Raw genomic sequence first — 130,021 nt, forward strand, 5'->3', positions numbered from 1 at the left:
ACAAGATATTCATAGTGGCCGGTGGGCGTGACGAAGGCGGTCTTCCACTCGTCCCCCTCGCGTATCCGGATGAGGTTATACGCGCTGCGGAGGTCCAGCTTGGTGAACACAGTGGCACCGCGGAGATGTTCCAGGGCCGCTGGGACGAGGGGAAGTGGATACCTGAATTTCACGGTAATCTTGTTCAGTGAGCGATAATCGATACAGGGCCGCAAGCCTCCGTCCTTCTTGGCCACGAAGAAGAAGCTTGAAGCAGCAGGGGAAGTAGACGGGCGGATGTATCCTTGGTTAAGGGCCTCTTTAATATATTCCTCCATGGCCTTATCCTCCGGTACAGATAGGGGGTAAATGCGTCCCCTAGGCACTGGCTCACCCGGTAACAGATCGATGGCGCAGTCCCATGGCCGGTGTGGAGGAAGCTTGGAGGCGCGTTGCGGGCAGAAGACGTCACTGAAGGGGGCGTAGTCGGGTGGAACATCGACGGAGCGTTTTTCCACAGGACTTTCGATGGAGGTAGCGTTCACGGAGATATTCTTGGAGAGAGGAGATCTTGGAACAGGAAGTTCTGGGAAACAGCTGGAGAAGCAGTGGTCGCCCCACTTCAGGACTTCGCCCGTGCGCCAGGAGATGGTGGGATTGTGGAGTTCCAACCACGGGCGCCCTAGAACCACGTCAGCGGTGGATTCCTCCAGAACCAGCAGATGGATGGTCTCAGAGTGGAAGATACCCACTTGCAGTAGAAGGGGACCAGTAACGCGACGAACCATCTTTCGGCTTAGGGGTTTGCCCGTGATGGAGTGGACCTGGTAGTTAATAGGAGAAGGCGAGGTCTTGAGCCCGAGGTGTCGACAGAGGGCGCCGGAGATGAAGTTTCCTGCTGACCCTGAATCGAGGAGCGCCACCACTGGAACGGAAGCATTAGCAGCAGTAAGGTTTACGATAGTAGTGAGTGGTTTCATCTTTTGGATTGAAGGAATGATAGCACTCACCACAGGTCGAGGAGGACGGATTGGGCATGTGGAGATGACATGCCCAGGGGATCCACAGTACAAGCAAAGATTCAGGGTCAGCCTTCTCCGCCTTTCTGCTGGAGACAAACGTGAGTTATCCACTTGCATGGGTTCGGTGGCTGGTTCTGGGGAGCTGACGGGTTCGGACCGACGGAGGAGGGTGGTGGTCAGTGGTTGGCCCTGGTGCTCAAGGAGACACGACTGCATACGAGAACCCACACGGATGGCGAGTTGGATGAATTGTTCGAGTCCCATGGAGTCCTCGTATGCAGCGAGATGCAACCGCACATTAGGCTCCAAACCTTGTCGAAAGGTGGTGATGAGGGCTTGTTCATTCCAGCCGCTGGTTGCGGCGAGCGTTCTGAACTGCAAGGCATAATCGTTAACAGTCTGGTTTCCTTGTTTTAAATTGTACAGTTTCTCACCAGTAGAAGAATCAGCCAAAGGTCTTCCGAAGACTTCTCTGAAGTGGGAGACGAACGCTGGATAGGATTTAACGACTGAGCCCTTTTGAGTCCAGAGGGAATCCGCCCATTGAAGGGCCTTACCTTGCAGTTGGGAGATTATGAACGCTATCTTCGCTGTTTCGGTGGGATAGAGGTGCGGCTGCATCTCCAGGACCAACTCGCACTGAAGAAGGAATCCGCTGCAATCCTCCGCCGATCCTGAGTAGGGCGCTGGTTTGGCCATGGGACTGGCGGTGTAAACAGGTGAAGCAGCGGTGACAGTGGATGCGGAAGTGGCAGCGGTGAGGGGTCCTGGCGACGGTGACTGTGGTTGAGGGGTGAGTGCTCGGCGCAATGCGTCCACGAGCTCTTGAAAAGGGTCATGGTAGCTCATGCTGATGTATGGCTGTTATGGTCCGGTCTTCTGTTACAACAGAGACACCGGAAGCAGAGATAAAAGCAGTTGGGTTGTTTATTGAGACAATCAGCAGAGCAAACAGGTAAGTGAATGGTGATAATGAAGGTCTTGGAGGTGAATGAGAGGTAATACTGTCCTTATTCTTTGTATTGCAGGTGATGGTGGAAGGAGACGCTGGAGATGGCTGACTGGAACACTCACACACACAAGCAGGTAGGAACACGAGGAGTACTGGAGACAATGGAGACGAAGGAGATGATGTAGACAGGTAAGTATCGTTTTGAGAGTCCTTGAGGTAAGTGAACAACGAGGTGTATCACGAACGAGACCGGACAATGTGTGTGTGTGAGTGTGGGGTTCTTATAGTGGGACTGATGACTGTGGTGATGAGCTGCAGGTGGCGGTGATTAGAATTCCGGTGATTGAGTGCGCGGGTAAGGGAGTGAGGTGGAACCTGACGTGTCTGTGACACAAACGCACCACATGGGTTTGGTGCACACGTGGATAAAAAGTATCCCATGCCCACAGCTAAATGCTGGATCTTTATTGCTGTGGGCCTATTTTTCTGCTGGAGGTCCTGGACATCTTGTTCAGATACATGGTATCATGGATTCTATCAAATCAAAACCTGACCGCTTCTGCTAGAAATCCAATAATGGGCCGTGTTGGATCTTTCATCAGGACAATGATCCAAAACAAACATCAAAACCAACACAAAAATGTGTCACTGAGCACAAAATGAAGCTTCTGCCATGGTCTGCCCAGTCCCCTGACCTGAACCCTAAAGAAAATGAGTGGAGTGAACTGAAGAAAAGAAGCACCAACATGGAGCTGGGAATCTGAAGGAACTGGAGAGATTCTGTATGAAGGAATGTGATCTCTTGTCAGGTGTTCTCCAAACTCATCAGGCATTATAGAAGATGACTCAGAGCTGTTATCTGGGCAAAAAGAGGTTGCAAAAATTTCCGAATAAAAGGGTGCCAATAATTGTGGCTAACGTGTTTTGGAGAAAAACATTTATTTCATAATGTGATTTCCGCCCCCACTTTCAATTCTTTTCCTTTAATGAAAGATTATAATTTTGTGAATTTTTTGAATGAAAGATCAAAAGGATAAACAATGCAGATTTATTTTCACAGCCGCCTTTGCTCATAATTACTAAGGGTGCCAATAATTATGGAGGGCACTGTATATGAATGTATCAAAGTCTTCATTTCTGCTCTAACTGATACATATACTGTTTATCAAGTAGAGAAGGAATCAGGGATAGCATTTTTGCAATGCACTTGTTTCACAGAAAAGCAACAACAAGATGAAGAGGTGCTCTTTTGTTTTCAACTGCGATACTACAACTAAACTATTGTCAGGGTGGAGCAACAGTTTGATATTGCTGATCAGATTAGATAAAGTCAATATGTTTATAGCAACTTACCTAAATAATAACATATCTAGTTTAAAGTTTAAAAGTGTGTAGTGGAAGTTTAAAGCGTGTAGTGGAAGTTTAAGCCGACTTTACTTTAGTATTGTGACATATTTCAGAGTGAAACAGGGCTTAATATTAGTGTATCTTATTGTCATATTAAATATAACATTTATGGCAAACAAAATAATTGAGGTTCATAGCAAGTCTGGTCAACGTATAAATTATAAAAGGCTGACTTTTCATTGTATTAAATGTTAGAATTGTGTATGATGAAATGACGATGTCATGTGACTTATTATCAATAGTGTTTGAATTTGAACACTTTTGAATTGCTTAATTCTTCAGTCATAAGAATATATGTGGTATTTCCACATGAGTGACCGATTCAATTTAGAAATGAAGATAATTACAAATGAACTTATTATTAATGACTGCAGCAATGCAAGATGGTCCTCATTTTAATTACTTTTCAGAAAATAGATGAAGCCACATTATTTCTAAGAACTGAAGATTTTGTCCTGGACAACAGCAAAGGCTTTATCTATTAACACTTTAAATGTGAAGGCAATTTTGGCTGTCCCAAACTGTGATAAAAATGATTAGTGATTATCTTATTGATTGAGAGAAGTTGTATTCATAAGAAAATTCTGGCTACATTAAAAATAGAAAAAGCAATAATTAGACTAACTCAAATTAATTGCATTACGTCTTATCGTTACTTTATATTCATCAATGAATAGTTGTCAAAAACATTCACAGAGAAATTCTTTAACATGGCAAAACAACCAGTTTATGCTCTAAATGACCAAAAGACTAATTTCAGATTGTTCCCTCAAGATTAATTAATAAAAAGTTTAAACATATGAGATCAACACAGATAATAATATCTCTTGTGGTGCCTTTTGTCTTCATGCAGTAAAGGTCCCACAAATAGACCTTTATTTTGTTTATGATCATTTTAGATGCTATCATCTTTCTTGAGTACACCTATAAAATTTCCTAAGTACTTATTCCCAGAGGTCTCTTTGATCTCTCTTATAACAACACCATTGACATAATGTCTACTGAGAGCATTCAGGTGGTCTGCAAAAGTACTTTATCGCTTGAGTCAGAACCATAGGGTTGTTAAGGTGCAAAGTTCCCTAAAAACGTATTGAATCTGCCAAGAGAATACCTACTACAGCCAGTTTGATTCACAATCCAATTCCATCTTCAGCAGAAAAAAAGCCCAGAATAGACTGAGGCTTTCTTTAGGTGAGGAAGAACAAATAAAGAATTCAAGACCGGGAGATAAGGGACAGAAATCGAAAAGACAGAGAGGAAGGAAAAGAAGCAGCGTGAGCTCATCTTGATTGAACATGGCCTAATGGCCTGGACTCAATTGGATGAACAATCGGACAGATCTACCTTAATGCACAAAGAGCCATCAATCTCTTTTTTAACTAGATTACAGCACCCTTTAGGGTTGGTCAGCAGGCAGGGGAGACGACTGCTGCAGACCAAGCAGGACTTCCTGGCATCAAGCTGTTGGATCAGCTATTGTCTGAATACACCCCACCCTGTTTTGCGACCCTACTTCCTATGTCTAATCTACTCTGCAGTACGCCATGTCTCAACTAATGAAATGGCATTAACTTGGACTAGAGCCTATCACTAAAACCAAGCACTCACATTGATTCCTATTGACTACATTTATCCAGCACTCAGGAGAACGCATGTACGGTACCTGCATTTCTAATAGTGTTGCACTGTTTTTCTGATCTTTTGTGAAAAGTATACAGAGGCAGGTAGTTTTTAAAATAAAGTATTGATTAAATAATACTTTGAATTACTGTAATTAATTTCGCATTATTGGGTAAAGATGTGTTTAAACTGCACTAAATAATCCTGGTGGTGTTTACCAAGTGAATAAATCAAAATATCAGCCAGTTGATTTTTAAGAGCCAATGAATGATCACTGTGATTAAACAGAAGCAACACATTGGAGACACACTGTCTGAGGTGCTGGCAGACTCTGACTCAGTCCATAAAACAAGACCTATAAATTAAGATTCAATTTATTCTGGGTAGAATTTATTGCTTTGGTGATTTACTGCAGCAACCTCATTTAGGATGATCACATCAGAGGGCTCCTCAGTCTAATTAAATCTGATGAAGTAGGGGGGGGAGGTTAGTGCAAAAGTGTAAGCTGTCACCACCACACACTGCAGTTTGGTAGATGAAGAGGTGGGAGAATTTATTAAATATCATTTTTTAATTAACAAAACAAAAAAGATCCTCCCAGTAATTTATATATATATATATATATATATATATATATATATATATATATATATATATATATATATATATATATATATATATATAAGAGGTGCCATATTGCGTTTTATTTCTTCAACAAAAATGGTTCTAAACAGAACCAACAGTGTATATAAAGGCCTTAATAATAATAATAAAAAACAAAGATAAGACATTCAAAGTATGTAAGGTAGTACAACTAGATCACTTTTATTGAAACGTTTTAATTATATTTTGCTACATATAAAGAAAGGTATTTTTAAGATTTTGAATTGTCAAAAGGTCATTCGGTTTAACCGTCCAAAGGCCAATACAGCCATTTAATTTGTGATTAAAATATCTTAAAATGTAATAAATGTATATATTTTTTATTCTAGCATGATTTTATATATCAACATAGTGCAAAATGGTATTAAAATTATGTGTAGAAGTCGTTGCTTTGTTATGAGAAAGAATGTCTGGAAAAATTATTGATGTCATTGATGTCATTTGGAGTAACCAATATAAAGGGAACATTTTGGAGCAAGTCATGCAGTCAATATCATGGGACAGGATGTGACACCTGCAAAGGACCACATGGTCGTGAAGCAAAGTAACTCACTCTTTCTTAACTATTTGAAAAATTCATTCACTTGCTCATACGCATGTCCCGAAATATCAGGTAATTCGGTACAACCGCTATAAAACATTATTTTTAAAAACTTGTACTAAATATAATATGTTTGATTGTCCTTTTGCTAGCTAGCTAGATATCAGCCTGTTAGCATTGTTAGAAATTATCATCATTTGGTATTACCAAAAGTGTCATTCGGTAAAACTGAAACTTTGGTTAAACCGAATGGCTTTTTTGGTGACAAATTTTGTCCGTCCTGTAAAAAATTACAAAAGCAGTGTTCATTGATATATATATATATATATATATATATATATATATATATATATATATATATATATATATATACACACACACATTTCTTTGATTTTTTTGAAAGATGTATTATCGATTATGGCTTTTTTTATAGCTGCCCTTTTAATACAATAAAATTTTTTGACAGGAACTTTCATTAATAAGCCTTTAACTGACCGAGTTCTGCTGTGCTCTAAATCACTCACAAATCTTATGATAATTCGATAATCTCCATTCAGTTTCACACAATATTAGTTGTTTTCATGCCTTTTGCACAACATTGCACCATTTCATGCTTTTCATCTTCAGAAAGATCTTTCTTCCTCCTCATATTGCATGAGAACTGTGACTTGCTTAATAATGTGGAACAACCTCTAAGTAGGGTTTCCATAGATCTGGCAAATTATTTTGTCTGAGGTTGATACCAGTTATCTAAAAAGACATGGATAAATAAACGAACAAACATTTTCTTAGAAAAACTAAAATCTGAATGTTTATTGTACAGAAATCTTACTGATTTGTCTCTTACATAAGTGTATAAATGTTCAAACAAACAGTATGCTGCCTTGCCTCCATGACCTAATACTTCAAAGACTAAATCTTATATAATATCACAAAGCACACATGTAAGCTTTGCAGTGGACTAAACTGTAGTTTTAGCACCAATGCATTATGCAAATTAGCTTTTGTCATACAGTAATTAGAAAGCAAAAATGTTTTTGTTCCATCAAACAAAAATTATCATTCAGACACAAGCCTAACTGTTTATATAAAGACACCGGCACTTCCTTTTCTATACTTTGCTCCAGTACTTTACCACTTTTATTGCCATTTACAATTTCTTTATTTTATCTTTTCTTTATTGAAGTCTTTTAATTAAAACTATTTTTTTCTGCTGTTAATCAAATCCCATTTTGATGGTAATACATAGGCTGCACAAAAAACGTCCTTAAATTTACCACGCAAGCTAAAATTAAAATTCTGCCACCTAAACAAAAGCTGTGGATGGCAAACTGCCCCCCTCCCCCTCGGCTCTCTCCCTTACTGCCTCATGTGTCTGTCTACTCTGCAGAGTACATTCAACTCGCCCCGAATACATGCTCACTGTCTAACGCAAACGTAACCCTAATGTTCCTCGTTAAATACATCTTTTTAGCTAAATCCGGAAGCGATAAAAAACGTGTTATTTCGTCGCTAATGTAAATGGCTATTACATTAATAACAGTGCGTTATCTTGGCGCGCGTCTCTCAGTGGACGCCTTCACGTCAGCTGGTGCTGTAGAAGTAATGAAGAGGTGAATCCACAGTCTACAGTTTTGGGACCTACTTGAGCACCGGCGTCCGAGCGATTCGCCGAGACACCGTGTGTTCTCCGTGCTGTTTTGAGTGTCAGTAACTTCTGTGCCGTGTACTGCCATCATCTCATCATGCTTGACAAGAACTGAATCCTGATTCAGCGCTCGACTCACACAGAATCGCGCGCGGAGAGAACTTTGCTTCGCAACTCTTGTGTGGATACGGCACGCGCCACGGCAGCGCGCGGAGGATCAACAACTTTCCTCAGAAACAGCGATAGCGTCCTTCCTATGTTGCTTCAAACCCGTCCATGTCACCAATTATTGTCGCTCTAATTGGACGAGAATGTTTCAGAGACCATATCTGCTCAAACTCGGGGAAAACATCGTTGGTAAGCCTTGAGAAGCGGATAATAAATGACTTTTATGCACCTCAGACTCGCGTCCTCACCAGGTGGACTGTGAAGAGACAGAAGAGGAATGTTTATCCGAAATTTATTGCCGCTCAGTTTGGGGTTTTTGCCGTTTCTGTTCAGTCACTGTTTTCTCTCAGTATTTCTTCCGTTATTGCAGGTAAGTTGGACTGAGTAGTTCAGTCGTTGATGATAATTCATAGTCAAGTACAATAACGGACTGTAGCGAAAGTGCACGTGCATAACGATCACAGTGTTTGACCACTGCGCTGAGATTGGTCAAATCATGTATGAATATATCTAGCTATTATATTCTTTTGTATTTGTATACTTAATCACTGTCAGACCCCATTGTAATTTAGGAATTGACAAATATTAAATCATAAATGGCATTTAAATACGTAATTTATATGTTATAAATCATTAACCTACGACAGTTCAAATTAATATGCTTAGATTTGATTTGGAGAATAGTTTATGACTTGAATGCACTTGATGGTTGAAAGAAAACATACTTGTGTAATATTTTGATCTTACACATCTAATAGTAGTATTTACTATAAGACCAGTGCTTTATTATGCACTACTTTTTATTGAAAGTGCATCCCCTCTCAGTTCCAGCCCTGATTAAAGTCATTGATATTGAACTGTTTTCTGGAGACATGGCTTTTGGTCTTTTACTACTGTCCCCTGTGGCAACAGTGCTCACAAGACTAGCAAAAGTGTTTCCAGGATGGCCTATTAGGGGGAGGCAGTGTCAGGGTTCACCCCTCAATACTCCCACTCCTCTGGGGGTCTGAGGCTCTGCGGTGTGGGTGGGTGCTCTCTTTGAGAGACCTCAGCCTCCACACACCCTTCATTCTCCACTTCAGTGGGAGGGAGCTCCCATTCGCCAGCGTGCCGAGAGAAAAAAGAGAGTGCTTGTGTTGTTGTGGTGTTCTCTTCATTGTAAATTCTAAGTACTATTGTGAAAAATTTACTATGCAAGTTTTTGCTGTACTAAAATGGCATGGTGATGGAAGTGACAAAAACACTAGTTGAATTAGTGCTTTTTTTTCTCTACCCTAGTTGGCAAAAGGGGAGCTCCAAAAGTCATGCTCCCAAACCACAGTGGCACCGCTGGAAGGGAGCTGCCAGTTGCCATGCCAGTGTAGGCCCTACCCACCGTTACCGCCTCCACCCCCTCCTCCACCACCCCCAAGGCTTCTGCCTCCAACTGGTGAGTAGCTCTACCCTGTAATGTCACTGCAGTCCTGATTCATAGTTTTTAGAAACGTGACACCTAGTGGGCTAGACATCTATAGAACTGCTGCTCAGGTCTGTCAATATTACATATGTTTTTCAACCAGTGAATATTTACATCACCTCTCTAAATAAGAAAAATAAATCTATGTGAATAAACTTTTGGCACTTGCGTTTCACAGTTGCCCTCCATATACAGCAACCGCTGCAGTATTTCAATCAATAAAAACAGCTGGAAGTTCTAAGACACTTAAAGGGATAGTTCACCCAAAAATGAAAATTCTGTCATCATTTAATCCCCCTCAAGTTGTTACAAACCTGTATACATTTCTTTGTTCTGCTGTACAGAAAAGGAAGATATTTGGAAGAATGTTTGTAACCAAGCAGATCTCGGCTACTACGGTAGTCATTGGGGGAGGGGGGGTGGGTTTGCTTGGTTACAAACATTCTTCCAAATATCTTCCTTTGTGTCCAGCAGAACAAAGAAATGTATCACTTTAACATGGCTTCATTTACTAAAGGTGCAGTCACATTTACATTTGCCTGGTGAAATTTCACTGGTGAAATCCAGTGGGATCTGGAGTTTTCTGTGAGTGCAAAAAATTCCTGATGCAGATTTCATTCATGTTCAAGTTGGACAAGCGATTATACTGCATGATTAATAGAAAGCTGCTTTGTTTGAAAATGACTTAATACATCGCTATGCTATAGACAATGGACAACAGATCTTTTTTGCCTACAAAATTTTGCCTAGACTGTGACCACCTTAAGATAGTGATCTTAAAATGTAAAATTCAACATACAGCACTTATTGATCATGTGTGTTATATACAGGCAAGCAGATGAGCCCAGAATATGAATGCAACATGCTAAATTGCATGTTAACGGTTTTCTTTATATTGTTTTTCTAAGGGAAAATGCTTAATGCAAAACTGTGCATGTTGCATTCATATTCTGGGTTCATCTGCTTGCCTTTATATAGTATGTTTAATTAATAAGGTGTATACTGATTTAGGTCCTCTTCTATCAATGTCTTAATGCATGAAGACAAATTAAGCATTTTCGTATTCATATTCTATGCATCTGCTTGCCTGTATGTTGTAGCCATTATCAATAAAGTGTATATTTTTCAATATCGCTGTCTTAGTTCATTAGTACCTAGTACAAACTGCTAAAAATAACTGGCGGGCAGTGGAGGAACTCATTGTTTAGCAGTTGGTCCATAACATTGGCAAACGTTGACCTCTGCAAATGTTTAAAAATGAACACAGTAGGGCTGCTCCCTAATAGTCAACTAAATGTTGGTTGACCAAAACTTTATTAGCTGGCTTGTCGCAGGAAAAATAACTCTACAGGAAGTGGCAACGTCACGTAGCCCGTGAGGGACATATTGATTAAGGGTTAGTTCACCCAAAAATGAAAATTCTGTCATTAATTACTCACCCTCATGACATTCCACACCTGTAAGACCTTCGTTCATCTTCGGAACACAAATTAAGATATTTTAGATGAAATCCGGTGGCTCAGAGAGGCCTCCATTGACAGCAATGCCATTCACGCTCTCAAGATCAATAAAGGTACTAAAGACGTCATTAAAACGGTCGACGTGACTACAGTGGTTCTACAATAATTTTATGAAGCGACGAGGATACTTTTTGTGCGCAAAAAAATATATATAAATAACGACTTTGTTCAACAAGTTCTTCTCTTCCATCTTGGGCCTGTGACGGCAGCTCACGAAAGCAGCACGATGCATGTGCGGGAAGCACAAACATTCGCATATCATCCATCACCTCAAATATGGCTTATAATTTGAAACATGTAAATAGTAACCACTCTACATAGCCGCTTGCTCTATTGTTAACCTAATTAAATGTGTTTGTGTTTGTGTTTGTGCGGAGTGTGGAAGCTACAGTATTAGAACAACATGGAGGTGCCAGCGCAATCACTTGCATTTTTTCCTGATAACAGCAGAAACAACTTAAAAAAAACTAAAAATAACGGCAAAACATTGTGCTTTTGTAAAATAAAGAAAACAAACAGGATGCACTTTCTGCCGCCGCGGTCTCCGGTTTGTTTTTGTTTTCTTTGTTTGTTATAGTTTTGATACTTTTACTACCAATAAATTGATCTTTTTTGCCCTGGCCATTGCGAATCTTGTTTATAACTTCTTTTGACCGGCTTCTTATGTTGGTCCCTAATCTGGGTCGTAAAAATAATGACCAAGGCGGCAAAACTAGAAAAATCGGTAACACTATTTTAAGGTGATGTAGTTACATGATTCTATATGTACTCACTATAATAATAACAGTACATTATGCTTAATTATGTGTAAATAATCCTAAACCAAACCCTAACCCTAATAGTAACTCTATAGTAAGTACGTGTAGTTAATTAATATTACTCAGTACTTATCTTAATAAGTACAATGTAACTACGTCACCATAAAATAAAGTCTAACCAATAAATCTTAAGTTGGGTAGAACACATTTTGTAAGCTCAAACACATTTATCTGCATCACCTCAGAGAGGTGTTCATGTAGCTTTCTGTGTGTCACAAATAAGTCTTACAATCTAGGATTTCTTCTAACAAGTGTGATTTTATCTCAGTGTCATGTTGCCAGATTCTGCAGTGAATTCAATCCCCAAAATGAATGAACTGGCTGTGGCTGCAAGCCTTGCCAGAAAGACAGGCGAGTCCATTTAATCGGATTTTGTCGCCGTCATTTTGAAGGTAGCTTAGAAGCAGTTTAATAGATTGCTCTTCTTGCTGAAACAATTTTCATTTCCTGACATTTCCCGTTTTGAGAAATGGACATGTCCGGAAAGTATGTTGCTGTTCGCAATTGACACAAAGCTCAATCCGCTTCATTACAGGGGGAGGAAATTTTAGATTTGTCATCAGGGGTCCCTGTCAGGCTCTCAGGATAGCCAGATCAATGAGGCCACAGCTTTGAAAGGGTTGTGAAATCAATCTGCTTCTGGAGTTTTAGCCTTCTGGTTTAAGCCTGAGTAATGTACTCTCACAACAACGGCCAGTTCTTGGGGAAAGACATTCATAAGAATTTATGACAAATACATTAGTATGTGCCTTGCATCAATACCTGCCTCATGCATACATGCTTGCTAATGCTACTTCTTCAGATATGAAGTGAACAAAATCAATATTTACCATGAGCAGCCTGAAAGACTTTAATATTATGTTTTCAGTCTGTGACATGAAATGTTTGAGGGCGAAATGCAACATAGCTATTAACAACCGTGTGAGGGCTGAGGATTTAACTGTAAAAGGCGGTTTTGATAAGTAACCAGTTGAAGGCTGGTGACAGGCTTTGCCTTTAGGGGCCAAATGGCTTTAACATTAGCTTTTTAAAATTATTCATGAGGAAGTTGCATTTAATGAGGACTCCCACACCTGTCGTTATTGAAGCAGCGATAAAAGGTTTAAACTGAGCAATGTATTAGTTGTGCAAAATGAAAGGCGGCTTCAGAGGGCCTGATTGCAATAAGAAGCGCTACCACCCTACACTTAATAGTAGGATTAAATATAAGTTTGACTTTGACTGAATATTGGAAGCATCCTGCTGTATGGAAGTAAATTAATGCCAAATGTTTTTGAAATAAAAAGCTTGTTGAATTGCTCTAACTGAAAAAAAAATATGCATTACATTAGCTGTACTTGCATTTAGATGCACTGTATTTTTAAGGCTTGCATTTTTATGGGATGAAATTCAACACAGTCGTATATTTAAGCTGTGAATATTTCAATAAAAATATTTCACACACATTTTCATTATTAAAAATTAAATAATTCATATTCACATTTCAAATTTCACTTCCAAGATATTTATTCTGTTTAAAAATACAACCTATAAAATTCGACTAGCAATTTTCAGTCCATTTTATTTCACTTTACAAATTCGCTTCCACAAATTCAGTGGCTCAAATTTGGCAGAAAATTCAACATGTCACATCCGGGAACTGCAGGAAGAGCAGTAGAGTGCCGATGCATCATCTCTATCTGCTGTTAGTCTTCTTCACCAGCAGGTGCCGCTAGCGGCTGTTTAGGAAGACCAAAGCAACGCTAGTAAGTCATTCATTCATAAAAACGGATTTACAGAATTAGAGCAAGCGGTAAGTGAATGTGTGACGATTATCAGGGCCAGTATAAATGCAGAAAAGCTGATAAAGACACAAAAGCTGCATTTATGTTTAATTCAGTGTCTTTACGCTTACTTTCCCTGTGTAGCTACAGCTTTCTCTCCAGTGAACAAGATAACGTTATTGCCCGATGCTGGTGTATAGATCAAACGTTAAATCTGAGATAGACATATATTTCTCTCTGTTGTTTAGTTTCCTTAACTTTGTATCGCAGCGCTGTGTTGTAATACTAGGGCTTCCCTCATCCGTCATAGCTGCCATCAGGACATATAAAACTCTTAACACAGCTTAATGGACTCGTACAGTGATATAAAAGACCAAACTCGCACCTCATTTGTGATGTAGGTTAGACTATATAGGCTCCAAGAAAGCAGATACTGGCATAAAGTTGATTTGACGCTGAACGTTTGATTATGATATTCGCAAATTTAGGGACCGTCTCTAAAGTTACGACATTCTGTATTCACGTTTCTACCTTCTACCAAACTCTTATAGACACACATGCACATATACATATTCAAACACACCCCACTCAAAGTACATGCATATATACTATTTCTTTTTTCTTTTTTTTTTTTACACGTTCATCACACAATTTTTTTTTACTTTGTTCATTTTTTATTTTACCTGATCATAGATTATCCTGCTTATACAAATTTTAAATTAAATTTAGAAATAAAATTAACTAAGTAGAACTAATTGTGTGATGAATGTGTAAAAAAAAAGAAAAAGTATATGTGCATGTACTTTGAGTTGAGTGTGTTTGAATATGTGTGTGTGTGTGTGAGAGAGAGAGAGAGAGAGAGAGAGAGAGAGAGAAGGGTGCATCACTCTTCGACCTGGCACCTATAGATGAACACTTCACAGGTAGTTTTGGTGATTGTAAATCATTCTCATCATATGCTATTGAGCTTTAAATTATGGCATTTTTTTGTATGATCCAATACAGTAGTGAAATACATAGTAATCTTTACATATTACTTGACAGTTTATTTGGAAACACTTTACAGTAAGGTTCATAATGTATTAACTAATGTGAACTATCCATGAGCAACACATTTGTTGTTGTATTTGTTAATCTTTGTTAACGTTAATAAAAATACAGCAGTTCATTGTTCATGTTACTTTCACTGTGCATTAACTAAAGTTGACAAATACAACTCTTGATTTTAATAATGTATTAGTAAATGCTGGAATTAACATTAACAAAGATTAGTAAGTGCTGTAGAAGTGCAGTTCATTGTTCGTTCATATCAACTATTTAATATAAAGTGTTACCTTTTATTTTAATAAACATCAAAAATCTAAAAGGTTTGCATTATACCTGACACCTAGATGAACAATTTACAGTTGGTTTTGTGACTAAGTCATTCTCTTTAAATGCTATTGAAGGTAGAAACGTGAATACATAATGTTGTAACTTTAGAGACAGTCCCTAAATTTGCGAATATCATAATCAAACGTTCAGCGTCAAATCAACTTAATGCCAGTATCTGCTTTCTTGGAGCCTATATAGTCTAACCTACATCACAAATGAGGTGCGAGTTTGGTCTTTTATATCACTGTACGAGTCCATTAAGCTGTGTTAAGAGTTTATATGTCCTGATGGCAGCTATGACGGATGAGGGAAGCCCTAGAATTACAACACAGCGCTGCGATATAAAGTTAAGGAAACTAAACAACAGAGAAAAATATATGTCTATCTCAGATTTAACGTTTGATCTATACACCAGCATCGGGCAATAACGTTATCTTGTTCACTGGAGAGAAAGCTGTAGCTACACTGGGAAAGTAAGCGTAAATACACTGAATTAAACATAAATGCAGCTTTTGTGTCTTTATCAGCTTTTCTGCATTTATACTGGCCCTGATAATCATCACACATTCACTTACCGCTTGCTCTAATTCTGTAAATCCGTTTTTATGAATGAATGACTTACTAGCGTTGCTTTGGTCTTCCTAAACAGCCGCTAGCGGCACCTGCTGGTGAAGAAGACTAACAGCAGATAGAGATGATGCATCGGCACTCTACTGCTCTTCCTGCAGTTCCCGGATGTGAAATGTTGAATTTTCTGCAGAATTTGAGCCACTGAATTTGTGGAAGCGAATTTGTAAAGCGAAATAAAATGGACTGAAAATTGCTAGTTGAATTTTATAGGTTGTATTTTTAAACAGAATGAATATTTTGGAAGTGAAATCTAAAAGGTGAATATGAATTATTGAATTTTTAATAATGAAAATGTGTGTGAAATATTTTTAATTGAAATATTCACAGCCTAAATATACGACCATGTTGAATTTCAGCCCATAAAAATGCAAGCCTTAAAAATACAGTGCATCTAAATGCAAGTACAGCTAATGTAATGCATATTTTTTTCAAATAGTGCAATTCAACAAGCTTTTTATTTCAAAAACATTTGGCATTATTTTACTTCCATACTGCTGGATAAACTGATTCTTGAAGTAGTAACTGACATTCTTAAACACCCAAAAGACCAGACTGATACAGATAAAATAAGATGTTTTTTTTTTAAATGGTCATTTATCACACATCCACTTATCTAGGTAGTCCAGGCCAATAATTGGCCACAATGCATAATGCTATGCTGTATTACTCTCTGTTGTAATGTCTCCATAATAACCCTATTGGAGAATACACATAGTACTGATTAAACCCAGAGTATTGTCGAATTGTACATATTTTTATCTCAAGATTAGTCTGCATCTATTTTTAACAGAACTGCTAAGGATGTAGATGAGGGGAAATAGATTAGATGAAATTGCTCCTGGGCTCTTGGAAAAGAACACACTCTTTTAAGCCCAAAAAAGGACATGCGTGGCAGTCAGAAACACATGGCGAACTCTGCTGACCTTACAGAGGTGCTCAGAGACATTAGGATTGTTATTGTGACAAATTATAGTAGCCTATAAGCCATAAGAGCCCATCCTCACTAGCTTTTACCTTAAGCTGTAAAGAATTTGATATTATTTTTATGGTGCTAACCTATGTGTCAATCAAGATGTTTGCAGTGGTGGTAGTGGTAGCAACAAAAGAAGTAGGATTTTTTAATTTTTTTTTATTTACATTTTTACATTACCTTTTCCATCATCTAACACAAACTAACTTAAAATTAAAATCTTTAAAAACATTAATTTTATATATATTTAAAATAATCTTTAGCAAATCTCAAATTGTACATTACAATGTTGTGATGTCGAAATTCACTTACAGCATTTAAAACAATTGATTTTAGATTTTTGTTTATTTAAATAATTTACATGTTGTTTTTCATTTATTTAGGTCAAAAATATAAGAATGTGCATTGTTTATGGGTAATAGTTTTGTGGTATGTGATGTTATTTAAAATCTAGGCAGAAAGTCGCTGCCTAAAAAACAACAGGATATCACAGAGAGCTTTGAAATGGCAAGTACTTCTTTCCTCTTGTCAGCCGTTCTCCCTCCGGGCCTGTCGGCTTGACTCCCCCTCCTGACAATCAAAGTAAGGGAGAGAAAAAGCAAAGCTAATGTCTCCCTGTCCAGAAGGCTGTTTTGTCTTGCAAGTGTATGTGCCTGTTTATGCTAATTCAAAGCATGTCAACATTAATTAAGCGTTTTGGTATCTTAGGATGTAATTAAGTGTAGCCAAATCAAAAACACATTGTGACACAAAACAGAAATTAAGCGAAACAAATTCTTCTCTCTGTATCTTCTCATCAGGTGAATCACGGCAGGTGACAGCACTTTTCTGAGATACCAGGCAATGTTTTTGCTTGTACAGCATGACCGAAAATTCTCCAGCTTATCACACTTCTGAATTATTCAAATTTGTGCAAGTAGGATAGCTTGCTATAGGGAAAATTGCTGTGTCAGAAGTGTAAAATTGCCCCACACAGTGAAAAGTTAGGGGCTCTACTTCTGTGTAGTTCTACATTACACAACAATGTAAAAGTATAGGTGCACAGTTAAAGATTGATATACGTAATTTAAGTTAACAATGGTGACCATCCAATGCTAATGTGGTTCCTTCACTCACAGCGAGCTATTATAATGCCATTTTGTTTTATTTCTCAGTGAATGTGTTGTATTTGCAGGTGAGGTATACAGTGTTTTCCAAGGTGTTGAAAGGGTCAGATATGTTGCCTACATTTTTTATCGCTATATTTTGGCTTCTGTTTTGACCAGTATACTTTCAAATAAAGCCACTTAGTTTATGTTTAGTATGTCAAGTGTGGATTGCAGAAACTGGTGAGCCAGGCTCATTTTACACTTTTTGAATTCATTTAAATTTTAGGTTTCAGATGTTTAATTCTTGGGTTGTTCATAGTAGAGATGTGTAAGACTATTCGACTAGTTCAGTGGTTCTCAAACTTTTTTACTCCAAGGCCCCCCTCTTCTCCGAATCAATACGGCAAGCTTCCGCCCTCCCTTTATTCACAAAAACATTTGACAACTACGCAAATATATTGAACTCTGTTCATGCAGAAGTATGTTGTAGCGATCAGAGAGCCGAGAACACATATACATGGTTTGTTTGTGAATCAATAATAACGCACTCACGCATCCCTAATGTACGACTCCTCTATGTCACTGTAATTGTCTTTACTTTCATTACAAATGTCATCCATCAAAAATTTTTTAGCAACATTGGTTTTCTTTATCCAACTGAGAGATGTAGTTTGCATATCCTATGTTAATTCCCAGTTGGGCGTTTTGAGCCACCGTTCAATCTGTACTTCACACAGTGCAATGAGAAACAGCTTTGGCTGCTCCGAAACAATCACAGAAAACATATGAGAGAGGTGGTACTTTGTTAATTTAATTTTTTTAAATTATTTTAATTTTTCTTTTTATAAATTTAACATATTAATATTATAAATATAATTTTATTTAAATTCATTTTAAGTTATCTTATGGCCCCCCTGGAGGATCACTGAGGTGAGGGAGTATTTTGAAAGCCTACACAACTTTTCCTTCATATCAAACTAGCATGTGTACAGATACTTTTCATACATGAGAAGCGTGTTTAAACCCAGACATGCCAGTGGTTGCTGTGGTAACAAACAACAGTACCTTAACGTGCTGACTTATGTAGACCAACCTTTATTTCAGGAAATCTGTTTATAATAGGCTATTAGGTTTGAAATTATTGATCCTGCGCTGACTATTGATTCAGGTGATTTGAATAAATATGTCTATAATGGCTAACGTTGCTTAAGTGAATGCTTAAGTTTAATACACAATGATCATAATGTAAGGCAAGCACACCGCATGTATCTGACCTATTTTTAGCCGCATTAATTATGGGATTTGACTGTTCATAGATTAAGTAGTCTATTTCAAATGGATTGCATATACAGACTGTCTCCGGGGGGCTGGTTGCAAATTTTCTGTTGCAAATTTAATGTTTACAAAATTAGTCGTTGTGCACATACCTAGTTCATAGGTCTTTTCAAACAGAGGAACATTTAAAGATACCTTTCTTCATACAAGATCATTTCTGGATCATAGTGCAGAAGGATGAGGGGTATGTAACTCCCACTGACATTTTCACTGACTGTGAATTTAAGAAATTCTCTTGGCATATTGAATCTAGGAGTCAGGATCCATTCACCTCCACTCACACACTTGTACATTCACCTTCCCCTCTGTCCAATGTGTTGTTGAGCTTATTTGCTGGACATTGGTAATAGAGGAGCATTAGTAGATTGACAATCATTGGCTGAAAACCATGCAATTGCTGTGTGCACAAGATGGTATGCTAAGTTGCAAATAAGTTCAAGACCCTCAAATAGTCTTAGCTTCAAGCGGAGGCCATAAAGCTTTTTTATGTACTGCTGATTAATGCTTTCCAGTTTAGGTTAATTACATACTACTGAAGCTGATCATGATTCTCGTGATGCAGCAGTTTGAATTTAGTTTGAATGTTTTTTTTTGTTTTTTTTTTAGTGTGCCTTTACCCGTACTTGAAAATGCTAAATGAGAATGTAATATAAATCATAACTAGGTGTTTCATCAACTTTCAGATTTTTTTTCTGCAATGAAGAACTTTAACCCTCTGGAGTCTGAGGCTGATTTGGGGCTTGGAGAAGCTTTGACATGCCCTGACATTTGTGCTTTTTTCAGTTGTTCATAAACATATAAATGACAAAAGTGTCATTACACTGTATTCAGCACAAACTAGGCTACAATAATATGTGAGGAACATGTATGTACATGTTTGTATTGTTGAAGGAATAATGTTTATGCGTGGTTATTGAAAAAACAAAAAACTTAAGTCACTGAAATAAGGCCAAAAAAGTATATTAAATCTGTGTTCACAAGACTTCTGGGTATTGGACGTTGTAGACTAGAGTTTTTGCTTCAGAATTATGTAAAAATTATGCTGCCTATAAAACAATATATTGATTTAGTTTTTGTAAGACACTTTTTGTCAAGAAACACAGTATACATGGAGGCATGAATCATCATGAATAATGGGCCATTTACACCTGAGAGGACAAAAGAATCACATAATAATGTGAAAAATGACTTGCATATTAATGAGGCCTTTCAGTCAGGTAGGCTGTAAAAAAAACCTCTGTAATAATGTCTCAGCACATCATAAACAGCAATACTGTGAAATATTATTACAATTTAAAATAGTGGTATTCTATTATATTCTTTAAAATATAATGTATTTCTGTGATGCAAAGTGTCTGAACAATTATGTTACCTCTATGGCATTTCATATAGGCTTTTAGCTTAAAAGCATGCACATTTGGAGAAATATTGATGGATTCTTATATATTTATGTAAATTTTCTATACTGAGAAGTAATATTTATTGTCATCACTGTGAGTACTGTATACTGTGTTTTCAATTCATACTTGCAGCCGGAGGGCGCTCTGTACACCTTTAGACCACAAATTCATATAAAGAAGAAAAGGAACTAGGAACTAACGGCATGTCTTCTAAAGATCGCTAACCATGGCTTTAACATCCAAATAAACACTTTTCAAGACAATAAATACATGATTGAGACAATGCACACAAGTATTGCCTCTGAATTTGCGTCTGAATAGTGCTGGGTGTGGCCGCATTAGCGGGTAATGAGCTGAATCTCGGACTTCTGACATGGCTCTCATTTCATACAGATTACATAAACACAGAATGTTTGTTTTCGATTTGACTTGCACAATTTAAAACCTGACATTTCAACGTTTCTTTAGACATAAGTGTCATTTTTTGTCATTAGTATTCATAAGTTACAGTTCATTTTCGGAGAACTATCAGATTGGACTTCGTTCAGAGGGAGAGGAGAGATCACGCATCATGTTAGTTTTCTTTATTTTACAAAAAGCACAACATTGTGTTTTTACTCTGAGTGTACACAAATAAAAGAAGACATTCTATAGTTTCAATTGATATGTTATGTCTCTATGACAAGAAATTATGGAGTATTTTAAGTCTGTTTTGCTGCAATGTGAAAAAAATCCTGCAAAACGCGCCAGCGCGTTTTCGGACCTCAGGGAGTTAAGTGTCATATTTAGGGTTGTGTGTTGCCAACTACCTCAATTTATGATACAGGTGTGCATTTCTGTTAATTTGTTGAAAAGACAAAGGCAACACCAAGATCCTAAAGTTTGTGAGAGCAGGTAAAGTTTGTAGAGAGCAGGTAAAGCCTTAGGTAGGAGTAACATAATGTGCTATTAAAGCCGTTGCCATTAACAATGCTATCTGGGATAGGCACAAATCTCTGCGGATAAAACAAATTGCTGCCCTGTTTAGAATCAAGATTTAAGGTTGTGAACTTTGTATATTGTGTCATGTCTTTTCTGAGTTGTTTTGCCACTTTGTGTGAATAGGCCTACTTCAGGATACCTGGACACATACAGTTAAGCCCAAAATTATTCATACCCAGGACAAATTTTTAATTGTGGTGAATTTTTATTTGACAAATAGGCATCTTCTGGCTGGAAATGGCACAAAAAGATGACAAAAGAAAGTAAAACATTGTGTTAAAGATACTAACTAAGAATATTAGCTATATATATATATATTTAATTTTTACTTTTTTTTTTTTTATTTAATTTTTTTTACATTTTGACAAAACATTGCTTGTCCACAATTATTCATACCCTTTCTCAATAATCAATGGCAAAGCCTTTATTTTACACACACCGTTTTTTTGCACTTTTCCACTGGTATTTTGGACCACTCCTCTTTTGCATAGATCTCCAGGTCCTTGAGGTTGGAAGGCTTCCTTGCCATCAGTCTTCAGTTCCACAAATTATCAATTGGATTCAGGTCAAGGACGTTTGTTCCAGGCGCCAGTGTGAAAGCACCCTAAGTACTGATAGAGTGGATTATTAAAATAATTTAAATAGGATGTCTGATTCATTTGGGATAGGAATCTCTGTAGTTACTACTATAAGGCTGGTTGGTCTGTTGTTTGGATGTGGCCGTTATATTCATTTATAACGTCTGTATATAATTAAGAGAAGGAATCTATTTAGGCAAGAATCGTGACCTACTACTAAAGCGGCCCTCTTGAGCAGTTTCCGGGATCGGGCTTTCCTTATTGATTTAATTAGCTTTTTATGTTGGATGGGATGCCAACAGGCACTTGAACGACCAACTGTTATTTCACTCAGAAACTTGGCAAAAGGTCTAAATCCATAATGAAAGTGCACCAGGCAGCACAACGAGAAAATTAGCTTACGGTATTCACCAAAGGTCAAAATAAATGAGGAGAGGTGTTATGACGAAAAAAAAAAAGACATTCACAGACAATTCTATCTGGCTGGGATTAGATTCCAGTGCTGTAGTCTGAGATGTTTGAAACATTTAGCAAGCAAATTATGTAATATTAATGAAGGCTAATATTTAACTCAAACATTGACAATAATTAAGTTACGGTGAGAAACACATTATTTTCGTTATGTTTTGAAAATAGTTTTAAAAAAATCAATCAAATTGTTGATAAAATCTTAGTATGAATTGTACATGTGTAAATGTATGAACAGGAGATATTGCAATAGGAGTCAAGCAATATCTCTTTCTAGCTCTTGCTCTTCCTCTTGCGCATCAAGCCCAATGCCACTGGCAAATGTCAGGAATTGTGGTGGAATGTCAGGAGTCACGTTCTGGCTCAACCACATCTCCTCCACTGAACGGACAGGACATGCTCGCAGGTCTGGCCCTACACCAGGCTCCTAGCTTTAATTAAAAAGGGCTTTAGGATGTGTGCCAGAGACTTTGGAGAGTCGCCTTCATCGATCACCCTCACCGTCTCATCTAGCTTTCCACACCCCCACAGCTTTTGAATCATCTTTGTACTCTCTTTTTATTTTTTCATTTCACCACTCATCGTCATTGGATGATGGAGTGATGTTTTTCCCGCTGAGTATGACTAACTAGGTAGGATGGGGGAAGCAGCCGTTGCCTGCAGGCTCTGCACTGACCTTTGCTTAGATGCACTTTGTCATGAGTGTGGATGAGCCACCCACAGGGATGGAGGCCCACGATTGCTCCCTCCCTCCACCTGCAGACTTTCCCGTTGTACAAGTAGAGCAGAGGCATTCCCTACCTGTGCTTGTGAACAAACGCAAGAGGTCTGTGGCTCAGGCGACAGAGGATAAAAGTGGGGTATAGAGTGGGGGGCTCTAGGTCTGCAGAATGAAGGTATTGGCATCTGAATATCTGCAAAATCAAAGCCAGTGACATCCACTTTTTGCTTGTGTAATATCTGATATCATTCAAGCACAAGGAAATCAGCAGATGGTACTGCAACCAAAGAGAGAGTGAGAAGAAAAAAACATGAGCCCGTACTCTAACCGAGCGGTAAGATTTAGTCTGGAGTTGAAAATTCTTGTAAATTACTCAAAAGTCCCTGACTTTGCTCCTTGTGTGGCAGTCTACCAAAAAATGTGCAGAGCTCAACTCAGATGGAGTTATTGTTTGTTTTTATATCTGGCAGCCTGTCAGTCCTCTTATTTTAAAATCAGTTTTGCCCAGGCAATCCAGAGCCATGTAACTCCATTAAACAGGAGAGCAGGTACAAAAATAGCCTAATCTAATAGGCCTGGTTTGCTCTGCCTTCATAAGACCGACCCTCTGATATGTCCGCTGCTCCTTTATCATTGACAGGAGATGATGTTATTCACATTGTACACGGTGCATCAAACTTTAACTTTGGATTACAATATTGTTTTTATTTGGTGGTTTTTCTTATAAGGCATTTAGTATACGTTTTAGTGTAGCTGTTGAAACATGGATTGATCAAATAAATGAAGCCTAAGAGTTTATTTTAAGAACAATAAACTGACCATACCGACCATAACGACCCCAAACTTTCGGATGGTAGTGTATGTTCACACATATTTGTAAAATATTTTATTTAATGCGGTGTAGAATATATAATACATAGAAATGGATGTCAATTGAACATTCATTCTAATTTCATAAACAAGATGCATTTGTAATGATCTTATCGAAGTTTAAAGGGATAGCTAAGCCAAAAAATGAAAACTTATCCTCATGTTGATCCAAACCTGTATGGCTTAATGTAAAAAAGAAGATGTTTTGAAGAGTGTTTCTCTTTTTGTCCATATAATGGACTTAATTGACTTTCATTGTATGAACAAACAACACAGAGACATTTTGATCTTTTTGATCAACATGAGGGTGATTAAATGATAACAGAATTTTCATGTTTGGGTTTAACTACAGGGGGTGGGAATCCTCACAATCCGACTCCAAACGATTCTTGATCTACTTTTTTTCTTATTTAGTCATTTGTTTACCGACTTGAAAATCTAAAAAAAATGTTTTATTTAATTTCATATGTAATTATAAATACTTTTCAAAATAATTACACATTAAAAAATTAAATTAAAGCAGTTGTTTTAAGTTAAGTATTTTAATTATATAAACTAATATAGCTTCAAAACATAAAAGCAAGTAGTAATGGGGGGGGGGGGGGGGCATATTACAAGCCATAAACAAAGAGTGCTTTCAGTATTTAAAGAGTATCTGAATGTTTTCTATTCAAGAGCTGTGAGTGACTTTTCTCGTTCACAGCTTTACTGTTTGATTATTACTGATGACATCATAGACAGTGGGAGATTTAATAAGCTGCATTCACACTAATCCACAGATCTCTTTTGAAATATAAGATGTGGGCTGTCCTGTCTGTTTAATCCCTTAAGGGCGCAAAACATTTGCGATATTTTATAAATGTTGATAAAAATTGAGACATGATGCCATTTCCATTAACGGATGTCATGCAAATAAAACTCGACGAGTCATTTTCCTCTCGCGATAAGTCATTTTCCAAAAGATGTTTCTAATATTTGCCACGGCTTCTAAAAGCCCTTCTCCCTCATATATGCTTCCCTGTGTGCTTCTCAATACTCCAATGGATGCTTCCTCAATTCTTCGCTCCTCCGCCTTGAGGATCAAGAATATTCCAATATACAAATAAGATTTCCTTTCCTGCATCGATTTTTTTTTTTTTTTTTTTGGTGAACTATCCATTTAAGAGTCTAAAATCCTCCTATTTGACCACGGTTTCCCTTTTCCCATGCATGTCCCACATATTCCCTACAAATGCACAAGGGTCTAATTACTGAGTTCACTCAAGCTAGACACTCTTTGCCACTGGAGTTCATCTCTTTGGGGCAGTCATCTTTTCTCTGTAAGCACATAGTGTGTGTTGGGCCATTTGAGACTAAAGAGTCTTCCGAGGACAGGCCCTGTCTTCCAGGCAGCCACTACACTCATTATTGAATATTATTCATTTCACTCTTTGCTGCAAGTTATCAGACTGAGAACACGTGCAGAAGACACTGTGGGCCCTATACAAGCAGACAGATTTTGAAATAAGGGGAAGTAAAGTCACAGCTGGGAAATGTTCTTTTTTTTAAAAGTCTTAATGTATTAACATTAAAGTTGTGTAATCAACCAGTATACATTCTCATGTAGATGTTTTAACAAATGGGCAAGTCCACTATGATATTTAAATAAGGTCACTTTTTCACTTGCCCTGAATCTTTCTGCCTTTTCTATAATGTATTTTGATTTCCGGCTGTGTCATAGTTCATCTGTAAAGAATCTGACTTGGTAATCAATATAAGAGTTACTTTCTGCTCTGTTGAATTATTTCCGCAGTTATGCGTTTGTGTTTTTCCGTCCGTTCGGGGTCATCAATCAGGATGATAAACAGCAAAAGAGAAGCCCATCTGAAGTTGCTGATGCATTGGTCTCGACCCAGGGGAGAATTATTCAGTGATTTATACTCCAAAGCTGCTGGCTAATACCTCACAGCCCTTTAATTAATGGGAGGTTTGAGAGAATAATGAGAAGTAACAAAGCGATGTTTGTAGTATTTCTCCTGTGTAACAGTGTACCAGTGCTCTTTTACATTAGAATAATGCTGATTCTCGTGCTGAAGACTGTGCTCATCTGGTAAGAACTCTAAACTAGAGATGCACCGGTACAAAATTTCTCAGCCGATACCGATAGCTTATTATTTAGCTTTAGGGATGGCAAGATTCACCGATTCACATCGGTGCATCGGCATAAAAGTTAACGATGTGATGCATCGATTTAAAAAGAGTGCATCGGATACAAGTTGGCATTTGTATTGCGATGCATCGTTTCTAACATATTTGCATATTATTTATATTATATTATATTATTATTTATTTATATATAATTATTAGTAGATGCACTATATGTTTATTATTTAGAAAGTGAACAATAATTTGTGAACATTATTTTATATGTAGATCGATTTTGTTACATGTACGGTGTCCTGTGACCTAGTTTTTCCCCAGTCTGTCTTATTAGTTCATTTGATCCACCTGTGTCTTGTTAATTATCCCATCACCTTGTTTAGTTCCTTTGTTAGTCTCTTGTATTTATATCCTGTGTTTGCCCTCACTCTTCGTCCGTTCTCGTTTGTATCAACACGTGTGTATGCTGTCTCTCTCTGTTTGGAATTAAAGTATTGTTATATTCGTCATCTTCATCGTCGTTGTGCTTGTCCCTACAACCACACGTAACAGAAGAACGGACCTAAACAGTTTTTTTTTTTGCGGCGTTTTGCTCCAGTTTTTATTTTTGTTTATCCTTCATGGCTCTACCCGCAGTCCAGCTCCTCTGCCTGGAGCAGGGAGGCCGCTCGCTGGAACAGCACACCAGTGACTTTCTCCAGCTTGCGTGCCTGACTCACTTCCCGGACCGCTCGCTCTGTATTTACTATCGTACCGGCCTGAGCGAGCGGTCCAAGGCACGCATTCCAGCGGGCGGTCCAACGGAAGACTTCGCCGCATACGCGGAGTGGGTGCTGGTGAACAACAACTCCCAGTTCACCATCGGCCCCGCTGAGGACGACACCAGCACCACTCCACATCCAGAGACCAACCATCCGCCATCGACTATGTGCACGATGGAGAAACGAGAGCCCACCGCAGACCGCGGAGATCAACCTGCCGGGACGATTGAGACCGAACCTGAAGAGAGGACGGAAGGAGTCGTCACCCCGGGATGTGAACCGCTAGGTGTGTCTGACCAGGTGCGTGAGTCCGCTACATCGTGTGCTGTCGAGGGAGTGTTAGTGGAGTTCGAGAGCTGGGAAGAGAGCCCTGACCACAACATCAACACGGCGGATGGCATCGTCATGTCTACAGAAACTTTTCTGGATTTATTGGATGTGTTTGAGGAGGTAAATTTCCCTTGTCTTGTCTCCCCGCTGGTCCCGTCCAGCTCAGAACTGTCTGTGTCCCCGCTGGTCCCGTCCAGCTCAGAACTGTCTGTCTCCCCGCTGGTCCCATCCAGCTCAGAACTGTCTGTGCCCCTGCTGGTTCTGTCCAGCCCTGTGTTCCCTCCCAACCTCCCTCTCCCGCCTCCTCAAACCATCTCATCTCTGCTTCCCCTGGTACCCTTCAGCCTCTCATCAACTCCATCACGTAAACGCATGGATCCGACTCGACGCTTCAGGCCACCAGTGTCACCGTGGACTGTTCTCCTGGCTCCGCCTCCAGCCTTCGAGTCCAACACTCCACCGCGGCCTGTCGACGCTTCGCCTTCGCCGTAGCTCCTCCCTCCCTCGGCTCCACCGGATACCTTCAGCCTCAAGACTCCACCGGGCTCCCTCGTCCCACAGGCTCCGACTTGCTCAGACGTCATCCAGCCTGCACCTACGGTTTCGCCTGGCTCCTCCTTCCCCCCGTCTCCTCCTTCGTCCTCGGTCGCACCGCCTCCATCTCAGTCTTCAGGTTCCCGGATTCCACCTCGGATGCTCGTCGTCCCGGCTCCAGCTCGGTCTCCAGATCCAGCAGTGTGGGTTGGGCTCTCCGGCATTCCAACTCCACCTGGATCACCATCATCGGTGGCTTCTCCATCGGCCGTCCCCAGGGTGGCGCCTCTCATCTCCCCACGATGGTTCTTCCTATCCTCGACTCCACCCTGGGGCCTCATCATGGTTGGTCTCTGGACCAACATCTGGCTCCTCCTGCTCCAGGCTTCCCCTTGGCTCCTCCCACCCTCCACTCCCCCTTGGACTATTTTTGTTTTCTGTGGACTTGGTTTTTTTTCATCTGCCCTTCGCCCTCCTCCAGAGCCCCCACCCTTCCCTCCTCTGAACTCCATACGGCGCGAGGCCGCGCCTACCCGGAGGGGGGCGATATGTTACATGTACGGTGTCCTGTGACCTAGTTTTTCCCCAGTCTGTCTTATTAGTTCATTTGATCCACCTGTGTCTTGTTAATTATCCCATCACCTTGTTTAGTTCCTTTGTTAGTCTCTTGTATTTATATCCTGTGTTTGCCCTCACTCTTCGTCCGTTCTCGTTTGTATCAACACGTGTGTATGCTGTCTCTCTCTGTTTGGAATTAAAGTATTGTTATATTCGTCATCTTCATCGTCGTTGTGCTTGTCCCTACAACCACACGTAACAGATTTCTCCTCTGTAAACTGTTTCTCAAGTGCATTCTCTCATCACCACTGCTGCTACATGTATATGACGTATCACAACGCTACAGAGACCGAGGCATGTCTGAGAGTCTCATAGAATATAGATTAATATGGCACTACAATGTTTGTGAAAAGTGCCTTCTGACTTCTAACGCATGGCCTTAAGTTAATATATGATTTGCTCTCTGACTGAACCAAAGAAGTAAAAGCAAACTATCTGTACCATATTTAGGTCCCTTTGATTTCCGTGTTGGAGAAAACATGGACGGAATCGCGGAATCCATTCATAAAAACTGAATTTACTGTATAACGCGGAATGTCACGGAATTTGTCAAATTTCGGATGAATAAATCAAAAGTAGGTGTGTACAATTAAATTAAATCGTGATTTGTTATTAAACCACAAAAAGACTCTTTGAATATGATTCCTGTGCATGTTCTGCTTGAATGCCGCAGATGCGCAAATATGTGTACTACACGTACTGAAGCACACATGATGCTTAATTTTTAGAAAAAAACTATTGTCATATCATATACACACACAGAAACTTCAAGATCATGGCAACCCGTCAAAATAAAAGTTCAGTTTAACTTGTAACAGAAGTATAGCCCTATTACTATTGTAGTACCTTGTACTACTATTGTATTACTATTGTATGGTATAATGTATGTCTTAATGTAATATTACTACTACTAATAATAATACAATATTAATTATTACTATACAAATAATACAATAATAAATATTAAGATTTTGGAAGGAATAATCACAATTTTTCATCCATGTTTTAATTTGGAAAAAAATACATAAAACAGAATTTGAGAAAAAATAAAAAGTTTAGAGCCCTACATATTGAATTGCATAGCATCATATTTCTTTCCATTGCATTGTATTGCATTGGATCGCATTGTGTTGAATTGAATTGAAATCGGATGCATCATAATAGGGGTGAATCGTATTGCATCACACCGGTAGCTGCTTCATATCTATCTTTAATGTATCGTATTGTTGGCTATGCATTGAGATGCGTATCGCATCTGCCTCAGTTATGGATATGCACATCCCTATTCAGAATGATATCTGCCAATCCCAATAGTTGGTGTGGTTTGTGTGTGTTTAGATAGATAATGTAAAAAAAGTCAAAGACAATATAAGGGTTAAAGGAAAAAAAATCTCTCCCAACTAATGCTGTAAACTAAACAGGAAACCCTCTCATTTGGGAAATATAAAAACAGAGCCCAAACTATTATATTCAGCTGCTATTTATTTTCAGACATAATTATGCTATAAATAAATGCTATATATTTTTAAAATACTAAATATATATTAAATGCTTTTATCAGCCGATACTGATGATTGGCCGATACATCTGTGCATCCCTATTCTGAACCTTTCTTAAAATCGGGCCACATTTTCACTATCTTGCTTAACGTTGACCTAACTGATTGTTACTACGTAACACAAAATTGTTACTACTTTCCACAAACACGCATGCTGCATCTCTTGTGTTTGTTTATAGGTTTTGAGAACATCTACAAGTTCAGTGTTTGTAGTTACATGCTGGTTTTGATGCAAAGGTAAGAAGTCATAATGGCTGTAATCAGTTCACACATGTACACAATCATATAAAAGTTTTGTTCAGAATTTCTACCCCCTGACAGTTTTACCTGTTTCAAATAAAATTGTTCTTTTGAAGTTTATATTTATCAAAGAATCCTGAAGAATCCCCACCGTTTCCACAAAATTATTAAGCAGCACAACTTTTTGCTACAGAAAATTCAGCTTTAACACCAGGAATAAATTACATTTTAAAATATATTAAAATAGAAAACAGTTATTTTAAATTGTAGCAATATTTCACAATATTACTGTTTTTACTATATTTTGGATCAAATAAATGGAGTCTTGGTAAGCATAATGTAATAATGCTGATGTAAAAGGGGTACAAGACTGGTGTTTTCGTTCCAGTTGCTATCATACAGACAGTATTTGAGCCGCTATTGAAAGCTGTTGTATGAACAGAATTTGAGACTTACTAGTAAATATGGTTGTCAATCCCAAACACTGTCAAAAGCCTTAGTTTCAGAACAAATACACCTGAATCTGAGGCTCAATTCTCAAAAGTATTTAGACAGAAAGGCAAAAAGTGGCAGAAAGGGATCTATAGAGTGGTGGAAAGTGAGAAGACTAAGAGCTAGAGGAAGGGAGAGTGAGAGAGGAGAGGCAGTAGCCCTGTGTGCTCATGAGGGCAATGAACTTGTTAATTAGCCTTCTCCTGTGCATTTTTATAAGTACCATTAAATCTGCTCAGTAAAGCAGGGTGCCACTATCAGTTCCCAACCAGAGAAAACTCATCTGAACTTTAAAGTGGAGGGGAAGGTAGAGCAGCCTGAAGCACTAATATGTTTCTGGATGAGACGGCTGTGTAATGGTCCAAATAAAGCGCCTCTCGGATATGGAATGATAAATGGAGTAGAGCAGAATGCTGCAGCCTTGTGATTGGGCCATCAAGCAGTATTGGTGTGAAAGACCAGTTTGAGAGTGATAATAGTAAAAGTACTGTTCTCTACATTAGGGATGGGTGGGATGATCATAAATGGTTAAGATACACTCCTGATCCAAAGCCTGGGGTTCCTCCTTTGTGATGCTTTGCCAGGCCTTTACTGTGTCTGTCTTCAGTTGTTGTTTGTTTATGGGTCTTTCTGCCTTTAGTTTTGTCTTCAGCAAGTGAAACGCATACTCGATTGGGTTGAGATCATGTGACTCGGCCATTGCAGTATATTCCACTTATTTTCTTTCAAAAACTCCTGGGTTACTTTTGCAGTGTGTTTTGGGTCATTGTCCATCTGTGCCGTGATCCACTGCTCAATCAGCTTTGCTGCATTTGGCAGAATCTGAGCAGACAGTATATCCCTGTACTCTATAAAATTAATCTGGCTGCTTCTTTCTTCTGTCACATCATCAATAAACACCAGTGACCCAGTGCCACTGGAAAATTTGCATGCCCATGCCATCACACTGCCTGTGTTTTTTTTGGATGATGTTGTATGCTTTGTATCATAAGCTGTTCCAAGCTTTCTCCATACATTTTTCTCCCTGTGATTCTGGTACAGGTTGATCTTTGTTTCATTAGTCCCAAGAGTGCATTTCCAGAACTGGGCTGGCTTTTTATTATTATTATTATTCTTGAGGCTTATGAATGGTTGCACCTTGTAGTGAAGCCTCGGTATTTGTTCTTGTAAAGTCTTCTCTTGATTGTAGACTTTGACAATGACACACCTACCTCCTGGAGAGTGTTCTATAATGGGGGTCCTGGGTTTTTTTCTTTACCATGGAAAGGATCCTTCGTTCATCTACCACAAACTGTTGATTTGGCCACTCCTAATGTTCCTGCTATCTTTCTGATTGATTTGTTTTGTTTTTGAAGCTTAACAATGGTCTGTTTCACTTGCATGGAAAGCTCCTTTGACCTCATCATGTGGGTTGACAGCAAACAGATGCTTCCAAATGCAAATTTTAAATAGGGTTGGGCATTGACACAAATTTCAGAATTCAAATCTATTTCAATTCACAAGATTGCAATTCGATACGATTCAATTAGATTTGTATTGAATAGATTAATAGGGGCCTATCAGGTACAGTAGATGGCAAATTTCCTCAAGGAAAAAGTGTAAACAGGGAACCCCAGTTGGTACATCACTATAATATTAAAGGTTAAAATTAACTGATTTGTAGGTTATTTTTCTAGCTGGCTAATGAGCTGGCTTTTCTGAGGTAAATGTAAAGTACATGAAATTTGTTTTCAAGTGGTTTTATTGATGTCTTTCAACATACCTTCTGATTTTCATTCATGTTTATTTCATGCTGTAACTATTAGTAAAGCAGAAGAGATGATCTGTAAATGTGTGCTCTGCCCTGACACTTTGCTTAAACTGAGGCATTATCTGTCACGCCAAATTAAAGAGCACCAAACTGTATTTGTTTGAATATCATAATAAAATTGACAGAATTTGAATGCTGAGACTTTGTTTCATATCAGAAGTAACAAAGCACAAAACGTATTGCAATTTATTGGATGGGAGGTATGCTACAAATCTCAGTTCATTCATCAACTGAAAACACTTGAAAGATCTATTCTTGGGATTTAAGAATCTATATCGCTTCTTCAAACTGAGAATCGATTATAATCGAGAAATCAATTTTTTTTAACCCAGTCCTATTTTTAACACTGTCTCTCTTCCAGTGGCTCCCTCCACTGTATCCCCCATAATACCCTGGAGGAGAGAGATGGAGATCTTAGTTCTGGGGACAGTAAGCTGTGCATCTGTGGTCTTCCTCCTCCTGACTGTCATCATTTGCTACAAGGCCATCAAGAGGTAAGACTCAATAGTTTTAGATATTTTATGCCAACTTCATTTAATTCTACTTGTCATCATTTTCAGAAACGTGTCTAAAAAAAACTGAAATTAGTAAAATATGAGAATTGGGTAAATATAAATGTGATGAACTATCCCTTTAGGTCAGTGTTGACTTCCTTTTTTAAAGCACCAAACAAGCCTACAGGTAAACAAAGAAGATTCCATTAACTATTTATCTGTGTCAGCTTCACGCTTCCTTAATGTAGCAAGATAAGGCAGAAAAGATGATATCTTCTTATCTGAAACATGAATTGTGAATGTTGTTATTTTAGTTGAACTGACATGAAGTTGTAGCCTTCCTACATTAAGAAAAACAATGACAATGATTTATTCACTACTGTCACAGTGAAGGAATTTCCCTTGTGGTGAGTTTGAGTGGCACAATATATCACAATATGCAATATTATGGCTTTATATATTTATAGCTTTATATATTTTTCTGGCTATATAAATAAGAGTTACAGTGTAGTCAGCGGACTCAAAGGTGAAGGAGATTCAAAAACAAAACAGGCTTTATTAATAATCCACTTACTCTGAATGAACACACAGGAGAATAACGCAAACCACACAATGCATAAACAAAAAATGACCAAGAACAATTGAAACACAGTGCTATATAAACAGGGGTAGAACATTTTTGAAAATGACCAAAACGCATCTTAATACCAGGTGTAAATAGGGCCTGAGTCTTAATTAAAGGAAACCTATTGCAAAATTAACTTTTATAAAGTGTTTGAACACAGATGTCTGTCCACAGTGTGTGTAAACAACCAGCCTATAATGGTAAAAATCCACCCACTCCTTTTTTCTTAATCCCCATAAATCATAAACAGTCTCTCCAGATTTCCCCCTACTCTTATGTAAGTGAGTTACGTAAGCCCCGCCCATGACTGGTGATGGAATGTGCCCAATTAGCTTAGCTCCTCCTCTGAGTGAGCTGTACACAGTCCTCAATGTTTAACTCCTCTCTAGAACATTTAGCAGCAGCATTGAAGTAAAAAATGTATTCTTATTAAAGCTACTAAAGTTATTTAATCAAGAGCAGTGAGTGATTTGTTTGGTTTATATTAACAGCACATAAAGCAATAGGTACTGTATTTTACGCTGCTGTCATTTTAATAGACAGATCTAATATACACATGCGATTTCTTTCCCTGTTGTTTACATTCACAGACATACCGACTGTGTGAACTTTGTTTTCGACATAACCTTGTGTGTATTTGATAGTTTAAGAGCAATAAGACATGTAAAATAAATCAGTTTAATACTCACAGGATGTGCCATCTTAAGGCCAGCTTTCTGAGCGCGTACTTCGGATGTGTTATGGCTTCAAATCACATGCAAATAATTACCTTTCGTGATGACAAAGAACTGCAATATCATGTGATTTTGGCCACAATAGAGGTGATAATGGAAACCAAACAGATGTTTTGTTCATTTTTGGCAGAGTACCCGAGGCACAAGTTGTACAGGCTTTGCCCTCTTCTGGAAAGCGAGGTGGGGAGCAGCAGCTCATTTGCATTTAAAGATACATGCATGAAAACAGCATGTTTTTCCTTCCACTTAAAATGGGCATTTACAACATGGAATAATAAATTATCTGGGGGGTATTTTGAGCTGAAACTTCACAGACACATTCTGGGGACACCTATGACTTGTAAAAAGTGGTATAATAGGTCCCCTTTAAGTAAAAAAGAGCCAGTTGGCAAAAACATACATTCTTCACTATTGTTGCCATTAGTTTATTTAACATACAATACACATGCATGAAGTCTAAAACAAGAAGGCCATAGCCTTTTGAAAAAGAGAAAACACGTGAACATCGCAGTTGCGGTGGTTGCTTGCATTCCTCTGTGGTTGGCTTGTCTGCAGGTATTATAATATTGCAGTTATCGCGACAGCCCTAATGTGTTTTGCACTGATGGCGCAGTAGAAGGCATTGCGTGGTGTGTCAGCCTTAAGCTGCTCTTTTGGTTTGGTACCAGTGACATGCCATCAAGGGAAAACTGAGAGGCCTGTCAAATCGGCAGCAGACAGAGAAGGGGCCTCAGACAGCCCAAATCACTCACACAGCAAAAAAGGATAGAGGCTCCCAAACTCTCTCACTCTGGGCTATACTATGATAACACGATAACTTATTTTACATTGTGTTGTATCAATTTTTTTTTCTTTTAGGTAATCATAAAATGTGTAAGGTTGATGGCACAAAATTGACCTTTAATATATGCAGATACAGATGGCGTCCTGACAAAGTCCTAACAGTCCTTGCTAATATTTTGGAGCAGGAGAGAACCAGGAAATGTCAAAATAAGATCAAGGCGCCCCTTGCAATAGCTTTTGTAAAGGAGAGTTCAAAGCTATCAGGGTCCAATAAGATCAGTGCAAGCATTCTGCAGTCTGCCCAAGCATGAGAGCTTAGGGTTTACTTAAAGAAAAGACTTCAGTTTCGTCCACATTACCTTGAGACCAGATGCAGTCCTTTTCTCTCACACAGGAAAGAAGATCATCCTGGTTGAGCTTACTGTACCATGGTAAGAGGGGTGTGAAGAGGCATTTGAAAGGAAATCTGAACGTTACAGGGAGCTAGTGCAAAACTGCCGAGAGAAAGGCTGGCAGACATGACTGTACCCTGTTGAGGTGGGATGCTGGGGCTCAATCAGTCTGGAAACTGCTGACAGCTGTTGGACTGAGAAGATCAGACAGAAAAAAGGCGGTGCGAAGACTAGGGGAGGCAGCAGAGAGAGCCTCCTGTTGAATTTGGAATAGGAGGGAGGAAGTGAGCTGGCAGGGAGAAGGGAGTGAGTAGTGGCTGGCCACCACTGCTGACCCGCCAACAGGAGAGTGTTATGGTTAAGGGGTCGAAACACTCAATGATAGTTGGTTACCATCTGATGAGACAACCTCCTGGCTAAGAGCTCCAGTCATTGCAAATGACTGAAGGAGTAGCATCCAAGGATGTATGCTATCACTACCATTATATCACTTTCTGCAGTATCTTCAACACTTTTTTGTCTATTTTTATGAGCTGTAGTTTTAACTCAAACATTTTTGGCTACATCACATTTTGTGAAAACCTGACAATGAAATAAAATCCCATATGATGTCAAGACTGGCCATAATGAGAAGTTGGACACGAGAGCCACTGAGCTGTCATGGAGTTTTATTTGCATTAGTACAGCAAGCCACTGTAACTTTTGACCCTTTATTATTAGGATTTATTGCTACAGGTGTTACAGAAACAAAACATTTCTCCTCCTTATATTTGTTATAGTTCCCTTTCTGCGTGATTGCGTCGTGAAGCACTTATGAAATTAGTCCAATGGGGTGACAGAACGCCATAGGCAGGTGACGTCACTGACCAGGAACTATAAAGCCTACCCGAAAACACTCTCATTCAGCTTCTGTGCCTTCAGCAAGCACTACATGTGAAATCGTTTGTCCTATTTATTGTTGTCTGTCTACTAACATTATATTATGGCGAGCAAACAGCATTTCAGAAAGTGTGTTTTCCCTGCATTTTGGGCAGAGATACACACCAGATGAGTGTTGTTTGTTTGGGAGTGCAGCATGTTCAGGCAGCTTTTGAGGAAGTTGCTTGTGGTCATTGTGATTTTCTTCATGAAGCTGCACTCCCGTTGAGCCCCGCTGAGGAGGGTGGCTCGGCTCGTGTTCCTCGCGACCCGAGGCAGACCGGCGCCTGATGTCGTGGGGTTTGCAAAATTAATCTAACAGAGGGTTTTTGAGATGGGCACTGCCCTGTCTCAGCCCTCACCTGTTGGATTTAATGTCTCTTTTCGGAGTCAGGAAGCACGCGCTGCGGTTTCTTTCTCTCCAGTTGAGAAAGCTGCACTGATGACATCCAGTTCTGAGGAGTTGGATGTTATTAGTGTGGAAACAGGTTAAGCTGAAAACTCGCCACTTCAGTTTTCTTGTTAGTGAGGAGTTCGTGGAGGTGTTCACTTGTGCTTGATTTTAATATTGAAATCAACCGAGAAACAAGAGCTGCAAGTCAAAGACAAAATAGATGAAAGTTTTCCATCTAGATAAGCTCAACCTCCACATCGCGGCTTACGGTTTTTCCCGACCTCCACACTGAGGTGTCGGGGTCGTGGAATAAGCCTTTCTCACACCAAATATTTTACATCATGTGATGTGTAGGGTATGAGAAAGCACGGTTATGGTGGCTGCTGGCCGGGCAGCCGAGGCCGACTACGAACTTCTCACACAGACAACACCAGACAGAGTGTTGCTACCTGTACTCCCCCTCCAAGGAAATGGGAGGCGGGGCAACGCTCACAGGCAAAGTCCTCGAAAGGGCAAGATGGATCTGAAGATGGATCATCGTTGCTGCTAAGAGCTTCGCTGGAACCGAAGCCAGACAGCATTCCTGCCGGTGTGCCGATTCAGGGCATTGTGCTGGCTACACAAAATACACCAGGCTGGTTCACGGAGTAGTTTTTTCTCTCCAATATGTCAGATGGTGCTCACCTCATTATATGATGCCCATCTGCCTTTTTGGTGCCCTCAGGGGGCACTCTCCGAGGCAGCCAAGTCATTTGTTCCCTGCCGGTGCGCCGATTCAGGGCATTGTGCTGGCTGCCCAAAACACATCAGAAAAAAAAAAAAAAACTGAAAAAAAACCTCTCTCAACAGTGCCCTTCTGTCTTTGATGCCCTCGGGGGGCGCTCTGCCAATCCCGCCGCAATGCTCGGACGCAGTCGTTCCCTGCGCGTCACCTGAGGGTGGCAATATTGTGGCCAAGCCAGTTGTTCCCTGCCAGGGTTCCACTTCAGGGCACTGCTGGCTGCCCATATTTCACCAGAGGCCAGCCTTGAGAGGCTGGTACCCTTAGTAGATTTCCTGACAGAGTGAAGTCTGTCATTTATATCTACAGTGGATCCTGCACACAATAGAAAAAGGGTATGCAGTTCAGCGCCCCCATTCAACGGGGTCCTACCCACAATGGTGGGTCCCGAGCAGGCTCTGGTGATGGCACAAGAGGTAGTGACTCTTCTGCGAAAGGAGGCTATAGAAAGGGATCCTCCTCCCAGCAGGGAGTCAGGGGTTTTTACAGCTGCTATTTCATTGTGCCAAGGAAAGATGTTGGAGTTGTGTCCGATTTTAGATCTACATCAGCTATCGACACAAGTTAGCAATGCTGACAATAATATATATTGTGTCACAAATCAGGTCCGAGGATTGGTTTGTTATGATAGATCTAAAAGATGCATACTCCCATGTATCAATCCTCCTGCGACACAGGAAGTTCCTAAGGTTTGCTTTCGGGGACAAAGCATTCCAATATCGGGTTCTTCTTTTTGGCCTAGCACTGTCACCCCGCACCTTCACCAAATGTGTAGACATGGCTCTGACGCCCTTGCGTATGCAGAGCATCCGCATTCTAAACTACACAGAAGTTTGGTTGATTCTGGCTCAATCAGAGCAGATGGTGGTTCAACATTGAGATGTTGTTCTCACTCACATGAGAAGGTTGGGGTTGAAACTAAACGCAAAGAAAAGTGTGCTTTCTCCAGCTCTGAGGACCACTTTAAGTTGCGAAGATTTTCTTAAATTCTTTTATGGGAAGATTGTCGACCTGCAATCTAAAATACCAAAAGTGCTCGTGGCTCCATCTGTAGACCCGGCTGTGCCGTGTTGCATGGAATGGGGGGAATTTTATCCTATTACCCTTCCAGCCCTGGCTGATGTTGTGTCACATCTTAAACCCTCTTCATCTAAAGGGGATGTTATGCCACCGTGGTTTTTTAAACAGATTTTTGATAGTGTAGGGACCACTGTACTGCTGTTTATTAACAAATGCCTCAGTCAGGGCATTTGCCCAACGGCCTTTAAGCATGCTACTGTTTTTCCATTGTTAAAGAGGCCAAATTTGGCAATAGAGGATCCTAATCACTTTAGACCCGTTTCTAATTTACCTTTTTTAGCAAAGGTCTTAGAAAAAGTAGTTTTTAAACAGTTACAAGCACACATTACGCTGAATGCAATAGATGAGCCGTTTCAGTCAGGCTTTAAGTCTCGCCATAGTACTGAGACAGTGCTTGTTAAAGTGTTAGATGACATTTTGTTGTCACTTGACAATGGCGAGAATGTTATTCTAATTTTGCTCGATCTTAGTGCGGCATTCGATATGGTGGATCACAAGATTTTAATAAATCGTCTTGAACACTGGGTCGGCCTTAAAGGCAATGTGCTGAAATGGTTTGAATCGTATCTCTTGGACAGGTCTTTCTCAGTTAGCAGTGGGAACTGTCAGTCTTCAAGAGTACATCTTCCCTGGGGTATTCCACAAGGGTCGATTCTTGCTCCAATACTTTTCTCCCTTTACATGTTACCCTTGGGGGCTATCTTCAGAAAATATAACGTATTTTTTCACTGCTATGCTGATGATACGCAGATCTATTTGCCCGTGAGAGAGATACAGCCAAATTCATTTGATGCTCTGTTGACATGTTTTCAAGAGGTTAAGGACTGGATGGCTGCAAATTGTTTGATGCTTAATGAAAATAAAACCGAGGCTATTGTGTTTGGACCTAGAAAGCATGAAGTAATCCAGCATTTAAATGCTACTACCCTATCAGGATCTACTAAAGCTAAGGTGAAAAACCTGGGGTTTGTTTTGGACAGTGAGTTAAAGATGAATTGTCAAATAAACTCAGTTGTCAGATCATGTTTTTTTAATCTACGTCTGTTAGCAAAGACTAAATCATTTCTATCTTCATCGGATCTTGAGAAGGCAATCTCAGCTATGGTTTTTTCTCGAATGGATTACTGTAACTCCCTTTACTTTGGAGTTGATGGTAAAGCACTAATGCGTCTGCAGAAAATTCAGAACGCAGCAGCGAGAATGATCAAGTCTGCAAAAAAACATGACTCTGTGACTCCGCTTTTAATTTCACTGAAGTGGTTGCCAGTACGTTATCGAATTGTTTTTAAGATTCTTGTACTTGTTTTTAAGGCCATTCACAATTTAGCGCCTACTTACTTATCTAGGATGGTGACAGTGTATACTCCGTCAAGATCCTTGAGATCTGAAAAAAAATATCTGCTTGCCGTTACTAAGACAAAATACAAACACAAAGGTGATCGAGCCTTCTCTCGAGCCGGTCCTAAATTGTGGAACGATCTCCCAGTCGCGATTAGATCCATAAAATCTTTACCTGTTTTTAAAGCCATGTTGAAATCACATTTGCTTAATTCTGAATGCAAGTTCTAATGATTGAGAGTGATGTTTAATGTGTGTTATGTGTGTGCTTTGTATTGTTTTATTTATTTATTTATTATTATTATTTTTTTTCTACTTTTGTTCTTTCTTGGCACTGTGAAGCACTTTGGACAACTAACGTTGTATTAAATTGGTGCTATATAAATAAATAAATACAAATACAATACTTATCTAGGCGTGGTATGGGATTCAGTGATTATGCACGCCTGTATATCTCCGGCTCGCATAGCATAAATTCTCACTACCGTCTTAAGACATAAAGCTAGGTCAGTCACTCACTGTCAAACAGTTCAGAGACTGTTAGGTCTTATGGCAGCAGCGTCCAACATAATACCTGGCGTGCTGAACATGAGACCACATCATACTTCGTATGATCAGAGTCACACAGCGATGCTTACGTGCCCTAGTCATATGGAAGCAACCTTGGTTTTTGTCCCAGGGACCTTTGCTGGGGGCTCTCAGTCGTTGCGTCACGTTAACGACAGATGCATCCCTCACGGGCTGGGGGGCGATCATAAGTGGTCGCTCGACTCGAGGTCTGTAGCAGGACCATCATCTTTCATGACACATAGAACTGCCGGGAGATGATGGCGGTATTTCTAGCTCTGAAATATTTCTTTCCAGACCTCAGGGACCATCATGTGTTCGATCAGACAACACATCGGTGGTCTCATATATTTCATCAGGGGGGGTCTGAGGTCAAGCCCCTTATACAAGCTGGCGAATCAGATCCTCCTGTGTTCCCAAGGGAAACTGCTCTCCCTTAAAGCAGTATATATCCCAGTACCTGAATGTGGGAGCAGACATCCTGTCGAGGCAGGGGCCGAGGCCCGGGGAATGGAGACTTCACCCCGAGGTGGTGAAGTTCTCATATGGGAGAACTACGGCGAAGCCCAAGGGGATCTGTTTGCATCTCGAGAGACTATATAATGTTTGCATCTCAATGTCAAACCCAACACCTACGCATTTCCCCCAATTTCGCTGCTCCCGGGAGTTCTGGAGAGAGTTTGCCGGGACGGGGCCCGTCTGCTATTAGTAGCCCTGTTCTGGCCGGCCCGAGTATGGTTCTTGGACCTGGTATCTCTCCTCGACGAGTCTCCGATGGAGATTCCGATCAGGAAGGACCTTCTCTCTCAGGCGGGCGGTCTAATACTGCACCCCCGCCCGGAGTTATGGAAGCTGTGGGCGTGGCCTCTGAGGGGGCACAGCTCTTAGATTCCGGTCTCTCAACTGAGGTTGTTGAGACCATTCTCCAATCTAGAGCTGGAACTCTACGCCTTGAAGTGGAGATTTTTCACTTCTTGGTGTGGAAATCTTCAGGATTATCCCCCTCCACGCTAAAGGTGTATGTGGTGGCCTTAGCTGCTTACCACGCTCCTTTCAGTGGGGTATCTTTGGGGAGACACCCGCTTATCACTCGTTTCCTCCGTGGCACTTTGAGGCTTAGACCTGCAGTTTGCACAAGAGTACGGCTTGGGTTTTTGGCCATTGTGTTACAAGGCCTTTCTATGGCCCCCTTCAAGCCTATCGAAGAGATTCCAGAGAATTTCTCACACTTAGACAGTGTTCCTCCTTGCTATTACGTCTCTCAAGTGAATTGAAGATTTTCAACCCCTGTCGGTATCTCCATCGTGCTTCAAATTTGCATAGGTCCTCACTAATACTGTGAGACCTATTGTACTGCAGGCCTTCTGTCCTCCTCCATTTATGATGTCGGACCAGGAAAAGCTTATCTGCTTATTACCACAGAGCTATGCCATGTGGACTAAGTCTAATCAAATCTTTGTATGTTTGGGTCACCTAAAAAGTGTACCCTGCATCCAAGCATAGAACGAGCAACTGGGTGGTTGAGGACATCTCACTGGCTTATGAGTCGGCTGGTCAGCCTTCACCTTTGGCTGTTAGCCCACTCTACGAGGAATATGGCAAAATGTTGGTGATGTGGCAGGCTGGTCCTCACCGCTCACATTCATGGGGTTTATGAACTAGACCTTGGCTCCACTTCAGGGGCACAGGTGTTACTGTGAGTTGTGCGCCTCGGCTTGACATGAACGGTCATCGCTCATATGGCGACGTTGGGATATGCTCCACCTATGCGTAAGCTGCCGACACAGGTAACTGACCTAGCACAAAACAGATTTCTTTATGTGCATAATTATTAACCCTCTGGAGTCTGAGGCTGATTTGGGGCCTGGAGAAGTTTTGACATGCCCTGACATTTGTGCTTTTTTCAGTTGTTCATAAACATATTAATGGAAAAAGTGTCATAACACTGTATTCAGCACAAACTAGGCTACAATAATATGTGAGGAACATGTATGTACATGTTTGTGTTTTTGAATGAATAACATTTATGCGTGGTTATTGAAAAAACAAAATACTTAAGTCACTGAAATAAGGCCAAAAAAGTATAGTAAATCTGTGTTTACAATACTTTAGGGTATTGGAGGTTGTAAACTAGAGTTTTTGCTTCAAAATTATGTAAAAATTATGTTGCCTACTCCTTCATATAAAACAATATATTGATTTAGTTTTTGTAAGACACTTTTTTGCAGAGAAACACTGTATGCATGGAGGCATGAATCACCACTGAATAATGGGCCATTCTCACCTGAGAAGACAAAAGAATTGGATAGTAATGAGCTGAAATGACTTGCATATTAATGAAGCATTTCAGTCAGGTAGGCTGTGAAAAAAACCTTCTGTGATGTCTCAAGCTCATCATGATAAAACATACAGAAAAATATTATTACAATATAAAGTAATGGTTTTATATTATACTTTAAAATATAATGTATTTCTGTGATGCAAAGAGTGAATATAGGCTTTTGGTTTAAAAGCATGCACATTTGGAGAAATATTGGATTCTCATGTGCTTATGTCAATTTTCTGTACAGAGGAGTTATATTTATTTAATATTCATTGTCATTACTATGAGCGCTGGTGTTTTCAATTCATCCTTGAAGTCGGAGGGTGCTCTCTGTGCATTTTTAGTCCACAAATTCATCTAAAAGAAGAAGAGGCTATTCCATGAATGGAGTTTCCAATTCATACTGCAGCCGGAGGGCGCTAAAGAAACAAAAACTCAAAATTCTAAAATTCATCTATAGAAGAAAAGAAAACAGGAACTAACTGCATGTCTTCTAAAGCTCCCTAACCATGACTTTTACATCCAGATCAACACTTTTCAAGATAATAAATACACAATTGAGACGATGAATGCATGCATTGCCTCTGAATTTGCGTCTGAATAGCGTTGGCTCCGTGGGCGTGGCCACATTAGCGGATAATGAGCTGAATCACGGACTTCTGACATGGCTCTCTTTTCATACACATTACATAAACACAGAAGGTTTGTTTTCGACTTACATGATTTAAAACCTGACATCTTAACATTTTTTTAGACATAAGTTTAATTTTTCTGTGATTAGTATTCACTAAGTTACAGTTCATTTTCTGAGAACTATCAGATTGGACTTCGTTCAGAGGGAGAGGAGAAATCACGCATCATGTTAATTTTCTTTATTTTACAAAAAGCACAACATTTTGTTTTTACTCTGAGTAAAATAAAGTACAAATAAAAGAAGATATTCTATAGTTTCAATTGATATATTACTTATGTCTCTATGACAAAAAATGACGGAGTATTTTAAGTCTGTTTTGCTGCAATGTGAAAAAAAAACCTGCAAAATGCACCAGCGCGTTTTCAGACCTCAGAGTGTTAAGCATGTATATATATATATATATATATATATATATATATATATATATATATATATATATATATATATATATAATATGGGATTATTACCAGGAATTGATTTGAATATACAATAAATATTGTATGTTCGCAACTGTCCAGTGTGTGCATGGGGATGTGAGGCAGTACCCCAGAGCTGAAGTAGTTGTGTGTGCACAAGAACAGTCATTTCTGATGAATGTTGTTATAGTTGATGATCTGCCTGCTGATATGATTTTAGGAAGAGACTTACCCATACTTTATGAACTGCTACAAGCCTCCATGAACTCTGAGACTGTTGTTACTGCTGCCATTGTTTCTAAATCATGTCCTGCTCTTACCCGGGCAGAGCAGGTTTGCAGCCACTGCCAGATTTGCACAGTAGTCTGTTGCAGGGCGGGACCAAGGGCCCAAGAAAACCACGTCGACAACGTCGGCTCGAAAAGTACCTGGGTTCTCCAGTCCCTGAGACCTCTGTGGAGGGCCTCAAAGCTGATGACTGGAGGATCCCAGAGAACATTGGGGAACTTAAAAGAAAGGATGAGTTGCTTAAGTCACTGTTTGAAAAAGCTGCCAGGGGGGAAAATTCGAACCTGTGTGATGAAAAGTATGTGACTTTGAATGATGTGTTGTACCTGCAAACTAATGATGTTACTCGTTTAATTGTTCCTAAATGTTGTAGACCACTTGTCTTGCACCTCGCACACACCATTCCATGGGCTGGTCACTTGGGACAGCAGAAAACATATACTTGCATCAGTTCACGTTTTCATTGGCCGTCACTTTACACTGACGTACAGACATACTGTAACACATGTGCAACATGTCAAAAGACCAGTGCTGTGTCACAGCGGGGCCGAGCACCTTTGTACCCTCTCCCTGTTATCTCTACTCCATTCAGGCGCATCGCCATGGATATTGTGGGGCCACTTGAGAGGAGCAGTGCGGGACACCAATACATCCTGGTGATATGTGACTACGCAACCAGATACCCTGAGGTCTTCCCACTCCGTTCCATTACCACCTCAAAGATCATCCAAGCCCTTGTACAGTTGTTCTCCAGGGTAGGAATCCCTGAGGAGATTCTGACAGACCAAGGGACAAACTTCACATCGCGGCTAATGGGGCAGCTTCGCCGCCAGTTGGGCATCACAGCCATAAGGACCAGTGCCTATCATCCACTGACAGATGGCTTGGTGGAGCGGTTTAATCAGACGTTGAAAAATATGCTGCAGAAGTTTGTGTCAGACACGGGACGTGACTGGGATAAATGGCTTCCATTTCTACTGTTTGCTTATCGAGAGGTACCTCAAGCTTCAACCGGTTACTCCCCTTTCGAGCTACTATACGGCTGGCAAGTTCAAGGACCCGTGGACCTGATACGGAAGAGCTGGGAAGATCCTGCTTGCAGAGAAGGGGAGAAGGGTGTTGTTCAGTATGTGTTGGAAATGAGGGACCGACTTGAGCGTTATCAAGAACAGGCAAGAGAGAACCTGAAAGAAGCACAAAGAGCTCAGAAAACGTGGTACGATCAGAACGCGAGACAGAGACAGTTACAGCCGGGGCAGAAGGTACTACTACTGTTACCAACCACAACCAACAAGCTGCTGGCCAAATGGCAAGGGCCATACACCGTGGTGAGGAAGATGGGACCGGTGACCTATGAAATACACCATCCCGATAAGGGGAAAGCCAAGCAGACGTATCACATCAACCTGCTCAAAGAATGGAAAGAGCCATCTGTAAAGCAAGGGACCGCAATGCTGGTGAGAGAAGTGACTGAAGTGATGGATGAGGAACCAGAGCCAGAAGCCAGGGCACAGAGAGAACCAGCTGAGGTGAAATTGGAGCACGTGCAGGACCCCAACAGAGCTCAGCTGCAAAGCCTCCTGGAACAGTTCCCCACTTTGTTCTGCCAGCGGCCGGGGAGGACCAAGTTAATCCACCACACAATCCACCTCACTGACCCAACACCATCAAGACAGCGACCCTACAGAGTGCCTGAAAGGTTGGTGGGACCCTTGAAAGAGGAAGTGAAAACAATGTTGGAAATGGGAGTGATTGAGCCATCCAGAAGTGAGTGGAGCAGTCCAATAGTCATTGTTCCGAAGAAAGACGGAACCCTACGAGTTTGCATAGACTTCCGTAAGCTAAACGCACAGTCCCGTTTCGATGCTTACCCCATGCCGCGAATAGATGACTTGCTGGAGAGAATTGGAAAGGCCCGATTCATTACCACCCTGGACCTGTGCAAGGGGTATTGGCAGGTGCCCCTTGACAATGACTCCAGACAGTACACGGCCTTCAGGACACCGATTGGGCTGTACCATTTTACAGTTCTTCCCTTTGGCCTGCATGGGGCACCTGCCACGTTTCAATGACTGATGGACCAAGTGCTTCAGGGATTTGAGGGGTGGGCAGCTGCCTACTTGGATGATGTGGTGATCTTCAGTAACTCCTGGGAGGAACATCTGAGACATTTAAAAGATACCCTAAGACGAATCCAGGAGGCAGGACTCACCCTCAACGTCGGGAAATGTGAGTGGGCAAGGCAGGAGACCAGTTACCTGGGTTATAACCTGGGCAATGGCAAACTGAGACCCCAAGTGGACAAAGTCGAAGCCATCCAAAGAAGCCCACGGCCTAAAACGAAGAAGGAGATGAGATCCTTTCTAGGCCTGGTGGGTTGGTATAGGAGATTCATTCCTGACTTTGCCACCATCGCTACACCGCTTACTAACCTGCTGGCAAAAACGGCAAAGAGCCCGATTGAGTGGACCGAGGACTGTGAGCTAGCTTTTGGATCTCTCAAAGAGAGAATGTGTTCCAGTCCGGTCCTGCAAAGCCCTGACTTCAACCAGAGATTCCTGGTCCAGGTAGATGCCTCAGCCACAGGAGTTGGGGCTGTCCTGGCCCAGGGGGAGGTGGGAGCAGAAAAGCCAGTGGTCTACATCAGCAGGAAGCTGTTGCCCAGGGAGACCAGGTACTCGACTGTGGAGAAGGAATGTCTCGCTATCAAGTGGTCCCTTGAAAGTCTAAGATATTATCTCCTGGGGAGGGAGTTTGATCTGGTCACAGACCACAGAGCACTGACGTGGATTCAGACAATGAAAGACCACAACTCCAGAGTAATGAGGTGGTACCTAAGCCTCCAACCCTACAAATTCAGTGTGCGGAACAGACCAGGACGACAAAATGTGGTTACCGACTACCTGTCGCGGTACCCTGGACAGTACGCAGCCGAGAGAAGGGGGAGGTGATGTGATAAAGTAGATATTCCCCGCTGGGCACGCACGCACACACACACACGCACCTAAATACCTACCCCATTCACGCTCCATTTCCCTCTCCTTACCTGATGTTTCTGCCGTCGGCAAGGCGGGTGCACACGCTGGGCCGATGGCCCATGGACATTCCTCTACATCACATTTCCCTTTAACACAGTTTCATGGCTGATCCTTATACACACACACATTGTCTTTGTCTTGTGTTTTGTCTTCATTCAATTGTTTTTTTGTCTGGGTTTAGTCGGTCTTTCGGTGGGTAAACGCTGTGTCGGCCAAACAGAGCACACGGAGAGCGCCTGTTTATGACGTAACGGATGGTTGCGCCGGCGCAGTGCAACCGGAAGCCGGCTAAACCATTGTCTTGTGTGGGGTAGGGAGATTATGTGTAAGATATGTGTTGAAATATTACGTGTTTTTGTGTTATTGAGGACAATGAATATATTTATTTGAATTACCCGTGAGAATTTTTGTTTAAGGTTGATTTAGTGAGTCTTGTGAAAGATTTAAAATGTCCAATGTATAATACTTACCCTTTTAATGAATTATGCCAAAAGGGGGTGGAGTCTGTCATATAAAAGGGGAGGCTAGACTCACATTCATTACTTGTTAACCAAGTCGGCGAGAGTGTTGTGGTGGAACCTCAAGCAAAACCCCAAAACCATTGTATATTGTGGATACAGTTTTCGTCTTTATTTTTTTGTTTTATTGTTTTGGTACTTTTGGGTTTTTGTGTGCACCTGTACATAGACTTCACTGTGGACTGCTTTATTTCTGGCACTGTAAATAAAGTACACCCTGCACGGAAGTGCTGTGCGAGTAAGCCATCATTTTTTTTTTTCCTCACGGACTCCCGTTACTCCCCCCCCCCAAAGCGAGTAGTGGTACTCGCTTCACTACAAGCTGCAAACAAACAAACAAACAAAATAATCATTCATTAATCGTAATTGAGGTAAATTGTTCAATTAATTGAGATTTTGATTTAAGGTCATAATCGTCCAGCCCTACAATACATACAAGCCCCTATTATTATACTGCACTATATTGTATTAAAAAGGTTTACCATGCATCATTTTGCTCAGAGTGACAGTGTAAATGCTTCATGTCTTTAAATCCATATGTGAAGCATGTATATTATTTCCTGAAATATTTTTGTTGACCAACATACACTTTAAGATCTCTTAAGATCTTAAGATCTTGGAAATCTTAAAAACGTAAAAAGCTTCAGGTCAGCTCAAATTCTGTGGCTCTTTACTAGCATGACAGTTTGTGTATGAATTAAGTGTTATTTGTAAATATTGTTGAGCTAAATATAATTTAACGTTTTAGTCATTATTTTTACTGCTTCGAAATGCATGCTGTTAATGAAAACACTGTTGAATCGGATACAGTTCCTGTACGAATAAAAACAATATTATATAACACAACATAATTACGTAACCACAATGAATGAATGTACATGGTGAATTAAGTTGTATGCACATGCCTTACAAATCATAAATCTGCATTCAGATTTCAGAATAATTATTTTGACATTTGTAATAGAAATGTTGAGGTGTCTCGTCTGTCAGCTGATCTGATATTCACTACTGTAATGAAGATACAACTTTTTAATAAAAAGTAGGGGAAATTCCCGTTTAAATGTTTAGGATATTCAGATATAAAAACATCCACTCGTTAGGTAATGTTTTCATTAAAATCAAATGATTACCTATTAATTCAATAGAATATGAGGGAAAACTAGAGAATACCAATAACCACACTAGAGAAAACCCTTAACCAGAACACTCTTAATGTGGTGGATCAACACAGAAGATATCATCAGATATCATCCATAAAACATAGAATGTTCATTTTTGACTGATGAGAGTCTTATGCAAGTGATAACCAAGTTATTCCCATTACAAAAAAGGAGAGAAATTACTGCATTAATTATTGACCATTTGGCATCCAGGACCAGAACTGATTGCTTCACCCCCCAAAGAACAGAATCCATGTGGTAACCATGACTGGACTATATCTGGCCTGATTCGTGTCATCCTGAAGCAACTCTCATTAAATTGATACTATTCAGATTTTCCAGTGAAACTAAGTAGAGGTGGAATCCAAGCTGTTAATGTTAAAACATTCCAGTCTTCTGGAAATTAATCTTTTATTTATGAAAGCTGTGGAACATCCCCTCCTGGCTATTAAACAGGGACTTGTTATGAGCTCTCTGTTTTGGAATCATTTCACTTGGTGAATTCGTTTGTTACACATTGCCTCTTTTTTGCCTGAGAACTTGGTATAAGGAAGCCAGCTCCCAAAGGAAAACCCAGCTGGCAGCTATTTCTCCACTAATGAGCTTGCCCAGTCTGCCAAAATGAAGAGAGAGAGACATGTTTAATGCCTTCCTTTATATGCATGCAAACACATCATTTAGCTATGCCCAATGACCGATGCACCGCAAATGGTGCTTCTTCAAACACTCGCTAAAATGTCCCAGTGAAGGCTTGGATTATTACCCCAATCATTGCTTTATGGCTTCTGCATGCTGAAGACCGGTGCAGCTCACTTATTGTAATGAGTTTAATGGAATTAGAGGCACTGGAGGGAAAAGCTAAAGCAGTTTTGTTGAACAGTTGCTCAGTGCATATAGTGAAGAATAGATTTTAGAGGAGAGAAATGTGGTGCTTTGTGATTTTTGACTGCTGTAAACAAATGATAAAGCATCCCGGTCATTGAACAATAGTGCAATTATGATAACGAAGACTCTAAACAAATGGACATTCAGAACCCTCAGTCTGGATAGGACGTGCAAACTTCAATCTGTCTTTTTTCTCCTCTCCGCTGAGCATGCGGCACTGTTAAATGCGGTCATGCATAGTTATAGTCAACACATCTTGAAATAACTTTTTGGGTGAACATGTCACATTTGAAATGCTGATTAGACTCAGGCTTGGATCTAAGAGACAATGGGGCTAAGAAGGCTACGATTGTCTTTGAAATATTAACGTTCATAACAATAGTGTTGTGATCATGTGTAAAATGTATTTGCACAAAATTATGCACTATCAGCCTGTTTTTTTTATCACCAGGGTAAAAATGTGCACATACACCATGGATGACTTTTCTTATTGATTAATATTTGATTGTATTAGTTGCACTAGTGTTTGAAAATGATAAATGTATGTAGGTAGTCCTGTTATTGGGCAACTTCTGTTACGTTGAGGTACCTTTTGAACTCTCTCTCTCTTTTTAATGCCTGTGTTGTAATTTCTATAAAAGAGTATACACGACTTTCATAAATATGCTCTGGTTAAGCTCAGGCACTTAAAAAAGAACCATGGTGATATTTTGTTTAATTAATTTGCCTGCTTTACGTGTTAAAATAGAAAAATGGAAACATCAGCTCAATCCAAAGTATTGCTTTTTCCCCCCTCAGTTCAACATTTGCTTAACCTATTGGAGCCCCACCCCCCTTTGAGCTACAACCTTGACAATGACAAACCTGAACTCAAACTCATATCTTTTCTGAACCCTTTGGAGTATGTGCACAGTTGTTGTATGTTTTTATGGAATTACTTTATTACTGTTGCTTAAGTATGTCTGTCATATAACAGAGGCCGGATACTGATGCTAAACCCTTAGATATTTCAAAAGATGTATAAATTGTCAACATTCGTAACATTTATCTAGAAAAAAAAAAAAGTTAAATATCCACTTTATTAACCCTCTGGTTTTGTTTAGTCATTTTAGACTGAAAAAAATTGCTACTTCATCGGAATGGTACGAAATACACTTTATGGCAGTCGCTATGTGACCCCCATAAAAAATTGTGGACTTGATTCGAAAAAGCTAAATGGTCGTTAAAAAAAAAAATAGTGTTGTTCACAGTGTAAAATAATTGCCATAGGAAATGAATGGAAAATAGGTAAAAATACAGAGAATTTTTTTTTGTACAATCTACAAATCAGCCACGATGCAGAAAAAAAGTGCAAAGCAATGAAGGGGTGACACTCTAAAATATCAAGAGTGCAAAACAGACACATTCCATCCAACTCCACACCCCACAGACACATATATGAACTGGTGTGACTGTAACACAAAGCAAGTTTTTTGAAATGCATGAAAAAAATCAATCAGCCACAATGCAGTAAAAAATTAACAGCAAGGAAGAGGTTACACTCTAAAATATCGAGAGTACAAAACAGATACACCCTCTCAAACACACACTTACTTACACACACAGACAACACACACTATCATTTGCTACTAGCTTTCGCCCATCCTGAGGTGACTAGAGAGTACATCAGCTCTCAGTGGATCCAGCCTCTTAAGAAGAACTCAGATGACCAACACCTTTGAAGAGACGGCGCCAACTCCTGCGAGAACTTCAGATGACGCAGTATCTAGATCAACATGCACATTCCCAAATTTCTATATATTCTAATTATTGTTAATATGTAATTCATTATTTCCAGGAGCTCATTGCTTCTACCTGTGATTGTAAATTAAATTGCCTAAATTATTACATTATTACATTATTCTCTGTAAAGCTGCTTTGAAACAATATGTGATGAAAAGCGCTATACAAATAAATGTGAATTGAAATGTAAATGTGAACTATCGTACACACACAAATGAAGTGGTGTGGCTGTAGCAATATGGCATAATTCAGCCAGAAGACTCAAAATAAGAGGTTGAAATCAGGTTGATATAGCTCTGATAAAGCATTCATGTTCATTTTTGTACAAAGTACAAAGTGACTAGTAAAATTAATGCAAAAACTGACACTTCAAATCAGCATCTCAAACAAAAAAAAATGTAAACCTTGACAAAAAGTAGCCTTTGAGAATGTTAAAATATGTATTAACCATGTTTAAATCCTTTTTTTTTTTTTTTTTTTTTTTTCAGGTACAAAACATTTTTTTGTACCTGCATCAGCAAATTATTCACAGAAATTTAAAGCAAACAAGTTTAAGTTTGCTTGTTTATTTACTCATTTATTTAAATATTTTTCATCTAAAGGTGCCCTAGAATAAAAATTTGAATTTTCATCGGCATAGTTAAATAACAAGAGTTCAGTAAATGGAAATGACATACAGTGAGTCTCAAACTCCATTGTTTCCTCCTCCTTATATAAATCTCATTTATTTAAAATACCTCCGAAGAACAGGCGAATCCCAACAAAACACAGACTGTTACGTAACAGTCGGGATGTACGCCCCCAATATTTGCATATGCCAGCTCATGTTCAAAGGCATTACACAAGGGCAGCCAGTATTAACGTCTGTGCACAGCTGAATCATCAGACTAGGTAAGCAAGCAAGGACAATAGCCAAAAATGGCAGATGGAGCAATAATAACTGACATGATCCATGATATCATGATATTTTTAGTGATATTTGTAAATTGTCTTTCTAAATGTTTCGTTAGCATGTTGCTAATGTACTGTTAAATGTGGTTAAAGTCACCATCATTTCTAACTGTATTGACAGAGACAAGAGCCGTCGCTATTTTCATTTTTAAACACTTGCAGTCTGTATAATTCATAAACACAACTTCATTCTTTATAAATCTCTCCAACAGTGTAGCATTAGCCGTTAGCCACAGAGCATAGCCTCAAACTCATTCAGAATCCAAGGTAAACATCCAAATAAACACTGTACTTACGCGATTAGACATGCTGCATGACGAACAATTTGTAAAGATCCATTTTGAGGGTTATATTAGCTGTGTAAACTTTGTTTATGCTGTTCAAGGCAAGCGCAAGCTCTGTGGGCGGGGAGTGTGAGCATTTAAAGGGCCAGCAGCCCCAAAATAGGCAGTTAAAAAAAATTATTAGAAAAGAAATCTATGGGGTATTTTGAGCTGAAACTTTACAGACACATTCAGGGGACACCTTAGACTTATATTACATCTTGTAAAAAAACGTTCGATGGCACCTTTAATATTATTATCACGGGAAATGACGAGGATGATATGTGAATCAGTGTCCATCATTTTGCGAGCAACTGGTGATAAAGAAAAATGCCACATCATAATATTGAAAATATTTCCATTTTAAACCATAAAGATGAGCCAGTGGATATCAAACAAACAATGTGCAAATTTTGCATGAGAGTTATGTGTTACGTTTGCTGGTGTAGAGATGAGGCAGATACGGATTTCCACAATACATTCAATACTTTAATATAAACGAAGGCAGAGAACACCATACAAACACTAACACAAACAGAGAACGGACCAGGAGTGAAGGGAGTGAGTGCAATATATGGGGAGTGCTGACAATAGAGTCCAGGTGCAGGTGATGAGTGACGATGAGGAGCTGACGAGGGAAGTGAGTGCAGGTGTGGAGAACAGAAGGATCTTGGGAAATAGAGTCCAGGGGAACACGGGATCTGTAACAGTACCTCCCCCTCCCGGTAGGCGCGTCCTCGCGCCGTAGATGTAACAACCGGGAGGGGGGCGGGCGCCCTGGAGACCTCAAACCGGAGCAGGGGGAGGAGTAGACTGGAGTGGAGGTCTCCAGGGCAGGCTCAAAAGCCATGGCGGGTCAGGAGCCGTGGGCAGCCATGGCGGGTCAGGAGCCGTGGGCAGCCATGGCGGGTCAGGAGCCGTGGGCAGCCATGGCGGGTCAGGAGCCGTGGGCAGCCATGGCGGGTCAGGGGCCGTGGGCAGCCATGGCGGGTCAGGGGCCGTGGGCAGCCATGGCGGGTCAGGGGCCGTGGGCAGCCATGGCGGGTCAGGGGCCGTGGGCAGCCATGGCGGGTCAGGGGCCGAGGGCAGCCATGGCGGGTCAGGGGCCGAGGGCAGCCATGCAGGGTCAGGGGCCGAAGCCTTCGAGGCGTTGAGCCCAGGCGGCGGTGAGGGACCGGCGGGTGATGGCCGAACTGTAGGCTCCGCCGACCGAAGCGCAGCCAGGGCTCCAGAAGGCCGCAGTGGAGGCAGGAGGACAGCCAACAAAACGAACACCGGGGGGAGTGAGGAGGCCAACTGGAACTGAGGGACGGAGTGACGGAGCGGAGCCGGAGGAGTGTAGTCCAGAGGGGAGGGCAGGCCGACGAGTGAACAAGGTGTGAGTGGAGGCAGGATGGATACTGGTGAAGCTGGTGGACTGATGGACAACGGTGGAGCAGAGGGAGGTTGGAGCCGGGGTGAAGGTAATCGCCCAGAGGTCCGAGGTGGAGATCTGGGCGAGGGGGCTTGAGGTGAAGGTTCAGTGAAGAAACACATGGGAGGTGGGAGCGGGAGGCAGGGAGGGAACACAGTCCTTACAAAATTCATAACAAAGGGCTCGGTGGTGGCAGGAGCGGCAGGCTCGGCGGCGGCGGCTGGAGCGGCAGGCTCGGCGGCGGCGGCAGGAGCGGCAGGCTCGGCGGCGGCGGCTGGAGCGGCAGGCTCGGCGGCGGCGGCTGGAGCGGCAGGCTCGGCGGCTGGAGCAGAGGGCTCGTAGGCGGAGACTGGAGAACTTTGCTCGGCGGCGGAGACTGGGGAACTTTGCTCGGCGGCGGAGACTGGAGAACTTGGCTCGGCGGCGGAGACTGGAGAACTTGGCTCGGCGGCGGAGACTGGAGAACTTGGCTCAGCGGCGGAGACTGGAGAACTTGGCTCGGCGGCGGAGACTGGAGAACTTGGCTCGGCGGCGGAGACTGGAGAACTTGGCTCGGCGGCGGAGACTGGAGAACTTGGCTCGGCGGCGGAGACTGGAGAACTTGGCTCGGCGGCGGAGACTGGAGAACTTGGCTCGGCGGCGGAGACTGGAGAACTTGGCTCGGCGGCGGAGACTGGAGAACTTGGCTCGGCGGCGGAGACTGGAGAACTTGGCTCGGCGGCGGAGACTGGAGAACTTGGCTCGGCGGCGGAGACTGGAGAACTTTGCTCGGCGGCGGAGACTGGAGAACTTTGCTCGGCGGCGGAGACTGGAGAACTTTGCTCGGCGGCGGAGACTGGAGAACTTTGCTCGGCGGCGGAGACTGGAGAACTTTGCTCGGCGGCGGAGACTGGAGAACTTTGCTCGGCGGCGGAGACTGGAGAACTTGGCTCGGCAGAGACTGGAGAACTTGGCTCGGAGGAGACTGGAGAACTTGGCTCGGAGGAGACTGGAGAACTTGGCTCGGAGGAGACTGGAGAACTTGGCTCGGAGGAGACTGGGGTTGAGGGCCATTTCATCCCCTCAAATACAATTAAAATCCCCACAGGCACTGGAGCTGGCTCTGTGGGGACTGGAGCTGGCTCTGGAGATACTGGAGCTGGCTCTGGAGATACTAGAGCGGGCTCTGGAGATACTGGAGCGGGCTCTGGAGATACTGGAGCGGGCTCTGGAGATACTGGAGCGGGCTCTGGAGATACTGGAGCGGGCTCTGGAGACACTGGAGCGGGCTCTGGAGACACTGGAGCGGGCTCTGGAGACACTGGAGCGGGCTCTGGAGACATTGGGGCCGCTTTCTTCCTCCTCCTCCGCTTACTGGGCCCAGTAGCGGAATATGGGTCCAGCCTGAGGCAGGCAGGGAGTTCGCTGGAAAGGTGTGCGGAGGTAGCCGGAGGTTGACTAACTGGCCCGGCCAACCGTGTTTCTGGATGGACTGGACGACAACACTGATCCTGAACCTCTTCTACTAAGAATTTGGAGCCATTCAACCACAAAATTAAATTGATAGTATCGCTTAAGGAGAAACAAAAAACAGGTTCATCAAAACGGATAGTGTCGTCATCCAATCCATCCAAAAACAAGGAGATCAACTGAGCATCAGGCCAGTCAGACAAGAAAGCAAGCTCCACGAACTCCTCCACATACCTCTCCAGCGAACGACCCACCTGTAGGAGCCCGATGAGGCGATCGCCGGTTGTCAGAAGAGTGAGAGGCGCTGGAGGAGCAGGAGCCAGGGAGCTGGTGGAAGTCTCCATTTTTTTTTCTGTGGAAATCCAACGTATGGGTCCGTTCTTCTGTTACTTTTGCTGGTGTAGAGATGAGGCAGATACGGATTTCCACAATACATTCAATACTTTAATATAAACGAAGGCAGAGAACACCATACAAACACTAACACAAACAGAGAACGGACCAGGAGTGAAGGGAGTGAGTGCAATATATGGGGAGTGCTGACAATAGAGTCCAGGTGCAGGTGATGAGTGACGATGAGGAGCTGACGAGGGAAGTGAGTGCAGGTGTGGAGAACAGAAGGATCTTGGGAAATAGAGTCCAGGGGAACACGGGATCTGTAACATTATGCGGGTGAAGAAGTCTCAAACTCCAGTTAATTATTCACTACAGAACCTGAATGTAAAAACCGGCTGAGCTTTTAGCATCTGTCGCTGCGTTAACGGGGCATATTCTCTTAGAGACGATGAGAGATAAATCTAGTATATTTTCTTAATATATCTCTTGTGGCCCATAGTGAGAGAGAATTTTTTTCCCCGTATTTTTCGTATTTCGTTTTTTTTTTCATGAATCAAGAAGTATTTTGTGTAAAAACAACTTTTTTTTCTTTTTTTTATGAGGAGTAAGCTATCTAACTAATCTTTTATTATCCTCGCAACGCGTCAGTTATGCGGTGATGCGCTATGATATCGCGGGGCAAATGAATTGCAGTATTAACTTAATAATAAAAGTAGCATAATAAGAATAATTTAATAGCCCTGCGTGCCTGTCCGCTATACACCACTGTGAAGGAATAAGCGGCGTTCAGGCACGGCATCAAAGCAATTAACTGTTTTATCCAAATCCACATACACGGACCATTCAGTGTTCAGTACTGCAATTCAATTCAATTCAATTCAATTTTATTTATAGAGCACATTTAAAATCAGCCTGAGCTGGCCAAAGTGCTGTACATAGCGTGAAATAAAAGGAAAAAGAAGAACATAAATATAAAAGAACACATACAAATTATCAACAATTAAAAGCACAGAAAAAGAGATGTGTTTTTAGCATGGATTTAAATTCAGCAAACATAGAAGCAGTTTTGACTGGTGGTGGCAAACTATTCCACAGCTTAGGGCCCGCTACTGCGAAAGCTCGGTCTCCCCTGCGTTGCAGACGAGATCGTGGTACCAACAAAAGATGACCATTTTGGGATCTAAGTGATCTCGAAGGATTTTACATAACAATCAAATCATATATAGCTAAATTATTGAGAGCTTTGTAAACAAATAGCAAAATCTTATAGTCGATACGGTATCGGACTGGCAGCCAGTGTAAAGAACGTAGGATTGGTGTAATATGGTCATGTTTGCGGCTACCTGTGAGTAGATGGGCTGCCGCATTTTGGACCATTTGAAGTGAGAGATGGAAGAGAGAGGTAACCCAGAATACAAAGAATTACAGTAATCGAGTCGAGTTGAGATAAAAGTGTGAATAACTGTTTCCAAACTTTTCCTGCTTAAGAAAGGTTTGACTTTAGCTAACTTGTGAATATGATAAAAACTGGTACTAACTATGGTGTTGATTTGTTTGTCTAATTTAAGACCGTTATCTAGGTGAAATCCTAGATCTTTAACATCAGAAGTAAGATAAGTAGTGAGGGTGCCAAGGTTGATAGAGTCTTCATCTGGGTGCTCTCTTGGCCCAAATTTAATGGTTGGGTTTTATCATTGTTAAGTATCATACAATTATTTGTAAGCCATAATTTGAGTTCATGCAGGCAAGCTTCCAATCTCTTGTATGCCAAGTTATCTTTACGTTTAATCGGTATATAAAGTTGTGTGTCGTCCACATAGCAGTGATACGACACCCCAAATTTATGCATAATTGATCCCAGGGGTAACATATACAGCGAAAATAATAACGGTGCTAAGATCGATCCTTGGGGTACACCACAGGTGACATGAGCCACCGAGGATGAGTGGACACCTAAATTGACAGTAAATCTTCTGTTTGACAAAAAAGATTGGAACCATTTCAACACTGTACCAGTGATACCAATCGAGCATTCAAGCCGAGATAAAAGAATCTTGTGGTCTGTGAAATCAAAAGCAGAGCTCAAATCTAAAAGCACTAAGGCCATGGTATCACCAGCATCTGTGGCCATTAAAATATCATTGAAAACTTTTAAAAGAGCTGACTCAGTGCTATGAAGGGTGCAATGTCTGAGTCTCTCCTGTCTCATGGTGTTACTTATGTGTTTTGTGCAAGTAAGAAATGTTTACTAGACTATGGACTAGCTTTGACTCTTTGAACTATTACAAACATTATTGATTTTATTGATTATTTTTAGTGGTGGGCCATTATCGGCGTTAATGTGAGACTCTTGTCGGGCGATAAAAAAAATATTGCCGTTAATCTATTCTCAAAGTTGGGTTGGGAGCTAGGTCTATACTACGCAAGCTATGATGACTTTCACCTTGATATTTTAGTGCGGATGTATACCTAGCTGAATTGACCCTTCGCAAAGACCCGCCCTCCTTAGTTACTGTTGCATTGTCCGACAAGCCATGGCGCTGTCACGCCACACACAGTGATAATGCATCACGGAGCAAAGAGGATACTGACAACACGTCGACAGACAAGCCAGAGCAGGTTACTCATGATATTAAACAAAGTCCCAGCTGTGTAGATTTTAAAGAAATTCAAACAATAAAAAACGTTTTGTTGCTCTTTAATGTGTCGTGACCAGGGCTTGACATTAACACCCACCAACCCACCAAATGCGGGTAGATTTCAGCTGGCGGGTAAGACAGCCACTCCCACTAGCCACTTTGGCGGGTTGAATATAATTTCAGTTTACAGCCAAATGATCGTCGAAGATCGTCGTAGCACAAAATTACAATCCAATCACACAATTCGTTATTTACGTGCAGTTAGTGAAGAAAGCGCTCTCTCTCTCTCTCTGTCGCGAGCGCGATCAGTTCTCCTAGCGCCTGAATAGTCAAATACACGTGCACACAGATGTCTAAATGTCCATGGTGTGGAGTATCTGGCGTGAATACTGTCGGTTATGGCTTAAGTGGACGTAAACAGGTGAGTAATAACTGAATATGCGTCAGTTATGTCCATGCACTCAGCTGCCCAATTAAATAGGTCATTAATGTTAATCAAACAACAAAAGATGTTAAATGAATGTAGGCTATATTGTAAACCTACTGTATCTGAAAAAAAGATTATTTTTAATTTACTGTTGTTTTTGTAATTTGCTTCTTGTTCTTTTATATAGCCTAACACAAATAACTTATCTCATATTAGCCCATACTCATATTGTCCACCTCTTGCCCACCTGTACATACCAGCTGATATACAATGTAGTCTTGGTTTGGGTGGTCAATCTGTATTTAAAAGTTTGAAAGGTTTTTAAATCTTCTAAATTAAGTAAAATTACTCAAAATAAAGTAATTAAAGCATAACAAAGTCAACTTTAATCATATAAAATGTAATTTACCAACATCAAAATTGTGACCAGTGAAAATGCTGAGTGGCTAGTAACTTTGGAAAACCACTAGCCACAGTGGCTGGTGAGCAAAAAAGTTAATGTCAAACCCTGGTCGTGACAGATTGCTGTAGCCCCTCAGCTCAAGAGGCTCGTAAACCGATCATCTCTTCCTACGAGTCCATTTATAGCATCAAATAAACATGAATGAACATGAGAATCAATGTCGTTTTAAACGTGGAAAGATGTCAATATACACAATTTTTCAAGTTTAACTCAACCGAGGTTAATCTTCTAACTCCTGACTGCTTTGTCATACAAAATAGCAGATTACTTTTAGTCATTATTTGGGTAGCACACATATTCTGAATGTGTTCGGCAGAATTCAAATGAGCCATTTTAATCTAGATTAATCTAGATTAATTCCAAGATTACAGTGAGATTAATCTAGATTTAAAAAAATAATCTATGCCCACCACTAATTATTTTATTGATTATTGATTATTATCCATTGAACCTACAGTCCTGTGGCAACAATCTCAGCCTGCTCTGTTTATTTTCAGAAGAAAATTAATACATTCTGGTGCCTATTCCAAAGAGTCAGGTTATAAAATATTTACCTGTAATGTTTTGTGTAGCTCCCTGCCATGTGTGTACTACACCATGTATTATTTAGGGCCCACATTTTGAGGTGAGGATGTGGCTGTTTTAGGTGCTGCAGTGACATTCTGGGCTTAGGAGAATAATGCACCACTGAACAGGTGAACACATTTATTTATTTTTTTCTCTGGTCGGGGGTCTTTCGTGCATCCAGACCTAAAAAAAAATTTTTATTACAGAAATATTTACAACTTCATCATTTGTTAACACATTTTACATTTCATTTTCATCCCATTATAGCATGTCACTAAAACCTGGCTAACACCATTATAGCATGTCTCTGAAACGTTAACTTCTTCAAAATCAGATAGGATGGGCTGAATCAATAATTGCCTAATTTCTGTCAGTGCAGTATAAATAAAGTTTTTTTTTTTTTAGGCATCTACTGTACACAGGAAGAGAATGGCTCTTCAAGAAATCGCTTGTTTTTCTAACTTGAGCTATGCTTTAGAACTTATCCTTCCAGATCAGCATTTATTTCAGTCTGAAAGACATTTCTGGCCCACATTTTCCTACAGGATTTATTTGTCGACCTCAGAGGAGAGGTCACGTAAGACCCAGGCAACCAAACAGTGTGCTTAAATGTCTGGGGAACGGCTGCGAGGACCTCTCAGGTGCTGCTGTACATCAGTGAGAAAAGGTGGTAAAGAGAGCAGAAAAAGAGCGAGAGAGGGCGTGCGAGTGAGCACGCTCAGTGCTGATTCAGGGGAAAGATAAAAGAGTTTTTAGCTTCCCGTCCTGGCACGTTACATAAGCCGAGTGGTCCACGGAGAAACTGGGCGACTGTCAGGGCATCTGCACATGGTGCAGTAGAGCAAAACGACTCGAGGGACATCCACACGACTGCTGGAGTCCATGAGCGTTTAGCAGGTTGGAGGGGGGACAGAAACAAGTTTTCAGTGGAAAATTACTGTTTAGCTGAAAAAGCATAAACAGTAATTGTATGCAGTAAACTTCCAGACAGAGTGTATGTGAATTAAAAACACTTGCATGATGTGATCAGTCCAAAGAGCCTTTTTCACCTGCGTTTTTGCCTGGAGAATCTTGACTACTGAGTCTGCATTTTCCATTTCCATTTGCAAGACTTGTCCTTACGTGATTTTAATGTCCTTACGCTTCCCGAGCGTTTATTAGAGGGAAGCAAGACCTTGTTTTCTTCACATTTTTGTCTTGCTATCTCCCTCTTCCCCACTCCACCCCTCAAAAATCAGATGAGGCAGAGTTTTTCCCATGTGTAAATCATGCAATGCGAGAGAATGTCTTTATAGGAAAGCCCTGCAGCCTGGGGCATCTTGTGACAGATGGCCCCTGCAGAGCTACGGGATTGTCTCATCAGTCCTGCCCAAGAGACAGAGACTGTGTTTATCACAACAGATGAGCGCAAGCTACCTCTAAACATTTAATCAATCTGGAAAAGGACTAGAAGTCGAATTCAGTTGAAGGTATAGCTGTATTTGTTCCTCAATGTTTTAGATCTTTTTTAGAAGCTGAAGAAGAGGAAACTGTGTATGTCATATTAAACAGCATAAATAATTATCTTTTAAAGGGTTTGTGCACACAAAATTAGTATTTTGTCATTTACTCGCCCTCTTGTCTTTCCTGAGTGTATGGCTGTTTTTTCTTCTGCCGAACACAAAAGAAGATATTTTGAAGAATGTTAAAAAAAATTCTAGACAGAAATTCAAAATTTTGGGTTTTGAACTATGCCTTTAAAACTGTTATACATTGGCATTCAAAGGTTTGTGGTCATTAAGTTCCCATTCTGTCGGTCACGTTCGACATACGTCGAACAGACCGACGAATAGGAATCTCGCTAGAGAGGCCAATCAACTTCGAGTGTAAATAAAACGAGCCAATGCACATTGGCATGCAATCATATGCATCAGCTGCTTGCCTCGCAGCGCGGGTATTTAATGAGCAGCAGGTGCGTTGCATCTTCAGCTTTTCGCTTCGGAGCCGAACGGTGTTTGTTCCTGTTCTCTGCAAGCAAGTGTCTGCTAAAAGACGAGTCAAGTTTTTGGTTGAACTTCTATTTTTTTCCGAGTGCGGGCGAACAGCACAGCAGCGGGGTCGAAGTCCTCTCTTTATTTCCTGTTTTTGTTTAGTTTGCCTTTATTGAGCAAATAGCTGTTTTGACAGTGTCAAAAGGCTGTTCTCACAGCCGGTACAGTGCGCTTTGAGCACTGAAAGCCGTTTTTACGGCTGGTAAGAGTAAGCGCCTTCAAAGAGAGAGAGCACATGACAGGCTGCACACAATCCCTGTCTGTGTTACGGCAGCCGTTCACCTGCGTGCTTCAGCACTTTTAAAAGAGTAAAGTCCATAAAAGAGCTTACACAAGTAGAGCGTGCGTCTTTTAAAGATGCCATTCTTTTTGTGTGTTTCTGCATGCAGTCGTTTCCTGTCCTCACTGACATGTCTGGTTGCGTGCTGAGACGATGTTTGTGGGTGTTTCATGTTTTCGTAAGAGAACATGATCACGTCGACACACCGGTCATGACTCTTCTTTCTCCCGGAAGCTTGAGTCCACTCTGTTGTTGGCCAGCTGTTGTTGTGTGTAAATGCACAGCCACGGGTCTGCCCGACACTCTGGGAGACTGTGGAAATCAGCAAGAGCAAACCTCTCGCTCCTCTGCGTGTCGTGTGCCGTCGAGCTGTCTGGCTTCAGCGCGGGTTGTCACGGCAACCCAGCGCTCGCTCAGCGCTCTAGATGCATGGTCTCCTTGCCTAATCTCCATTGTAGTGCCCTCTCTGGTGTACCAGAAGAGGTCTACTTTGGTGAAATGGCTTGGGTGACTTGAGGTTGAGGGGTTCCTTCGGGGAACCGAAGTAAAACTTGGAAAACTTGCCAGTATTTAGCAGTATGGAACTGCATAAAGTTTTCCTCTCTCACTACCCTCTTGGGTGGGGTGGCTGGGCACAGACCACACCCACCCTGCATGTGAGGCCAAGGCACTCTTTATGCATGAGGGTAGTTCTAAGCCAAGGTTGAGCTGCGCTTGTTGACTAACCGTGATCAAAGTCACGGCACAGGCCCTCGTCCAGGCGATGTCCACCTCAGTGGTCCAGAAGCACCCCCTGGCTTACCTTGCGGAGGTGCGAGAGGTTGTCAAGCTTAAAACGCTTTCTCGACGCTCCCATCTCTCAAGGTGGCCTTTTCGGTGACACTGTCGGGGACTGAGCCCAGCAGTTCTCCTCAGTTAGTAGCAGACCATGGAGCTTCCCCCGACAAACCATTGAGTTCCTCGTGGGCCGCCCCTCAGTCTGCTCATTGTCAATGGTGTCGTCCCCTGCAGAAAACCTCCGGCCCAGCCTGCTCTACTGTGTCCGCTGTGGGAAGAAGATGCTCTGCTGCTGTTTAAGAGGTTAGTGAGAAAGACCACTTTCCCACCCTCAAAGCCCATGTTGCTGCTATTTCTGCATACCATGACCAAATAGATGGCAAATCCATTGGTAATCATGACATGGTTGTCAGGTTCCTTAGGGGGGCGAGACGGTTAAATCCTCCTCGACCCCCCTCCATACCCTCTTGGGACCTTGCTCTGGTGCTAAGAGCACTCCAGAATGCTCCCTTTGAGCCTTTGCAGTCAGCAGACTTAAAGATTCTGTCTATGAAGACTTTGCTGTTGGTTGCATTGGCCTCCATAAAGAGGGTAGGGGACCTGCAAAGCTTAGGGCGTGCCCTGCCCGCTCAGGTTGCATCCACAGTCCACGAGAGGTGTCGCATCCTCCTGGGCGCTGGCTCGTGGCGCCTTGCTGACAGACATTTTTAGAGCTGCGGGCTGGGTGACACCTAACGTGTTTGCTAGACTTTATAGCCTTCGCGTTGAGCCGGTCTCCTCCCGTGTTCTCACCTCAGGTCAGAGGCACAGAGAGGCCCCGGCTTAGTGTCAGCTTGCTGCGTTTACATGCGTTTTTTCTCCAGAGAGTCCCTACAAGGCAGACCCTGTTGATTCCTCTGATCTCCCTTCGGCAGCCGACGTGGCGGAGCGTCTGGTGCCAGGCATATATTCCGTTGCATCCTTTAGAATCGGTTTTAGGCTGGGTACCATATGACCTTACAGGGATCCCATATGTCTAGTTCCATGGTTGCTCCTAAACGAAGCCCTTGTCTTTCCCTCTGGGAGAACCCACCCTTCATCGGGTTGGAGTCACCCCAGTTCTTCCATATGTAGTACAGCCTACGAGATTAGTTCATATGTACTTCTCCACATAACTCCTTCGGGGAAGGATGTGGCTTCCGCAGCGTTCCTTTTCCCAGCGAAAAGGTAAGTTTTCCCAGTGTTATCCAATATTATCTCACTGAGTGGGTTTTGGGGAACAGCAGTGATCGACACTCTGTGTCAGCCCTGTTCCACCGTCCTCAGGCAAGGGGGTCAGGTGGCTTACTACAGAGCACTGGAAGGGGTCAGCTCCTGTGGCACTTTGGTAGGGATTCCTATTCGTCGGTCTGTCCGACGTACGTTGAACGTGACCGACTAAATGGGAACGTCTCAGTTACAAAGGTAACCCTCATTCCCTGAAGGAGGGAACAGAGATGTACGTCCCGTCGCCACAGTCGCTGTACCCCGCTGATGCTGCCGCCTAACCCGTTTGGCTCCTCAGCAAAAACCATTAAAGCATTGGCTCATTTTAGTTACATTTGAAGTAGATCTTTAGCGAGATTCCTATTCGTCGGCCTGTCCGACGTACGTCTCCGTTCCCTCCTTCAGGGAACGAGGGTTACCTTTGTAACCGAAACTATTTTTTTATGTTTTGGAAAGAAGTCTCTTATGCTTATTTGATCAAAAACAAATTAATATCATGAGATATTGTTAAAATTTAAAATATCTGTAATAACTAAATAATTTTAATACATTTTTAAATTTTAATTTATTCCTCTGAAGGCTGGAGCAAAGACTGCTGAAAATTCAGCTTTACTGTCAATGTCACATCATCCCACAAATCATTCTAATGTGTTGATTTGGTGCTCATGAAACAATTACTTAAAAATGTTGAAACAGTTGTGCTGCTTAATATTTTTGTGGAAACCATTATGCATTGTTTTGTTTTTTTCATGATTGTTTGATGAATTTTGATGAGTTTAAAAGAACGTCATTTATTTGAAAAAGTCTTTAAGATCACTTTTGTTCCATGTAATGCACCCTTGCTGTATAAAATAACTTATTTCTGAACCCAAACTGTTGAACAGTAGTGCACCAGTAGTGCACATGCAGGGGCCCATTGGTGGTGGTTGTGTAGCATCAATGTGTTGAGTTGTGCTAAAAATTGCCAACTCCTGATGAAAATGAACACCCTTAGATCATAATTAACAGGTTTACTATCATTCTGTCTCTGTGATTTAAATTTCACAGAGAATGTTCACCCTGTGAAACAGTTCACTATTTATGCACGATATGGCTCAAATATGGCCTTGTGTCATATCGATAGATAGAACACAAACATTTTACCACATTCAAGGGATGGATGTTGAAGATGTACAGTAGCTCAGCTCTACTCTCAAATTACATTTAAAATGGTTCAGCTGAAAAAAAAGCTCTTTATCTTATTCTGTCTGCAAAACAGCCTTTATTCAACAAGTTGTTATCTCATATGTTTATTTCTCTGGAAGAAATGAGTCAATTTTAATGAGCTCAAGCTCTGTTTATGAAATTAGACTTGTCCTCTAGACAGACCCCAGAGAGCTGCAGACAGTAGAGATGGGCTCTGTAAAGGTCAGGTTGTTTTCTCTCTCATGATCATTTTCATTTTTCCTGACCTAATCATTGATGTGTTGTGAAATCTCTCATTTTGGTATTTCAGAATTATTGTTCATTATTGTTCAAGTTTTTGGTGTAGAACTCGCTGGCCATACACTTTTTATGGGTTTTGGCAATGTTGGGTGTAATGCATTACCAAGTAATTAATTACTGTCATTTAATTACTTTTCCTTTGAAAAAGTAAAGTAAGGAATTACTCTTATTTTTTTCTATAATTTAATTACAGTATACTTTTTGATGTAATTGCATTAAATATTTTATACACTAGAACATTTTTAGTTACACATTCTGGTAACATTTTACAATAAGATTCATTAGTTAACATTAGTTAACATGAACTAAGCATTTAATACACAGCATTTAATACTCTTTGTTAATGTTAATTTCAACATTTACTAATACATTATTCAAATCTTGTTAACATTAGTTAATGCACTGTGAACTAACATGAACAAACAATGAACAACTGTATTTTCATTAACTAACGTTAATGAAGATTAGCAAATGCAGTAACAGATGTATTGCTCTTGATAGTACATGTTAGTTAATACATTAACTAATGTTTAACTAATGAACCTTATTGTAAAGTGTTACCATAATTCTGTATAAAACAATAGTGGATTTATAATCAAAATTTAATAAATACAAAGTTCTGTCATAGAACTCTAGATGGCGCAGGCTAATGGGTCCTTAACCTGCTCGTAATCACATCAGTATCTACAGGGCATAGCTGATTGGTTCCTTCTGTATCAGTAACAACTGAGCTTGCATGCTCATCCTTCAAAAATACTTAGCATTAGCAGTGCAGCGCACTTCAGAAACCCTCCAACTTCCCCAGCTCCACCTGTATAGATCTGCTATGGGTAATTCATGTACGCTATGTTGTAGGGCTGCACGATTATGACAAATCATAATTGTTGATTATTCCTTTGAAATTGTAATTGCGATTATTAATTACAATTATCACAATTTACTAGTGATCGACCGATGTATCGGTTTACCGATATTTTTCCCGATATTTAAGCATTTTTCCATAATCGGGTATCGGTTTTGTAATATCGGATTCGCCGATTCACGGCGCCATCTTGAGGCCGTTTTGAGACTTCTTCCATCTGAGGAGATCAGTCAACAACAACTCAGTGCACAGGTAAAGTATATGTTCTACTTGGTTTGCTTTAATTAATCAACTTTATTTAACATAACAGACATGCACAAATGAGATCTGAGACATAAATTCCTGATATAGTTAATTTATGCAGCTTGTTTCTAAACAATTGAGGCGAACTCATTGAGTCACGTAGTGTAATTCGTCATGTCCTGCCCCAATAAAGACGTAACTTTACATGAATTAAATAAAACAGATATGAATGAGTGCATGTTGAAAATAAAAGCGCTGAATTTAATTCTCTATCTGTTGTATTTGCTCACCGTTAGTCTAGAAGAAAAAGTTCATTTATATTGCTTAGCAACTGATGGATGATCAGGAGGCTTAAGCACGGCCACTGAATGAAACTTTTGACACGATTATCTTGTTTAAACACCCTAGATTATATTATCATTTACTACATAACAATTATTTCGCTAATACACATATAAATATAGCCTACCGCTTTGTGGAAATTAATTATTTATTATCTCCATGCGCGATCACGGTTGATTAAGTTATAGTCAAACAGTACTTTGTCAGTTGGCATTTCATGAAAATGTTAGATTAAATTTAGATCATAAAATGCCAATTGACAAGTGCTGTTTAACTTTATTAGATTATATAATCATTTGATTTACTACATAACCATTATTTAGTTAATACAAATCTAAATAAATGCAGCTCTGTGGAAATTATTTAGTATCTCCACACGCGATCGCGGTTATAGTTTTGTGTAAATGCATAGATAAGTTACAGCACTTTGTCAGAAAGCATTTCATGATCTAGACCGACAAAACATAATAATTAATAACACTAGTTGGAAAATGCAATGATGTATGCTGTTTTGTTTGTTACTTTCCTGACAATGTTATATATTCCAGCTAATATTATTCAGTAAAGTTTTTTTTTTTTTTGTATGCAAGGAGGGAGTGATTGTTATAAATAAAATGGTTTGTTCAGCTCATTTGTGTTGTAATAATTGTCAAAAACAGAAGTATAACAGTAAATAAATATCGGTTCTGCATATCGGTTATCGGGTACATAAACATGCAAATAATCGGTATCGGTTATAAAAAATCAATATCGGTCGATCACTACAATTTACATTGAATGATGTTTTGAATAGCTTTATACCATTGTTTGAAGCAATAATAATTAGGGCCCAAGCGAAAATTCGCGCAGGGCCCTCTTGTTCTTCTAAGGATTATTAGGGCCCAAGCGAAAATTCGCGCAGGGCCCTCTTGTTCTTCTAAGGATTATTATTATTATTTTTTTTTTTTTTTTTTTTTTTTTTTTTTCTTTTTGGGGGCCTTAACATGCTCAAAAACTCTTGAAAATTGGCACACACATTGGAATCCGCGGCCATTAGGACGCCTGAGAGGCTGGTACCCGGGCGTGGCAGGGGGGCTCGACAGCGCCCCCTTGAAAAAAGTCTGAAAATTTGGTCCATATATTAAACATGCTTGCACGTATTAGTATGAAACTCGGTACACATATAGACCTCATCGGGCCGAACAACTTTCGCGCTCTAAGTTAATCGCCACGCCAACAGGAAGTCAGCTATTAAGGGTTGTTTGAAAAACGCATGCTCTGGAATTTGATATACTCCTCCTAGACGATTAATCCGATCGCCACCAAACTCGGTCAGCATGAAGTCAAGACACTGATGATTAAAAATTGCCAGGGGATTTTTGATATCTCGAACGGTTTGGCCGTGGCGAGGCAACGAATTTATGGCGAGAAAAAGGAAACAGGAAATGTGTTATATCGTCTTAATACATATATTGATCTTTATGAAACTTCACGAGTGTGTTCGTTGTAGGAGTCTGATCACATGGATGTGACTATTGTGAGTCAAAGTTATAGCGCCACCAACTGGCAGCAGGAAGTGTATCACTTTTTGAAATGTTTTGAGATCACCCTCTTATTTTTACCTGATTTGCTTCAAACTTCATCAGTGTAATGTCAATACACAGCAGATGTAGACCTATGACAGGATTTTTGATATTTGAAATATTGTTGCCATGGCAACAGGTCAAACTGTAATAATATTCTTGAGTGTTTTTGAGGCTCTTAACATGCTTCAAATTGCATGAAACTCGACACACACATCAATATTGTCAACCAGTAGACATGGACAAAGCCATAGAAATGGGCGTGGTGGAGGGGCTCAGTAGCGCCACCTTTTGACAAAAGTGGGGGTTAGTTTTTCCTACAGTCACCAAACTCGGTACACATATTATTCTCATCAAGCCGGACAATTTTCTAATTTACATTCATTAGCTCCGACCAACAGGAAGTCAGCTATTTTGGTTTGAATGTTAATTTTTTGAAAAAACAGGCTATGAATTTTATACTACTACTCCTACAGGGTTTATCCAATTTACACCAAGCTTTTTTTAACTTGTTGCGAACACATTGAAGTTGTTTAATTGCAAACGGATTTTGGATATCTCAAACGGTTTGGCCGTGGCGAGGCAACGAATTTATGGCAAGAAAAGGGAAACAAAGTGTTATAACTTCTGCATACATTAATTGATTTTGATGAAACTTTGGCTTAGTCTTCGTTGTACAAGGCTGATCACATGGATTTGACTATTGTGATTCAAAGTCATAGCGCCACCAACTGGAAGCAGAAAATGTGTCACTTTCAGCATACATTGAGATCACCCTCTTATTTTTACCTGATTTGCTTCAAAATTCATCAGAATAATGTTAAAACTTGGCACATGTAATCCTTTGAAAATGGGCAGGGAGGAGGGGCTCTATAGCGGCACCTTGTAGTGCAGTAAATGTGGAGTGAATTTGACATAGTCCTTTGATGTTTAACCGTTTTAAGTGCCTATTGCCCGCTGTGCACAGTTGCCCTGAAGCCACCGGGGTGGCGGTGCCACCGGGCTTGGGCCCGCCATCGCTGCTCGCAGCTATATTTATTAGGGCCCAAGCGAAAATTCGCGCAGGGCCCTCTTGTTCTTCTAAGGATTATTATTAGGGCCCAAGCGAAAATTCGCGCAGGGCCCTCTTGTTCTTCTAAGGATTATTATTATTTTTTTTTTTTTTTTTTTTTTTTCCGTCTTCCGGGGCTTTTTGGGGGCCTTAACATGCTCAAAAACTCTTGAAAATTGGCACACACATTGGAATCCGCGGCCATTAGGACGCCGGAGAGGCTGGTACCCGGGCGTGGCAGGGGGGCTCGACAGCGCCCCCTTGAAAAAAGTCTGAAAATTTGGTCCATATATTAAACATGCTTGCACGTATTAGTATGAAACTCGGTACACATATAGACCTCATCGGGCCGAACAACTTTCGCGCTCTAAGTTAATCGCCACGCCAACAGGAAGTCAGCTATTAAGGGTTGTTTGAAAAACGCATGCTCTGGAATTTGATATACTCCTCCTAGACGATTAATCCGATCGCCACCAAACTCGGTCAGCATGAAGTCAAGACACTGATGATTAAAAATTGCCAGGGGATTTTTGATATCTCGAACGGTTTGGCCGTGGCGAGGCAACGAAATTATGGCGAGAAAAAGGAAACAGGAAATGTGTTATAACGTCTGCATACATATATTGATCTTTATGAAACTTCACGAGTGTGTTGGTTGTAGTAGTCTGATCACATGGATGTGACTATTGTGAGTCAAAGTTATAGCGCCACCAACTGGCAGCAGGAAGTGTATCACTTTTTGAAATGCTTTGAGATCACCCTCTTATTTTTACCTGATTTGCTTCAAACTTCATCAGTGTAATGTCAATACACAGCAGATGTAGACCTATGACAGGATTTTTGATATTTGAAATATTGTTGCCATGGCGACAGGTCAAACTGTAATAATATTCTTGAGTGTTTTTGAGGCTCTTAACATGCTTCAAATTGCATGAAACTCGACACACACATCAATATTGTCAACCAGTAGACATGGACAAAGCCATAGAAATGGGCGTGGTGGAGGGGCTCAGTAGCGCCACCTTTTGACAAAAGTGGGGGTTAGTTTTTCCTACAGTCACCAAACTCGGTACACATATTGTTCTCATCAAGCCGGACAATTTTCTAATTTACATTCATTAGCTCCGACCAACAGGAAGTCGGCTATTTTTGTTTGAATGTTAATTTTTTGAAAAAAACAGGCTATGAATTTTATACTACTACTCCTACAGGGTTTATCCAATTTACACCAAGCTTTTTTTAACTTGTTGCTAACACATTGAAGTTGTTTAATTGCAAACGGATTTTGGATATCTCAAACGGTCTGGCCGTGGCGAGGCAACGAATTTATGGCAAGAAAAGGAAACAAAGTGTTATAACTTCTGCATACATTAATTGATTTTGATGAAACTTCGGCTTAGTCTTCGTTGTACAAGGCTGATCACATGGATTTGACTATTGTGATTCAAAGTCATAGCGCCACCAACTGGAAGCAGAAAATGTGTCACTTTCAGCATACATTGAGATCACCCTCTTATTTTTACCTGATTTGCTTCAAAATTAATCAGAATAATGTTAAAACTTGGCACATGTAATCCTCTGAAAATGGGCAGGGAGGAGGGGCTCTATAGCGGCACCTTGTAGTGCAGTAAATGTGGAGTGAATTTGACATAGTCCTTTGATGTTTTACTGTTTTAAATGCCTATCGCCCACTATGCACAGTTGGCCTGAAGCCACCGGGGTGGCGGTGCCACCGGGCTTGGGCCCGCCATCGCTGCTCGCAGCTATATTTATTTTTTTTTTTTATTTTTTTTTTTTATTTATTTTTTTTTTTTTTCCGTCTTCCGGGGCTTTTTGGGGGCCTTAACATGCTCAAAAACTCTTGAAAATTGGCACACACATTGGAATCCGCGGCCATTAGGACGCCGGAGAGGCTGGTACCCGGGCGTGGCAGGGGGGCTCGACAGCGCCCCCTTGAAAAAAGTCTGAAAATTTGGTCCATATATTAAACATGCTTGCACGTATTAGTATGAAACTCGGTACACATATAGACCTCATCGGGCCGAACAACTTTCGCGCTCTAAGTTAATCGCCATGCCAACAGGAAGTCAGCTATTAAGGGTTGTTTGAAAAACGCATGCTCTGGAATTTGATATACTCCTCCTAGACGATTAATCCGATCGCCACCAAACTCGGTCAGCATGAAGTCAAGACACTGATGATTAAAAATTGCCAGGGGATTTTTGATATCTCGAACGGTTTGGCCGTGGCGAGGCAACGAATTTATGGCGAGAAAAAGGAAACAGGAAATGTGTTATAACGTCTTAATACATATATTGATCTTTATGAAACTTCACGAGTGTGTTCGTTATAGGAGTCTGATCACATGGATGTGACTATTGTGAGTCAAAGTTATAGCGCCACCAACTGGCAGCAGGAAGTGTATCACTTTTTGAAATGTTTTGAGATCACCCTCTTATTTTTACCTGATTTGCTTCAAACTTCATCAGTGTAATGTCAATACACAGCAGATGTAGACCTATGACAGGATTTTTGATATTTGAAATATTGTTGCCATGGCAACAGGTCAAACTGTAATAATATTCTTGAGTGTTTTTGAGGCTCTTAACATGCTTCAAATTGCATGAAACTCGACACACACATCAATATTGTCAACCAGTAGACATGGACAAAGCCATAGAAATGGGCGTGGTGGAGGGGCTCAGTAGCGCCACCTTTTGACAAAAGTGGGGGTTAGTTTTTCCTACAGTCACCAAACTCGGTACACATATTATTCTCATCAAGCCGGACAATTTTCTAATTTACATTCATTAGCTCCGACCAACAGGAAGTCAGCTATTTTGGTTTGAATGTTAATTTTTTGAAAAAACAGGCTATGAATTTTATACTACTACTCCTACAGGGTTTATCCAATTTACACCAAGCTTTTTTTAACTTGTTGCGAACACATTGAAGTTGTTTAATTGCAAACGGATTTTGGATATCTCAAACGGTTTGGCCGTGGCGAGGCAACGAATTTATGGCGAGAAAAGGGAAACAGGAAATGTGTTATAACTTCTGCATACATTGATTGATGTTTATGAAACTTCAGGAGTGTGTTGGTTGTAGTAGTCTGATCACATGGATGTAACTATTGTGAGTCAAAGTTATAGCGCCACCAAATGGCAGCAAGAAGTGTATCACTTTTAAAATGCTTTGAGATCACCCTCTTATTTTTACCTGATTTGCTTCAAACTTCATCAGTGTAATGTCAATACACAGCAGATGTAGACCTATGACAGGATTTTTGATATTTGAAATATTGTTGCCATGGCAACAGGTCAAACTGTAATAATATTCTTGAGTGTTTTTGAGGCTCTTAACATGCTTCAAATTGCATGAAACTCGACACACACATCAATATTGTCAACCAGTAGACATGGACAAAGCCATAGAAATGGGCGTGGTGGAGGGGCTCAGTAGCGCCACCTTTTGACAAAAGTGGGGGTTAGTTTTTCCTACAGTCACCAAACTCGGTACACATATTATTCTCATCAAGCCGGACAATTTTCTAATTTACATTCATTAGCTCCGACCAACAGGAAGTCAGCTATTTTGGTTTGAATGTTAATTTTTTGAAAAACAGGCTATGAATTTTATACTACTACTCCTACAGGGTTTATCCAATTTACACCAAGCTTTTTTAACTTGTTGCGAACACATTGAAGTTGTTTAATTGCAAACGGATTTTGGATATCTCAAACGGTTTGGCCGTGGCGAGGCAACGAATTTATGGCAAGAAAAGGGAAACAAAGTGTTATAACTTCTGCATACATTAATTGATTTTGATGAAACTTTGGCTTAGTCTTCGTTGTACAAGGCTGATCACATGGATTTGACTATTGTGATTCAAAGTCATAGCGCCACCAACTGGAAGCAGAAAATGTGTCACTTTCAGCATACATTGAGATCACCCTCTTATTTTTACCTGATTTGCTTCAAAATTCATCAGAATAATGTTAAAACTTGGCACATGTAATCCTTTGAAAATGGGCAGGGAGGAGGGGCTCTATAGCGGCACCTTGTAGTGCAGTAAATGTGGAGTGAATTTGACATAGTCCTTTGATGTTTAACCGTTTTAAGTGCCTATTGCCCGCTGTGCACAGTTGCCCTGAAGCCACCGGGGTGGCGGTGCCACCGGGCTTGGGCCCGCCATCGCTGCTCGCAGCTATATTTATTAGGGCCCAAGCGAAAATTCGCGCAGGGCCCTCTTGTTCTTCTAAGGATTATTATTAGGGCCCAAGCGAAAATTCGCGCAGGGCCCTCTTGTTCTTCTAAGGATTATTATTATTTTTTTTTTTTTTTTTTTTTTTTCCGTCTTCCGGGGCTTTTTGGGGGCCTTAACATGCTCAAAAACTCTTGAAAATTGGCACACACATTGGAATCCGCGGCCATTAGGACGCCGGAGAGGCTGGTACCCGGGCGTGGCAGGGGGGCTCGACAGCGCCCCCTTGAAAAAAGTCTGAAAATTTGGTCCATATATTAAACATGCTTGCACGTATTAGTATGAAACTCGGTACACATATAGACCTCATCGGGCCGAACAACTTTCGCGCTCTAAGTTAATCGCCACGCCAACAGGAAGTCAGCTATTAAGGGTTGTTTGAAAAACGCATGCTCTGGAATTTGATATACTCCTCCTAGACGATTAATCCGATCGCCACCAAACTCGGTCAGCATGAAGTCAAGACACTGATGATTAAAAATTGCCAGGGGATTTTTGATATCTCGAACGGTTTGGCCGTGGCGAGGCAACGAAATTATGGCGAGAAAAAGGAAACAGGAAATGTGTTATAACGTCTGCATACATATATTGATCTTTATGAAACTTCACGAGTGTGTTGGTTGTAGTAGTCTGATCACATGGATGTGACTATTGTGAGTCAAAGTTATAGCGCCACCAACTGGCAGCAGGAAGTGTATCACTTTTTGAAATGCTTTGAGATCACCCTCTTATTTTTACCTGATTTGCTTCAAACTTCATCAGTGTAATGTCAATACACAGCAGATGTAGACCTATGACAGGATTTTTGATATTTGAAATATTGTTGCCATGGCGACAGGTCAAACTGTAATAATATTCTTGAGTGTTTTTGAGGCTCTTAACATGCTTCAAATTGCATGAAACTCGACACACACATCAATATTGTCAACCAGTAGACATGGACAAAGCCATAGAAATGGGCGTGGTGGAGGGGCTCAGTAGCGCCACCTTTTGACAAAAGTGGGGGGGTTAGTTTTTCCTACAGTCACCAAACTCGGTACACATATTGTTCTCATCAAGCCGGACAATTTTCTAATTTACATTCATTAGCTCCGACCAACAGGAAGTCGGCTATTTTTGTTTGAATGTTAATTTTTTGAAAAAAACAGGCTATGAATTTTATACTACTACTCCTACAGGGTTTATCCAATTTACACCAAGCTTTTTTTAACTTGTTGCTAACACATTGAAGTTGTTTAATTGCAAACGGATTTTGGATATCTCAAACGGTCTGGCCGTGGCGAGGCAACGAATTTATGGCAAGAAAAGGAAACAAAGTGTTATAACTTCTGCATACATTAATTGATTTTGATGAAACTTCGGCTTAGTCTTCGTTGTACAAGGCTGATCACATGGATTTGACTATTGTGATTCAAAGTCATAGCGCCACCAACTGGAAGCAGAAAATGTGTCACTTTCAGCATACATTGAGATCACCCTCTTATTTTTACCTGATTTGCTTCAAAATTAATCAGAATAATGTTAAAACTTGGCACATGTAATCCTCTGAAAATGGGCAGGGAGGAGGGGCTCTATAGCGGCACCTTGTAGTGCAGTAAATGTGGAGTGAATTTGACATAGTCCTTTGATGTTTTACTGTTTTAAATGCCTATCGCCCACTATGCACAGTTGGCCTGAAGCCACCGGGGTGGCGGTGCCACCGGGCTTGGGCCCGCCATCGCTGCTCGCAGCTATATTTATTTTTTTTTTTTTTTTTTTTTTTTTTTTTTTTTTCCGTCTTCCGGGGCTTTTTGGGGGCCTTAACATGCTCAAAAACTCTTGAAAATTGGCACACACATTGGAATCCGCGGCCATTAGGACGCCGGAGAGGCTGGTACCCGGGCGTGGCAGGGGGGCTCGACAGCGCCCCCTTGAAAAAAGTCTGAAAATTTGGTCCATATATTAAACATGCTTGCACGTATTAGTATGAAACTCGGTACACATATAGACCTCATCGGGCCGAACAACTTTCGCGCTCTAAGTTAATCGCCATGCCAACAGGAAGTCAGCTATTAAGGGTTGTTTGAAAAACGCATGCTCTGGAATTTGATATACTCCTCCTAGACGATTAATCCGATCGCCACCAAACTCGGTCAGCATGAAGTCAAGACACTGATGATTAAAAATTGCCAGGGGATTTTTGATATCTCGAACGGTTTGGCCGTGGCGAGGCAACGAATTTATGGCGAGAAAAAGGAAACAGGAAATGTGTTATAACGTCTTAATACATATATTGATCTTTATGAAACTTCACGAGTGTGTTCGTTATAGGAGTCTGATCACATGGATGTGACTATTGTGAGTCAAAGTTATAGCGCCACCAACTGGCAGCAGGAAGTGTATCACTTTTTGAAATGTTTTGAGATCACCCTCTTATTTTTACCTGATTTGCTTCAAACTTCATCAGTGTAATGTCAATACACAGCAGATGTAGACCTATGACAGGATTTTTGATATTTGAAATATTGTTGCCATGGCAACAGGTCAAACTGTAATAATATTCTTGAGTGTTTTTGAGGCTCTTAACATGCTTCAAATTGCATGAAACTCGACACACACATCAATATTGTCAACCAGTAGACATGGACAAAGCCATAGAAATGGGCGTGGTGGAGGGGCTCAGTAGCGCCACCTTTTGACAAAAGTGGGGGTTAGTTTTTCCTACAGTCACCAAACTCGGTACACATATTATTCTCATCAAGCCGGACAATTTTCTAATTTACATTCATTAGCTCCGACCAACAGGAAGTCAGCTATTTTGGTTTGAATGTTAATTTTTTGAAAAAACAGGCTATGAATTTTATACTACTACTCCTACAGGGTTTATCCAATTTACACCAAGCTTTTTTTAACTTGTTGCGAACACATTGAAGTTGTTTAATTGCAAACGGATTTTGGATATCTCAAACGGTTTGGCCGTGGCGAGGCAACGAATTTATGGCGAGAAAAGGGAAACAGGAAATGTGTTATAACTTCTGCATACATTGATTGATGTTTATGAAACTTCAGGAGTGTGTTGGTTGTAGTAGTCTGATCACATGGATGTAACTATTGTGAGTCAAAGTTATAGCGCCACCAAATGGCAGCAAGAAGTGTATCACTTTTAAAATGCTTTGAGATCACCCTCTTATTTTTACCTGATTTGCTTCAAACTTCATCAGTGTAATGTCAATACACAGCAGATGTAGACCTATGACAGGATTTTTGATATTTGAAATATTGTTGCCATGGCAACAGGTCAAACTGTAATAATATTCTTGAGTGTTTTTGAGGCTCTTAACATGCTTCAAATTGCATGAAACTCGACACACACATCAATATTGTCAACCAGTAGACATGGACAAAGCCATAGAAATGGGCGTGGTGGAGGGGCTCAGTAGCGCCACCTTTTGACAAAAGTGGGGGGTTAGTTTTTCCTACAGTCACCAAACTCGGTACATATATTATTCTCATCAAGCCGGACAATTTTCTAATTTACATTCATTAGCTCCGACCAACAGGAAGTCAGCTATTTTGGTTTGAATGTTAATTTTTTGAAAAAACAGGCTATGAATTTTATACTACTACTCCTACAGGGTTTATCCAATTTACACCAAGCTTTTTTTAACTTGTTGCTAACACATTGAAGTTGTTTAATTGCAAACGGATTTTGGATATCTCAAACGGTTTGGCCGTGGCGAGGCAACGAATTTATGGCAAGAAAAGGGAAACAAAGTGTTATAACTTCTGCATACATTAATTGATTTTGATGAAACTTTGGCTTAGTCTTCGTTGTACAAGGCTGATCGCATGGATTTGACTATTGTGATTCAAAGTCATAGCGCCACCAACTGGAAGCAGAAAATGTGTCACTTTCAGCATACATTGAGATCACCCTCTTATTTTTACCTGATTTGCTTCAAAATTCATCAGAATAATGTTAAAACTTGGCACATGTAATCCTTTGAAAATGGGCAGGGAGGAGGGGCTCTATAACGGCACCTTGTAGTGCAGTAAATGTGGAGTGAATTTGACATAGTCCTTTGATGTTTAACCGTTTTAAGTGCCTATTGCCCGCTGTGCACAGTTGCCCTGAAGCCACCGGGGTGGCGGTGCCACCGGGCTTGGGCCCGCCATCGCTGCTCGCAGCTATATTTATTTATTTTTATTTTTTTTTCCGTCTTCCGGGGCTTTTTGGGGGCCTTAACATGCTCAAAAACTCTTGAAAATTGGCACACACATTGGAATCCGCGGCCATTAGGACGCCGGAGAGGCTGGTACCCGGGCGTGGCAGGGGGGCTCGACAGCGCCCCCTTGAAAAAAGTCTGAAAATTTGGTCCATATATTAAACATGCTTGCACGTATTAGTATGAAACTCGGTACACATATAGACCTCATCGGGCCGAACAACTTTCGCGCTCTAAGTTAATCGCCACGCCAACAGGAAGTCAGCTATTAAGGGTTGTTTGAAAAACGCATGCTCTGGAATTTGATATACTCCTCCTAGACGATTAATCCGATCGCCACCAAACTCGGTCAGCATGAAGTCAAGACACTGATGATTAAAAATTGCCAGGGGATTTTTGATATCTCGAACGGTTTGGCCGTGGCGAGGCAACGAATTTATGGCGAGAAAAAGGAAACAGGAAATGTGTTATAACGTCTTAATACATATATTGATCTTTATGAAACTTCACGAGTGTGTTCGTTATAGGAGTCTGATCACATGGATGTGACTATTGTGAGTCAAAGTTATAGCGCCACCAACTGGCAGCAGGAAGTGTATCACTTTTTGAAATGTTTTGAGATCACCCTCTTATTTTTACCTGATTTGCTTCAAACTTCATCAGTGTAATGTCAATACACAGCAGATGTAGACCTATGACAGGATTTTTGATATTTGAAATATTGTTGCCATGGCAACAGGTCAAACTGTAATAATATTCTTGAGTGTTTTTGAGGATCTTAACATGCTTCAAATTGCATGAAACTCGACACACACATCAATATTGTCAACCAGTAGACATGGACAAAGCCATAGAAATGGGCGTGGTGGAGGGGCTCAGTAGCGCCACCTTTTGACAAAAGTGGGGGGGTTAGTTTTTCCTACAGTCACCAAACTCGGTACACATATTATTCTCATCAAGCCGGACAATTTTCTAATTTACATTCATTAGCTCCGACCAACAGGAAGTCAGCTATTTTGGTTTGAATGTTAATTTTTTGAAAAAACAGGCTATGAATTTTATACTACTACTCCTACAGGGTTTATCCAATTTACACCAAGCTTTTTTTAACTTGTTGCGAACACATTGAAGTTGTTTAATTGCAAACGGATTTTGGATATCTCAAACGGTTTGGCCGTGGCGAGGCAACGAATTTATGGCGAGAAAAGGGAAACAGGAAATGTGTTATAACTTCTGCATACATTGATTGATGTTTATGAAACTTCAGGAGTGTGTTGGTTGTAGTAGTCTGATCACATGGATGTAACTATTGTGAGTCAAAGTTATAGCGCCACCAAATGGCAGCAAGAAGTGTATCACTTTTAAAATGCTTTGAGATCACCCTCTTATTTTTACCTGATTTGCTTCAAACTTCATCAGTGTAATGTCAATACACAGCAGATGTAGACCTATGACAGGATTTTTGATATTTTAAATATTGTTGCCATGGCAACAGGTCAAACTGTAATAATATTCTTGAGTGTTTTTGAGGCTCTTAACATGCTTCAAATTGCATGAAACTCGACACACACATCAATATTGTCAACCAGTAGACATGGACAAAGCCATAGAAATGGGCGTGGTGGAGGGGCTCAGTAGCGCCACCTTTTGACAAAAGTGGGGGTTAGTTTTTCCTACAGTCACCAAACTCGGTACACATATTATTCTCATCAAGCCGGACAATTTTCTAATTTACATTCATTAGCTCCGACCAACAGGAAGTCAGCTATTTTGGTTTGAATGTTAATTTTTTGAAAAAACAGGCTATGAATTTTATACTACTACTCCTACAGGGTTTATCCAATTTACACCAAGCTTTTTTTAACTTGTTGCTAACACATTGAAGTTGTTTAATTGCAAACGGATTTTGGATATCTCAAACGGTTTGGCCGTGGCGAGGCAACGAATTTATGGCAAGAAAAGGGAAACAAAGTGTTATAACTTCTGCATACATTAATTGATTTTGATGAAACTTTGGCTTAGTCTTCGTTGTACAAGGCTGATCACATGGATTTGACTATTGTGATTCAAAGTCATAGCGCCACCAACTGGAAGCAGAAAATGTGTCACTTTCAGCATACATTGAGATCACCCTCTTATTTTTACCTGATTTGCTTCAAAATTCATCAGAATAATGTTAAAACTTGGCACATGTAATCCTTTGAAAATGGGCAGGGAGGAGGGGCTCTATAACGGCACCTTGTAGTGCAGTAAATGTGGAGTGAATTTGACATAGTCCTTTGATGTTTAACCGTTTTAAGTGCCTATTGCCCGCTGTGCACAGTTGCCCTGAAGCCACCGGGGTGGCGGTGCCACCGGGCTTGGGCCCACCATCGCTGCTCGCAGCTATATTTTTTACTTGGTCTGCTTGATCTCAAATGGTAAATTGAATAAAAAAAAACAATTTAACTGTTATAAAATAAGAAAAAGAATGAACAAATTACTAACAATAGCACAAATAAATACAATAGAATAAAGATAGAAATTAAATAGACTGCTTTCTTTTTTTCAAGTAGGTCTAACTGTAGTGATCAGGTAAGAAACTGAATAGAGAAACAAAGTAATCAAATGTAAAATAACATTGGATAATCTTCATTGTAAAAATTTAATACAGATTAATCAATTAAAGTAACAGAAGCTAATCAGTCAAGAGCAGTAAGTGATTTTTTTTTTTGTTTGATTCTTTTGTTTTTTTGATTAACATTAACAACATAGAGAGCGGCTACTGTCCCTTTAAGATTTGACAGACAAATTCTTCCTGAACTGTTTTACGTTAAAACTCGCCAGAGCCATGGGCATTGTTATATTGTTTCGGAGTGTATTTGACCATTAATAATCTGCGAAAAAGAGCTTATTTTGGAGCTTGTATGTCAAAGGCGGCTTTATTATATGTCTGCGCTAAGTGTGAGCGCGAAATCTGTGGGAATGAATAGAATTATGCGCAATCCCTCGCCGAAATTCAGACCCGGTCAAACCATCACTATTAAACCGGAGACGATTGAATGAGAAGAGGCGCATGCATCTCAACTCGCTGTCAGAGAGGAGAGCAAGAACATGCAGCTGGTATCAGTGTATCGATACTGCAGAAAGGAGTATTGGTATCATTTCTGATATTTCAGTATCGATACATATCGAAATATAGATATTTTTGACAGCACTAGACTGTGTGCACGGCTCTAAACATAGTCAGTGTCTCCCCATAGATCATTAAAAAATAATGTAAATTTATGTAAATTAAAATACTTCATATTTTGTAACATATGTGGCGACCAGGGCGGGCGAGAGCCGTGAGGGAACGGCGTGAGGCCGGTGACACAAGTGATAACGAGCATCACCTGGGAGGTGCACCGGCCTTGAGTCTCTCACGGAGGAGCTCCGGGAGCATAAAAGGAGGAGCGACGACCGTGAAGGACGAGAGAGGACCAGGCCTGGACTTTATTTTATGTTTTATTATGTTTGTGTGGCCGGCAGACGTCCGTGAGGGTCTGACGGCATTACTTTCGTTTTGTTCTTTATTTATTTTGGTAGCTGCTGAGGGGTATCGCGGTGCTGCGGAGTTCGGGCAGCACTGGAGTGGGAAGACCGCAAGAGGCTGCCCGAGGCGGTGGTGCTGGAGCCTAGTGAAAGGTGGGACGGAGACCCGGATGCCGTGCTCCTGGGATGAGGTGGGGTGACTGCCGTCCAGAAGGGAGCGGAGGAGTCGCCGCTGTCCGCCGTGGGCCGGAGCCTGCTGCCGTCCGCCATGAAGGGGAGGAGCAGGGGACGGGGGACTCGCTGCCGGCTGCCCTCAGCCGGAGGAGCCATCGTCGGCCACCAGGAGGTGGTCGAGGATCGGGCCGTCCACCGAGCATCCAGTGCCACCGCATGGCACCGCGAGGAAGAGCCTCTTGGCAGGCTGAGGACCAAGCGGCAGTGTGTCTGGGAACCGAACCAAGAATTTTTTTTTCTCTTTTTCCTCGCTCCCCTTGCTTCCATCTCCTTTCTCTCGTCTCGTCTGTCCTTACCCCCTGGTGCTGCGGCCACCGAGACAGGCCCCGGGGGGGAGTAGAGCGCAGTCTCGGGAGTACCCCCCGGCCTGCGAGGGGAGATGGGGGTATGTGACGAGCAGGGCGGGCGAGAGCCCTGAGGGAACGGCGCAAGGCCGGTGACGTGAGTGATAATGAGCGGCCTCGAGTCTCTCACGGAGGAGCTCCAGAGGATTAAAAGGAGGAGCGCCGTCAGTGAAGGACGAGAGAGGACCAGGCCTGGACTTTATTTTATGTTTTATTATGTTTGTGTGGCCGGCAGACGTCCGCGAGGGTCTGCCGGCATTACTTTCGTTTTGTTCTTTGTTTATTTTGGTATTAAAACTTTGTATGAACTTTCGCCGGTTCCCGCCTCCTTCTTCCCACATTTACGAACTATGTTACACATACATTTTGTTAAAAAATGTAGGTTTAGATTTTTTTTTAAGAAATGTATACAATTATTAATACAATTTTGATCATTAAATTGATCAAATGTGATACTAAAGACAATATTACAGAACATTTCTATTTCAAATAAATGCTGTTCTATTGAACTTGCTAATTATAAAAGAATCCTGAAAAAATGTATTACAGTTTCCACAAAAATGTTAAGCAATATACACGGTAGTGAATGTATCATAGTTTTTATTGCGTTGTTGTGCTGTGTAATTTCCTAGTTGGTAGTTTGATAGAAGCTTCACTAGTTTGTGAATTTGGTGAGATTCATGATGATCAAAATGTGTATCCCCAGCATCCTTCTCACTACATAACCAGCTTTTACCTCAGGCCCTCTGTACCATTAAGTCAATATGTGACTGACATGATTTAACAAAATATCTACAGATTGGATCTGCATGCTCTGCTGTTTGGGCATCTCTGGGTTTTAATGCAGTTATGAAGGCAATTGGCTGCAGGCAGGTTGCATATTTCAAATTGTAATAAAGAACGGACAGGCGGGGCGCGTACCACAGCTTTTTAAGTCTAGCAGCAATTACAGCTTGCGGGAAGTCATTTAAACTGCAGAATAACTCACTTTGATGACCTGTGCTGCCGTTTATGAGCCCAGACTGTGTTAGTGTCTCAAGGAAGGTCCAAAAGTGTGACATGTTGAAAAATAGAACAAATACGTTACACAGAAAACATTGTGATACACATTTAACCTGCTGTATAGGTCGGCCAAAATGGGGCCAGATTAACCTTTTGATGAATTTTTTTTCTTGATCATAGATGGCACAAAATCTCAGCATTTCTAGCAGCATTTTTGATGAATGGCTACGCTATTTTTAATTTTGTAATTTCATCTGAATATCAACATTTGTGAGATTTAGTCAAAACAGTTTTGAGGTTAATTGATCTAATGTTGTGCCTCTTGAAAATAGTGATCTATGACATTGTATTATGTTGATTATCAAAATTTTTTGTGTCTATTTGTTAATGAGGGATTTGTGGACAAATTAATGTTATAGATTTGTGGAGTAAAAATTATTTTGATTTGAAAGATTGAATAAGATGGTCCCCCAGAATTGGCATAGAAGGCCCAAGGTGGCATGTTGTTACTAGTGTTATTTTTTTAACGTAATAGTTATTGTAATTCATGGGGTTATTATTCAGTAATTCCATGAATCAGGTGTACATTTCAGACATCTTTTCTTTAAAAGGCTAATTATCTCATTTGAATGGTTGTCATCATGACATATCTTCATTTAAAAGATGGGCAGTTAAAAATGTAAATATTCACATGCCTGTATATAAGTAATAGAATAAATTTCCATTTCAGATTAACCTCTTTTATTGGGATTCTGTTTTGTCTGACATCGGTTATTCAGTAATTCTACTAAATTGTCAAAACCATTTAAAATGGAATAGTTGATTTAGTATATATCATTGACACTTTAAAAATATATAAATATTAATAAGAATATCAAAAATCATTTATACATAATATAATTATCATTTTGTGCTATGACTACTGATTTAGCAAATGTCTCTATTTATTTTCCTTAACACATGATGCTTCAACCTCCTGCACATGTTAAACTTACATCTAAATATGTTGTGATTTGAAAGTAATTGCACATTGATCTTAAAGGGGACATCTTAACCCTACTATTTGTGTTTTCCTAGTTTTTCTTTGAGCGTTGTATGTCATTTCACTCAGCCCAAGCCTCTACAACATAGCATCCTCACTCTAAGCAAAAGTAGTTGTTTGAAGTGTAATCTTGTTGTTCTCTTTTCCAGGAAACCCCTTCGAAAAGAAGAAAACGGCACAAGCCGAGGGGAGTATGCCATGAGCTCACGCTGTAAACAGCAGGTAGTGGAAACCAATAATACTGGAGTATAGTCGCCGTGCTACAGCAAGACATGTTCAGCTGAACATTCTGTACCGTACAGCACCACCGTCTCTCTGTTTGGGTTTATGAGATGGACGCAAGGTGTATTATGAATTTAATAACTGTAAAACACATGACTGCCCTTCTTGGGACATAGAAAGATGTTTAAAGAAAAGACTAACGTGAGCAGGATATCACTGACGTGTATAGGCAAGCATAAGCAGGTTTTGAGGAGACTTGGAAACTCCTAGCAATGCTGGCAGCTGCATGAGTATCACGAGACTCAAACTGGTGGCCCCCTGGGGCCCCTTTGATGACAATATACAACTCCAACAACAAAATAAACGCATGCACTTTCTGTTGAATGCAATGATGTTTTGAAATTCCTGTCTTCTCTTGTCTTTAACTCTGTCTCTGCAGTGTCCCTCATTGAACATTAAGGGTTCTCTCACCTCATGTAGGTTGTGTGAGTGTTAATTGGTTAAATGAACACATTGGCCCCATTGTTTTGCTACAGTCTGTTAGAGCATCCAAATGGATTGGTTCATCCTGCACTTGTGTACCAAATATACGCGGACACCCAGAAATTGATTGTGGTTTGTGTTACTATGCAATTGGAAAGGACTGAGTTCTTGAGGTGCATGTTGATGATACAAAAATGCAATGCTAGCATTAGCATTGCCAATAGTCAGCTGATTAAAATTTGATCATTCTAAAGATATGTATATGTTTTAAACAGGCTAAATATGGCTGATGTAGCCTACATGTGAAAAATATCAAGTTATAAATAAATGAAAAAAGAACAAAAGGGATGATTGGTTAGTTTTAGGTATGTGTCAATATTAAAGTGAGTTATTTCATGTTATGGATGATAAATAGCTGGTATTAAAATCTATACTTTTTTGTCTAAAACTAAAATGTATAGTTTTTGTGAAGGTCAAAACAATGTTTGGATGCTAAGACAAAATTATGTACAGTATGAAATATGGATAACTATTAATTTTGAGATGAATAATTGAGAAGTTCAGATTTTAAAAGTCATAACATGTGAGACTTCTCTAACTATTTTAATTATAAAGAAGTTTGGCTTTCTGTGTTACATATTTATGTAATGTACACAATATGATGGATGACCAGAAGTAGTTTACCTTTCAGTAGCCACACATTCCCGTTCAGTGGCTTATTACAACTGAAGCAATTCTCAATTTTTTAGGACTTGTAAATGAAAGTGGTCCATAATTTTGTACCAATTAGATATATTGCAAGAAATAAAATGGTGAAATGAAATTACATTTTAAAGTTGAAATGATTGAACATTTATGAAAAAGTTAAATAACTTAAAGCAATGAGAAATACATTTTTACATTAGTCATTTCCTCTAACAGAACCAGTAAGGTTAATGTAACAGAAAACAGTGCACTAGTTTTTGATAATCATGTCATCATTTGTGGTCTGTTGTCCATCTCGAGTCTTGGGAATGCTTGCAAATGAGTCTCTTCTTGACCTTTTTTGGTAATTAAAAACTAGGATGGTACTTATCATGCTTTTACGAAGATACTAAGTTTATAGCTATTTTTTAAAGTGGTTATACTGTGATTTTATGTGGGTTAGTGGATGCTTCAAAGATGTATCAAGGTGATTCATCCAACAAGCTTAACTCTAAATTTAGCTTGTAATGGCACTCACAATCAGACCCTCTCTAATGTTTAGTTTACTTTTGATTAGAACTGTATGTCCAACATGTATAAATATCTTTTTTATAGACAGAAGCTTGGTGTATTTAGAAAACAGTGATGCAGTGTTCATGCATACAGTAACACTGAACTATTAATCATAATATAAAACCATATACAACTGAGCAATGATGTTTACATAAAATACAAACTTGTGTAAACAAACATCCTTCTTCATATCCTGTAAAACATTCTCACACTTTACTGTACAGTCATTCACCCTTCAACCAGATATATGTACTGAAGATATATGTGTATTATACTGTACAAAGGTACTCAGAATTGTATTGCATGAATGTACATATCAATATTTGCCTTCTTGACAGTCTATCGTGTGTACAGAGTAAGAGAAACTGTTTATAGGGATAAGTATAAATCGATGTGTCGTCAGAACAGAATACGTGTTATTGTTTGTCTGGAACAAGCCATTAATGTATATTTGAGTAATCGGAGGTTGTTGCACAATGTATGCATCACATACCAAAATGTAAAACTATTATATATTGTGCATTGAACTAATTTAATTGCAACTTGCTGACTTTTTTAGTTTTAAATAAAATTGTACTACTGAATCATATCTAGTGCTTATTCGTCTGCAAAAATAATTGGTCTGTCATAATTTAAATTGAAAGAATAATTCCATAATTCTGTATGCGCATCTTTCTACTCTAAAAATAGCATCTATGATAAGAATATATGTTTATAAATCTGTTTTAATCTGATTTTATTACACTGTTGACACCTGATATCTGTCAGCCTTGGAACGTTTTGTGGCTTTATGTGGTGGATAATTATATTCCATTAATTGCTATCTGAGATATAATTATCTCTATATAATTATTGTACTAAAATATCCTAGACCTAGCAACAACAACAACAAGGCCTTGTAGAACGAACTAGTATTCACTTTATAAAAGGAAGAGATTTCGCTCACACTGTTGCATATAAAATGTGTGATTTTCTTTTAATGTAATATTTAGGTGTATAATAGGTTAATAATAAAAAAAGTCAGCAAAGACAGTTAGTAAAACCTCCATGTCAGACAAGGGGGAATCTGTTTATGAAGGAGTTAAATTGGAAGAAATTGTGGGGAGAAAATGTTGTCTGCTCACCTCTGTCTGCCGACACACCTTGCTTGACAAGTAATTTAGAAAAGTGGAATATCAAGATGTCTTTCCAATAAGATATGTTCTCTGTGCTGCCAGATAAATTACACCAGTGTGGATAAGGATGATAAATTGCTTGGAGAAACTGAAGGCCGAGTCTGCTGTCAGTCAGTCAGTCAGTTAGTCACTTTCACATGAAAAAATGTGATGCTTTACAATGTTTACACTGTCAATTAGTCAGACACCAGTACAGCTTCACGTCAGTCAAAGTTATTTGTCCGTGGCTTCATATTATTCAGACCTAATGCTCTCATTGTACGTTATAGTCTCTGAAATGTATGTAAAGCACTGAAGCTCTGTTAAGATATTGTTTAGGTTAAATTCATTTGCTATTTATTTTTAGATATAATAATGAACATGTAGATTTAAAAAAACATGTAAATTGCACATAAGGAAGGATTTGCAATTTTAACTTCTAAATATAATTATAAAGTTAATTTCTCCAAATCATTTTTGAAATTTAATCATTTACACGGTGGTTGTCATAACTTTTTTGCGAAATTTATTTAAACATACATTAAATAATAAGACATTACTAACAACTTAAGTAAATATAGACTAATGAATAGGTTAATATAGTGCATAAATTTAGTGAAATCAGATTTATTTCTCAAATAACTCTGAAAAATGACTTGACTGGGGTAAATGTAATGCTATGTGAGATAGGGGGGGTTGGGTGAAAGGTGTTTATTTGCATGAGTTTTCATAGCAAAACACTGTTCTGACCAGGATTCGAACCCAGTCGAGAACATTACCCACTTCCTTGTTTGACACAAACAACATGTGACTTTGGCAGTTTGATACATACTCTAAACCAGTGATTCGAAATAAAAGATTCGTAAAGCTGCGAAGCTTCATGAAGCAGGGTTGCGAAATCGCCCATTACTAGATATTCTTGAATAAATTTCTTCGGCATTGAAAGTGTAAATTAACTTGCTGCCAATGGAGGCCTCACTGAACCATCAGATTTGATCAAAAATATCTTAATTTGTGTTCCGAAAATGAACGAAGGTCTTACGGGTGTGGAATGACAAGAGGGTGAATAATTAATGACAGAATTTTCATTTTTGGGTGAACTAACCCTTTATTACGTAAACATATCTATCATAGTCTCTTCTTCTTCTGTGCATTTTACTTCTATCAAACAGTGTTGCATTACCACGCATGTCCCCTTCTGGACTGGAGTGTGGATTGCCTGTGACCAACTGTATTCATCGTGTGACTGCATGCACCGAACCATGATGGTTCAGGATGAATACCATTACAGCCCTAATATATATATATATATATATATATATATATATATATATATATATATATATATATATATGACTACTCATCTATATAATTATAAATATTTAAAACTCACAGTTTTTATTAACTATTTATTTAACTATTTTTTACAGGCATTATTTAACTACTTATTTACAGGCATTCATGAATTCATCAAGTTTTCATGTGCATAGTTCCTTTCCCTCCAGGCAGACACACATTGGCCTCTGGCAGAATAAGGATTTGGTTTCTCACCTTTCAAATCTTCCTCATAATCACCATCCATAATAGGTAACCCAGTATTAATGCACTGTTTATGTTGTTTTTGACTCTTATGAAGCCATTCCTTGAGAGGACATATAACATAGCACAAACCCATGTACACGTTAATAAAGGAGGCATCTCTAAATGAGAGAAGCTAGGAGAGCTGTTCTCTAACTTCTCCATCAGACGTGCCATTTGAAGATAATGCAATGAGACGGCTGGGGCCATTTGGAGCACTGATGCGTCTCTTCTCCACCGAGACTTGACTTACACGGGAACAAAGCCAACCCGACAGCCTGTAAATCGCTCTGCTCAGCTCCTGCTCATGGGAAGAGAGAGAGAGAGAGAAAGGGGTCCACTTTTAGATGATGACACAAATCTATAGATATATGACTTCATCATGACAGCCCTGTAATCGATGATTCCACCGAGACATCATATGGAAATGATAGATCAATTTAAACTTTGCTCAGTGTGCATGCACAATATTTGTAATAAGTAAACAAAACACTAAAGAAGCTTTCTTTTGTGTCTGTGTCATTGTAGAGAGGGCTCTGACTGTGCATATTATATTGTCAGGATTTGTAGCACTGCATTCAGCCTGAGTTGGGACAATAACAAACTCATCCGTGGATTCCAAGCTGTGGCACAGCTGAAGCTAAGGCCTTTTGGGCCATATGGATCAAATGAAATGGACTGAAGGGGATAATCCTTCTGCTGTCCCCATAAACAAAACCAATGCACCACCGCTAATGTGGCTGCAACCATTTGCATCTCATTGGTCCAAGCCTCAGAATCAACAACAGCAACATCTGTGAAAAATGCACCTCTCTGATGTACAGGCTGTTTTTGAAGAGATGTTTTCAGACTTGTAATACCATCAGTTATTGATTTCATATCAGTCTTAATCCACCCAGATTTGTGATGTAACTATATTATGCATTAAAGTATACATTACAGTTATATTCTACAAATTTGATTGGATTGGCAGCATTCCAAGAGTGCTCATATAACAAGGGGCTATTTACACAGAATGATGCACTTATACATTACTCATGCACTATGTACTCATCTATGCAGTGTATGACTTTTATAAGGGTTTTTTGTCATTCAACATCAGAGTCTGACAGCCCCTCCTCTCCACTTATGTAATTAAAGCTGCCTCTTTGTTGCCATCTCTGTTTGAAACCTGCAATTGCAGTTATTTGCGGAATTATCATCTTTATGTGGGTTACGTATCGGCATGGCTTCTCAGCGCAGATGAATCTCTTTCTTTGCTGTCAGTTACTGGGTACTGTGAATCACAGATTCTAGTCTTGGAAGTATGACCAAAATAAGAATTTCCACCAAAAATTGTCATCTGAACAAGTAATTAACACGTCTGCCACTTTTGTTCTGACCAACTGAGGAAAAAAAGCATTACAATAACTCGCGCAGCCAATGGTGATTAAATCTAATGATTGCTTAACTCAGATCATGTCAAACTGTGCAAATTATTATTATTGGTATACTTTGTTCTCAATTTTTTATTGTTAACAACATCAGCATTGCGTGACTATGTGTATTTAGTGTGTATTAGCGTTACCTGTAGATTTAAATTTCTGTAGCCACTCCACAGTCCGAAGTCTCTTGCTTTTGACTACTGGTGAATCTCCAGTAATCTTTGATGATTGTCATTTGGACGTTTCTTGGATTACAATCCGCCATCAAAAAGATAAGTTTAATTATTGCAGCTGCTGTGAGAATAGCCTATAAATGATCCGCCACCTGCAGCATCCTCACATGCCATATAGCCTACTAGCTGGGACTCGTTCTTTATGTAAACAGACATGATGTAATGACACAAAGACTAACGGCTGCATGTTCGAATTTCCCACGGAAACCCACCAGTACCGATCTTATTTGAAAACATTATTACAAGCTTACCGTTGTGAATCGGGCTAAGGTGAGCAGATTGTGCCACTGTGTAAATGAGTTTTGAACTCTGGCTGGTTATGTACTTGCTCAAAAATTGATTTTGGATCATTTTTAACCAAAAAAAGTTACTGATTGCACCTTTAAAAAAAGAGTATCTAGAAGATAGTATCTCTTTTTTCATTCCACTAACATGTCTTTCAGTTGGATGAATCAAGGAATCATCCACTTAAGTGATTTGTTCAATAACACATTCTATGGTTCTATACCAAATAAGCAAGTCTTTATAAGCAAGTCTTTAAATCTTGAACTTAAACGAATTGTTCAGAAATGAAAAACCTTGCTCAGAGACGCATTTGCTTTGGCTTAGTTTGGAGCTATTTTCATTAGCGGGGCAAAAATACAGCAGCGAAAATTTGCTACAATGTGAAATACTAAATATCTTGTTTAGTGAACTATTGTATAAAAGCAATATCCTATCAGTCTCAATTGTGGGTACACAGTTGAAATGTTCTGTGAGACACTGAAACATTTGACAAGAGCAGCCATACAAAAATGTACACTGTAAAAAATGATTGTAATTTTAACTTTAAAAAAATGTAAAAATGCTACAGTAGAAACATGTTAATTGGTTAACAGTAAGTTCCCTTATTAAATAGATCTAACTTTAGTAAAACACTGTTAAATGTGCCATTTTTTAAATAAAAAAAGAACAAATAATCAAATAATTTACAGTGAAAAGCCATAACTTTTATTCCCAGAATTTCTAGTAAGACAGCTCGAATTTGATGTTATTTAATTATAATTATGTTTTCTTCAGATTTTTTTTATTAGTTATGTACATCAGGGTTTTATGTTTTCTCAAAATAGCTACTTTTGATTAACTTTGATTCATTATGTGGCATTTTTTTAACCTCCTGTGTTATGGTGGTCGTCAGTATATATTAAAAGTCCAAATCAAATTTTAGTAGCAGCACGGCCTTGATAATTCAGCAGAAAAGGGTTTTTGGATTTACCAGGCTAAAATTTTATATATATATATATCTTTAGTACATTTTTAAGTTTTACATTGTAAAATGTACAGGTTGTTCTGTGTACATTGTTTAAAGTGTATGTTTTAAGATGGGTTTAGCTTTCATTTTATTACCTAGGACTGCATTTAATAAAACCGCAGAGTCACACTCTGCAGTTTTGGAAGTCTGGGGAGAAGTCAGCCCTTAAATAGCTCTGTAGTGTCAACCGGTGCCGGAGTGTGATGGAGAGCCCTACAATGCTCTTTTGCCAGCACTTTTTGAAGATTTCTGGCCACTCATAAGTTTGCACAAAACAAATTACCACTTACCCCTCTCCCCCAGGCCCCTCTGACAGCGAGGTGTGTAATCAATGTTCAGTGTTGACCTTTCTAAAGCCATTCATCCACATAAATGCCGCAAAGGAAAACTGATGAACAAAAACAAAGCGCAAGACAGAGTGTTGTGGTTCGGCCCATCTCACAAATTTAAATGATAGTGGACAGTTGTGGGATAGAGTGATGGAAGGTTCCTGGGCTCTCAGAGGGAGAGAAAAGGAGAGGAAAAAGAGATAAAATGCTTTCACATCAGTGATGAAATCATATGTGCTTTCTTTGTGTTAGTTTCAAATTTTCCTCTAGGTTAAACTGTCATATGCATTCCTATTAATATACAAACAAATATTAAACTATATAAAATATTCAACATGTAATATATTGAAATATTAAATTATAAGCACATAATACAAATGAATCAGTGTCAGCAACAACCAATTGTCTCATCTGGGCCCTCTAGTTTTTCTCAGTTTATTTGCTATGGAGTTGCATTGCCACCCTGTGGTTGTTTTATAAAGACATCAATTAATTACCTGAGCAAAACAAGTGGGCCCAGTAGGAAGAACACTTGTTAAAACAGATGAACAGATTGCGCTCTGTAATGTTGATGACTCTGAAACCTGTGAATATTGTTCGCTTTGGCTTGAGTATATATTACTAAAATACACATATTTGAATATTTATTGAGCCTGCTATAACATATGTGATTTGAACTAAATGATTAAAGGTGCCCTAGAACTTTAAAAAAAAGATGTAATATAAGTCTAAGGTGTCCCCTGAATGTGTCTGTGAAGTTTCAGCTCAAAATACCCCATAGATTGTTTTTAATTCATTTTTTTAACTGCCTATTTTGGGGCATAATTAGAAATGAGCCGATTCAGGGTGTGTGGCCCTTTAAATCTCGTCCTCCACGCCCCAAGAGCTCACGCTTGCCTTAAATATCATAAAAAAAGTTCAAACAGCTAATATAACCCTCAAAATGGATCTTTACAAAGTGTTCGTCATGCAGCATGTCTAATTGCGTAAGTACAGTGTTTATTTTGATGTTTACATTGATTCTGAATGAGTTTGATAGTGCTCCGTGGCTAACGGCTAATGCTACACTGTTGGAGAGATTTATAAAGAATGAAGTTGTGTTTATAAATTATACAGACTGCAAGTGTTTAAAAATGAAAATAATGACGGCTCTTGTCTCCCTGAATACAGTAAGAAACGATGGTAACTTTAACCACATTTAACAGTACATTAGCAACATGCTAACGAAACATTTAGAAAGACAATTTACAAATATCACTAAAAATATCATGATATCATGGATCATGTCAGTTATTATCACTCCATCTGCCATTTTTTGCTATTGTTCTTGCTTGCTCACCTAGTCTGTTGATTCAGCTCTGCACATCCATACGTTAATACTGGCTGCCCTTGTGTAATGCCTCAATCATGGGCTGGCATATGCAAATATTGGGGGCGTACACCCCGACTGTTACGTAACAGTCGGTGTTATGTTGAGATTCGCCTGTTCTTCGGAGGTCTTTTAAACAAATGAGATTTATATAAGGAGGAGGAAACAACAGTGTTTGAGACTCACTGACTGTATGTCTTTTCCATGTACTGAACTCTTGTTATTTAACTATGCTGAGGTAAATTCAATTTTTGAATCTAGGGCATCTTTAAGGCATCTGTCATCTGCAGAACCAGTTTGTTAACAGCTCAAAACTACTCTGTATAATTTTATCTAGGAATGTATTTACTATGGTTAGCAATAAATACACATCACTGAGGAGGGAATGACCTCTAAGTGTGCCTGAGTTCTCACCAGCAGGGGGCAGTATGGAAAAACAAACTGTGGGGGACTTTTTCCTGTGTTTGTTGCTTTGGCTCATGACACGAGTGTGACTTACATTATTGTACTAGATCAGATTCAAAAGAAGCAGCAAAAAGTAAAAAAATAAATAAATCATACATTGAAAACTGCCATTTTAAGCATTTGCCTGATGAAGAGGAAGAAAACATGAGCCAAAGCAACAAACACAGGAAAAAGTCCCACACAGTTTGTTTTTCCATACTGCCCCCTGCTGGTGAGAACTCAGGCACACTTAGAGGTCATTCCCTCCTCAGTGATGATATGTATTTATTGCTAACCACAGGGAATTCCATAATCTGCAATGCCACCACATTCGCCAGAATTAAGTTCAATGTGCACGTGAGCTAAATATTTAATTTATATTAAAATAAATATAATGCATTTGAACTATTCAAACAATAAAGCCAGTTCTTTATGAAAGGAAAATTGTTAATGTGAGTTACTTTAGTTCCTTAGTACTTTAGTTACTTTAGTGAGTATTAGTTCACTTTCAAATAAAAATTACCCAAAGTTTGAATCACCCTCAAGCCATCCTAGGTGAAAATCCTAGGTGTATATGACTTTCTTCTTTCTGATGAACACAATCTGAGATATATTAATAAATATCCTGACGCATTCAAGAATTTAAATGGCAGTGAACAGGGTTCACGAGTATGAGTTGAATAAAGTGCTTCCATCCACATCCATTCATAATAAACGTGTATTCCACATGGCTCCGCGGGGCTTCTGAAGCGAAGCGATGCGTTTGTGTAAAAAAAAAAAAAAAAAAAAAATCCATATTTAACAAGTTATGAAGTAAAATATCTAGCTTCTGCCAGACCGCCTTCCGTATTCAAGTTACGAAGAAAGTGTAAACTGGCCTCGCCTCGCCTGGAATAAGGAAGGCGTAGGACGTAGCTTAAGCTTTTATATTATTTATTAATATTATTATATTATATTTATTATTATATTATATTCTTCGTAACTTGAATATGGAAGGTGGTCTGGCGGAAGCTAGATATTTTACTTCATAACTTGTTAAATATGGATATTTTTTTTTTGCATCGCTTCACTTCAGAAAGCCTTTATTAACCCCCTGGAGCCGTGTGAAGTATGTTTATGATGGATGGATGTGGATGGAAGCACTTTCTTCAGCTCATACTTATAACCCCTGTTCACTGCCATTATAAAGCTCGGATGCGTCAGAATATATATTAATATACCTCAGATTATGTTCATCAGAAAGAAGAAAGTCATATACACCTAGGATGGCTTGAGGGTGAGTAAAGCTTGGCCAATTTTTATTTGAAAGTGAACTAATCCTTTCAGGAGGCACTTCAAGCTGAGCATATAGCATTGGCTGGGAAAGGAGTAGACATACTGGGAATCTGGGCAATGCCATCAGTTCTGCTCTCAACAAGCAGTCTGGCCATCTGGAAAGAGCCTTTTTTTTTGGATGACAGCAGAACTGACCTGAAAAAGTTCAGGTCAGGGTAACACCCACCTTCAAGGGCATGGAAACAGCTCCTGTGTTACTATATTACTGACAGCATTGTCGCTGACAACATTATGTAAATGTACTTACTGGTAAAAAAACAAAAACATGTACTGTATATTTCTCCATTTTCAGACACTAGGGGGCATAGCACCCACGGAAAAAAAACACGAGAACCCATCAGGCAGCATTATTGTGTTTTTAACACATAGGGCCCTATTTTAACGATCTGAAACGTGTCAAAGCGCAAAGCGCAAGTAACTTTGTGGGCGGGTCTCGGCGCTGTTGCTATTTTCCCGGCGGGATAAATGGCTCTTGCGCCCGGCGCAAATCTAAAATGGGTTGGTCTGAAGTAGCTTCATTATTCATAGGTGTGGTTTGGGCGTAACGTGAAATAAACAAATCAGAGCGTCATCCAACATTCCCTTTAAAAGCAGGTGCGCAAGTTCCATTATGGATTGCTATTATTATGGCGTATTTACCAGGCGCACGCCAGGAGCGGTACACAGCCGAGGAGATTGATGTTCTTGTAAGAGCAGTGAAAGACAGAGAAGTTGTGTTGTATGGGGATGGGAGAAACCCACCCAAAATAGCGTAGGTTAAACAGGTTTTTTCACATCTTCGTGGCACACCACAATGATTTCCGTCATCTCATGTGTTAATATTTTTTTAGTGTAAAATATGATTTGCAAAAATAACTGTTGCATCTGTGTAGATAACATGAGCAAAGTGTATGCGCGTTGTGCACGCTATATATTATGGTCAAGCATGCGCCCTTTAAATAGCATAATGAACAACGCGCAACGCGCCACTGACTGGAACAGCAAAATAGCACCAGGGATTGTTTGCGCCGGAACACGCCTCCTTTTTTGCGCTGAACCGCCCAGGGAGCGCAAGTTCATTCACTAGTTTAGCGACGTGCTTCTGTGGAGGGAAAAGCGCGCTTTGCGCGGGTGCAAAATAGGAATGACACATGCGTCGGTGTACAAAGTCAATTGCGCTGGGTGCAAGATAGGGCCCATAGTCTGACATGCATAAATGACACAATATCTTAAATGACTGTGGACTTTATGGACCTTTTTTTTTTATTTAAGTGAGTTTGAACTGTATCTTTTTATTTGCTTTTATAGTCAGAATGAATGAATGAAAAACCTTTCATTATTCATTTACATGAGAACCTGTTAAGTTTTGTGTCATTGATGTGAAATCAGTTATACAATCAGTATGCTTTAACATGTAGTTTAAAGGTACACTATGTAACTTTTTTGTCCTATCCTGCATGACTATTGTGACAATACAGTTACAGGGGAAATTGCATTATTGGCCCAATTGGAGGCGCTATATCTCAACTGCCTTTGAGGGTGCGTTAAAAGTTCCACTGGGGCCTGATTCCCAATGTACTTGGGTGTCACCATGCACATTTTCAGACATTTTTACTGTAGCATTACGAAGTTATGAACCGATGAATTTGACAAATGTGACAATACAGTTAAAGGAGAAATTGCATTATTGGCCCAATTGGAGGCGCTATATCTCAGCTACCTTTGAGGGTGCGTTAAAAGTTGCAGTGGGGCGTTATTCCCAATGTACTTGAGTGTCACCATGCACATTTTCAGACATATTTACTGTAGCATTTTAAAGTTATGGACCTATGAATTTGACAAATGTGACAATACAGTTACAGGAGAAAATGCATCATTGGCCCAGTTGGAGGCGCTATATTTCATCTGCCTTTGAGGGTGCGTTAAAAGTTGCAGTGGAGCATTATTCCCGATGTACTTGAGTGTCACCATGCACATTTTCAGACATTTTTACTGTAGCATTTTAAAGTTATGGACCCATGAATTTGACAAATGTGACAATACAGTTACAGGAGAAATTGCATTATTGGCCCAATTGGAGGCGCTATATCTCAGCTACCTTTGAGGGTGCGTTAAAAGTTGCAGTGGGGCCTTATTCCCAATGTACTTGAGTGTCACCATGCACATTTTCAGACATTTTTACTGTAGCATTTTAAAGTTATGGACCCATGAATTTGACAAATGTGACAATACAGTTACAGGAGAAATTGCATTAGCCCAATTGGAGGCACTATATCTCAGCCACCTTTGAGGGTGCGATAAAAAATTGTCAAATTCATGGGTCAATAACTTTAAAAAGCTACAGTAAAAATTGTCCATAATTTTGCATGGTGACAGTCAAGTACATTGGACATATTGGACAATGTCTCCTGTAACTATATTGTCACGTTTGTCAAATTCATGGGTCCATAACTTTAAAATGCTACTGTTAAGAAGTATTCAACCAATCAGAGCGCAGTTTACTGAATGACGTCAGTCAGTGCCTCGCAGTCAGTAAGAGAGGAGCTGTGAATGCTCTGCTGCATCCTTTCTTTGAGCAGTTAACTTATGTGAGCGAGTTAATGACCAGAAAGTAAGTTGTTTGTTTCCTATTATCCTGTACACTTATTGATGTGTATGTAGGCAGATTTGTGTACTTTATTGATTAACCATGGGCTCATTTGTCCGCCATCGCGGCAGTCCGCGTTAGCGCCTAATCGCCAAAGTTCAATTGTTATGTTATATATAACTAATGTCTGAGTGCCATTATAGTGAGTAATATCTCTGGATTGTGATTTATATTGCTATTTGCTCATATTTGTATATATTACGTTATTTTTTAGTTTCTTTATCTGCCGTTACTGCCTGTAATGACACGTTAAAATGGCGTCTTTCATATTTCCATGTGTGAGCTCGCGATGCCATCTTGTGGACAGATTAAGTACTGCAACAACTTTAATAATGTAACCTGTAACCTATGACATGTGAATGTTATTGATTTAGCTGTATACCTAATACTTATTGTTATTCTTTAATATTTTCAGACCACTCACTGTTACCACTTCCTGTTACTGCTTGAAATGAATCATCAGTAAACCTCAAACTCTGGTTCAACTGTGTCTTATGTGTTCTTGTCGACACACCAGTGCGGATACAAACCCACCTCCTCCAGCACAAATACAGTCTTTACCCAAAACTCCATAATAGCTACAGTACAAAATGTCTGAAAATGTGCATGGTGACAGTAGGACAATTTAGGTAGGACAAATTTAGGTAGGACAGTGCGGGCTCGTGTGGAACCCTCCACCCTGTCCCGGTCCTTCTCGGCCCTGATTGGTACCTCGGGCAGGTCTCGCTGGTCATACCTTTCTTCCCGGAGGTGCACGATGAGGTGACCAGATCTTGGCGGGCACCATATAGCGTTCGTGCGAGGTCTGGACCCTCGTCCGCCTTCACCTCTCTGGATGGCAGAGACGCTAGGGGATACGCGAGGATCCCACCAGTCGAGTGGTCTGTTGCGATGCAGCTGTGTCCAACGGCCACTGGCTGGCGCGGTGAACCGCGTCTCCCGTCCTGGGCCTGTAAATTCTCGTCAGGACTGACGGAGAAAGCTTACAGAGCCTGTGGACAGGCCGCCTCCGCCCTGCATGCCATGGCCCTTTTGCAGGTTTACCAGGCAAAAGTGCTATCCTCGACGACTGGTTGATCCTGGCCAGCTCACGAGAGCAGTTGTGCGAACACAGGGACATGGTTCTAGCTCACCTCAGCCGGTTGGGTCTTCGGGTCAACTGGGATAAGAGCAAACTCGCCCCCGGGCAGAGGATCTCTTATCTCTGTCTCGAGCTAGACTCGGTCGCCCGGACTGCGCGCCTCACCAAGGAGCGCGTCCAGTCGGTGTTGAACTGCCTGAGTTCTCTCAAGCGCAGGACAGCGGCCCCACTGAAAGACTTTCAGAGGCTCCTGGGGCATATGGCATCTGCAGTCGCGGTCACACCGCTCGGATTGCTCCATATGAGGCCGCTTCAACACTGGCTCCGCGGCCGGGTCCCGAGATGGGCGTTGCAGTGAGGTCGCACACAGGCACACAGCTGGCCCCGGGGCCTATGCAAATATACGTTTCCCCCAGTGAGCCTTCTCGCACAGCTCCTGTGCAAGGGAGGACGAGGAGCAGGTCTTGTTAGTGGCCCCGTATTGGCCCAATCGGACCTGGTTTTCGGACCTGATGCTCCTCACGACAGCCCCTCCTTGGCCGGTTCCTCTGAGGAAGGACCTCCTGACTCAGAGACTTGGCACCCTGTGGAACCTGCGTCCCAACATGTGGAACCTCCACGTGTGGTCCCTGGACGGGATACGGAGGTTCTGAGTGATCTCCCGCAAGCGGTCGTAGACACCATCACTTCCGCTAGAGCTCCTTCCATGAGGAGCCTCTATGCGTTGAAGTGGAACCTATTCGTTGAATGGTGCTCCTTTCGCCAAGTTCTCGCCGATCATGCTCGGTCAGATCTGTGCTTTCCTTCCTGCAAGAGGGCTTGGAGCGAAGGCTGTCTCCCTCCACCCTCAAGGTGTATTTTGCCGCTATCGCTGCAAATCCCCATGCAGTTGATGGCAAGTCCCTGGGGAAGCACGATCTGATCATCAGGTTCCTGAGGGGGGCGAGGAGACTGAATCCTCCTCGTCCTCCCTCCATACCCTCTTGGGATCTGACCCTGGTTCTTACATCTCTCCGGGGTCATCCCTTCGAACCTCTGCAATCAGTCGAGTTAAAAGTACTGTCTCTTAAGACAGTCCTCCTGGTTGCATTGGCTTCGCTTAAGAGGGTAGGGGATCTGCGCGAATTTTCGGTCGATGAATCATGCCTAGAATTCAGGCCCGGTGACTCTCACGTCATCCTGAAACCCCGGATATGTGCCCAAGGTTCCTACCACTCCCTTCAGAGATCAGGTAGATCAGGTAGCGCTGCCTTCGGAGGAGGCAGACCCAGCCCTATCTTCGCTCTGTCCCCTCCGCGCTCTGCGTGTATACGTTGACAGAAGGCAAAGCTTCAGGACCTCAGACCAGCTCTTCGTCTGTTACGGAGGCCAGCAGAAGAGAAAGGCTGTCTCCAAGCAGAGGATGGCCCACTGGATAGTGGATGCCATCGCCCTGGTGTATGAATCCCAGGGCGTGCCTTGCCCGTTCGGGTTGAGAGCCCACTCCACCAGAGGAGTGGCCTCTTCCTGGGCGCTCGCTCAGGGCGCCTCGCTGACAGATGTCTGTAGAGCTGCGGGCTGGGCGACACCTAACACATTTGCTAGGTTTTATAGCCTACATGTAGAGCTGGTATCTTCCCGTGTACTGGCTTCCACTAGCCGGTAGACGCGTTGAGCCCGCTCTAAGTGTCGGCTTGCAATGCCATTCCCACCCCCTGGGCCGGATACGTGCATCTTTGACTCCAGTCAAGTTCCCCGCTTGGCGAACCCTGTCGAGTTCCTCCACCTCCCCCTTCGGCTCGGACATTGCAGAGTGTCTGATGCCAGGCCATCATCCATCCCTGACGTTGTCTGTTGGCTGGGTTCCATATTTTGTGACTCCTCTACGTGAGTGGTGCCATATGTGTAATTGTCCACGGTCTAACTCCCTACGGTGAGCCCGTGTCTTTCCCTTAGAAGAGCCAGCTCTGCTGTCACCTGTCAGATGAGTCTCCCCCTACCCACGTGGAGCCGTCCCAGGGACTTCATATGTGTACTGCCCCCCGGGCCAGTCCATATGTGTATTCTCCACCTAAATTCCTCCCCCACTGGGTAGGTTGTGGCCTCCGCAGCGTCCCCTACGGGTTCACTTCCCCAGTGTAGTTTAGTTTACTTAGTGGGTATTTGGTTAAGACAGCAATAAACTCTCTCGGCGTAAAGCTCGCCCCCTTCACCATCCCAGTTGGTGCGACAGGTGGCTAGAGCTTGCGCTGGGCACTGGAAGGGGTTTCGTAACTGTGGCGCTTTGTAACTGTGGCGCTTTATTTGTGATCCCAATTCGTCGGTCACTACTGACGCACGTCGAACATAGCAGACTGAAAGGGAATGTCTTGGTTGAGTATGTAACCCTCGTTCCCTGTAGGAGGGAACGGAGACGTACGTCCCGTTGCCACAGTTTCTGTACCCTCGCTGTTGTGCGGACACCAGTTGTCTCCTCAGCGAAAAACAAAGTGCGATTGTGTCACGGAGACGAACCCCGTGATCCCCTCCGCTGGCCAGCAGAGGGCTCCATCTCCGGAATACTGACATTCATGCATCCACTCACTCACTTACACTGACGCGCACTACATTTCCCTTCAGCCCCATACCTTGGACTCTGATCATCCGCCAGCTGCAGCTGGTTAGGACTACCATTTAAGCTGCCAGTTCACACAGACTGACGCGAAGTCTTGATCATTGCTCCGGCTGTCATTACTAAGCGTTATTTCCCAGTTTGCCTTCCTGTTGCCATTCTTGTCTGTTTACCGTTTACTGTTTCTCCGCTGCCTGCCTATTGACCCCCGCCTGTTTACCTGGACTGTGATACTTGCCTGTTACCCTGACTTCCTGCCTGTCTCTGACCACGATACTGCCTGTTCTCCGTTGCTCTTGTTTGCTGTTTCTGACCATCGCCTGTACGACCCTGTATACTTCATTAAAGCTTGCAAATGGATCCTATGTCGAGTGGTGACTCACAACAGAAGACTTCGCCAAGAGACGATCCAGCAGCTTTTGATCATCTGTTTGCCAACATGGCTGCTCAGGCTAGTCAGATCGCGGCTAACCAGCACCAATTGAACCGTTTGACGACGGTAACGGAGGAATTGGTAAAGGCAATTCAGAGCATCCACAGCGCCGCCGCCGCGACGTCACCTCCCGCAGCGGCCGCCATTACCCACGCGGTAGAGACGCCGTCTCATGTTAATCCCCGCCTAGCGTTCCCTGAGAAGTTTGATGGTGAGGCGTCCAAATGTAAAGGCTTTCTACTCCAGTGCTCCCTCTTTGTCGAACAACAATCTGCACTTTATACTACTGAGACTGGTAAGATCACCTTTGTCTGCTCACTTTTAACGGGAAGGGCTTTAGATTGGATTACGGCTGTGTGGCGCGCTGACGGGACTGCGTTCACCACATTCCAGGATTTCCTCGAACGCTTCCGCCAAGTCTTTGATCACCCCAGAGGGGGGAAGGGAGCAGGCGATCGCTTGTTGGAACTATCACAAGGGAGGTCTACGGCAGCTGAATACGCTATGAACTTTCGGACTCTGGCGGCACAGACTAACTGGATAGATGATACACTCAAGGTCTTGTTTCGGAAGGGGCTCTCGCATGAACTGCAGTCTGAACTCGCTTGCCGCGATGAGGGCAGGGACCTCAATAGTTTGATCGATCTGGCTATTAGTATTGACAATCTGCAGCGCGCACGCCACATCAGCTCACGACGCCCTACCCCAGCTGTACTCCCATGCCACGACGAAACACCTGAACCCATGCAAGTCAATACATACCATCTGTCTGCCGAGGAGAGAAATCGCCGCCTCGCCAATCGTCTGTGTCTGTACTGTGGATTGCCTGGACACCAACGGATCTCATGCCCCTCACGCCCATCATCGGCCGCCGCTAAATCGGTGAGTGCCACATTAAGCTCTGTCAGTTCCATATTCTGTGTCACTGTCCCAATCATTTTATGGATTAATGGTGTTCGTGTGGTTACCGCTGCCTTGTTGGACTCAGGGGCAGCTGGAAACTTCATTTCAGAGGAGTTTGCCAGGTCTAATAACGTGTCGCTAATACCATGTTCCACTTCCCTCTCTGTAGCCACGATAGATGGGCGCCCCTTGGGGTCCGGTCTGATCACCCACTTAACTCAGAAAATCCCGATGTCAACCGGCCTTCTCCACAACGAACATATTCAGTTCTACGTTCTCCCTGTATCTAATACTCCAGTCATCCTCGGATTACCCTGGCTCCGGCTCCATGACCCACAGATCTCGTGGAGAGAGGGACAGATAACCAGATGGAGCACTCAATGTCAAGAAACATGTCTATCCACAATCACTCCTCTGCCAGTTCATGCTGTCCGGGTTAACCCGGAGGTTCCAGTCGTTTCTAACCTGCCTAGGGAATACCACGATCTTGCCTTGGCTTTCAGTAAAGAACGAGCCAACACACTGCCACCACACCGTAGACATGACTGTGCCATTGAACTCCTCCCAGGTCATTCGCCTCCCAGGGGTCGCATCTTCCCACCGTCACAACCAGAGTCCGAGGCCATGGCCAAGTATATCGAGGAGGAATTAGAGAAGGGATTCATTCGGCCGTCTACTTCACCTGCATCCGCGGGTTTCTTCTTCGTGCGGAAGAAGGATGGGGGTCTACGGCCGTGCATCGACTATAGGGGTCTCAACGAAATCACCGTGAAATTCCGGTACCCACTCCCTCTGGTGCCATCCGCACTTGAACAGCTAAGAACGGCACAATACTTCACCAAACTGGATTTACGCTGCGCCTACAATCTAATCCGCATCCGGGAGGGAGACGAGTGGAAGACGGCGTTCTCAACCACCAATGGGCACTATGAATACCGGGTTATGCCGTTCGGCCTGGTCAATAGTCCTTCAATCTTCCAGGCCTTCGTGAACGACATATTCAGAGATATGCTGGACAGGTCAGTAATTGTGTACATTGATGATATACTGATCTACTCCAACACCCTGGACGATCACATCTATCACGTCAGAGCGGTGCTGCAATGCTTAATTGATCACCAACTTTACGCCAAAGCGGAGAAGTGTGAGTTCCACACCACGTCCACTGCCTTCCTTGGATACATCATCAGCTCCGAGGGGGTCACCATGGATGAAAGTAAGGTCAACGCTGTCCTCAACTGGCCCGAACCGAATACCTTAAAGGAATTACAACGCTTCCTAGGATTCGCCAACTTTTATCGTCGATTCATCCGAAACTTCAGTTCAGTGGTCAGTCCACTCACCTCCATGGTCAAGAAAGGCATTCATCATCTCCTGTGGTCAGACGCAGCCCATCAAGCCTTCAAAGAGATCAAACAGCGCTTTGTCACCGCACCCATACTCCGTCACCCTGATCCGTCGATCCCCTTCATCCTAGAAGTGGATGCTTCGAATATTGGAGTGGGGGCCGTTCTCTCCCAGCGACAGGGGCCCATGTCTAAACTCCACCCCTGTGCCTTCTACTCTCGGAAACTCAGCTCGGCCGAACGCAACTACGATGTGGGAGATCGTGAACTCCTCGCTATGAAGACGGCCATCGAGGAGTGGAGACATTGGCTAGAGGGCGCTAACTACCCTTTCACAGTCTTTACCGATCATAAAAATCTGGAGTATCTGCGCAGCGCCAAACGGCTCAATCCCCGCCAGGCCCGATGGTCCCTATTCTTTACCCGATTCAACTTCACAGTCACCTACCATCCGGGATCCAAGAACACGAAGGCCGATGCGCTGTCTCGTCTGTTTGAGGAGGAGGAGATTTCCAACGGACTCGAAACAATCCTCCCATTCCAAGTCGTGGTAGCGCCCATTCAGTGGGACATTATGACTCTGATACAACAGCAGAATGCTCAACAGGAGATTCCGGCCGCCTGCCCGCCTGATAAGGTATATGTGTCTCCCAATCTCCGTGATCAAGTTCTGAATCTCATTCACTGTCTGCCCTCCTCAGGTCACCCTGGTATCACGGCCACTATTCACCTGCTTCAGAACCGTTTCTGGTGGGAGACCTTAGTCAGGGATGCCACGATCTACGTCCAGAACTGTCAAACGTGTAACGTACACAAAAGCCCAAGACAATTCCCTGCCGGGTTACTACAACCTCTTCCCATACCACAGCGTCCCTGGTCCCACATAGCGATCGATTTCATCACGGACCTTCCCATATCACAGGGTAACACTGTCATACTCACCGTCATAGATCGATTCTCCAAGGCCTGTCGTCTGATTCCTCAGCCCAAACTTCCCACAGCCATGCAGACCGCTGAACTACTGTGCCACTGGGTCTTTCGCCTCTACGGGTTACCCGAGGACATTGTCTCGGATCGTGGTCCACAGTTCACTTCCCGATTGTGGAAAGCCTTCTTTCAAGCTCTGGACATCAACGTAAGCCTCACCTCGGGCTACCATCCTCAGGCCAATGGACAAACTGAGAGGTTGAACCAAGAACTTACTCGCTTTCTAAGAACATACTGTAGCCATAACCAAGAGGATTGGTCCCGCTACCTTCTATGGGCTGAATACGCTCAAAATTCCCTGGTAAAACCAGCCACTGGCATCACACCCTTCAAGTGCATCCTGGGGTACCAACCACCAATGTTCCCCTGGTCGGGAGAACCCTCCAACGTACCAGCTGTCACAGACTGGCTCACCAAGAGTGAGGAGACCTGGAACCAGGCCCACGTCCACCTGCAACAAGCTGTCCTCTGCCAGAAAGTGCACGCGGATCGTCGACGCCGCCCCGGACCCGAGTATCACCCTGGTCAGTGGGTCTGGCTATCCACCCGGGACCTCCGCCTCCGTCTTCCCTGCAGAAAGTTGAGTCCAAGGTATGTGGGTCCATTCAAAATTACACGTCAAATTACACCTGTCTCATTTCGTCTTGCCCTACCTAACACTTATCGCATCTCTCCCACCTTTCATGTTTCACTGCTCAAGCCCGCTGCTGACCCCGGCGAGGAGGGGGAGGGGAGGTCCCGTGAGCAGAGTCCCCCGGCCATCCTGGTAGAGGGCGAGGAAACGTACCAAGTACGTGAACTACTCAACTCCAGACGTCGGGGTCGCCTCATCCAATATCTGGTCGATTGGGAGGGGTACGGTCCCGAGGAACAGTCGTGGGTCAACGCCGAGGACATACTTGATCCCAACCTCATCGACGAATTCCACCGCAACCACCCAGAAAGACCGGCCCCTCGACCACGTGGTAGACCTCGACGTCGTGTGCCACCTCGCGCCAGGAGTCGCTCGCAGGGAGGGGGCTCTGTCACGGAGACGAACCCCGTGATCCCCTCCGCTGGCCAGCAGAGGGCTCCATCTCCGGAATACTGACATTCATGCATCCACTCACTCACTTACACTGACGCGCACTACATTTCCCTTCAGCCCCATACCTTGGACTCTGATCATCCACCAGCTGCAGCTGGTTAGGACTACCATTTAAGCTGCCAGTTTACACAGACTGACGCGAAGTCTTGATCATTGCTCCGGCTGTCATTACTAAGCGTTATTTCCCAGTTTGCCTTCCTGTTGCCATTCTTGTCTGTTTACCGTTTACTGTTTCTCCGCTGCCTGCCTATTGACCCCCGCCTGTTTACCTGGACTGTGATACTTGCCTGTTACCCTGACTTCCTGCCTGTCTCTGACCACGATACTGCCTGTTCTCCGTTGCTCTTGTTTGCTGTTTCTGACCATCGCCTGTACGACCCTGTATACTTCATTAAAGCTTGCAAATGGATCCTATGTCGAGTGGTGACTCACAACAGATTGCATCTGCTTCCTATTTATACCTGACGGGGGCGGTGCGCATTATGCAAATATCGCACGCCAATTCCATTGGCTTGTTTTAGTTCACTCGAAGCTGATAGGGCTCTCTAGCAATATCCCAGTTTATCGGTCACTACTGACGTACGTCTCTGTTCACTCCTTCAGGGAACGAGGGTTACATACATAATATTTTTGTGCTAATGTTTTGACAACATCAATATTAAAGACCGGATAACTTTGAAAGAACATTCCTTTATTTTGTACAATTTTGTTCATAAATTTGAAACCTTGCCAGAACATTATCCAAAGTTCTGAGAACGTTCCCTGTTAGCTTGGCATTTGAAGCACCTGGAGAAGAATTACCATGAATTCATCCCAGAGAACATGGGTTTAGTTTATTTAGTTTACTTATGTCTGCTATAAGGGGAAAATGAATGGGGAAATTGACTTATTTCAGCAAATTTGATAAATAAATTGCCCCGTATCTTTTCGCTGTTAAACCAAAAGTTTTCAGCATATAGAATACATGTGCTTTTAGACATGGGACTCAATTAGTCACTAAAATGAGTTGCTAAGTAGGATGCATCCATTTTCTACAGACTAGGGACCCTGGTCTCAAGCACTTTAGAATCCCCACTGTTTGTTTATTTTTACAGAACAGCAGGAATGTTGAGATTAAGCTTCATTGTGGTAACATGAATTTATTTCTATAAGTCCAAGTCTTCATAAAGGAAGCAAGATGCGTTTCTAGTCTTAAGAAATATAACAAAATAACCTAATATGGTCAGGATTGCTGTTACTTCATCACTTTTCATCATTTAACATAATGTTCTGGGTCCTACTTGCTTACTGACTAACTAAAACTACAGATGCTGCTAACTTAGCTCTTAAAAATGCTGGGTTGTTTGGTAACACTTTACTTGAAGGGGTGTGCATAAGACTGACATGACACCTTCATAATAATGACATGACACATGTCATGAATATGAAGGAGGTTTTATGCATGTTTATGACAACTGTCATTAAGTGTCATTCACTCAATTATGTCATTTTTAATGCAAAGATGACATTGTGTGAGATGTCTTTGTTACGACAATTTGACATTACCAAGACAACATAACCTGTCATAAACATGACATAGCAAAGTAATTATCAAACTTAAACTACTTTGGTTTTTAACATTAACATTACATTACTTTATTTTAGTAGCACTTCAGTATAGGAAACACATATATAAACTATTAACTATGACTTTTCTGTCAATAAACTCCTAATTTACTGCTTCTAAATATAGTTAATTGTTAAGTTTAGGTATTGGGTAGGATTAAGAATCTATAATAAGGCATTAATATGTGCTTGATAATTATTAATAAATAGTCAATATTCTAGTAATATGCATGCTGATAGTAATAAGCAACTAGTTAAAAGACCCTAAAATAAAGTGTTACCATTATTTTATAACAGTGTCATTTTTTTAAGAAGTTTGAAATGGTCTATTATCTGACCTTCTGTTGGAGGAAACTTAAAAAAAAAAAAAATGAAATGAAAAATATTCATGATGCTGTTATAAAATTATTTGTCAGAGTATTGTCACTTAATGACATTTTAATGACAAGTTCAATTTGTACCACTGTACTTGAGGTCAGGATACATATTTATGACACTATTATAATGGCCTCATGACAGCCAATGTCAAAACCAACCACATGACAGTTTAATGTAATGTTAACCCATAAAGCTAAATAATGTCAAGTTGTCATGACAAAGACACTGACAGGTTATGATATATTGGTTTGTCAAGTTGTCATAACTCGGACATCTCAAACAATGTCATCTTTGCATTAAAAATGACATAATTGAGCAAATGACACTTAATGACAGGTGTCATAAACATGCATGAAACCTCCTTCATTTTCATGACATGTGTCATGTCATAATTATGAAGGTGTCATGTCAGTCTTATGCACACCCCTTCAAGTAAAGTGTTACCGGTTGTTTCAACCTGTGTTTGGGTTAAATATAGACAAGCCCAACCATTGTATTACATTTTTAAATTAAATTTTAAGCCAAATGGTTGGGTTTGTCCAAATTTGACCCAAACATGGGTTGAAACAACTCAGCATTTTTTAGAGTGAATAGCAGCATGACAGCGTTATCATAGCTTTCTTGCTATGTTATATCGCTGTATTAAGTAGGTTGAGGGAATAATCAAACGGCAAACTCTTTCCCTCTCATACGTAGCTAGTTTGATTCATTCTTCTAAAAACGGTTCTTCAATAGCAATGGAAAATGTATTCATTTTAGTGAACTGGCTCATCTTAAATGGACCTCTCTTGTCACATAGTGTTGGAAAGTCTGATTTATTAGTGAATCGGTTCATGATAAATGGTCTTCTCTTCAATATGTAGCAATGGAAAGTCTAGTGAATCGGTTCATCCCAAATGCTCCTCTCACTCGCATGAAAGTATGATTCATTTAAATGAACAAATTCACAAAAATGATTCACTAATAATTCACAACAGTTTTTGACCAGTTCAACTTTCATACTGCCACCCTAACTGTTGTTAAACAAGCAAAAATATGCATCTTATTCAATTATAGGCCTAAATTATGTTATTTGATAGCATATGGCCTGGTTTCACAGACGGTGCTTAGATCAAGCCAGGATTAGGCCTTAGTTCAGTGAGGACATTTAAATAGCTTTTATAAACATGCCTTTGACACAAAACAATGGCACTGACATATTTTAAGAGATGTCAGTGCAAGTTGCTTTCAGTTAAAACAGCTCAAACATGCATTTTAGTCTAGGCTTAAGCCTTGTCTGTTAAACTGGGGGTATATACCCTATTTTTTTCTTTATGAAAATACCTCCTTTAGTAAATTCTATTTAATTTGCTACTTTTTATCTGTGCCTAGTAGTGTAGCTAACTAGCTTGACTGTACTTAAATTTCAATGCATGAATTTTAGTGATGGTCCTGGTTTAATAATGCATCACTCATCCCAGTGTCTCCAGTAGGGAGACAATTTTGCATCCAGTATAGTGAAACTCAAAATGACCCACAGTGAAATGGAACAATCAGACCCCCCAAGTACTGTGAGACCTGCAGCTAACTGCTCCAGAGAAATGCAATGGTTATTTTGTTAGGCTCTGTTGATTATGGAAAGTCAAGTAGAGCTTTATTATCATTAGCAGATTACCCATCACTAACCCATGTGTTTCCTGTTACTTTTCAGATGCTATAGTGTACAAAGATTAAAAGTGTGAAGAGTGATACTGGTGTATATATAATTGTTATAGTACAGAAGGGACGGAGACAGGAAATCACAGTAGATGGTGTTTATTGAAACCAGTACGAGATATTGGCAGTTCAGGTAAGTGAATGGTGCAGCAATGGAGATACTTGAAGTGCAGAGTGGTAACACAGTCCCTTTGTGGTTGCAGGTGGAATGGGTCTAGGAGTCGTTGGAGTTGGAGATCGCTGGAGACAAGGAGCACTCACACAGAGATGGGGAATCACACAAGGAGAACTGGAGACGCTGGAGACAGGTAAGTAGATCACAGGGAGTCCTTAAGGTAAGCATACATGTAAGTATAATGTAAACTAGACCTGACATTTGAGTGGTGTGTGTGAGTGCCCTTTACACTGGTGTTGATGAGGTGCTTGATGAGGTGCAGGTGTCGGTGATTAGTATTCTGGTGATTGAGTGCGCTGTGATTGGTGGATGGTGAAGCCTGACGTGTTTGTGACAATAATACATTTTGAAATGATTTAATAACATGCACCTGATCTGTATACTGAAAATAAAACAGAATTAGGCTTCCTTCTCTTTCTGGCATGCTGCAGCTGATCTCTCAAAGATTAACGTGTAAATAGCGGCATTACTGTCTCTAGAGCAAACATTGTTTCCTGATATTCCCACCACTCGGGAGTCAGGACAGAATATTCCTTCTGGTCACAGCTAAATAAGACTTTGCAGGACTGTCTGGCTGCAGTTTAGACTAACAGCATATCTGTTTAATAAAACAAATATGAGTGAAAGGACTGGATTTACTTGATATCCAGTATTGTGCATTCATGCATTACATTACATGAAATTAATTCTCAATCATGTAAACAGACAGTAATCAGGGTTAAATGTGACCACAGAGCTTTAAACACACACAATGTTGCCTTAAGATGAGGATGAGCAAGATAGAAGATACGTGACCACAGTCGTGTGAGTGTGTGTGTGTGTGTGTGTATGTGTGCAGTATGCTTGTATGATAAATAAGTGAGCTCTAGGCAAAATGGTCTCTGGGGTGGGTGGGTGTGTGTGTGTGTGTGTGTGTGTCTGTGATTGTATCTGTTAGCTTGAGGATGTACACACAGTTAAGGTGTCATAAGGCGCACACTTTCCCACACTGTGGGAAATTCACATTTAATTAAATTTTCATGAATATTCATATATTGTACATATATGTTAAAACAACAACATTTTAAGACAATTTGAAATGAAATAAAGTGCTAAAAAGCTAAAGTAACGTTTATGAGCAGAAAAAAATTGGAAATGAAAATATATCAGCAAATAAAAACAGCTTAAAGGGGAATTATGTGTACATTTTAAGACGTCAACATCATTTGACTCACTATAGAAAGGAGATAAATGAATTAAAGATGCATTAAAGATATGCACTCAGCCACATTAAGCTGTATTAGTAGGTGAGGAATTTAAAAACAAGAAATACATTAATAATCGAATAATACTCTGTATATACATCTGAAATGTATATGGTATAGTGAAAACTCCTGCACACAGAAGCCTCTTGTGGTGTAACACTGGTAGTGAACGAAGCTATGCAAACAAGGCAGCTTAGATTTTAATCTCAGCAGCTGCATTTGTAATAGAGATCAATGTGACCAATATATATATATATATATATATATATATATATATATATATATATATATATATATATATATATATATATATATATATATATATATAATGCATGTAAATATAAGCATTTCAAAATAGATACATGCTACTTTAAAGGGGTTTTGTGTGATATTGAAGTCTTTTTCTGTCAATTTTAAATAATTCAATTGAATGATAAAAATGAAAATTAAAAGCAGATTAACCATTTCGTTAGCCTATAGAAAACTGTATGCACAATATGTGATATTGTCCCTGTCAAATTGAAAAATAAAATGCAATTGGTAATTTGACATTTCATTTTCACTACAATCTCAAGTCAAGGCTGGTAATATTAAAACTAAATGTATATAATAAGTCTTCTTTGTCCATTAAAACATCCTGCAAGTTTAATAGCTTAAAATGTCCTCCTCATTATAAACTAACTGTGCCTTTTATTATTTAAAATAATAAAATAATCCCTTTAAGAACAATAAATTCAGTATGTGGTTGCATTGCTCTATAAGATTTCCCCTCAGATGACAGACAGACAGACAAACAAACATTAACATCCTGAAACCTCTGTAGAGGACATTATATTTGAGCAAATTTTTCTGACAACATACATGTCACAGTTTTAAGTCTGGATGAATGTCCTGTAAAGAGCACATTCAGGGCTTTGCAGAGATACCAAATGTTTGGAGGTATAACCTTGAAAACTCCCACTACTTGGTCTTTAAAAATCACTGAATGATCAAATTTAGCACTCTTATATGGAAATATGATAATATTTTGTAATGTCACTAATTTTCAAATTGTTTGTCAGAAATAAATATCTCAGGAAAATGTTTTGGAGTTTCAAACCAGAATATGACTTTCTGTTGTTTCTTTCCAATGTAGGGGACACCAGGACTTTCATCACAGCATATCAGGCATTTTAGAGAATAGGGAAATAAGTTTTATAAATCAATATTCTTATAAAATATTCCCAATTATTACTCTCATTATTACACTTTTTTTTTTTTCATTACGTGTTGCCCCAAGAACACATTAATATGCAAATTTGATACAGTGTATAGATGCATTGTATAGAATGGGAATGTCATTTATGTCCACGTTGACACGCATAATGCATTAAGTAAAATGGTATATCAAATCATTCTGTTATCTTTCATAACATAGTTGAGAATAATTTTTTATACAAAGTTTGGATAAAAAAAATCTTGAAACTTAAAAATTGATTGGTGAATGAAAAAAATATTCTTATTCATGTTGAATCTAAAAATTAGTACATCTAAACTAGAATGTGATTAAATGTATATGACCAGTTAGATTATAAAGCAACCACTAATTTCTGAAAAGGAGCAGTTTCTTTTCCAAGAATTGAAAAATTAGCCTAGCTGTATAAAAAGATATTTTAATGAATGTTTTAAAGAATTTCTATATGTAGATTTGGGGAGTTTAGATCAGATTACCTTTGTTCATGTGCACTTCTTGAAATGTACCATTGATTTTTTTTAAACTCTGTCAAGTCAAGACAGTGTAGCATTATGAAAAATTCATAATGTAACACATACACACAAACACACAGACAGGCATAGCCGTAAATGAACTACATCCAGATTTAGAGTCATTCCCCAAACAAGTCACTATCACATTCAAGTGGCAGATTATTAATAGTACACAGGGCACAGAATAAATAGAATGGAATCCTGTCCAACCCAGAATACAGCGGCATCAGACTGTAGCTGAGTGCCCCGTCTTAATACAGCCCCTCTAAATTTAGCCAGATGAATAATGCATCAAACAGTTTTTTATTGTAGGCCTCTACTTTCAAAATAAAAACTATAAATAGTCATCTAAAGGTTTCATAAATATAGTCACAAATCTCAGATATGACCAGTACAAAAATAAGTAAGGCCAGGGCATATTTTTAACAAGAATCTCCTCCTTTTGTGTTATTCTCATCTTCCGCTGTGTCTTACATACTTTTGTTTCTTATAATTTAGTGTCAGCATGAAGACTGAAGAAAAAAATAATTGCTGAAACTGCATTGTCATTATCACAGCTTCACAAGAGAGATAAATGCTATTATCAACATTTCACTGAACTCACTGCTGGGTTTGCTAAAGGATACAAGTAGCTTTGTGATATGAAAAAGCTGACAAATCAAATCCATTCAAAGAGGCTTCAAAATTAAAGATATGTTACAAATCCATGTTCTTTATGTTTGAAAAGATAAACAGCCATGGTGTTCAACATAAATGAACATAAAGTCAGCAAAATTATGTCATTTTAAGGGTACCCAGATCATCTTTAGCCTTTGAGAGATCACTTAGTGTTTCAAAGCCCCCAGCAGATGGAGCCTTTGTGTAAAAGACAGCAGTGGCATTTCTCTAACTTGTTCAAGGCTTAACCACAATGTCACTACAGGATGGTGTGTTATTTTTGGATCAAGAGCCTTTGTTTGGCAATTATTTTCTGCTTGATGAGAACATCTGTTGAAGAGCACCTTGTGCTACATTTTGCTGAAAGCTGCATTTAACAGTGACCCTGTGACTTGCAGAAACAAAACCATATTGTCCCTTTTCTGAGGATGAATTTAGAATAAATAGAATAAAAGGCAACATTAACATTCATTGAAATTCAGAGCAAACGCACAACTGCAACAACACTGACTGCTGTTTTACAACAGTTCAATAAAAAGAAGTAAATAATGACTTTAGACCCAATAATGTAGGCCTAGTTTACTTTTTTGTATTTTTGCTATGCTAATGAGAATGAAGTCTAAACAATGTCAAAAAAGAATCAATCGTCAAACCCCTGAGTGTAACGTAGGCCAGTAAGAGCCTCACTCCCCAGGCCTCAAGAGGCGCGTTAGCAACTGATGCTAGAGGCTGCAGTCTTTAGTGTCCTTGTTAGCACGCCCACCTCCCATGCTAGAGATGCCAGTTTGAAACCCCCTCGGAGCAGGTCAAGTAGGACCAGTTACATTTGGTGCCATGACCCGGGTGGGAGTGAGGTCTCGGGGGGTGAGTGTAGCATAGGCCAGTAAGATCTGTGCATGTAAACCTCACTCCTCTGGCCTCAAGAGGCGTGTTGGTGACTGACGCTAGAGGCTGCAGTCTTTAGTGTCCTTGTTAGCGTGCCCCGCCTCCCATGCCAGATCGAATCCTGCTCAGATTGGGTTGAGTGGGACCTGTTACCTGAGCAACACACAGTAGTGGTGTCTTGTTTCTGAAATGATCTTTTTTTTTTACATAATCGGTTGTGTGAATGATTCAAGGATTAAATCACAATGAGATTCATTGATGAATGAATCCCTTTTATAGTGCACTATTTAAGAGAACAACCATTTGTAGTGGTGTCTAAAACCATAGTGGACATTTTTGAGTGAACTCATTCAATCCCAAAATACACCTCAATAACGACTGCACCACAAGAGTTAGCCACTAGACTAGAGCATACCCATGCATTGTTTCCACGCCTCGCCAGAATATGGCATCAGCAGCACTTCCACGGCACACTCAGTGTACAAATTCACTCAATCGTTTTATTCACTCATTCAGGGGACCGTTTAGTGGAGTAATGTAATAAGGAGCATAGGCATAGCTTGCTGGGGGCCAGGTTTAAAGGTTTACTATAGAAAAGATAAAATGTGATTAAAATCACAGACCAAAGTGACACCCATGGTAAGGAGTGTAGGGGATGATTTCAGATACAGTATTTTTAAGTATCACTTGTTTTGTTCCTCGTTTGTAAGTTGCTTTGAATAAATGCGTCTGCTTAATGAGTACATGTCACGTTTCATTCCTGAATGAATACGTTTTTTATCAAATTGGTTAAGTAAAGGATTCAATGACTCACTCATAACATCTAACAGTGTTTCTGAATGATGCACAGATAAAAACAAGCGATGTGCAAACACAGACAAGTGGAGTGATACAAACAGTGAAAAGTCCCAGTGCTTTTAGACTGTTATTTTCAGCGCTACTGGAACACTGTTTGACGAATCAGATTTGAGGACAAATCTTGCACCGAATTACGTGACCTATTAAATTCTGTGACCTTAGTACTGTAGTGACTGAAGGTTTAGGGTTAGGGAGACAACAGTGCCTATTGCGTTCACAGAATTCGACAGGTCACAGATTTTGGTATGACACTGGAAGTAACTATTGCATAATGCTTTGTTGCTGATGGGCATATGTTCACACATCATTCACGTTTGGTACATCTGATTTCAAGGCTGAGTTCAGTCAATGGCTCTGCCTGACTGGGGTGCTACAGACTGAATCAAAATGACAAATGAGGAATGAAAACTTAGATCAAAGACAGCTGGGGATTTTATGCATTCGCAATTTTTACTGTTTGGAAATGTCAGATTTCTGCATGCATAAGTAACTAAGAAAAGGCTGAATAGGTGAAAGTGGGGTTGTGGCTGCATTGTTGGAAACAGAAGTTCATCTGAAATTTCAGTCATATTCTTATTTCAGTTGTAGCTTTGGATGAATTTGGTTGTTAAATTGTGGATGTTCTCTGTGTAAATGTGAATATTTCATATTTCATGTGCAGCATCTGCTGGTGACACTACTAGCTGATCAGTGATTCAATGAATTAGATGAGTGAGACCAGGACAAAAGCATGACTAGGACAAAGTGCTTTTCATGTACGCAGAGAAACTGATTGCTTCCATTATGATTTGGGACTGATTCAGTTAGACTGGATAAAATCTGTGGTCAGATTACACATTACTGGAATATTGAATTACCCTGTCAGCATTCATGTGTGGTTTACCAGCATGTCCACTAGTAAAATCAATCAGCTTTGTAATCAAACTATTTTTAAGGATTCGGCTTAGCAGCATCTCATTAGCTCAAGCTCACATTTGAAACATCTACTGTTGTGTATTAATTTGTAATTGAGTGCTAGATTTAGTGCAGAAACATTAAACCTCACTGTCCAAGACATAATGTGTCCATGCTGTTATAAATTTTCACGGATTTATTTAAAATGCATCAAAATAACATTACACATGCTTTTCCAGTGCATGTCCTTGGGTTTAATACTAGTGTCGTTTTTTTGGAAGATCTCATTTTGTGTGGGAACAAACAGTCCATGTGCACATTGAGCCTGACAGTGCTACTATAAAATTACTTAACCTTATGGACAACATGAATCAAAGTTTGAGCAAGTATGTGAACCGCTGGATTAAGAAGCACTGCTCTAGTCTCACTGCTTATTTTTTAAAGAAATTAATACTTTTATTCACCAAGTATGCATTAAATGTTACAACAGAGATGGAGCGGAGGCAGATGTAAAAGCAAGTAAAGTATCTTTATTGATACCAGCAGAGAAATGGGTGAGTATATGGCAATTACTGAAGTTGAAGATATTATAGAATAGTGATACTGTCCTTTTGTTGATTGTAGGAAGAATCAGGATGAACACGCTGGAGACTGAAGACAGGGAACACTCACACACAGTTGGAGAAGCACACAAGGAATACTGGAGACACTGGAGATGATGGAAACAGGTAAGTAGCAAGTTGGAGTCCTTGAGGCAAGTACACATGTAGCTGTGGTACGAACGAGACCGGACAGTGACTGTGTGTGAGTGTGGGGTTTATGAGGAGGTGGTGATTGCGGTGCTGACGATTTTCAGGTGGCGGTGATTAGTACTCCGGTGATTGAGTGCGTGGGTATTGGAGGGAGGTGGAACCTGACGTGTCTGTGACAGTACCCCCCCTCCCACGGCCCGCTCCTGAGGGCCGAGGACCACGACGTCGTGGTGGTTATCCTCTTGGGCATGGGGCTTCTTGCAGTAGTCGACTGAAGGAACATTGGAGGGTTCCCCGTCCCAGGGGAACAGTGGGGGTTGGTAGCCGAGTACGCACTGAAAGGGTGTTAGTCCAGTGGAACGCTGTCGGAGGGAGTTTTGTGCGTACTCGGCCCAACCCAGATACTGGTTCCAGGAATCCTGGTGGCCGTGACAGAAGGTACGCAGGAAGAGTAGATGAGGATGTCGTCTATGTACACCAGTACAAACTTGTGGAGGAACTCCTGGAGCACCTCATGAATGAAATCCTGGAATACGGAGGGGGCGTTGACCAGACCATAGGGCATGAGCAGATATTCGTAATGGCCGGTGGGCGTGACGAAGGTGGTCTTCCACTCGTCCCCCTCTCTGGATGAGGTTGTATGCGCTGCGGAGGTCCAGCTTTGTGAACACAGTGGCACCACGGAGATGTTCCAGGGCCGCTGGGATGAGGGGAAGTGGGTACCGGAACTTGACAGTAATTTTATTTAGAGAGCGATAATCGATGCAGGGCCGCAAGCCTCCGTCCTTTTTTGCCACGAAGAAGAAGCTTGAAGCTGCAGGGGAAGTAGACGGGCGGATGTCTCCTTGGTTAAGGGCCTCTTCGATATATTCCTCCATGGCCTTCTCCTCCGGCACTGACAGGAGGTAGATCCTTCCCATAGGCACTGGCTCACCCGGTAACAGATCGATGGCACAGTCCCATGGCTGGTGTGGAGGTAGCTTGGAGGCTCGTTGCGGGCAGAAGACGTCACTGAAGGGGGCTTAACAGGATGGGATGTCCACGGAGCGTTTCTCTATGGAGCTTTCAATGGAGGTAGTGCAGATGGAGATCTTCTTGGAACGTGGAGGTTTGAGAATTGGAGACTCTGAGAAACAATTGGAGAAGCATCGTTCGCCCCACTTCAGGATCTCACCCATGCACCAGGAGATGGTGGGGCTGTGCTGTTCGAGCCATGGGCGCCCTAGAACCACGTCAGTGATGGAATCCTCCAGAACCAGCAGATGGATCTCCTCAACATGTAGAATACCTACACGGAGCTGAAGAGGTCCCACACAGCGGCTGATCCTCTTACGGCTCAGGGGTTTGCCCATGATGGAGTGGACTTGATAGATGGTAGGAGAGGGCGAGGTTTTGAGTTTGAGCTGTCGACAGAGGGAGCCTCCGACGGAGGAGGATGTTGGGAAGTGGCTGGCCCTGGTGCTCTTCAAGACACGACTGCATACGAGTGCCTACGTGGATGGCGAGTTGGATGAAGCGTTCGAGGCCAATGGAATCCTCGTATGCAGCGAGATGCAACTGCACTCTGGGTTCCAACCCCTGACGAAACGAGGTGATGAGGGCTTGTTCATTCCATCCACTGCAAGCGGCTAGCATTCTGAACTGCAAGGCATAATCAGTCACAGATTTGGATCCTTGTTTTAAAGGGCACCTATTATGCAAAATTCACTTTTACATGGTGTTTGACCATAAATGTGTGCTGGCAGTGCGTGAGCAAAACCACCCTAGAATGAGAAAAATCCACCCAGTGTTTTTTTTACAATCTCAATAATTCATAAGCACTGTCTCAGAACGCCCTGTTCTAAGATTGCTCTCACTGTGACGTAGAATTGCGCTAAGCCCCAACCACGTGGTTTGATTGACAATCTGGTTTTGGCATAGACCCCGCCGTCGGTGATCTGTCAACCATCCTCCATTGTTTCAACGACAGCCGGTAATGTCTCCTAAGAAACATAAGTGTTCTGTTGTGGGATGTAATAATGAATATAGTAGTTTTCACTTACTTCCGACATCAGAGCCACTGAAAATGCAGTGGATGGATTTTATTTACGAAGGAAAGGCGCCACTCAAAATTCCAAAATACGTTTATGTTTGCGTGAATAGTTTTTGACTGACTGTTTTGAGAACGAGGGTCAATTCAAAGCACGTCTTGCTTCAAAGTTAATCAAGTGTGGATCGTTGCCTACTGTTCGCGATCCAACGTTACCTCCAGAAGTAGTAAGTGTATTTAATGTTTTTTGAGCAAATAGTCATTTCAGTCGATGTCAGTCAATTCAATAACAAATGCGTCTAAAGTTGTTGTCGTCGTAGAATGTCTGTGTATATAATTTAAACCTTGTATAGTGTGTATCTAACGTACTTAGCAAACGTTATCACAGTATTTGTGTTTGTAGTTTCAAAAAATTGCACGAACGTTATCACAGTGTGTGTGTGTGTGTGTGTGTTGCACATCCATAATTGCAAAGGGGACGCGATTAAAACTCTATAAGTACATAAATGTATCAAATAACCATTCAGAGACGTCCTGCTCCATTCTCAATTGTGTTTCTTCTGCCGGAGTCTCTTCATCATCTGGGTCTGATTCCGGTTCAAACATGTACGGCTGAATGCCATACAAAACAGCGGGTCTCATTCTCAGCCATTCTGCTTCTACCGTTTGCAAGTTACGCCCTCATCCAAAGGCAGGGCGGGGATATGCAGCTCATTTATATTTAAGGTGGTACACACCAAAGCAGCTCTTTCTAAAACAGGCCCCAAAAATGACATTTTCAAGTGGTTATAATAAATTAACTGTGGGGTATTTTGTGCTGAAACTTCACAAATACATTCTGGGCACACCCAAGACCAATATTACATCTTGTAAAAAGGGGCATAATAGGTGCCCTTTAAATTATAGAGTTTCTCACCGATAGATGAATCAGCTAGGGGTTTTCCAAAGACCTCACAGAAATGGACGACAAAGGAGAAATAAGACTTGACCACGGAACCTTTCTGAGTCCAGAGAGAATCTGCCCAGTGAAGAGCCTCTCCTTGCAGTTGAGAGATGATAAACGCTATTTTTGCAGTATCAGTGGGGTAGAGATGCGGTTGCATCTCCAGGACCAACTCACAATGCAGGAGGAATCCGCTGCAATCCTCCGCCGATGGTGACGGTGTTTGTGGGGTGAGTGCTCGGCGCAAAGCGTCCACAAGCTCTTGAAATGGGTCCGCTTGACTCATGCTGATATCCTGTTGTTTTGGTCCGGTCTTCTGTTACAACAGAGACGGCGTGGAGGCAGATGTAAAAGCAAGTCAAGTATCTTTATTGATATCAGCAGAGAAATGGGTGAGTATATGGCAATTACTGAAGTTGATAGAAGATGATAGAGATGATAGATGATAGAATAGTGATACTGTCCTTTTGTTGATTGTAGGAAGAATCAGGATGAACACGCTGGAGACTGAAGACAGGGAACACTCACACACAGTTGGAGAAGCACACTAGGAATACTGGAGACACTGGAGACGATGGAAACAGGTAAGTAGCAAGTTGGAATCCTTGAGGTAAGTACATATGTAGCTGTGGTACGAACGAAACCGGACAGTGACTGTGTGTGAGTGTGGGGTTTATGAGGAGGTGGTGATTGCGGTGCTGACGATGTGCAGGTGGCGGTGATTAGTACTCCGGTGATTGAGTGCGTGGGTATTGGAGGGAGGTGGAACCTGACATGTCTGTGACATTAAACTGATCAAAAGTGACAGTAAAGACAATTATAATATTACAAAAGATTTCTATTTCAAATAAATACAGTTCGTCATGACAACTCTCAGAGTGTATGACAATGCTGATATGTTTGGTCTTGGCGGAATAGATCTGCTATGCTGCTGCTGCTTTACAAAATAGTGTACATGAATTCCCCGTAGCAGATCTATACAGGTGGAGCTGGGGAAGGGAAAGGGCTTCTGAAAGCATGCTGCACTGCTAAGGCAAATGCTACCCAAGTATTTAAAGGTTGAGCATGCAAGTTCATTGGCTACTTTTACAGCAGGAACCAATCGGCTGTGCCCTATAATGATGATTATGAATAGGTTGAGTTAAAGGACCTATTAGCCTGTGCATCTAGAGTTTCATGAAAGAACTTTGTATTTATTTTTTTTTTACTTTATATTTAAAGCACTGTTTTCACTAAAACATTAAGCAGCACAACTGTTTTCAACATTGATCATAATAAGAAATGTATCTTGAGCACCAAATCAGCATAGAATGATTTCTGAAGGATCATGTGACACTGAAGACTGAATGACTGCTAAAAATTTAGCTTTCCATCACAGGTATAAATTACACCTTAAAATATATCCAAAAACAATTATTTTTAGTTGTGATAATATTGCACAATATTACTGTTTACAAAAATAAGTGCAGCCTAGGTAGGCATGTAAGAGACTTCTTTCAAAAACACACACAAAAAAATCTTACCAACCCCATACCTGGGATGCAGAGTGGACACGAGTTTACATTCAAAGTGGTGACCACCCTCTGGAGGACAGAGATTCATGCCTTGTTATCCACAACCAACTATACCGCTGTGACGAGGTAAATCAGTCACATAATTTACCCTGCCAGATGCACCTGGCAGCATAAACCCACTCACAGTCCACTGTTCACACCACAATCACGAGTGCTCTCTGTCCTCCCCAGGCTTCCCGACTCCTCTCACAGCTGGGTCTCTGGGTTTCTCACAAACTATTACATTTTGAATCTCAGAAAAGGTGTTTCGCTGCATTTTCTCTCATCTAACAAATTATCATCTGTGCTAAACAATAACAGTGCAGTGAAAGGATTTCTTGGACCGAATGATGATAGGCTAGAATAGTTGCATTTGTAATGTACAACATTAAGATGGCGGGGAAAAATACATAACTTCTCTGATCATGCTAATCTGCTAATAAACACCGAAACTGTAAGTATTCAGTGCGTAGCTTATCAAGCAACATTTATACTACAGATATGAATGCAGCTTCTTGAGGAGAGCTATTGCTTCTTCTTTTTTTTTTATTAGGAGTGCAAAACTTACAACATAGGGTGAACACAAAACACAAAAACAAAACACAAAAAACAACAATAAAACAGCAGTGATAGTAACAGCAATGAAAAATAAGCAAAAATGACAAATGGGTAATAGAAGAAGTATGTAAATAGTAATAGCATGTATAATAATAATGATAATAATATCTTGTGATGATGGCAACAGTAATATCAGTAATAATAATAACAGTAATAATAACAATACAAGATGGTGATGATAAGTTGTGTTGACGGCAACAGTGATATCAATAACAATACAGTAATAATAATAATAATAATAATAATAATAAACAAAATATTAATGATAATGATAAAATGACAATAGTAATGTTAAGGATGCTGGTGTAGAGAGACGAGGCAGATACGGATTTCCACAATAGTAAGAGACTTTAATTAACACAGGGCAGGAACACCAAACATACATTAAACACAACAGAGAACGGACCAGGAGTGCAGGGAGTGAGTGCATTATAAAGGGAGTGCAGATGATAGAGTCCAGGTGCAGGTGATCTGTGATGATGAGGAGCTGACGAGGGAAGTGAGTGCAGGTGATGAAACAGGAGGATACTGGGAAATGGAGTACAGGGGAACAAGGGATCTGTAACAGTACTCCCCCCTCCCGGTAGGCGCGACCTCGCGCCGTAGATGGAGACACCGGGAGGGGGGGCGGGCGCCCTGGAGACCTCATGCAGGTGCAGGGAGAGGAGCGGACAGGAACGGAGGTCTCCAGGGCGGATCCATGAACCATGGCGGGTCTGGAGCCGTGGGCAGCCATGGCGGGTCAGGTGCAGCGGGCTGCCATGGAGGGTCAGGTGCAGCGGGCTGCCATGGAGGGTCAGGTGCAGCGGGCTGCCATGGAGGGTCAGGTGCAGCGGGCTGCCATGGAGGGTCAGGTGCAGCGGGCTGCCATGGAGGGTCAGGTGCAGCGGGCTGCCATGGCGGGTCTGGTGCAGCGGGCTGCCATGGAGGGTCAGGTGCAGCGGGCTGCCATGGAGGGTCAGGTGCAGCGGGCTGCCATGGAGGGTCAGGTGCCCTGGTGGGCTCTGGCGCTTCAGAACCCCCGCCCAGGAGTTCCCCACCCACAGGTACCGGAACGGGTACTAGGCCCCCCCCCAAAAAATACATGGGGAATTTAAGGAAAGTTTTTAAAAGTCTGAGGAAGGGCATGGCGGCTGAGGCTGAAGCGGCTGGGGCTGAAGCGGCTGGGGCTGAAGTGGCTGGCTCGGCGGCGGCGGCTGGAGCGGCGGGCTCGTAGGCGGCGGCTGGAGCGGAGGGCCCGTAGGCGGCGGAGACTGGAGAACTTGGCTCGGCGGAGACTGGAGAACTATGCTCGGCGGCGGAGACTGGAGAACTTTGCTCGGCGGCGGAGACTGGAGAACTTTGCTCGGCGGCGGAGACTGGAGAACTTTGCTCGGCGGCGGAGACTGGAGAACTTTGCTCGGCGGCGGAGACTGGAGAACTTTGCTCGGCGGCGGAGACTGGAGAACTTTGCTCGGCGGCGGAGACTGGAGAACTTTGCTCGGCGGCGGAGACTGGAGAACTTTGCTCGGCGGCGGAGACTGGAGAACTTTGCTCGGCGGCGGAGACTGGAGAACTTTGCTCGGCGGCGGAGACTGGAGAACTTTGCTCGGCGGCGGAGACTGGAGAACTTTGCTCGGCGGCGGAGACTGGAGAACTTTGCTCGGCGGCGGAGACTGGAGAGCTTTGCTCGGCGGCGGAGACTGGAGAGCTTTGCTCGGCGGCGGAGACTGGAGAGCTTTGCTCGGCGGCGGAGGCTGGAGCGGCAGGCTCGGCGGCGGCGGCTGGAGCGGCAGGCTCGGCGGCGGCGGCGGCTGGAGCGGCAGGCTCGGCGGCGGCGGCTGGAGCTGAGGGCTCGGCGGCGGCGGCTGGAGCTGAGGGCTCGGCGGCGGCGGCTGGAGCTGAGGGCTCGGCGGCGGCGGCTGGAGCTGAGGGCTCGTAGGCGGCGGCTGGAGCTGAGGGCTCGTAGGCGGCGGCTGGAGCTGAGGGCTCGTTAAAAAAGTCAATAAGCCAGTCCAGATCTGGCGGCTCGCACAGGGTTGGAGCGGGCTCTGGAGATACAGGAGCGGGCTCTGGAGATACAGGAGCGGGCTCTGGAGATACAGGAGCGGGCTCTGGAGATACAGGAGCGGGCTCTGGAGATACAGGAGCGGGCTCTGGAGATACAGGAGCGGGCTGTTTCCTCCTCCTCTGCTTTCGGGACCCAGTTGAGGAGTGTGGGTTCCGTGTGGGACAGGAAGGACGTTCACTGGAGGGGTAAGCGGAGGAATACGGAGACTGACTAACTGGCCCGGCTGACCGTGTTTCTGGACGGACTGAAGACCAACACTCATCCACATAGAATTGGGAATTATTCAAAAACAAAATAAAATTGATAGTTTCGCTTAAGGAGAGACGATAATTAGGTTCATGGAAACGGAGAGTGTTGTCATCCAGACCGTCCAAAAACAGGGCGATTAAATTAGCTTCGGACCAGTCAGACAGATAAGCCAGCTCAACGAACTCCTCCACATACCTCTCCAGTGAACGACCAACCTGAAGAAGCCCGATGAGGCGATCGCCGGCTGACAGATGAGAGAGAGGCGTAGGAGGAGCAGGAGCCAGGGAGCCGGTGGAAGTCTCCATTATTCTGTGGAAATCCAGCATAATTGGTCCGTTCTTCTGTTAAGGATGCTGGTGTAGAGAGACGAGGCAGATACGGATTTCCACAATAGTAAGAGACTTTAATTAACACAGGGCAGGAACACCAAACATACATTAAACACAACAGAGAACGGACCAGGAGTGCAGGGAGTGAGTGCATTATAAAGGGAGTGCAGATGATAGAGTCCAGGTGCAGGTGATCTGTGATGATGAGGAGCTGACGAGGGAAGTGAGTGCAGGTGATGAAACAGGAGGATACTGGGAAATGGAGTACAGGGGAACAAGGGATCTGTAACAAGTAATAGTAATAATGAAATAATAATAATGAAATAATGACACATACAGTACCTAACACATACCACACCTCTCCTAGCTTCTGTGTCAGTCAGTGTGCATGTCCCCCCCCCCTTATATTAAGCAAAACATCATCACACCGCCATCATTCCATTATTGCTAAATGTTTCTATGATATTGATGATATTAATAACAATAATGTCAATAATAATTATAATAATGAAAATACTGCTTCTTGCTTCTTTCTTACAAACATTAGTGAAATGAAAAACATTGCTCAACCTTAGTAAAATTCATTCATGTGCATTATTGAAAAGACTCTTACAAACACTAGTGAAAACATTCATGCGCATTTAACACCGGAACGCGTGCAAGCTATGGCAACGATGGAGGCCTACATAGACAAGAGATTGTGCGAAAAGGTTCGAAAGTACCCTTACTTGTACAACTCTAGCATGAAAGAATACGAAGATGTTTACATAGGTTGTAACTCGTGGCGAGAGAAAACTGCGCACCTGTCTATGCGTAAGAGTTGAAAAACGTATGATTTGCAAGGCTGTGCGTTCAACTGCGTGCGTACACTAGTGTACACATAAAAAACGAAGTATACCCAGGGCTTTATGCTGCCAGGCCAGTAGCTGGTTTCTGGTGATGTCACTTTGTAAAGAAATATTACAAGCCTATAGAATGAACAATTATGGTGCGTTCAAATCATGCTGGTAAGATTGTATTTATGAGCTGAACAAACATGAATGCCACCACAATGGTGTAAATTCGAATGGGGAGCTCGGGACTTTCTTTAAGCCCTGATCTGTATGAGTTGGGGGCGTGTCAGTGAGAAACATGGTATTTAACAGTGACATATTGTCAGGCCTTTTCTATTTACAACAAAGTAAGCTAATTCCCAACAAAATATATAAATATATAACATCATAATATAACTATATAACATGTAACGATAAATATTAAAATGGCTTCATAAATTAATTAAAAACATAAAAAAAGCAATATACAACCAATGCACATTCTTTGCTCTACATTTTCCAGAAGTAGAAGTGTTGTTTTTTTGTGTAATTAATTTAGAGAAGGCACACCGTCATCTTACTACAACGAAAGTGAGTTGAACGCACCTACCGTCATAAACATGACTTCCCACCTCGTAAATTGCAACTTCCCAGGAGGACTTGAACGCACCATTAATACAGACAAAGAGTATAGAACCCAAAAGGCGACACTCTGATACTGTAGGCTAAGTAGGTTAATTTCCACTTTTGGACACTTTTGCTTTAACAGACATTAGACAAAACTGCAAAATCAAGCTGTTATATTCTGTTATATACAGTGGGTACGGAAAGTATTCAGAACCCCTTAAATTTTTCAGTCTTTGTTATATTGCAGCCACTTGCTAAAATCATTTAAGTTCATTTGTTTCCTCATTAATGTACACACAGCACCCCATATTGACAGTAAAACACAGAATTGTTGACATTTTTGCAGATTTATTAAAAAAGAAAAACTGAAATATCACATGGTCCTAAGTATTCAGACCCTTTGCTGTGACACTCATATATTTAACTCAGGTGCTGTCCATTTCTTCTGATCATCCTTGAGATGGTTCTACACCTTCATTTGAGTCCAGCTGTGTTTGATTATACTGATTGGACTTGATTAGGAAAGCCTTACAGCTCACAGTGCATGTCAGAGCAAATGAGAATCATGAGGTCAAAAGAACTGCCTGAAGAGCTCAGAGACAGAATTGTGGCAAGGCACAGATCTGGCCAAGGTTACAAAAAAAATTCTGCTGCACTTAAGGTTCCTAAGAGCACAGTGGCCTCCATAATCCTTAAATGGAAGACGTTTGGGACGACCAGAACCCTTCCTAGAGCTGACCGTCTGGCCAAACTAAGCTATCGGGAAAGAAGAGCCTTGGTAAGAGAGGTAAAGAAGAACCCAAAGATCACTGTGGCTGAGCTCCAGAGCACAGTGGCCTCCATAATCCTTAAATGGAAGACGTTTGGGATGACCAGAACCCTTCCTAGAGCTGGCCTTCCGGCCCAACTGAGCTATCGGGGGAGAAGAGCCTTGGTGAGAGAGGTAAAGAAGAACCCAAAGATCACTGTGGCTGAGCTCCAGAGATGCAGTCGGGAGATGGGAGAAAGTTGTAGAAAGTCAACCATCACTGCAGCCCTCCCCCAGTCGGGGTTTTATGGCAGAGTGGCCCAACGGAAGCCTCTCCTCAGTGCAAGACACATGAAAGCCCACATGGAGTTTGCTAAGATGGTGAGAAATAAGATTCTCTGGTCTGATGAGACCAAGATAGAACTTTTTGGCCTTAATTATAAGCGGTATGTGTGGAGAAAACCAGGCACTGCTCATCACCTTTCCAATACAGTCCCAACAGTGAAGCATGGTGGTGGCAGCATCATGCTGTGGGGGTGTTTTTCAGCTGCAGGGACAGGACGACTGGTTGCAATCGAGGGAAAGATGAATGCGGCCAAGTACAGGGATATCCTGGACAAAAACCTTCTCCAGAGTGCTCAGGACCTCAGACTGGGCTGAAAGTTTACCTTCCAACAAGACAATGACCCTAAGCACACAGCTAAAATAATGAAGGAGTGGCTTCACAACAACTCCGTGACTGTTCTTGAATAGCCCAGCCAGAGCCATGACTTAAACCCAATTGAGCATCTCTGGAGAGACCTAAAAATGGCTGTCCACCAACGTTTACCATCCAACCTGACAGTAGTGGAGAGGATCTGCAAGGAGGAATGGCAGAAGATCGCCAAATTCAGGTGTGAAAAACTTGTTGCATCTTTCCCAAAAAGACTCATGGCTGTATTAGATCAAAAGGGTGCTTCTACTAAATACTGAGCAAAGGGTCTGAATACTTAGGACCATGTGATATTTCAGTTTTTCTTTTTTAATAAATCTGCAAAAATGTCAACAATTCTGTGTTTTTCTGTCAATATAGGGTGCTGTGTGTACATTAATGAAGAAAAAAATACTTAACTGATTTTAGCAAATGGATGCAATATAACAAAGAGTGAAAAAATTAAGGGGGTCTGAATACTTTCCGTACCCACTGTATTTATTGTCCAACATTCCCAATTTTTCTGATGCATGTCCTTAATTTAATTTCATATGTTGGTATTAATTCAGTGTTTATAATGCTAATACTAGATCTTTTAAAGAATTTTAACCCAAACTGACTGGGATTCTAAAGAGCAAAAGTTTTGTGAAAAAAGTGGAAGACTTAAACACAAAGTCTGTAAAATAAACTGTTAAAAGGATTTGATGATCACTAGTGATAGCATTTTATTCTGTGTTGTCACTGGTCATTCAGGTTGGATTTCAGCTTTAATGTACGTTTTTTTTTAACAAAGCAGCTGATATTGCCATAGAAACTAGTGGACTGATAAGTCACTTTCACCACAAAATGGCAAAATGGCACCGGCTGCTGGGCACCGGTGTTGCAATTGAACGTTCTATTGAGTGTCGCTTCTGTTAGTGTATATTCTTTGATACAGATGTGCATGGCATCACAGTTTTCACAAATTCATGTTTTTGTTGTTTACACAGAGACGATAACCATATTGTTTTCAAAAACCTGCACTTTGAAACCCATTTTCAAAAGTTTGCGTTTTCAGGCCCCTTCAATACCGCTGTTGTGTAAATGAATGGCAAAAATGCATTTTCCGTTTGTAGTTGAAAACTGTGTCGTGTAAAAGCCCCCTAAGACTTTCTAGTATTTAGCATTTATGAGATGCAAATTGGAATAATATTTAATGATGAAAATCTTTTTGTGCTGGAATTTCATTTGAAACACAATTCTATGCCATGACCACTACAGTCTAATGATACCTAGCTAATGTCTGACAGACAAAAGGTGCTCTTGGCTATCGAAGTTCAATAATTCAAACTGAAATAGAAGCTTGGTTACAAAGAGAGGCTCTTAATCCCACAGCTGTGGATCTATGTCTATTACCATCACATTCAGTTTGCTCTCTTTCATCACGTAGGCCAAGCTGGAGCATGGGCGTTAATAATGGTTGGGCTAACAATGCATCTATCCTTTCAAAGGCCCTTACCTCTAGATAATAACTGAAAAGAAGTCATTAACCCATTCAAAAGAACAAAAAGACAGACACTGATATCTCAGGCACTAATTGATGTATCAAAAACATACT

The 130,021-nt window shown here is 41.2% G+C and overlaps 1 protein-coding gene across 1 annotated transcript; it reads left to right on the forward strand.

Moving 5' to 3' along the window:
- The first annotated feature begins 7,607 nt into the window (after window positions 1–7,607).
- Window positions 7,608–87,159, forward strand: LOC137018394 (proline-rich membrane anchor 1-like). Its single transcript, XM_067383016.1, has 4 exons — window positions 7,608–8,370; window positions 9,279–9,429; window positions 32,816–32,948; window positions 84,864–87,159. The coding sequence occupies exons 1-4, from the start codon at window positions 8,278–8,280 to the stop codon at window positions 84,964–84,966; spliced, it is 480 nt and encodes a 159-aa protein (XP_067239117.1). The 5' UTR covers window positions 7,608–8,277; the 3' UTR covers window positions 84,967–87,159.
- Window positions 87,160–130,021: the final 42,862 nt, after the last annotated feature.

Source organism: Chanodichthys erythropterus, chromosome 4 (genome assembly GCF_024489055.1).
Source record: "Chanodichthys erythropterus isolate Z2021 chromosome 4, ASM2448905v1, whole genome shotgun sequence".
NCBI lineage: Eukaryota > Metazoa > Chordata > Actinopteri > Cypriniformes > Xenocyprididae > Chanodichthys > Chanodichthys erythropterus.

Bases quoted from the DNA above. Each gene is read 5' to 3' on its own strand.
- LOC137018394 (XM_067383016.1), top strand. From the start codon at position 8,278: ATGTTTATCCGAAATTTATTGCCGCTCAGTTTGGGGTTTTTGCCGTTT. The intron at 8,371-9,278 runs GTAAGTTGGACT...TCTCTACCCTAG, and splicing joins TATTTCTTCCGTTATTGCAG to TTGGCAAAAGGGGAGCTCCA. The intron at 9,430-32,815 runs GTGAGTAGCTCT...TCTCTCTTCCAG, and splicing joins AAGGCTTCTGCCTCCAACTG to TGGCTCCCTCCACTGTATCC.